At 32.8% G+C, this 103947-nt stretch overlaps 5 protein-coding genes and 1 long non-coding RNA gene across 8 annotated transcripts; 3 read left to right on the top strand and 3 right to left on the bottom strand.

Moving 5' to 3' along the window:
• Positions 1–6336: 6336 nt before the first annotated feature.
• Positions 6337–7008, bottom strand: LOC139094223 (uncharacterized). The gene is made up of 2 exons (XM_070645198.1): positions 6678–7008; positions 6337–6609 (listed from the first exon to the last, which is right to left on the bottom strand). Exons 1-2 carry the CDS (start codon positions 6934–6936, stop codon positions 6491–6493), a joined length of 378 nt encoding a protein of 125 aa, XP_070501299.1. The 5' UTR covers positions 6937–7008; the 3' UTR covers positions 6337–6490.
• A 317-nt stretch (positions 7009–7325) lies between these two features.
• On the top strand, positions 7326–8594 carry LOC139094237 (uncharacterized). Its single transcript, XR_011544760.1, has 2 exons — positions 7326–7528; positions 7610–8594. It is a non-coding gene; the product is annotated as an uncharacterized lncRNA (long non-coding RNA).
• Positions 8595–11997: 3403 nt separating this feature from the next.
• Positions 11998–13599, bottom strand: LOC139094233 (protein G12). The gene is made up of 3 exons (XM_070645211.1): positions 13141–13599; positions 12859–13040; positions 11998–12221 (listed from the first exon to the last, which is right to left on the bottom strand). Exons 1-3 carry the CDS (start codon positions 13514–13516, stop codon positions 12123–12125), a joined length of 657 nt encoding a protein of 218 aa, XP_070501312.1. The 5' UTR covers positions 13517–13599; the 3' UTR covers positions 11998–12122.
• A 6257-nt stretch (positions 13600–19856) lies between these two features.
• LOC139094232 (semaphorin-2A-like) lies at positions 19857–64432 on the top strand. 2 transcript variants are annotated; one of them, XM_070645210.1, is made up of 14 exons: positions 19857–20360; positions 22171–22271; positions 54838–54925; positions 55040–55091; positions 55158–55226; positions 55292–55396; positions 57428–57565; positions 57648–57780; positions 58358–58943; positions 59014–59350; positions 60549–60712; positions 60909–61061; positions 61161–61269; positions 62300–64432. In XM_070645210.1, exons 2-14 carry the CDS (start codon positions 22187–22189, stop codon positions 62351–62353), a joined length of 2073 nt encoding a protein of 690 aa, XP_070501311.1. In that variant the 5' UTR covers positions 19857–20360; positions 22171–22186; the 3' UTR covers positions 62354–64432. The 2 variants fall into 2 exon arrangements, with proteins under 2 accessions (XP_070501311.1, XP_070501310.1); XM_070645209.1 differs by lacking the exons at positions 19857–20360; positions 22171–22271 and adding an exon at positions 33748–35773.
• Positions 47599–53102, bottom strand: LOC139094231 (sodium-coupled monocarboxylate transporter 1-like). Of its 2 annotated transcripts, none has more exons than XM_070645207.1 (7): positions 52894–53102; positions 50519–51302; positions 49977–50406; positions 49580–49918; positions 49363–49506; positions 48998–49142; positions 47599–48592 (listed from the first exon to the last, which is right to left on the bottom strand). In XM_070645207.1, the coding sequence occupies exons 2-7, from the start codon at positions 50961–50963 to the stop codon at positions 47906–47908; spliced, it is 2190 nt and encodes a 729-aa protein (XP_070501308.1). In that variant the 5' UTR covers positions 50964–51302; positions 52894–53102; the 3' UTR covers positions 47599–47905. The 2 variants fall into 2 exon arrangements, with proteins under 2 accessions (XP_070501308.1, XP_070501309.1); XM_070645208.1 differs by having other exon boundaries at positions 50519–51299.
• A 1631-nt stretch (positions 64433–66063) lies between the features above and the next one.
• Positions 66064–78774, top strand: LOC139094222 (sodium-coupled monocarboxylate transporter 1-like; the record flags this gene model as incomplete). The annotated part of the gene is made up of 5 exons (XM_070645197.1): positions 66064–66115; positions 77364–77793; positions 77852–78190; positions 78264–78407; positions 78630–78774. Coding segments are annotated over exons 1-5 (1110 nt in total), but the record flags the coding sequence as incomplete, so codon positions are not given.
• Between the last annotated feature and the right edge of the window lie 25173 nt (positions 78775–103947).

Below are 103947 nucleotides of genomic sequence, written 5' to 3'. Positions count from 1 at the left end.
CCGGCACCAAGTCAGAGTTATGGCAACCTGGGACAGAATTTCTGACCGATTAACCAATTTGTGCATTTCGTTTAAGTCATACGATGAAAATAGTTCCTACTAAGCTTCTATATAGTCTTCATTTGACATTCTGGATTTTTAATGAAGCTTTAAAGGTTTAAGTCAAGTTCAGATGAGTTTTTAGACAATTTTGAGACATCAAAGAGGTGAAAGGTCATCTACTCTACATGACACACATTTTTAGACCCCTAACATCCTAAATGCAACAAAACTAAGCTTCATCAAGCTTCAACTAATAAATGCACTCAATCCACCCAAACCAAAACACCGTAACACACATTTCCTTACTTCTTTTTTGAAAATTGGCAGAACAAAAACCTTTTTTGTTCTCACAAATTGTCATCATTGATATCAAAAGCTATGCAATTGTATACCTAGCTATAAAAAAAGCCAGAGAACATACTGAAAAAACAGAGAATTTAATTGCCGATTTTTCAAATAAATTGAAAAAAAAATCCCAAATTTGATATCCTTGTTCTCGTTTTTACTCCGATTCCAATTGTAATTTTTATTACATTTTATTTGATGTTGTAAAAAAATTGTTTTGTTGAGTGGCAATAAAGGTTAAACATTAACTTCCATCTTATTTTACATATTTCCACTTTTTTCTTATTTTTCATCCGAAATATCACAAAAAAATAAAAAATCGAAAAACATTTCACATGTATTGCATGACGCAATTTGCTTTCATGTTCCTTCATCTTATGTGCGTTATTTCTTGTTATCTGATACTTTTATTGAAAATGTTTTCTGAATAAATTAACTTGATGGAAAAAGTTTTATTTCCATTGCTTTTTCACTTTTTATTCGTTTGTTTGTGTGATTTGACTTCGTTTTTAGCTGGATTTTTATGGATTATCTGCTTTTATGAGGGTTAAGTATGTCGGAATGACATTCTTGCAGATTTACGTCGGATAATCGATCAAAAATGTGAGATCAGGAAAGAGAGTCATCTTGACTTGATGCCGGGCTAAGTTTAAATACAACATTATGCCAGATTCATGAAGACCTTACCTTATCTTACCCGATCTGCTTGCCGTACAGATCGATCGTGACTTATGACCCCTTTTAAATGTCACCTAAGACTAGCTAGGGCCAGCAATAGAGTCAGATGGAAGGCAATTTGTAGAAACCTAGGCTTCACATTGGAGCATGGTTCCAGTAAGTAAATAAGTAAGACTAGTCCTATCAATGACTACCGCTTGCGAAATCCAGATTCTAAGTGCAATACTGTCTCTGTCAACAACTTCTGTCCATGAATGATTTGTTTGCCCATGTGATCTTTTAGCATTCACAAATTCAGACTAAACGACATTACTTAATGGAACTTCTACAGATTTTTTAATAATATGTCCATCCATCGAAGCCTATTGACAACATGAAGGCCTGGTGCACGATTTTCGATGGATTAATCAACTTGTGTTATTAAGGATGGTAGATTAAATTCAAAATTCTCATATCTAAGTGCACCCTGAGTGTTAAATGGTTATTTTGTCAATGTCGTTTAAATTATGATTTGGATCAAATAGTGCAGACACAAATGAGACCAGCGTAAGCCAATGAAGCTCAAAAATAGCATGAATTAGACGTAAAGTCGTCCACATGCCGAAATGTTCGCGTTCTTGTTGCTTTAGTTTTCAATTCTTCCCCCAATTTGCATCAGCCATTCAAAATCCACTCAAAAACTAATCCCACTCCAAAAAACTGCGTCTCTGAACTATCTTTGACTTACAATGTCACCCTCAAGTTCTTGATTTCCCTCTTCAACAACAAATTCTTTTTCTCTGTTTTTCACAACATTATGGGACATTTATTTATGGATATTTACATGTGAGGATGCAAAGAGATTGTCTTTTTATGGCAAAATATATTTATATTATACTTTTTTTGTCTGCTTTTTTTTGCATAAAATAAATGTTTATGTAAATTCTCTCGATTCACTTTCGATGACTGTCAATTTTCTAAATAATAAGAACAAAATAAGTAACTGAATTATGTTAATTGAAATTGAATTTGTTGAGATTAGATTTTGAGCGATAATAATCGTCGTGTAATTGTTGTTACAACGCTCTATAATCCCTCCTTGTCTGTGATAACACAATTTTTTATTTTAGAAGCTTCAATAAGGTTTAAGAGAGATTTTCGATAAATGATATTACTTGAGTAGGTATCGATGTTACTATTACAGATTGAAATTGCTTGTACTTCGAAATATTGTTATTGCTAACGACTTTTTTGTCACTGTAAAGACACGTGCGAGCATAAAATGAATATTATCATGTTGCAGAAATATTTTAGATTACATTTGAGCATCTTATTGCTTTACTTTGATATTCAATTGCTTCATAATGTTGCTTAATGGAAGCTTTGACCTTTGATCATGGATGTATAAGCTTTAATGCACTGAATCTGGCATTGAAGGATTTTTAGCTAAAGGGTAACTTGGTAGAGCACCTCTAGGTCGACGTCAGGGTCACCGTGTTAAGATTTTGATGCGCAGTTGGCTTAATGTTGCCATGACTGCTGATTTCAACTCATTTTCGGTGAAAAATGCATTAATATTGCTGTTCGGCTTAGTTTAGTGCTTGTTTCATGTCCTAGAGCCCTGCATCATTTAGCCGCACTATTATATCGACCGGATCCGTTTTGTGCTGGTCTTAGCGCGTAAAACAGCAAGATATCCAAGGCATATGTGCGCTAACTATATGAATACATGCTTCAATACATGTTAATGTCACACAAACTTTAAATCCCAACAATCTCATCCAAATTACCCTAAATGGACATCATATAAACATCCAATAAAACAACCATATGATTCAAAAATTGAAAGAAATTTCTTGAAGCAAAAAGTATATCCAAAGGCACATTACCATCATCATCATAATCTCATTTCATCTCTAGCTGAAATATAAAAAAAATTGAATAAAATTTATTATGTCTGAGATGAATAAGAATACATTTTTTATGTGAATGAAATTAAATTTACTTCATTTGTAAACGCAAAGAGACATCTGAGTCAATTTACGAAAGAGCTTATGTCCAATGTCCCAAAGCTTGGCAACAAATGAACTTATGTGAATATAAAAAGTATTTTTTAAAGTGGATAATGTGAAAAATTTCCTTTGACCTTGTTCTCTATGGGGATGTTTTTTAATGGGGGACAATAACAGCAATTCAGGACCATTATAGATGAATAATGATCACAAAACTTTCCATTAAATATCAATTGATGTCACTAATCTTCACAATAATTCATTTTGCTGTTATTATCATCATTTTAACTTTTCCACACTCATTTTTGCTTCCTTTCATAAATTGATTAATAAGTCACTTCCAGACCCACAAAAATGAGATCCAGGAAAATCGTGGTCACGTCTAGACCTAAAAACCTAGATCCAGGTTACTTCCAGACCTAAAACACAAGATCCAGTAAGATCCAGGTAACTTCCAGACCTAAAAACCAAGATCCAGTAAGATCCAGGTCATCAATTCCAGACCTAAAAACCAAGATCCAGTAAGATCCAGTTCACTTCCAGACCTAAAACACAAGATCCAGTAAGATCCAGTTCACTTACAGACCAAAAACACAAGATCCAGTAAGATCCAGTTCACTTCCAGACCTAAAACCAAGATCCAGTTCAATTCCAGACCTAAAAACCAAGATGTAAGATCCAGTTCACTTCCAGAAAAAACCAAGATTTCCATAAGTAGACGGAAAATGAGGCATCATCATGAAAATAAAAACACTGTAAAACAATGAAAAAACGTGATACTTTTAAATGCAATAAAGGAACTATCTTTTAAAAAAGCTCTCTGATGTCTAGATAAAAAGTTTTTAATGACAGCCGAACGAACGAACGACCGAACGAACGAACGAACGAACGAACGACCGAACATTGTGTCTTATTAAGCTACCTTTTTGAAAAAAATTTCAAAAATGCGCTAAAAAGTATAAGATGAAATTAAAGGAAGTGGAAAAAAATTTCCATAAGTAGACGGAAAATGAGGCATCATCATGAAAATAATAATGATACTCAAAAAGATATTAAAAAACTGAGTACAACAGAAAAGGTAAAAAAAAAGGAATTCAATTTAAGTTTCAAGTTCCCAAAAAAAGAAGATAGAAATGGTTGGCAGGTGAACGAGAGTCACTCATCTCATATTTCACACAAAATCATCGTCACATTTGGCACGGCCCAAACAATTTTTATATCGAAGATGAAAATTATATTTTATTGTATTTTATTTCTTTATTTACCTGTGTGTGCCTTACAAATTGTGATTGTGCTTAATACGATATAGGAAAGGAAATTTCTCTTTTTTGTGTCTGTAAGTGTTTAAGTAGAAAAACTTTTTTGTGTCTGTAAGTGTTTAAGTTTGAAAATTTAAGTTTTATGTCTATTAAGCGCATTTATGTGGATTGCAACTGGTGGATTGAAAAAGAGACCCACTATCTACTTGGTTCAACTAGTCATATCTTGCTGTATGAAAGTATTTGGACTTTACAATGATCTAAAAGAGTAGGTTCATAATTCATATTCAATATTATAACTAGAAAGTCGACTTTTTGACAGGGAGAGGGGAACAACATCTCATACCCCTCCTTCCTAAGAGTATTACTTACTTAATTAAGTATAATACGGTTTTTAAAGATCAAGATGATCAAGGTCTAGGAACTCCGGAATAAAGTAAAATAAAGAGAATATTTCATAAAAAATGGGATTACTTGGTTTAAGAATACTTTCATGTAACTAATACAGTTTCCAGCTAAGCATTTCCAACGTCAAAATCTAGTCAAAGTTCCAAAATTAACAATAATTTTCCTACAAAAAGTGTTCCTAAAAATTAAGGCAAAGAGCACGAGATGAGAGATGAGTTTGCGTATGTGTGTATTGACGTTGCATACCTGATCCTTATCTCAACGAATAACATTATCTTCCCAAAAAAAAAGTATAAAAAAACTTTATACTTCATACACGTTTTATGTGTTGAAATGGAAAAACTTTTTCTCTTTTTTTTTTCAGTTCAGTTCCATCTTACTTTCCTAGAATGTCAGTTAAAATGATTCAAAGATACATAATTATATTAGACACGTGTCACAAATGATCCTTCTCAATGCTACGCAATATTACTACTCCTTCTACCCCACCATAATACAATTTTCATGTCTCTACGTATAAAAGGTGTTAATAGACGTGTTGTTGAAAGAAATTTAATATTTTTGTGTATGCTTACTTTTTCGCTTTACTTTACGGAAAGAATGAAGAAATAAGACGAAAAAAAATGTAAAAAAGAAGGAACGAAATTATGGTTTTAAGTGAAAAATGGAAGGTAAATGAACTTCGATGCATATAATATCAGCATATAATGTGAAATTGAGGGAGGAAAAAGAATGTATTTTTAACGATTATTGAGCACTTAAATGTAAAAAAACAAAAAAAAAGTTATTGATAATAATAATGTAAAGATAGGGGGATGAAAAATTGGTGTTTGGAGCTAGATGAGATTATTATTGCTGTAGATAATAAAAAATTACAAAAATTCTCGTTCTTATCGAGTTACTTTAGCGCATTTTTGTCCCTTACTTACTTACTTCGCTGGCCGTACAGATCAACTGTGATCCATGGCCTCCCTCAGATGTCGCCTATAGCTGGTTCTATCGCCGGCTTCCGCCTGCCAATTGCCAATACCAAATGCAATGCTGTCTCTATCGACAGCTTCCTTCCAGGAGTTCTTCCGGTCTACCACGAGCTCTCTTACCATCCACAAAGTCTGGGTTTGTGTACCAGGGGGCTAATGTAAAAATGGGCATATGTACCAATGGACTAATGAACCAGCGGACTAATGTACCAGTGGGCATATGAACCAATGGGTAAGTGTCAGTGGGCAAATGTCCTACACCCACCTTATTTAGTGGAGCTTCTACAGGTCTTCTAATAACGTATCCAGCCCATCGAAGCCTGTTTACTTTGACTCTTCTTGTAATATCAGCCTCATTCATATACGCATTTTTGTCCCAGCTATCAGTAATTGATTATTAAGTCAGTTCCCGATCTACGAAATACGATCCAGTAGGATCCAAGTCACTTAACTTGCTACAATAATTAACAGAAATTTTTTTTTTTTTTGGAATTTTTCGACACTGGAATCACTAGTCGAGTTGCGGTTTTCAGTACTGGAATGGCATTCCTAGATGTAGACTTTCTGTCAGCAAAATGTGGTTTCATTGAAAGACCAAAATTTAAAATTTAATTTTTCAAAAAAATCGAGAAATTGTATGTAAAGCACTCAATTTATTAAACAGAAGAAAGTGATCAAAATTTTTTAAAAAATTAATTTAATTTTTTAAAAATTTTGAAGCAGTTATAATGAAATTGGCGAGAACCTAGCGGACATGGTCAACTTTCACTTAGTATTTATCATTAATTTATTCTTGTGCTTCTTCATCATCGCTGAATGGACGAATTCTTTGTGGAATTTGTGATGGAAGTGCGCAAGTACGTTCTGCTGCCCACCAAACTGTTCCAGTTGGGCAACTGAATGGCCCTAAAAATATTAAAAAGAAAAATCAATTAAAATTAATTCAAAAATTAAGAGTAAAATGTTGAACTTACAGGCACGATCACCCCAACAGATGAAGAAGTCCCATTGTCCGTTTCCTGGTAAGAAGAATGGATAGCCTTCATGGTCATCAACACCAACGCATCTTGGGTCATTTACAGAGTCGCGCCATGAAGCTCTTGGTTGTGCACGTGGTGGTTGTGGGAAAGTTGGCCATTGTGGTTGTTGTTGTTGTGGTGGTTGTGGACGAATTTGTACTTGAACTTGTGCAGCGGCGAAGCTGATGAGTGCGAGAAGAACTAAGAATTTCATTTTATTTTTCACTATTAAACTGTAACTGGACTGTTCAATATTTCAGCGAATGATGTCGATTGATATGAAATGTCTCTGAATTTATATACAATAGACAATGGACTTCTTCTTCTCGCTGGTGTATCTTATCAATATTTTAATGTCACTTGTATGTTCGGTAATTGTAAACCTTGTTTTACTGTTTTAAAGATAGCACCGCTAAATGTGGAACCGATTTTTTTGGTGCATATCATTTCTTTATGATACATTTTACGATAAAGATTTGAGTTTGGATGAAAAGGTAAAAAAATGACATTATTTATTTTTAGGAAGTATATTTCGTCACCGGAAATTTCAGGCAGAGTTGCAAAATAGGCACCTGTGAAAAAATCAAATTCTTGATAAATTTAATTGTGAAACAAACTAAAATGAACAGCGTTTGATGGGCTGGACGTGTTGCAAGAAAACCTATAGATGTTCATTTGAATAAGGTCATCAAGTATGGTAAGAGATCACGAGGATGGACAAAGAATTCATGAAATGAAACTGTTGACAGAGACAGTACGGTATTGGAAATTGGCAATATCTGTTGATCTGACGGCCAGCGAAGCAAGTAAGTAAATGAACCAAATTTGGGACCACAGAGGCACTTACTAACTTACTTACTTACTTACTTACTTCGCTGGCCGTACAGATCAAGTGTGATCCATTGCCTCCCTCAGTCTCTCAAAGGTGGTGAATGCGGAACACATGGAGCCTCATGGTGCTTCACTTAGCCTAACACCACTAAGGACCAACCCCACCTTCCCGTGGTGAGAGGCCGTTAATCCAAGCCACATAGTGGGGCGGAGACAAACAGGGCTCTGGTTAATCAGGGTGCGTTGGCCAAGCAAGCCGCCATCCTTAAATTATAAGCTACGAAACCCAAAAAAAAGAATACTGCACTGGATTTATTAATGACGACCAAGGCTAAACGAAAAAGGATTAACGACTGTAAACTCAGCAGCTAGAACGTGAGAACGCCAACAGGACCGGGAGCGTTGTCATCGCTATTACTGGAGCTAAGGCATTACAAGTGTAACATTACAGCCATCCAGGAGACCAAATGGAATGGCCAAGAAGTTTTTGAGTGCCAAAGATTCACAGTCTTCCAATAATCAATATGAGAAGTGAATTTTCACATCTACCTTAATCGTTAATCCCCTAAAAACGAAAAAAAAGAGTATAAAAGTTTAATGGAATAGAAAACAATAAAAAAAGACAACGCGACGTTGATGGAAGAAATTAGAAAAGTTTCATGTACATTAATAAATTGTGTATAATTAATGTTCAGTTGTTAATTAAAAACGTATAACGATTTTTATCGCTAAGCTTTGAGCACAGCAACGAAAATCTCTTCCTTCTTCCTTTATTGTGTTGTTACTGTGTTTTTTAAGCAAGCTAAAAACAAACAATAAAGGCGTGGCGCATTTGTAAGGAAGACATTAATTGAAACGAAATAGAAGAAAAAACTGAGCAATATTAAAAAGCATTAACAGCGCGAGCTGAAAAAAAAATATAGAACTTAAATATTAATTACCAAATAGACGATAAAAAACGACGAAACTAGAAAGGGTAAATTGTGAACGATAAATTTTCTTAATTTTCGTGTGAATAAATTTGTGCTGAACGAATATAAATTTTTCTCTTCTTTTATTTAATGTTCCGAGTGTGTATATATGTGGAGAGGTGTAGTCAGGGGGTCTTTGAGGAGTGTTACTTAGTATTTCTAGTTGATTTCACTGTTTGAGATGATTTTTTCTGATTTTTCTGACTGCCTGAGATGGTAAGTGAGTCCATCACTTCTGAGAGGAATTATGCAGTAGTTAGGGCACCATCAAGTCGCTGGATTAATAGTCATATGTTTAAAATACATGATGGCGTCTTGAAGTTACAGTTTTTAACACATATAATGGCCAAAAAATGAAACTTGACATTCCATACTGCTCAAAACTGTCTTAAACTTCAAGAAATTCATCTATGGCTGACGTAGCATTCCTTGGTATTGAACCCAAATTTTTGGGCCTGAAACAAAGACTTTTAGTTCTCAACCAGTGATGTTCTATGGTCTGTAAAATTTCAATAACAGAAATAAGTAGAAAGAAGCTTCAATATGCAATAATTAGTCAATAAGGTCCAGATCCGAGCATTATTATCTAGCCACATTAACACCCCGAGAAGCCACAAGGCTCCAATTGGCAGCCACACGGAATTTGAAGTCCATTTGGGAAACTTCAATGTGCCGCAGTAATTTCCATGTCTCTTCATCGTCATCCATTTCCTCTCCTTAATTCATCCCATTTTATATGTGTGTATTCAGCTTGTAAAGCATAAAGACAGTAAAGGCAAGAATCATGGATTTAATTAAGGTTATAAATTTTATAAAAAGGCGAAAAAAAGAGAAAATTTCTGTGTCTTGTTTATCTTATATCCCGACTTTAGACGCTGTTGTCGACAAATGCTCCTTTATTCTCTTCATCAGCCAAAAGCATCAGCAACAGCCAGTCAACCAGCAAGAGGGGGATCATGAAGAACATGAATGAGAATGAGAAAAATTTGTGTTTAATACTTTAATTAAATGTACAAGGGCATTGAGCAATAACTCTTAATTTATTATTCAAACAAATAGATTAACGAGAGCAGCAAATATTGAAAATACAGCCGTTTTTTTTACTCGTTCTTCGTGATTCCCCTTTATTTATATCCATTCACATTATTCTTGTACGACTTTTGTTGAACATTTTCGAGACGCGAGTTTAGTGGGAAGGAAAAATGCTGTGGAGTTGTGGGAGTCTTTTGGGGTTGACAGGGTTAAGAAAGCTGCTGTGTCGTGGCTTTGGAATAATTAAATTTAATTAGGGATGTCAATTTGAATGTTAGGTGCTCTCTCTGTGTGGTAACTGGAGCAATGTAGTCAATTATGCAGGCTGCACACCAAATTATTGAAGTAAACTGAATTTTAATCCTGAAAATTCCAAAATCAGAGCTCGAAGTCGACTCAAATTTCCTATGGAGTCGAGTTGATTCCAATAGACTTTTTCAGACTAAATCCGAGTAGACTTCGAATTTCTAATCAAAAATTAATCAAAACAATCATTAAAATTCAAAATAAATTCCAAATTGTGTGCACAAAATCTGAAAAATCAATTCAAAACCCCTGCCAAGTCCCCAGCTCATCTTGAAAAACAACACACAAGCCGGATGATGCAAATAAACTGAAGAGGTAAGGAAGCAATTTCAAAAGATTTATAAATCGCTTTTATGCTATTTATTTCCTATTAATGAGCTCGCTCTTTTGTTTTATGAGCCAAGAAATATTTTTTCTCTCTCTTTTTTCTTGTTAAATTTCGCGTGCTTGCTCATTGAACGGATTATTTTCTTCAAAGGGTCAGTCTTGATGGAGAATAAGAGTTTTTAATGATTTAGTTTAGTTTCTTACAAGACATTAGCATATTTGAGCGTGGACTGTTGAGATGATAAAAATTGTATCATGAAAAATTATGAAATTAAAATTAATTTATGAACAGCTATAAGAGTATTAAAAGGAAATGCTGAATTATTTTAATGTTTATGGTCGTTTTTTGGGAATAATTTGTATTATTATATTACTGTTTTGGATATTTTGGTTTTGCCTCGTGTTGATTTATCCGAGTAGCAAAATGAAGTTGCTAGGACACTGCTTTGTCACGGTATTGATGGCAAGACGTGAAATGGCTTGAAGTAACCGTGACGATTTTTGGTTAATTGTGCAACTAGGGTTTTCAATCCCGGGATTACACATACTTCAACTATCTGCATTAAATTTGACTAAACAATTCATTTTCTTGAATATTTTACTATGAAAACCTAAATTTGAATCAATATCTGATCCCAAATAGTCGGGTAATCGATCCAAAATCCATGTTGGCATGACACTGGCATGTTCTTACTTACATACACTTACTTTGCTGTTCATACAAACATATCAATTGAGATAAATATTGCTCCAAAGACGACATTTGAATCTAGCACTATCATACGACAATATTCCCGGAAATCACACGGCACTGAAATGGTCATGTGATGTCCAAATGGTCTAGGGTCAAAGCTACGCTGGACTGCATTTGAATTTTATGTATTTTCTATTCCATGTGCTTTCTGGGATTGTTTCTTTCAAACCTGAGTAAACAAGTTTTAATTTGATTAGTTCCTGTCTTGTTCTATTTCGATTTTGATGATATCAGTATTTCAAAACTAGATTCTACAGAATTCATCCCCTCTTGACCACTCTAATGGCTAGTATTGCAAACCAGAACAACTAACCCTTGTTGACTAGATTTACTTCAATGTAAATAAAATTAAAGTAAATAATTTCCTAATCAGACATGTAAAGCACTCCGAACCCCAAGCATTGAAGCTAATCAAACATCACAAAAAATCACAACAAGCTCCCTAAAAAAATATCTAATAGATAAATAGAATTTAAAAATATATTTCTCATCTCTTAAAAATATTTTTTTTTTTTGTTATTCGCTTCCGTAAACTTTTTTTCCGCCCGTTCGAACCAATAAACGAATGAAGGCAAAGGAGGAGAAAAAAATTCATTTACATTTTGTGTCATTCAAAAAAAAAATTATTTACATTTTTTTAAGTAAGGAAGACTCGACCGTTGTCAATCAAAAATAAAAAAAAAGGAAATTTTCCTCATCATATACTGACGACGACCCTCACTCGGATATAACATAGATTTGCTTCCTACAACATCTAATATTCCTCCGGTGAAGAGGACTAGGATGAATTTTTTTTGAAGATGATTTCCACACTTCCGATTTGAAAATTACAAAATCATTGTAAATTAGTGTATGTATGTTTATGTATGCGTGTATTAATGCCGTTCGATCAAAAAGGTTCTGTAAATATTGATTGCTTGTACAACTTAAGAGCTTCCGTGTCCCTTTTTTTTACTTTGGCCTTCTTTTTTTCAATTTTCATGTCATCAAACTCATCCGAAATTGAAGACTTTTTCTTGATGAAAAGGAAGTAAAAGTGGAACTTCTTTCATGGTTTTCAGGTTGAATTTATGTCAAATGTCATATACAATCTTTTATTTTTAAACATATATATAAAAAAAGTCCTTAGAATATAAGAGAGAGTAAAGGAAGAAGAAAAAACTGCACGTCCAATGCTTATCAATAGCCAAAAAAGCCCTTGACAGATTTACCCCACTCGAGTATGTCTATTCCATGTGATTTTAGATCAAAATAGAGAATTTGAAGTCCTTGAGATTGCTAAAAATAGAACAAATTTGTCTTTATTTGTGTGTCTATGGAATTAAATTTTTTTTGAAGAAAAAAAAGGGGTGTGAACTCTTTGATTTTTTGGTAAATATTTTGAATTGTTGCAGTTTAAGTCGTAAGAGTTGGGGATTTAGGGTTTTGCAACACAGCAGATTGCTTGATCGACGTTTGTCTTGCTCTAGCTTGAGATTCTCTACCTTTGGCTTGAATCTGACAAGCAACCTGATTGCGTCAACTCAGCAGAGTGCCCTGAGGACACTAAAGTATCGGAGACTATCACTAAGCATGGCTCAGTGTAGGCTTAAGTGGATCAAGTCCCTAAAATACTATATTAGATTGTCAAAAAGTGAACAAAGCTATAATTCTATCGTCTCCTATTAAAATTGATTCCATAATTCACCAAAAAACATGCTTAGTCATGACTAACCGTTCAAATGCTCTACGCGACAATTTCCTCTAATTTGTCATGCACTCATGTAAATAAACTATTTAATTCAATCATAATTTTACATAATGTCCCCTTTATCAGGTCAGTAAACTAAATTTAGATCTTCTATATTTAACTTTAATACCAATCAAAGAGTTCCGTTCCCTTGGATGAGACGATAATTGAGTTCATTGTACGTACCTGTAGATTTGTCATTACATCCGCATAATCAGACGTCGACAATTTTTCAAGAAATGATGAAAATGCATTACTTTGCTCCATTTTTGCAAAAAATGTCGTCAAAACTTCATCTTGTGGTATGATAAGAAGACATTCATTAAAGTAAGCATCAATTCCGCCCAGATTGCTTCTATTTTCATTAACTAATTAAAAAGAATGAGAAAATTGGTAAAGTTTTGAAAAAGTTGAGAGGTTGTGCTGTGTAGGAGTGTGGCAGGGGGGTCTACAGTTTAAAACACTCACCAATTATCGAGTCTGTCTCCTCATTTGTTAACACAATTCTTTCAATTTTCTTTTCAAATTCTTTTAAGTTGACGCCCGTATCATTTAGAAATGTCGAGAATTTTTTTAATATTGTCACCTGTGACAAACGATCCAAAATCAATTTATAGCCATCACTACGCAAATAATCGTATGATTCTCTCATTTCTTCATCATTTGCATAGAAATGCTTTGTCAGATTTCGTATATCATCAATTGGTAAAATGTCGATAAAATCACAAAAATCTTTGTACAATGAATTTTCATTTTCATTTTGAAAATGGTTAATTGAGTCGATGTGAGATGAGCAAATTGCACAATTAGTCACGAAAGTTAAAATAGCAAAGATTTTAAACATTTTTTTATATAAAATAAAATTAAAACGTGTGCACTTTAGTTGAATTGAGAACGTTTTACGACTACGATAGTTTGACTACTATCTGTATATCTCTGAAATTGAAATTGAGGAATAAATTTTTTTTTTCATGACGTACTGATAAAGTGGGACACGATGATGAGCGGGGAGAGAATATATATATTTATATTATGTTGCGGGAAGCGACGGGAAAAAAAATAACAAAAAATTTACTCAAAATTAAATTAAATTACATTTATTCAATTGGTGGATAATGATTTTACTTATTGAGCAATACGACAAGCAATCTCAGCACATTTTGTTATGTTCCTCTTTTATTTATGTACAGACAGATGCGATACTCGTTTCACGTACTGTATTGTAGTATTGTTGTTAAGTTTTTTTGATTCTTATTTTTATAGTCGCATTAAGAAACTTTTTTCTCTTTTTTTTGGATGATTGATGCTGAATAAGAAATGTATTAAAAAAAGGAACTTTGAATTCAATGAGACTTTTGAAGTGCACTTTTGTAGGAGATGTAGTATGAGCTATTTAGAGTTTAATGAGATGTGTATCTTGGGTCTGGATTGTTCATTTGACTTTTTGGAAGATATTTAGGAGAATTTTGGCAATAAAAATTTATTTAGAGGTTTATATGGAAATAGAGACTGTGTTGCATTTGGAATTGGGAATTGGTAATCGGTAGACAGCAATTGAGCTAGTTATAGACGTCACCATCACCCATAAGTGAGGCAATAGATCACAATTAATCTGTACGTTCATATTAACAGATCTCGAAGTCGACTTGAATTTTATACGGAATTGAATCGATTCAAATCGACTTTGAGTTCTCCCGAATAGCACAAGTCGGTTAAATAACTCAAAATCCAGCACCAGGCAAGTGTGACTTTGGTATGTTTCCAAATTCAACCTTAATCTAGGACCGGATTTTTGATCAATTAACCGATTAGTCCTATTCTTATCGGCTATACAGTTAAATGTGTGTTTTCAGGTACTGCAATGATTTTTCTCTAAATTGATAATTATGAAAGATTGCTGTAGAATTGAGGAGACTGGCACCTGTTGCACTTTAGACACGATTATAATCAAAAATGGAATCTAAAAATTTTCCCTACCTTTTTAGAGTTTATTAAGCAAAAGTCCTAAATGTTTCCTTCTTCCAGTTCATCCATCACCTAAATTACATCCAGACACACCTAACTCACTTAATTACAGTCCAACAACTAGTTCCTATGCCAGATAAAATGTAAAATTTGTGGTTTATTAACAAAACAACAAGCCAGTCATCATACAAACAAATTAAATTTAATTTCTTCACTTTAATTTTTGCTCAGTCATTTACTCATCTCTGCCATAGTTGTGTAGGACAAATGTCGGAATCCAAAAACTATATAGCAAAAAACACAAAAAAACAATTTTGCGTCTGCTTATTGTCTATTATTTAACCCCTCTATCTATTTAAATACTCTACATAATGAGTTATCATTTAATTAATTGTCGAGAAAAGCAGTAAAATTTGTACATAATTCTGGTTATGCTTTTTGCTATTCAGACAATGTTTAGAAATTATTAATTGTTGCAAATTAAAATTAATATCATTGCAACTGTAAGAATGGAATGAATAAATGAGTTAAATATTTATATGTATGCATAAAACTCGTATAGCATTAACATTGAATTTATGTGGAAACCACACCAAAAAAGCATAGTAAAGGAGGCTTTTTGGAGTTTAAACTTGGAAGTTATTTTATTTTGATTCTTTTGATAATTTAAGGAATTAATGATGATTCCTTGCGGGGATTTGTAGAAGGGATTATCAATTTTTCATTGATTTAAAGCCAGAGCTGGAGGTCTACTTGAATTTTGAATAGAAAAGTCGACTCAGTTCCATAAAAAAATCCGAATCAAATTCTAGCTCTTTTTTAAAATATCCCAAAAAGCACATTGTGAAGAAATAGTAAAAAATCCAACCTCAGGTCGACTTGACTTTGGTCTGAACCAAGATTTCATCGAATCTGACTTAGGGCCAGAGTCACGCTACCCTGGAGCTGGATTTTTGGTCATTTTCCGCAATATTCCGTTCGAACAAGAGTCAGACAATTATAAAGTACAGTAATATACACTTAAGACCAGCGTCACGATATAACGGAGCTGGATTTTCGACCGTTTCTATACCTTGTGGCTTACAAACAAAGATCAGACACTCTAAAAGTGCAGTAGTGAACATTGGAGTGTTTGATCATTGTTCCCGGATGCATAAACATAAATAAATCGCAATCGGTTCAAGTCCAACACCATGTCAGACTAATCCCAACCTGATCCCGCATTTTAGATCGATTAACCGACTTTCCTATTCACTACATAATCAAAAAAGTATTCTCATCCAAGTTAAATGAGATTTTTGTTCATCAGACAAAGCACAGCTCCAAAAAAAATTTTGACAAAATCCCCCAAAGGAATTCCTCCTACTTTATTTCATTTTGTTGTATCTATTTACACCGCAAACTGATGGATGTACTTTCATAAAAGAGGAGATTTTTCGCATTTTCCTCAACAATACGAGATAAAACAGAGAAGAATCTCTTAAAACAAAAAAAAAGGAAAAGAATTATCTCTGTACAATTGTTTAACATTAAGAATGGAGAGATATTTATTTAACTGTACATACATAAAAGTCTGAAATTTTGTTGGTGAGTGGATAGAAAAGCTAAGAAAAATGATCCTAATTCAAATTATCCCTTAAGGAATTGTTGTGGCTGTTCTACTCATTTCAAATTGTGGCTTTCACATACACAAACTTATTCATTCCCTTTTATTTATATCCATTTGAATGTGTGAATACATATAAGAACTAGTGTAGATAGGGTAGCCACTCAATGCGGATATATTCACATCGTATTATGAATAGTCTCGCAGGTAGGACAAGGTTCGCTTGGCATATATTTGAGGGATCAAGCTCCAGCAGATAGACCGTAAATTCTTCATATAAATTGTCAGCAAAACGGTTTTGTCTCATATAAAATTCTCAGCAAAACGATTTTGCCCCATATAGTGACCAAGCTCCAGCAGGGACCAAGCTTCGCTTGCTTACAGAAAGCGAATTTTTCGATTTTCTCATCAATGCCTCAACCAATTTCAAATCTGTTTCTTGATTATGATGTGAAATTCCAGGCACACAAACTTTGTCATAGAACATGACTTGCCGGAACTTGCCATATTATGCTTAGCTTTAATGGAAACTCCAAAAAGCTGAATTTCCAACCTGAACAAACTCAATACATTCACACGTGAAAACGGTGTGAATATAACACATTTTTTCACATTAGTTCGATGTTGTATATGTATTAAGTTAAATACTATTAATTTTGTCTGCATTTAAAGGTGTTATAAGTTGCCCATACACATTCCATTCCACTGAAGTGCTTCATTACTTCGTTTTTTTTAGAATTTTGAAGGATTTTTGTATTTGTCACCTATTTGGACGTCTTACATTGAGATTTATTTAAGATATATGAAGCTAATATGCTTAAGTCTATGAATGTATATGCCTTGATAGAGTTGTCATTTGGTTGTGGTTTGAAAAAGGTTCACAATATTGATTGATGCCTTCAATAATTAACAAATTGATCATACTTTCGCAGTTATTTTTATCACAACGATTTTAAACCTTTTGGCTTCCAATTTTCATCTGTCATTATCAATTTACGACATCATTTTCAATTATCATTGTAATTGACATTTTGAGGTGAATTTTAGAATTGAAGACAGATTGTGGAATTAGTTGTTACGATGTCAATTAGGTTGCATGGTTACTGAAGTATAGGAATTTGTTACAAGTTATTTTTGAAGCATCAGTGAATATGTTAGTCATTCCGAACAGACAAGGAACATGTTCATGAGAATGCTCACAAAATTAAGGATACTCAATTACATGATTGATTGAAATCAAAATTACTTGAATATACTCATGAGTATGCTCAATTTGGGTGACTGTCAGGAGTTAACCCTGTCTCTTAGGTCATATGGAAGGAATATTGTAGGCCCTAAATTAAGGTATTGGATCAAGAGCATAGAAAATAAATCTAAGATGAATTGGATCACAAAATATACGGCATTTGCTTCTCCGAAAGGCACACAGCGTATGAATGGCGAAATTACAGCGTTTTGACTTGGAGCTATTTGTAGATCGACGGACCCTAATCTTTATTCTATCTATTCTTGAATTGAAGCTGAATTTCACCGATTTTCGTCCCACGCTGGAGTTACGTTGGCCTAGGACCACATTTTCCGACTTATTTACACTGTGTTCCTTTCAGAATCCCAACAAAGTCAATAATTTTCAAGTTCAAGACCAATTTTTCCATCAAATAACACAAAATCCAGAACAGAAGTCAACTACATCCACCATCAAGGATAAACAAAGAGACAACCAAATTAAGATTAAAATTCATCATCATTATTATAATCACCATTTTCATAATGACAAATTACAGCGGAATATAAAGAGATGGAGCTAGCGTTAAAAAGCAATACTCAACTAACAAGACACATAAAAAATGTGAAAAAAAAGAGAGAACGAAAACGAAAGAAAAATGATGGATATGGAGGAATAACAGAATGAGGGTGTAGGAGAGAGATCCACTTTGCTGAACTCATTATGATTCAACGAAATGGAAAAAGCTTTCACTTCATATACTTTAACAATGATCGATCGAATGCAGTTAAAGAGCAGACAGTATAGAATGAAATAAAAAAAAGAAGGAGAAGGATAAAATGACGTAAAAAGGAGAGACAGAAGAGCGTAAAGAACATAATATGCTGTTATTGATGTTATGTATATATAAATGTTGTGTTATGAGGTAAAATAGAGGTGAAAAATGGGAAAGTTTTGTGTTTATAGTGACTGAAAGGCGCATTTGAGTTGAAAATAGTTCAAGAATTAACAATTCTATATCCGCAGTCAACTCCGAATGGTTTCCAAAAAAGGAACAGTTATCATCAAACTCCACTATTGGATATGTCCTAGTGATATGCCATCCGAACAACTCAACGTGTTCGCTAGGGCACCCATGCATTATCGTATTAACGGTGAGATGCGAAGTTGCTCTGAAGGCATCGTGTCGGCTAAGTTGATGATGATGATTGGTTCCTATTGATCCACTGTGAATCGTAGAGCGTTAATAAAGCGATTGAACAGGTCTCTGTTTCGGGCTATAACGGCTACTTCTGCTAACTTCTTTTGTTGTTGTTCTGCCTCCTTCTCTACTGTTGTACGCCAAGTAATTTCCAAAATTCGACTGAGTTCGACTCATTTTTACGGCCAAAAATGCAGTTCGTCGCATTGTTCTGTTTAAGATCTTAATCCGAATCTAAAACTACGTAATAATCAACTTTTTGAATTGCTTTAACTTGTTCATCTTCTGAAAGTTTCAATACGATGACTAAAATAATGACTAGGGTATCTAGGGTCTGTCTAAGTTAGTCTAGCATTAATCAGCAAATAACCAGACCTGTCCTTAAATATTACATGATAATTTAAGTACCATCCATGCAATATTTGCACTGTTTTGTGTATCACTTCCCAAATTAAGCATTGCATTGAAGATTGTCACATGAAAAGCACGTCGAGCTAGATAGGGCACCGATGAGTCGCACTACTAACAGTAAGACGTAATAGTTGCCCTAACAGCACCATGACGGCCAATTTTAACCCATTTTACCGCGAATAATCCAATTCGCCACATTAAATTCCAACTAAAAATAGTTTACCACCCAAAACTTCAAATATACTGCTAAAATAAAGCTAAAGAGTGAAAAACAAAAGAAGTTACACCAGTGGTGATGAAAAAATATACTTTTCACCCCTCCCGCACCAGCCCCAATGAATTCATTTCACTTCTTTTCTTCCATATAGGCTTTCATTCTCGCTTTTCAATTCAACAAACTCTTTTTTTTTCATGTTACTTTTCTTCCTTTAATTCCATATTTTTTTTCCTATTCTTTGTATGTCTACTTACACATTTTTTTTCCTGATGCATACAAAAAAAAAGAGAAATATTTTTTTTCCTCTTCTATCCGACGCGGTTTCAATGTAGTAACAAATAAGTAAAGTAAAATTTTACATTTGTAGTTGAGAAAAGGCACAGAAATTTTTATATGAAGCTTCGTATATTTTTGCGCATGCAAACACAGTGACGTAGTTAAATAATAAAATAGAAAGGATATACGGGTGATATGAAATAAAATTATAAAAATAAAGCAGTCATCTACACCACTTGCTGGAGAAAAAAATTCACTTCGAGTTAGTTTTGAGCTAATTTAGACACGAATCTATGTCGCTATCGATATTTTTTTTATTTAAAGTGGTTACTTTAATAAATAATAAAAAAGATAATTGATGATTGTGTGGATAAGTGCGCTGGAAGTGAATTGATGAAGAAATATTTGTGAATTAATGTCGTCTTTTGTGTTAAATTAATTAAAATATAAAAAAAAATTATGAGATATGAAAAGTTTCACCCTGTTTTTCGTCCGTTGAAAGCTTGATAACACGTAGTGAAGAAATAGAAAATAGATAGAGCATACCTACACCGTGTTCGTTTAAAGAAATATAAAATTAAGTGAATTTATGTGTAAAAGGATAAAAAAATAGAAAATTTAGTGTAGAGGTTCATTTTATATGAGAAATTGTGTACATATCAATATAAAAGGAATTGAAAAATTAAATGAATAAAAAATTTCATCACACATAAGGATTAACATACTCTGCATATCTTCATAAACGGAAAAAATTATTTTCATATTTCTCACATTTTCATCATTTAAGGTAAGCAGTGAATTGTGTTAAAACACTCAGACATTATCAATTGGCATACTTATCGCGCGTATGAGTTAGCTATAGGAAAATATGGCAGAATGTAAAATAGATGTTGAAGTTGACTTGGATTGTGTGTTAATCAGAACTTGAATTTTACATGAAGTCGAGTTGAGTCGAGTCGACTTTTTCATGCAATTTTCGAGTTGATTTTGAGCTCTGGTGCCAAGTCGAGTTAACTTGATTTCATATCGAATTACCAACAGAATAAACTCCCAAACATTTCAATTTATTTCGGTTAGCAATGAAAAAAAAAATCGGAATTTATCCAGCTATTGATGTGCGTTGGCCCAATTTTGAAAACACAATGATCAATTGACGATTGATCAGCAATAGAAAATCGGAAAAAAAATCCATGAGAATTGTTTATGCTTTTGTAGGGCAGCATTTGTAGCTTTATATCTAGGGTGACCATTTGGGTGGAATTTCAAATGAACTTCTTCCAAATAGCTTTGGTTGCTTCCGATTGGCTTTGGTTGATTCCAATTTGTTGAAATGATGCAACAACGATGGCAAAGCGGCAGTATGTGTACGTGAAACCATGAGACAACCGTCGAATTTGATTGTTGTCGCCAAAAGATTGTCTCTTGGTTCTAGGCATACGAATGAAGTCGAGTTGAATCGGGTCGACTTTTTCATACGAATTCCGAGTCGACTTCGAGTTCTGATTTTAATCCTTAATTTTTTTCGAGCGACCATCTAAGAAATTTTTAACAAATTTAATGATAAATCAGAAAGAGAACTGAAGAAAAATTAAAAAATTGAAAAATAAAAATAAATTTAGGCTCGTAATTTTCATTTAATTTGAGATTAAGCAACAAATTTGAAAAACCAATCAAATAGCCACCCTTAATATTCAACTGTATGACTCAATCCATATATCCAGGCTAAAATCAAACTAAAGGTCACCCATCATTCAAACCATATTGTATTTATACTGCTTTATAAGTGCAAATAATACTCACATACATAAAATATGGACTGCTGTAAAATTTTACAACAATTTTTTACAACTTGAAAACACATTTCATTCACTATTCATCAGCTATTTGATTCCGAATGTATATTTATGTCGCATTAAATCCAACTAAAAACATCATATATCATAAGTAGATGCATTAATAGTTCACACAATAGTCAAACACAAACACATTCATAGGCTTTCATGAGTAAAACACTTATGTATGCAAATATCTTTTTAAAAATTCAACTTACATTCTTAACAGCCTTAGGAGTTTATTCACTCTCACATTTACTACTTGTGGTTTTTGCTAAAGGGACTTTTTTAATGCCAATTCTTGTTTTTTGTGTCTTATTTTTGAAGAATATGGACATTTTGGGTTGACGTGCTTGTTTGGTGGCTCGAATGTTGTTTTATGGGCTTCTTTCTACCTTCCGGAGCGATACAAATGAAGAAGGCTCTGCTAAAGCTCTCAAAATGAAAGTTACCTCAATATTGATGCCATAAAGTTGCCATTTGGATGTTTCATGCCATATGAAAGCCTTTTAAATGCTGCACGTGATGGAACCTTCTCCATTTGATGCAAAGTCAATGATACATGACTGTTTTCTGATTTAGGAATTAAGTTCTACTGATTAGTGTGAAGTAAGGTCAACAAAATACAAAATTCATTAAAATGCGCCTAAATTCTCCACCAAAATTACTCTCAAACTTATTTTACAATGTTATCAACTTGCAAATGCAGCACTACAAATTTGTTCCACATTTATAATACTTTTTTTTTCTCTTTTCTCTTTACAGGATTATATTCGATTGAATGATGTTGACACTTTTCATATTAAAACTATTTTTACTATTAATGCATAATGGAAGTGCTCAAATTATTGAGGAGCTTTCACCAGGTGAGTCAATTTAATCTTCTTAATAGATCGAATTTACAACACAATATTTTCGCATATGTGAGGATTAATATTGTTATAACATGTAAAGTGCATTCATTGATGCAGTTATGCATGAGGTAAAATGTGCATATTTAAGTGATGACGATGAAATAATATTGAAATGTTTTTATAGACTTGAATAGTCCAATTTACGTAGAGATTCTATCGATTTACAATGATAACAAAAAGCTTATTTGAAGAGGTTTTTGCGTTATTTTTTATGTGAATGTTATTTAAATGTAATTAAACAATCAATATTGATTTGATTTTTTTGGGTCAATTTTTGATTTTTTTACATTTCACCTTTAGAGTTGTCATCTTGATTTTTGATTGAGAATGATAAAATGTTGATTATTGAACTTGCATGTTCAATTTTAGGACTACTTAAATACTTCTTTACTTCCTTGGTTGGGGGGCACGAGGGCCCATTCCCGCGCGTAGGAAATGTCTGAAATCAGATCTATCCTTCAAAACCTTCTGCCACTTCGGGATATTAAGGATTTTAGGACAATTTTAGGAATAAAATTCAAAAATTTTGTTTCTTAGATATCAGATCAATTGGTTTCTATAAACTCGGAAGGCAAACAATGTGGAAATGGCCAAAAAACCGACCACATTCCACTGAAGCTGAATTTCATCGAATAAAACCTCAGTTAGGAGCATATACAGGGGGAAGAGAGTCGTAGTGGGTTCTCTTCAATTTGATAGAGTTTTCCATAAAATAATTCAAAAAATCTCTCAAAATTGTTGCAATTCAAGCAATTCTGACTACGTCCTGTCTCAGGTCGGAGTCATGCTAGCCTGGACTGAATTTCTCCCAATTTCTACATCATGTGCTTCGCGGGGATCTATAGAAATCTGTATTAATTCACTTGGAGCATAGAGAGTATAACAATTCTCTTTATAGCATATAGATTGACCGAAGTTCTGTGTAAGTTTGGTTCAAATCAGAGTTAGGTCATATCAACATGCTATGCGTTTGTTAATTGATATCTAAGTGAGGCCATGCCTATTCAAAATGAAAATATACATTGAAAAAACGGAATTTTGAATGCTGTATTGTAAACACTTCCAAACCCATTAAAGCTCATGATTCCACTTTAAAAAAATCGAAAAACAATATTTTTGGCAAAGCAACAAAAATCAACAGAGCATAAGCTTACATCATCCATTCCAATTTGATTAGTTTAAACATAGAAGAAGAAGTATATTCAATTTTCGATGATATTGTGCGTTTAAATTCAAATACAATATTGCATATTAAATATACGCTTGTATCACAGAGTCATATGTCTCTATGGAAATTACATTTGAACATGTTAAACACATTACATGAAGAAGGATGATGATGAAACAAGGAAAAGCTTTTCCTCCATTTTCCCTCACACTAAACTTAAATATATTTTATTTTTTGTGTCTATTTCTTCGTCTTCTTCTTTCCACTTCCGCCTATCCACTCATTCATTGTCATTGTAGATAAAAAAGGATATGTATACAATTTTTTTTCTGCTGTTACTTGTGACTGACAGAATGGCAAACACATCTAATAGAACAGAATGAAGAGGAATATGTTGCTAATCGTAGTCGACGAAAAGAGGAAAGGCTCAAATGTAATCAAATCGAATACATGCATTGAGATTCTTTTTTTTTTTGAATGAGAACCTGTAGACTCATGTCTCATTTTCTCCTCTGTTGATGCTGTGCCGTTGACAGCTGTGATCTTGTTACATCAATTTAAGTACTTTATATTCCTCTAAATTTGTCTGCCTTTATTACTTTCTAAACATGAAGCTTGTTTATTTTATAAGATGATGTTGCGTGTATAGTGGCGTAACGAGGGGATTTGAGCTGTTCTTTTGGATGTCTTAAAGAGAATGATTCAGCTTCGATCATTAGCCACATCCCCTTGCTCCATCACTGTTCGTGCATGTATTTTAACATCATAAAAAATTTATCATCGCTCCTTTTTACTTGACACGACGAAAGTGCTTTATCATGTTCATATTCATTCAATATTGTCTTTTTTACAAGAACATCTCTGCGTATGTATGCGTATGGTTGATGCTCACCTTAACTTTTACATTATTAGTCTTACTCATCGAAGCATTTTTCAGATGTGCCTTAATGTAATGCTCATTAAATGAGGGAAAAAATACATTTTCCTTTTTTATTTCAATAAATTGACACCCCATAATATTGTGTCATTAATGAGCGTCGAGTCTTTACTCATCTTCATGGTTAAAATATCCCTCATTGTCGTTTTTTTTTAATTACGCGTTAATATCATCATTTTCTTCATGCATGTATGGAAATGAATACTTTCCTCGACTAGATTGTGATACATTATCATGATTTTTTCTCTTTCAACAACTTGTTAAGTGTTGTATAGTTTGATGGAATTTATTATAACGAAACCTTTGTTATGGAGATGATTATCTACTCCAGGATTAACAGTGTTATGTAGTAATAAGAGCTAAACCGAGCAGCACAAGTTGGGTAATTGGTCCACAATTCGGCATCATGTCGAAGTGGTATCAAGTAAGAGTTATGGGGTCCTGTATGGATAGTGGGGTCCTGTATGGATAGTGGGGTCCTGTATGGATAGTGAGTTCCTGTATTAGTCGTAGAAATAGGAAATTTAAATCAATTTGATCTTCAGAATGGATTTTTGCTTCAGTTCCTCATTTTCCTCAATATTCAGCATCAAAACTAAGTGATTTATGAGCTATAGCAGTTTTCAGGGCTCGAAAATCCAAAAAAATCTTGAACATTTTGCCTTAAACACCATAAAATGCGCAACATAAGCACAACTCTCAACTCCTAATTTTATATAACTTATTTACTATTTCTTTATATGTGCAAAAAAGTATGTAATTTCATGACTCGTGTAAAGTAATTACTGAAAATTATTTTCCCTCTTTTTCCTCACTTTTCCTGTCTGCTCTTCTACTATTCTATTTCATATTTTTCTTCATTTTTCTTTCATTCTTTTGCAATTTTTTTTATTATGCTGTGTATTGTTTTTTAACACCGTGAACATTATAACCACCAACGCATTCAGTCTGTTACTTCAATTTTCAAGGATTTGTCGATGATGAAAATGTAAATTATAGAAATTATAAATTGAAATTTTATTAAATTATATTCTATAATGTGGTTACAATTTATGGTCAATGAACAGGAATTGAAATATGTAAATGCAATGATAAGGTTGTGATATGGGGATGAAATATTATTTTTTACTAAATATCACAACAATTTTTCGCACAGACACATTTAGTAAGTAGAAGAATTCCCTAATAATAATGAAAACCTTCTCCCGACCACCGACCACCGAACGCTCCGAATTTCCGAACGCAACCTGATCAGTATATCGTGAAATATTTAAAAGAATTTAGGATTCGGCTAACAATCTAAGTCCTGGATTGCCTACATTTTAGATGCGTAAACCTGTAGTTCCATCGATTGTTCGTACAAGGCTGCAGGCCTGCTGTTTTTGTCTGCAGCATGATTTCGTCTGCAAGCCTTCAGATTTGGACAAACTCAAATTTATTTGGTATTTTGCCAGCTAAAGCAATTGTTAAATAGTGTTTTAGCTTGTCACCTATTCGGATGATACGAGATTTCATGCTACATACTTACTTAATTACTTCTCTGGCCGTACAGATCAATTGTGATCCACGGCCTCCCTCAGTCGGCGCCTGAAGCTGGCTCTATTGCTGGCTATTGCTTGTCAATTACCAATTCCAAGTGTAACATTATCTCTATCGACAACTTCTTTCCATGAGGTCTTTGCCCTACAGTGCGATCTCTTGCTATCTAAAAAGTCGGATCGACTGTTGGATTCTTTTAAACCGAGGCGTTGATTTTGAATGGAAACCATATAGATTCTCATTTACTTATGATCTGTTCCTGGGGCTAATAATTCAAAATTACAAGAAGCATCAATCCGTAATATTTAAATTGACGTACATTTTCCATAAAAAAACCCAGACAGTTTACACACAAGAAAAGTAACATTTCAAGGCAAGCATTAGTCTGGCATTAGTATTAGAACAATGAAGAGTTTTTTCCTCAATACGCAGATTTTACTTTCTTTTATTTTTCCTGTCTCACGCCGTGATATGATAATATTCACAACACCAGACAACAATTCATAATGACAAAACTTCGCATCATAACATAAAAATAGCAAATATGTAAAATAAATATCAAGAATCGCATCATGTATTGCATCACATAAGTGTGAAGTGTGAAAATAATTATCATTGAATGTAAAAATGCATAGAATATATAAAAAAAAGTAAAAAAAAGCAAGAAGAAGCAAGCGAGAAGAGGAAAAAAAATAATTTTATGATGCCATAAAAAACCACTGTAATTATTAAGTAAGTTCGCAAATGTGAAGTGAGTGAATGAAACAAAAAAAAAAAAAAAAGCGGAGTAAAAGAATGGAAATCCTTCAAACAACAGAAAGAGAGAGACACTTCAATTCGCTTAGTCCTCATTGTTAACAATTCAATGTGATGTATCTCACTCACTTGCTCAGTTTCCATCTTTCTTACACACATTCTACTTATGAATGTAATTTTTGTTGATTGTCTGTTATGTCGTCTGGAATAGATTTCAATGTGGGTATTTTAGATTGACTAGCTAGTTTTGGATATTAGCTGGAATTGATGTGATTTATTAGACCCAGAAAGTCGACTCGACTCGACTTGACTCGATTTCAACCATATTGAGCTCTGGTAAGACTTAAAAGACTCTAGACTTATCAATCCTGAGTGGACAGATTAATGCTAGAACCAGACGACTTAAGAAAGTATTTTGAAAAGCACAAATCAGCTAATCTATCGAGAACTCCGGCTCCAAGCAAGAATGACTCTAACTTGATGACTGATTCGATTTATATCCGGCGTTATAACAAAGTCAAGCTGGTCTAGTGTCGGAATTCGGTTCGATTAACCAATGTTTGCTATTTGGGTATCTTCCCGACCTGTTTAAAGCTCCATTTAACAGCCATTAGCGGCGATTTGAATTTCGTATCATGGACATCGTATGATGAGATGGAAAGGTCTTCCAGGTGACATTTTCTAGTGCCATGAAAGTCTGCAATAGCACAAGTTGGTTAATTAAACCGAAATAAGTCATCAGATTGGCATGATGCCTTATATATCCCAAATTTGGCACCAATTCAGAGTCACGCCGACCTGGGACCGGATTGGAATCAAACCCGGCACATTTGTCACTCAATCATACCCCGATATGCTCTTTAACAGGCTCCATGTCTGCATAACTCAACAATCTAGTTAACAATTTATAACAAACCACTCAGTACTTGCAAAATATCACCCAAAACTTAATGGACAAATTTCCTAGTATATAGTGTCGCGGCTATGAAGGCATAAAAGAAGAAGAGTAGTCATAGCGAAAGAAGAAAAGAAAGAATATTAAATGCTCTTACTTGATTTATGTAAGTGCATACATGCATTCATGTGCACACATATCAAATATCAAGTGCGAGTTGTTTTATCCAGCATGTATGTATGTTGAAGAAAAAAAAAGTAAAAAAAGCCTCAGTAAGTCTATACACATGTACATATCCATAAATGTGTGTTATATCCACGACGATGACAAAAAACAGTTGGAGTGTATATGAGAAGAAGAAGTTAGGGAGAGAAAGAATTACTAATGAAAGGAAGCACTCATATAATACGTGCTAAAAAAGTGAATATGCAAACAAAAAATGGTGTGAAAATATGACGACAATGATGAGATATAATATGAGATGAATGAATTGAGGACTGAAGGAGTGAGTCGGGGCGACACATAGTCAAGTATATTATGTGTTAAAAGCAGCAGAAGCATAAAAAAAATATAAAGAAGAAGAAAAAAAAATGATAAAAGACTATAATGCCTATTCATACGAAGCTGCTCATGCATTTAAAAAAAGTGTGCAAATGAAAAATAAGCAAAAAATGAGATGATTAAAAAATATGTATATATGAGACTTGATGATATTATGATGAAGCATACAAAAAAAAAATGAGTTAAGATGTTGTGAGGAATGAGTACAGCACATGAAAAAAAAATTCTTAATGCATGTACTGCAATAAACTGTCAAAAATACACTTGACAATGTGTGATGCCATTAAGATGAGAGAAGATGAATTTTATATGTGAGTGATTGGAATTGTCTTCTATTGTTTTAGGCGATGATACTTTTTTTTCCATTCATTACTTTGTAAGCTGTTCTATAATTATTACACTGTACTCTTTACACTTACTTATGTCGTCTTTATTCTCATCAGTGACGATTTAATGGATGGAAAAAAAATGAATGATTTTTTAATGAGATGCAATTCCTTTAAACAGCTATCATGACAAAATAATTTAGTGCAATTACTGTTTAAGGTTTGTTAATGATTTCAATTTATTAACTGATTTGGAAGATTACTGTAAGCTTGTCGTGTTTAATAGACGATGTAATTTAGAACTTGATGGAAAATTACTTTGAAATGTTTGAAAAAATTGTCTTTTGATGTTTCTTAAGTGAACGTATTGCAACGTTTACTACTTAGTTATTTTGCTGTCTGTACAGATCAATTGTGGCCAAATGGTTTTCTTCAGATGCTGCTTGAAACTATTAACAGCTTCCTTTTATGAATTCTTTGTCCGCTGACAAAGTTGACCACTCATGTTTGAAAACTGCGTGCCATTCGTTTGCTTAATCGACTTTTAAACATATGTAGCATGAAACTATTCGTAGTTTACTTCTGTTTAAGCAAGGTTTGGGCTATCTTTTTATTTTTGTTTGAATATAATCTATCCGAATGGACGTTAAACAAGAATCAAGCTGAATTTCAACTGAATTCGGTTATTTTTTCGGATTTTGCTATAAAATTCATCCAATTAATCAGTCGGTTAATCGATTCAGAATCTGGCAACAGGTCAGCGTGACAATAGGATGGACATGTCGGCCTAAAGTCTGATTTTCCTTAAATTGACCGATTAATCAACGCTAGCAGTCAAATGACTCTCTAGTGTGCTCTTAAGAACAGAGAAAGCCACGAGCAACGCTAACAAGCATGCTCATCTTGTACATTTGAGTTGAGCAAACTTTAAAATCAACTTAAAGTTCGCACAAAGCAACAAAAATTAAGCCCTTTGCCAACTTACAAATAAAAAATTCTTCAATCAATGTAATTCCCAAGCCACAAAATAACCAACCAATTTTAATTCCTCAAAAAAAGAAAAAATCTTTCTCATTCATTCCAATTCAAATATCCTTAAATGGCATTGAAATAGAAAGAAATAAAAAAAATTTGTTTGAAGTATGTACATTTCGATTGCAGACGTCTATGTGCATTTAAATTCTTATTCACATTCATAAAGGATTTTTTTTACAAAAATTGTGCAGCATGAAAATACCTCTCTAACGTCCTTTTTTACTATTCTTACCATTATTACAATTTTTTTGTGTATTTAAGAATATGAAAAAAAAATTTGTAAAGTTGTTCATGGTCAATGTTTACATGCTGAAAAAAGAGTAATAAAGAGAGATGAATGAAATGCTGAGAAACTTCTGCACAATGCAAAAAATATATCAAAGTAAATTACTTTATTAATGCATTGAGCTTGTGCTGAAGTTATTTTCTATCCATCCTTTTTTGATTCCTTTTTCTCGTTGCTGCTATTTTATTGCAATAAGTCTATGGACATGAAAATATTCTTTTTTTTGTGACTTCCAAGCGGTGTGATGAGTGGTAGAGAAGGGTGGAATTCGGGGTATAGAGTAATGCTTCTTGATGTCTCGACCAATTCTTGTCATCACAGGTAGTCTCAGTCTCGGTCTCGGCCTCTATCTCTGCGTCGGGAACACTTAGTATCGAGTGATATGGAAATGCAGGAGATTAGTCAGTTATTATATCAGGGACGAGGGGGAGAGTGAACCCTACCTCACCCATACATACTTACTTTCTTAGTGAAGGTACATGATGGTCCATCGCCGCATTTGTAGTTCGTCGAAATCTGGATCTGTATTTAGATAACTTCTGCCATTTTCTGAAATCTTGCACTTTTGCATCGTTGCTCAGACGGTTATCCTATGAGCTCTTGGGTCTACCTCGAGATTTTGATTTTGTGGATTGCATCCAAACAACCTGTAGTGTCAATATGTCTTGTTAGAGCCGTCAGGTTACGATACGAACAGTATAAAGTATATCAGCGTTTGGCTGACATTTGCATAATGTCTAGAACCAAGCAGCAAGCATTTTGCCTGAAGAAAGATGCAAAGTCACAAACTCTCAAGCTTTGTGACATCAGTAACAGTCAATGAAGGCTTTGTCATCTATTATAGACACATATGAGCTATCTTTTCATCCGTTACATTCCACAACTTATCCATCTGACCATCTGATCCATAATCAATACGTACAAACAAAACATCACATCCACCACACAGCACAGAAGTTCAAAATCCCTCACAGCCATCACACAACATTTTCTTCCATCATAATCGTTCCCTTTTCACAATTTTTTTTTCATACTCTCGTTCATGTTCTGTTGCACCGTGTAATGTTTTTAATATTTTAAATGACTTGATACTCTAGAGACTGAAAGTAAGGAACGAGAAATGGATGGAAACATCATTCAAAGGCATACAATGTCCACTCTTTTGTTTAACATTATTAGTCTCATTATTATTTCTTTGCTATTGATACTTTTTTTTTTATTTTTTGAAAGGGAAAAAAGGAAGAGATGAAAAAAAAAATCTTTCATGCACGTCGTATACACACAATTTTTAATATAGTAAAATATAAAAAATCTTTTGTGCTGATTGTAAGCTCTTTGGAGTAAAGTAAAAAACTTGTCGACTGAATGGATGTAGAAATTTGTTGACATAAAAAACTCTTCATAATGTGCATAATACTCGCTGACCGTTCGTTCATTTACATCATCATATTATTAATTATGCATAAACTGGAAGCCGTGCATGAATTTTTTAAATACATGAGTTTTTTTTTCAACAAGACAAAAGGATTTTTCAGGAAGGAAAGAAAGATACATTTTAACAATAAATACAGTGAATTGTGGGGTAGGGGATGGGAGGATATTCTCACAAAATAATAAAAGTATCCTGTATGGTCGAATGATTTATTACAACAAAAAAAAAAAGAGTAACAGCAAGGCAAAGAAGAATATTTGAGTATGCAAAATTTTCACTTCATTGAACTTTCAAGTCTACATTATCTTGCCTCACATGGTATGTATGACCATTGGCATCAGTCAGTCGAGCTCTATTCGAGATAAAATAAAAAGTTAAATTTATTTGAAAGAAGATGAATAAAAAAATTTATATAAAAATCAAATGTATAGAAGTAATTTACTAGGTAATGGGTTGGGTTAAATTTTGTGGAAAGAATTGATTATTTTTGGATACCTGTGCAAGTTTTTGATGGGATTTTTGATAGATAGGTTTAAAAAAATTCGCCTGTAATTCTGTTGCGTAATAATTTTGTTCTTCAAAACTCAATCAATGCACATCGATTCAGAAACTAGGTTCAAAGTCTCATTTACTAGGCTACAGACAGTAAATTCGTCAAAGGAGTGGTCCGGATGATCCTATTATAAACAGCAGAACTAGGTTTGGGTGCGGTAGTTTGACGAGTCCATAATTGTTGGCTATCAGTCTCTTTCTAATTTGTACAAGCTTTGTGATGTGGTCAGCAATAGAGTTGGATGGAAAACCTTTTGTAATAACCTGAATTAAGTACCATTTTAAAGGGCTTTTTCCTTTGAAAATAATAGATGAATAAATAGAAAATCAATTAATAATAATAAAAAAAAACCTAGGGCCAAGTCGGAGCACAGTTCCAGTAAGTAAGTAAGTAAGTAAGTAAGTTAGCTATCACTCGAATATAGAGCGGAGCTGTATCTTTTAGATCTGTTTACTTAAGTTACTATAAAATGCTTTCCATCTGACTCTGTTGCTGATTCTGAATTCTGAATTTTTCTAAGACTGAAACGATCTCATGGAATGGTACATTCATGCTTACTAAAAAAAAATCTGGTTGATATAAAAAAAAGTATAATTCCGATCAGAGTTGCAAAACAGGTGTCTGTGACAGGCAAAAACCGTCCGTTATATGGTTTTTCTTAAAAATCCCCACAAATTATCAAGAATTTGTACTGTTTTCGTCTGTCACAGACACCTATTTTGCAACTCGGAATTTCCGAATAACGGGCTTTGATGTGGCTTTGATATGGTTTTGAGTGCATGCTCCTGCCACTGAGCTATCAGAAGCTACTCGACTATTTTCTGTATCTCTATTATTCCTGCACCACCAATGATATACAATCTGGTTTTGAAACTATTCTAACTATCTCAAAATACCCAATAAACATATGAATTAATCTAAATTTCTCGAAAATTCTGTTCGGTACATTAGTGGTCAGTCATGTAATGCATACCCATCAAAACACAACATATTGAACATAGTTTAAAATTCATAGTCTCAAATAACACGCATGATGAAAATTATATGACTACAACATGATGTTCAAACATTCAAAAGGAAAATGTAAAAGGAAGAAGGAAAAAAAAATCTCAGCGCCTATAAAATGCGTAGCTAAAAAATTAAATAAGGATAAGGAGAACTGAAAGGAAGAAAAAAAAAATATATATAAAATGCTTTTTAAGAAACTCAATCAATATTTGTTCAATTTTCTTCTCTTTTTTTGCGATATTTTTTTCCAATTCAATTTCTCTTTTCTTCTCCTTCATTCACATAAAAAGTTTTGTTGCAGTGCTTCTCTTATTTCGGCTCAAAAGACGTGGAAAAGAATTCGAAAATGAATTCAAACGCAAGGCAAAATTCATTTTCAAAATCAAATATTTGTGCGAGGAAAAGGAAAAAAAAAAGTTTTTTCACATCGACGATAAATTTTCCATTCCATTAATTTCTCTTAAAGAATTTCTTTGCCGTGCACTTTACACTCACTAACAAAAAAGATGATGATCATCATCATAAAATGGCATTAATGCATTAAAAAAAATTATTTTCAAATCAATTTGTTCTTAACTATTGCATCGATGTAGGGAATACATATACATAGACAGGGTTGCACAGCCAGACATAGTTTACATATAACCATCATCATTCACTCATTTCATTCATTTACATACAGTTTTCATCGCGTAAACAACAAAACGAATGTCCTTATGCCACACGATATTTACTTACATTTTTTATTCCACTTCTTCCTTCTTCAATCCGTCCCTCTATGTTGCCTTGCTTGCTTGTTTTTGTATATTTTCTACACTCTTTATTTTTTCGTACTAGATCGTCGCGTTTGTGCGCAAACGTATATTATGTCTGAAATATTTCCAGTCGAACAAAAAACAGTTTACCTTCAGTTTCCATCTAAACATCAACGCGAATAGACGCAAATTTCATAAAAATCTCGTCGTCGTTAATAAAATAATAATATTTTGTTATCCAAAAAAGGAAAATATTTTTTAAGTCTTTTTTTCCTTCCAATTCTGTGTGTTTTTTCTCGGTGTGATTGAAGGACTTTTTTTATATGAAAATTTATTTTTATATTGAAGAAACTTTTTTGGGATTTTATTGTGAATACACCGGAGTTTGTTGGGAATGTGGGAGCAGACTTAAGTATGAAATTGGATTGATTTAAAATTGATAAAAGAGAAATTGTGAAAAAAATTGAATTTTTATGAATAAACAAAGTGAAATTTGAAGAATTTAAAGAATATCTAAAATTTGTGAAGAAAAGTTGAATATTTAAGATTGAACTGCGAAATGTTAAGCAAACTGCTGGAAATAGCGATCAAAAATTAAAGGTTTTTTAGGAAATGACCTTAGTGTTTATAGAATTCAATCACAAAACATGCAAATCTAACTAAAAATAGCAAGATCGATTTTCTAAAGAATTTAAAAATTAGACTGAAATTCACAGTAAATTCGCATAGAATTATCTGCAAAGTAAATTGTCTGCGGCATGAGTTTAAGACACAAAATCTAGGAAAATCATAAATTTTACTGCAAATTCCTAATAAAATTGTAAAAGTGGACTAAAATGTAGATTGAACTGAAGTAAACAATCAATATTTCTTTTAAAAACAATATTTATGAATGGTTGACAACGACTTAGAATTGAATTCTGAATAATTGCTAACGACCAAGCTGTAATCACGTTGAAAAATTAGAATTCATTTAAAAATATGGCAAGCATTTCACATAATAGCTAAAAATTGACTTCTTGACCATTTTTACCATCTACTCAATTCCACAGCACCAAAAGTTCCCGGTCGCTAAACCTCCTCAATACAAAAAATTTATCCAAAAACTCCTTTAACCCCAAAATTACCCTTTTCCAACACCTCGCTCCAAAATTCCCCACATAAAAAAAAATCCATGAAACCATTCAAGAAAATCACAAAGCTCATCAAAAGACTCGAAATCATCCTCAAGTCAATACGACGTACATCAATAATAAAATATAAAATTAGTGAAACATGAAAATAAATTGAGTGTAAATATGCAAAAACAGCTGAATAAAAAAAATAATTGAAAAATATAAATTTGAATCCAAAAAAATGTGAAAAAAGTGGCACTAAGGCAAAGTGAAAATTGGTTTCTTTGGGATTTCAATTTAATATTTTGTGACCTTAACACACAAAAAAAAAGAGTGAAAAAAATGTGAAATTTGTGAAAGGTTTAAAAAAAGAAGAGATTGCAATATCCAACCAGATGCCATTTATGGAAAATCAATATAATTTTCTATTACTTCAAATCGACATCATCTTAAAGCTTTAACGCAACACACGGCTGAATTTTTTTTGCTAACAATGAACAACAAATGTTCACTCAATTGCCATTCCTTGTCGTTGCTTTATGATCGAACAAAAATGTGCTCACATTCAGCAATATTATTCTTTTCCTTATTATTGTTGTGATATTTGGATGAGAGATAAAGCAACAGCAACAGCAAGCATCGTACGAAGAAGATGATGATAAAGAAAAAAATTATTATTTTTCAATGTCTATGCGAGAATGTCTATTCATGACTTAGAAAATAGTCAATGTAGAATAGTATAAAAGACTGTCATTTGTTTGATGTGATGAATAAATAATAACTACGAGCTGAATAACTAGTGAACTAGTGTAACATATACAGAAAATAATACTGCATCTCTCAACAGATAGCCTAAATAGTTAGGGCAGTAAAAAAAAAGAGGAGATTAAAGTCAATATTATTACAACTATAATATAAATATAAATAATATATAAAAATGTACAGAAATATAGTTTACTTAATGATTGCGAGCGTGATAATCATTCATTTGCTTTTAAGTCGTCAAGTGCTCGGCGTGTATGAGACCATTTGGAATGCATACTATGAACGTCCATGCTGTGAAAAAGAGTTTATGAATTATCATAAAGGTAAGGATGATAAACAGAAGGAAAAAAGAAGAGAAAATGTTTATATGTGAATGTTATGTTGATTTCTATGGGAATAGATTTAGTGATATTACTTCTGTGACTATTCTAGATTTTTTTTATGATGTGGGAAATTTTCCAAGGAATGGAAACCTTTTTTTGGGTTGAAAGTTGAAATTTTGGAATTATTCAAATGGGTTTTGAATTTTAATGATTTAAATTGTTTTGTGAATTTTGTTTGATGGTTTTGAGGCGGTTTTGTTTATGGCTTAGATTAAGATGTTTTTTAGCTATTAACCGGGAGATATATGATGTAGAAAATGTCGAAAATCCGACTTTAAGCCGACTTGAAGTTGGTTTACTTCCAGATTTTATTAAATCAAGTCTGAACCATAGTAACGTCGATCTGAAGTTGAATTTTCAGCATTTTCTTCTTTAAAGTCTTAATTTTTGGATTAAACATTAAAAAATCTTAAATTCATGCCAAACAGATGCTCAAATGTCAAAATATAACAACCAAAAAACATAAATCCTTAACATTTCATCAAATTTTGTCACAAAACTCACCAAACAATTTAAAGTAAAAATATGTTCTTAATAAAATATTGAGAGAAATGTATAAAAGAGTAACGTTGACGACTGAGACGTATCAAGTTCAATGGTGATGAAAAAAAAATCGATTTACGACCTTTGAGAATATTTTTCAGATGCGCGTGAAGAAAATTTTAAAACAGATTTTACGAAAATTTACGATAAATGCTTTTAAGGATTTGCTTTGTTGGCAAAATTTTGAGTTGATTTAAATTGAATTTTGGAAAAGATTTTGGATTTTGTTGGTTAGAAAATGAAAATGATGCAAAATTTAAAGATTGAGGATTATTTTGGGTTTAATGATTTCAGAATCAGACTATAAATACGAAATTCGAGGTAGTTTGTGTCACTTTAACTCTGAAATCTCAAAAATTTGCTCAAATATTGAATTTTATTGAACTTTTTCTAATCAAATCTGAGAATTTTGCATAGATTAGCCACTTTTGAGTAAGAAATAACCAACAAATTCATGGATTCCGAGATTTTAATACCTTCATTCCAAAATCCAAATCCAAATCCATTTCACTCTAAAAACACTTTATTTTCCAAAAACTTTAAATTTCTCAAAATTTACGTTCAAAAATTCTTCGAAAAGTTCAAAATTCTCTTAATTCAGAAATAAAATTCTTTGAATTAACTTAAATCCAACTCAAAAAATTCTTTTATAGATCAAAAATTTATCAAAAGAATTTTCGAAAAAAAGCAATAATTTTTGAAATTCCAAAAATTAACTTTCATAACAACAACAAATTTCCATAGAAATTAAATACTAAAAAACATTGAAACAATGAAAAAATGTTAAAAAAAAAGCCAAACTTCCAAGAATTCTTGAATAACGCAGCACACGAAAAAAAAAATGTTTTTCTAGAGTTTCACTGAACTTTTTGTGTTTCTTGCCTCAAACAACGAAAAAATGCTAAAACGTGTACAACTTTATTTACACGTAAAAAAAAAGGCTGTGGAGTGATTCCGTCACTAGGACGACGAAGGTTTTTTAACAATGAAATGTTAAATTTAGCTACAAAAAATATATTTTGTAAATGGAAGGCTTTATAATCAAATCAGGCAACGAGTCTCTAGTTACATGCTTAATTAATTGCTTAAAAAGGTAGTCAGAGTTGACTTTAATGATATTTTATGATTTTTTATTTCTTTCGTCTCATTAATTCAAGAAAATCTATAGAAAATTTACTAATGAATATCTAATTAGAATTTTTCTTACTCATCATCTTGTGCAGACATAACATCTTTATTCTATTCAGATCATCTTTTTTAATTAAATTAATTTTATTCATTTTAAAATCAGAATCTAATTAAAAAAGTTTTTTGAATTTTTGCAGTAAAATTGCAATTTAAATTGAATTTTTTTTTTATTGCTGGTTTTTTGCAATTTCTGAGATATTTAATTGCTTCTTTTATTGGACGTTAGATATTGTAAGAATATAATTTGTCTTGTTTCTTGGTTACTTAATAATTACTTCCTTGGCTAAGGTGCATTTGGGCCGATTACCCCACGGAAATAACGTCTAAAGTCATCTCTATCCTTCGAGAACTTCTGCCAGTTCTGAATTGGAATGCTTTTTGGTTACTTTAGGTTTTAATGTTTGGTACGTTTAGTTAGTCAGCAGAAAAGGAATTGAAATGTGCCCTAGAGGAAAAAAGGACATTATGATTAGTTAAAAGCTAGTTGTCTTGAGTAACTCAATGAATAGAATCGACTAAAATAAAGACTACGTACTTACTTATACTTCTGGTTACAAACATCAATTGGAATCCATGACTTCACACAAATGTCACCTAAAACTAGCTTTATTGCTGGCTATCGCTTTTCAATTCTCAATTGTGATATCCCAACCTCACCTTCTCGTGTTGAAAGTCGTTAATTCAAGCCATGTAGTAGAGCAGAGACTAACGAGTTTCTGGTTAATACTGGGTGTGTTGGTGATGCAAGCTGACATCCTTAAATACAAGCTCAGAAGAGAAAAAGACAACATAGTCTAAAATGGTCCTAGATGGTGTCTTATCGTTAATATTGCAATATCCCAAGTGCTAGCCGCACCCTAGTGAGCAAGATGTACTGATTAGAAGCGAAGAACAAGATGTACTGTACCATAAGCATAGTCAAAGATCACTCCCTTAATAAGCTCAATCTCATTTTCCAAAATGCTATCCTTTATCAAATCACCATCCCTTGCATCATGATTCTTATCATTTAAATGAATGTCCAGTGTAAATAGAGAAAGGTGATATGAATTTTTAACAATATTTTACACACATATATCTACTAATGTAAATCATAAAAAGGACTTTATAATTTCAAAAAGAAATAGTTTCATAAATTTTAAATACAAGAAAAACATATCAATTTGAAAAAAGACAGAATCTCCCTTTATGGTGTCATGTCTATCGCATTCATATCACCCACTTCACATAAATAATAAATGCACATCTCTCGTCTCGTTATTGCTATAAAGTTATGTCTTCGTTCATCTTTAATTATCATCATTCAATCACTCATGTGTACATGAAAAGCATTTAAGATTCAACATTTTTATATTTCACACATAAGACACGTCTTTTACAATTATGGTCTTTGATTTTACAGTTGCATACTTTGCAACATGTGTAATATTTTATTTTATAATTTATTAATCATCAGACAGATATTAAGAGGATCAGAAGTTGCTTTTTAAAAATTCATTCAAGTGATGCAAAAATGCGCAAAAAAATTTTCTTCTTTGAGAAATTTTTCGCTTTTTTGAGGATGAGAAAATCTCAATTGCACTTGATGTTTTGAAGATGAAAGCAAAAAATTAATTTAACAAGATTTACGAACAGGATAATTTTAATTAATTTATGACTTAAAATTATGAGTAAATTTGGAAATGACGAATTGGGAAGATTGAATCAATTTGGCTTAATTAGATTCTTAATATTGATAAGATTTTAACTTAATTATGAGATTTAAAGAAAGTTTCATATTGGATCATATATGTTGAACTGAGAAAATAATATAATTAGTTAAATTGATGGAAACTTTTGGAAAATTCGGAGAAAATTTATCATTTTAGTATGGTTATTGATGTAAAAGACTTAGAAGTTAGTCTTGAAAATCCAAATTGCAAATTGAAGAATCTTGTCTAAATAGGGAAAGGGAGGAGGTTGGCGAGTGTGGTTTGATCATTTGACCATCTAACTAAGGAGAGGCGCTGTTGTCCCTACCCCTTCTTAGATACGCTTCTGACTAGGACTTATGAACTCATTATGAACATAAGCTGGATTTAAACTATTATATTCATCTTTTTTAACAGTTTGGCTACTGGTTATTATAAATAACACCATAAGATTAGACATAGAACTAAGAGACATTCGAATGCATTTCTGAAACAATTAATTAAACAGTGTGTCACAATTTTTGAAGATTAAAATACCCGGATGACAGAGAGCGTAGAAATGGCTGACAAACTGTCCTCAGATAAGCGTAACTCTAGTTTCAGATCAGATTCAGTGAAAGCCGGCTTTAAATCTGAGTCAAATCGGCGTAAAGCCTGATTTTTGGCCATTTCTCCGTCTTGTGCTTCCCGGTAAACAGGAAACATTCAACAACCCCAAAATCAATGCTAAATAGCCATCAAAATCAGTAAATCACACAAAGAATTGTTCAAATTGTATTAATTTCCTTTACCAATATAAATTTTGATCTCATTTAAGTTCATTAATATGCTGAATATTCATAAGTTGCATGTTATTAAACTTCAACTCGGAAATGCATAAATTTGTTAATAATAATTATTACATCCATTTGAAACCTAATTATAATAAACACATAATTGGATCAATCCTAGATGTAATGACAAATGGAACTGAATTTATGATACGAAATTGAAGATGTGTAGATAAATATGAGGATGGGGTTTATATTGATAGTTGATATAATTGTATGGTAAAATGATAGACTGATTAAGAGAGCTGTCTTGTGATATAAATGATAGAATCTTCGGATTATTTAAGTAAAATTAGCTCTAACTCGAATATCACAAGTCAATGAATTGATTCAAAATGGAGCATCAAGCCAGCTTGAGTCTGATTTGGGATCGAACTCGGTTTTAATCCAGAATTATTCACGTGATTCTGACTTGATGCCAGATACACTCCGGCATGATTCTGACTATATTCCAGATTTACTTCGGCGTGACTCTGATTTTATGCCAGATTCCATTTAAATCTAAAATCTAGTCATAGTCACGTTGGTCAAGCACTGAATTGTGGATCGAACAATCGACTTGTCCTGCAAAGCACAAGAAGTAGAATTGGTACCAAATCGGCTTGGTTTTGGTCTGAGGTCGAATTTAATCGAATTTTGTCTAAAGCTAAAATCGCACTTTATATGGTTTGGAGCATGATTTAGGTCATTTCTATTCCGTATGCCTTCCAGATGTGCTAATCGAGTATTAAACCAAATTAAGCCGAAAAAGTCACTTTTAGACGCCAACTGATCGACGCCATGGATCACAACAGATCTGTACATCCACCCAAGAAAGTTAGTCAGTAAAAAACTAACTAAAACTACAAATTATCCATCCAATTCACAACAATATTTCCAAACAACAACAACAAAACTTTCAATTACTCTAACGCATACCCATTCACAATTTTCTCTCTTATCACGATTCTATCATCTCCAAAGTGCAGAGTAAAAAACTTTTTAAAAACAAAAGAAGTAAAAAAAGGAAGAAAAAAAAAGTAACAATCACAATTGTCGCGTTGCTTTCATTCAACAGCATCAGAAAAATGACAAAAAAAGAAGAAGCAAAAAAAAAAACTCTCGAGCCATTAGAATTATAAATGAAAAAAAAAAACTGTGGATTCAGACCAAGTGAAAATTTTTATGCGCTATTATTGCTTCATGAATGAAAATTTTTTCCTGTTCTTTATCTTTGGCTTAACAAAAATCTGAGAAGAAAATTTCTTTACACAATATAACTATATTATAGAATAAATTTCACAGAAATGAATTTATAATTGATACAAGGGGGAGTAAGGAGTGGAAAGTATAAGAGCAGAAAAAAAAAGTTCCTACAATCCTAATTAAATTATAATTGGATTTTGTTGATAACGAAAGAGATGAGATGAAGCTAAGTTTTTGTATAAATATATATATAGCACTGGATATATCCAGAGATGATTCCATTTCGGTGTGTGAGTGTCTTTCTGTCTTGTTACGATAAAAAAAAAGTTTTTTCTCCTTTTGAGAATTTCTTTTTTTTTTTGTGGATAATTGCCGACGGCGCATTTATGAAATAGGCATATTATTGTAATGAGGAATGAATTTTTGGATTTTAAAGTGATTTAAATTGTAATTTTAGGGAACTGCTGAATTGATTTTTTTGGGTGTAATTTCCGATTGAGGGTCGTTTGAGTTTAAGGGAATGCTAAGAAATTGGAATTTTTGATTGCCTTTGTGAATTATGGATAATTTAAGAAAATTAATATTAAGCTTAGTAAGTGATGTTTTTTAAAATTTAAGGGATATTGATCAAGCAATGTAAATAACCCAAAGTTAGTAAAACTTAGACGAAGTGTAAAGCTATTTAACACTTAAAAATAAGTTTGTGTTTTACTTACTTACTTCGCTGACCCAATTGGGATTCAGGAACTCCTTAACACGTCTCCTAAAGCTAATTTTTTTGTTGACTTTCGTCTTCCAATTATCAACGCTCTATCAATAGCTTTAAATTTATGATATGGACCCCAAAAATCAAACCAATAAATGATTGCAGATGCGATGAATCGCAGTTTTCATCATAAAATTTGGTTAAAATTAGACATCAAGGTACTGTCAGGTCAACTGTGAGTCTCACTGTTAATACATAGTGGTGCCATCGGGGTTAGTTCTAAGCAGAACTTTAGACTTAATTTTGTTTGGAAAAGTCGACCAAAGCTACTATAAGCATTACTGAAATTCAAAGACAACAGTTTAAAATTTGTTTAAAACTAAATATTTAAAATAGTCTGATCATTATGGAGACTGTTGACGTCATTTCCGAACCATCCCTCAAAAAAAACACCACATTAAGCTATCCTTAATTGAGTGCCCAAACGCTAGTTAGCAATCAAAAAAACTTTCCTGTTTATTACACTACGATTTATGAGATCTTATATTCATAAATTTCCCCTTAAGCATGATTAATTTTCCCCCAAAAAAATTACTTATACCAAAAATAAGAAGCACCAAAAAGTCGGACAATTTGCACACACAAAAATTTCATAATTCTCGGAAAATGGGCCACTGATACTTCTGGAAGGGATGAAAAGAAAATAAAAAAACAAAAAAACAAAAAAATGACTTTTAAGAATTTTTTTTTTTGCGCTTCTTTCAACCGCAATATAAAAATAAAAATAAAGAATAATGATGCTGTAAGAGCCGCAATAAAAAAGAAAAAGCAAGAGAAGAGAAACAGAAATAATAAAATAGCAATCCTTTTGCGTTGCTTCCATTCCTTAACCAAAAAGAAGTTTTTCTCTCGGCAAATAAAAAAAAAGCAAAAAAACTTTTTCTTAGCTGTTGATCTTGATTTACACCGAGAAAAAATGTGTATACAAGTGAATATATATTTAGATTGGTTGGCACAAATGAAAAATAGACTTTCGGCACGCAAATGTTATGTTATGTCGGAAGCAAAGAATTAATTAAACAACTAATGAAATTTCATAATGGCAGAAAGTACTGACGAAAAAAAAGAAGAAATACTTCTCTTCCTCCTTGTTGTGTAGACATAATTAAATAATTCACTACTTTTTTTTCCTTTATGGGATTGTGCGGGGATTATGGTGCAATTTATTTGAAGTTTTGACCTCAATTTTAGCTTCTTGTAAGAAATGTGATTGTGGATAGTTGAGTAGGAAAGGTTTTCCATGTCTAGATCTATTAAAGTCAGTTTTCCGATGTCTAATAATTTTTTGCTTTTTTCTACGTTTCCGTGATTCTAGTCCCTCTTTTAATGTCACTGGTAAGCTCACCAATCACTTATAAAATAGATGATATATTCACCTATCGACCCTCAACTATCCTCATCATCAAGTCTACTGAATTCTCATGTAAATGCTTGCCATTGAGACCAAAATATGAACCTAGGAAAGCATACGGTTGTAAAAATGATGAAAGAACATAATCACGTCCAATCGGCACTAATAAGGCAGACTAGAACAGCGAAAAAGCACCCAAATCCAACTAGACTTTCCCTAAGATTGAATCCGGGTAATTTGAACGGTATTTCGACGCCCTAACCACTTGATCATTGCCGCATTTTTGCTGCTGAATACTTTTCATGACAGTTAACATGAACATTACCACTTGGACACAATGTGGCCGCCACTTGGCTACAATGCTTAAGTTGTGTCCATCAGTCCTCTAACCAGGAGCAGTGTTCCTTGTCTTATCTACGCTGTGTGTCTTTCAGGCTACATGCTTACTTCGCTCGTCGCACAGATTAATTGCTCTAACATACAATGTCGTGTTGTAGTGTATGTTCATTAAGTATATGCTTGGATGTTAGGTTTATGATCCCTTAGTTGCATGTGTTGAAAAGGACGCAAGAGTCCTTAATATTCTGAACTGGCAGAAGGTTTCGAAGGATAGAGCTGTCTTCAGACATTCCCTACGCGCGGCAATGGGCATTCGTGCGCCCCAGCCAAGGAACTGAACTGGAACTACAGCTTACCATTTACCTATCCAAATGCCTAATGCAATACAGCCTTTCAACCGTCACAAAACATCCAAACAATCCCCCTCTTACCCACTCTTATGTCCGTAACATTCAAAGCATTTTTTTATTTTCATACATCCTTTCCTTTTATTTTCATGTTCGAGGTCGTATGATGTGTAATGTGTGTTCATATGTGAGAAATTTTTCATTTTTAATTTGATAAGCAGATAAAGACTCATACAATGTATATGTACAAGGAGTAAAGGAATGTGTATGGAATTTATTAACTTCAACCCTTGAGCCAAAATGGAAAGATTTTCGCCAGACTTTTTTTGTCCGTCCGATTTTGCCAGATTTTCGCAAGATATTGGACGATTTTTTTTCGCACGAAAAACTCCGTCCGATTTTGAAAGATTTTTGGACGATATTGCCAGAAAAAAAATCTTGCATTTTCTGGCAAAAATCTGACGAATCTTATACGTCCGACTTTTGCCAGAATTTGCAAGACAAATTTTCTTTGAAAACGAACGAAAAATCTTGCAGTTTTCGGTCCGATTGTGCAAGATAAATCTTGCAAAAATCGGATGAAAGAATCTTCTGAAAATCGGTCCGAAATTGAAAGATTCTTGAACGATTTTGCCAGATATTTTTGTGAATTTGTTTGGGAATTTTCTGAAAATCTTATAAGTTTTAAATTTCTGATTTTTCCCCAGATTATGCCGGGCACATGTTTTACTAGATTAACTAGAAGTAGAGATTTCGGTTTCTCGCTACTAAATTTTCTTCGTTATACACCCAAAATGATTTGATTAGAAGATCACTATGTTGCATAAAGGGAATTTGGCAATTTCCTCGAAATGCCTCTACAAATCTTAATTCTGTATCTAGATTATGATGTAGAATTAAAAAACAAACTTATAACAACTTATTGTTAATTTGTCATTAGTTAAATTGATAACTTCGGAATCTAAACAAATTTAATACATTTACATGTGAATACGATGTGAAAAAAATACACTTAAATTAATTATTTTGGAAAATTAAAAAGGTTTCTCTTTTAAATAAGTACAACATAAATTTAATTCAAAAGTTATATTTAAAATATAACTATATTTAATGCTTGAAATTCATTAGTAACTTATATATGTCTTTTGCCATACATAAAGTTATATAATTTCAGATGCGGTAGCTCAGCGGTAAAGTGTAGGACTGTCCTAGGTTCAAATCCCAAGACAAATCTGGCATAATCTGGCAAAAATCGGACGAGTATTTTTAAAAAGATTCAAACGCTTGTGAAGTATATGAGAAAGAGAAAAAAAGATGGGAAAAATATAATTTTTAAAATTTTTTAATAAAAAATCTTGCAAAATCGTCCAAAATCTGGCAAAAATCGTCCATAACTTGTATGCAAGTTGATCAAGTTATGGACGATTTATCTGGCAAAATCTTGCAAAAATCGGACCGATAAAAAATATCGGTCCGATTTATAGCTGTTTTCTTGCATTGTCGTGCAGTTAAGGATTTTCAATGATCTTGCACTATCGATTCAAGTGTCAATTATACATGAGATAGCATCATTGTATGTTTTGATGATTGCAATACATTAATTATGATGATAAATGGGTTGAGGGGGAGTTGGTGCATTTTGGATTAGATGGGGAGGTTAAGGATTTTTGGGATGTAGGGTTTGGTGGATTTAGATGGGTTTGGTGGGTAAAACTGACAGATATTGATTAGAAATGCCGTGAATTTTGAGTTAAGGCACTGGAATTCAATTGATATTGTAAAATGGTCTAATATGGATTCAAATGACAAAGATTGATATTTAGCAGGGTCAATGAGACATGCTTAAATAAGTATCTGGATAAATCACGTAACTTGATACAATCCCGATCATATTTTATCAATTCTACCCAATGCAGTCTTAAAAAATGCTGACAATCATGAACAAAGACAAAACTTCTCCAAATATCCATACTGCATACAATTTCTAATTCCAAAACTTTCGACAAATTTTCAAAATTCATCATAAAGTCAAACACAAATTCGAAAACTTTTAAAACATAAAAATTAAACAATTTAGCATCTAAAATTTCACAAATTTCATGAAAACTAGTTTTTAATCACTTTTTAAAGTCATTTAATGCAAGTTAAACTCTTTCTCGAACGAGAAACATGAAAACAGACTCGTTTGTTTGAATAAAAAATCATCAAGGATGAACATTGAGAAGTTTCTTAATATTTCATCTTGTGCATTGAACATAATAACAATAAAAATAATAATAATAGTAGAATGTAGTATGCATCTAGGTCAAATATATTCATGATAAACTTCCTTATAATGTTTTCCATCTAACTTTAATAAAAAATTATATTCATATTACACCAGCAATTTATCTTTAAGCATGTTCAAGGTCTTAGATTATTGTAACAATTGTTCTCTGTTTAATGCTTCAATTGTGGATTCCTTGTGGGATTCTTGTTGAATGTTTGTTGATACTTATTGATAAAAGGATGCAAATTAATTAGGGATTCATTAACATTTATGACTGAGATTAAGGTCCATGTTGATGCCAGAGCTTTTTGGGTGTAAATTGTAGGTATTAGAAATCTAAGGATTGAATGTCATGTAGCTTTAGAAGCTCAGGAACGTCTTTTCTCTTGCGAAATCCAACAGGCGGTCCCGAAAGACACAACGGCTTAGAAATTACCGAAAATCAGGCACTAGGCTAGCAAATCTGACACGTAACTAGAGTCAATTCGCCCTGAGGTTAGATTTTTGGCCATTTTTACGTCATGTTCTTTCTGGTGATGTAAACTTGTGTTTCTGTCCCAGCATTATTTTTACAAAGTGTATGTCCTATACAGCCTCATCTGAATATACAGTGCTTACTCATTTGTATCTCCTTATTGATGTCTTGTGTCTCCAAGTTGAATTCAAAACCTCCTTGAATTATACTTACCTTGGCGAAGGCGCACGGGGCCCATTGCCGCATTTAGAATTCGTCGAAAGCTGGATCTATCTTTAGATAACTTCTGCCAGTTTCTAATTCCCAGCACTTTTGCATCGTTGCTCACACAGCAATCCCATGAGCTTTTTGGAATTATACCTGAGCCTTGAATTATACTTGTAATAATTTTTTGTCAGCTTCGTCAACACAAGAAAAAACTTAAATTTCCTTTAAAATCCAATGACAAAAGCTTAATTTCTGAAAGACAATAAATACCAATAAACTTTTGATTCATCTCTAATTCCTTACTCCAGCATTCAAGAATTCCGATAAAAATTTCATCCAAGGGTGCAAAATCGACATACAAAAAAGGAATGAAGATGATAGAAGGAAGAAAAAAAAAATAACAGAAGTGAAACCTTTTTTTCATTCCTTTATGATGCTTTATATCTCCAGTAATATCATGAAAAACACAAGGAATGCAACCATGTCGACGTAAAGAATAAGAATTAAAAGAAAATATAGCTTCGTCGTTGCTTTGGGGACGAGAGAAGCTACAACAATAATAAAAAATAAAAAGAACTTTTTCAACTCACTCAAATTTTATTTTATGCTTGTACTTTAGGACAAAAAAAAGGGATAGACATGAAAAAAAAAAAATAGTCAAGAATTTTTCTCCTCCTTTGACCATGAATGAAAAGCATACAAAAGTAGCTAGACTTAAAAAATGTGTCAAAAAATGTACAACAATGTCGTAAAAAGAAAGGATGATAAAAAATAAATTCCGGTGGATGGGTGAGAATGGAATACAAATAAGTTATTCACAATGTTCACATTATACATGACTTTGTGAGATTCAGCATAGAACGTAAAAAATGGGAATTTAGCTATTCATCGTGTTCTCTGTCATCCTGATGTCCGATAAAGAACATTTTTCTTATTCCTGTATTCATGTGACTACTTTTTGTGGATATTTCATTCTCCAATTGATCATCCTCTTCATTTAAAATGCTAATTCTTTCTTCATCATCGCTTGGCACATGCAAGTGATGCAAATGATGCAAATTGCTATGTGATATGACTTCCTTTATTTTATGTTCAACTTTCAATGTCGACTGTGATACATTGTGCATGAATGATGATAATCGTCTATGTGTTGGAATCGATAGGAATGAACCAACCGAGAAATGTCCAGGTGTACGGAATCCACCTTCATGTACATCATCTGCTATGATTTTAGGTATTGATATGCTTATTCTATCGTCATCGTTTGAATCAGTAAAGAATGATATGATTAAACCAAAAACTATGGTCAATATTGTACCAATCATTGAATAGTAGATGTAGCTGACTCGATAAATGATTGAAAAAAATCCATCATCATTACTCATTGATGATGCTGATATTTCTTCATCTATTAATGCTCTTATTGATGTTGATGTCGAATTCACAATGCAATCGCATTCACTTACTGATGAACGTAGGTATGGCTCCTCTGTGGTATTTCTTATTTGTGCCATTGTTCCGAGAACTGTAACGCAGCATATAGCAAGAAGTCCACCGTAAAATGCTCCCTGAAAGCAGATTAAATGTGTTTAGACGTGATCATATGTGATGCTTTAAAGTGTCTTTAAAGGTGAGAAAGTGGAAGTATTTAGAGATTCTGGAGAGAATTGAGCTTAGTTGGAATTTTTTGTTGAATTTTCTACAATTTTAAGGGAAACTTCATTTTTACAAATACAAGATTACACTCCCTACCAAGATAATAATCATTATGAGTGTTAGGAACCACCAACTCTGAAGAATTTATCATTTCTGAGCTCTGTAATCTCCATTTTAATATGTAATAAATAACATATGACCTTCTTCTCTGAAATTCCATTCCAATTTCTCCATGTTTCTGTTTCGAATTTAATTTTAATATTTTTTCTCTCCTATTTTTATGTAAAATATCTCGACTATAACTTCACATTACTTACCTTCACATTTGCTGATTTAAAAAATATTCCGAGTGAGAATAATCCTAATAAAATTCCACCCACAAGACCATTTAGTGTTAAAGTTGCTTGCAAAACGCCTCGTCCTTCGACCAAAAAAATTAATCCGAATGAAAAAATTCCATAACTGTAGACATGCATGCAAGAATGAAAGAAAAAAAAATGGAAAGGATTTTCATATGAATGAGAAATTTTTTATATTTCGGCCTTTAACGCACCAACACACTCGCATGCTTCTTCTTATACTTGACGAAAAAATATGTTCAGCATAAATATGCAGAATAAATATATATCCGCATGCAAGCATGAAAAAGTACAGGAAATGACAGTAATCTCTTAAAACTCACCCAACTGCCATCCATTTTGCATAATAAGATCCTTTCTGCGGTGAAATTTTCACATTAAATCCAGCTATCAGAAGATCTTCCATTGTAACCGCCGACAATGAACTTAAACATGCAGCAACTGTGCCTAAACTTGCTGCAAATATCCTACACAAGAAAATCGATTAATTAGTTAATTAATTTACATCAATTAGGAAAATTAAAATATTTTTTTGCTTACCCAGCCACAAAAATGCCAACGAAAAATCGAATATGTCCAAACATGTCCATAACATAAAAAGGCATCAGCTGGTCAATCGCATCAATTTGACCAGATTTCATGGGATCGCAATTTTCATAATGAGCAAATGCCATGATGCCCGTATAGAAGTTCACCAAAAAGACCGAGACCAACCCAAATACGGACAATGTTAGAGCAATTTTAGCCTTCGTTAAACTCTTTAATGACATTGCCTTTTGAACTGTCGATTGATTTACACACAGCAGTGATGTCCAATAGAAAAATCCTCCAACTATCACAGAAAATACAGAATGCCGTTGATGTGGATGTGGATTAAAGCTGCAATTAAGGATATTTTTAGTATTTCTTGCTGGATTTTCCAATAGTTGTGACTTACTTAAACATATCCAGTCGACCATTATCCTTAGCAATTTTGAAAATCTCTTCAACACCACCTTCTTGATATGAAGTTCCAACAATCACAATCAATGCCATCGAAATGAATAAAACTCCAGCTTGAAAAGTATCAGCAATGACAACAGCTTTCAATCCACCTTGACTCGAGTAAAAAACGCAGACCAAATAAATCAGTATGATTGCAAGTCGTGTATTGAGGCCAGTGGCCTTTGACAATGCAATTGCAGGTGCCAACACGGACACGGACGTGTAAAAGCACATTTGAAGAACGTAAAGAATTCCACCCATCAATCTCATTCTTCGTCCAAATCGTACACCCAAATATTCATAGCATGAGGTCAATTGCATTTCATGGTAAATTGGATAGAAAACTTTAAGTGCAACCGGAATGACTAAAATCATTGAAATGACTGAAACGATTCAAATACATTAATCAGAATGAGGTGGACATTTTTTGGTGATTTTATGAGGTAGCTTAGTGGGAAATAATGAATGATATTCCAATAATCATCTCGTACTCACCAATGAGAGCAAACTGTGATCCATAAAAGAACATTTCAGCCGGATTTCCTAAAAGTTCAATGGCAGTAACAAAACTTGTTGTTAGACTTAACGTCACTGGAAATAAGCTCATTTGAGATCCCAGCATGAAATCAGATGATGACTCTAACGAGCCTTTATGACAAAATCCATAAAAAAGTCCAATTTTCAATGATACAGCCAACATAGCAATAACAACTGCATAATCATACAACGAGAATGCCTGTGTTTTCATCTCCGTACACAGCTGCCGCTCACCAGCACTCAACTTATCCGATTTTTGAAACTCTGCCAAATTTCGATGATAATCATATTCTATATCTATATTATTGTCATCTTCGGAAGTGTTTTTTGATTCGAATGCGAATATTGCTGTTCCGGATATGACTACTAAAACTATAAAAAGTTGTTGTACTGCTTTGTTCATCCCTGCTTTAACAATATGAAAAAAAAAGTAAAGTTTTTTTGTGCTTCAAGTTAAATGCACACAAAATGAAGTTCCGTGAGATGAGAGGAAAAAAAATTTTCTTAATAAACTTTCTCGCCGGAATTCTTCCGCTTTTTTTTGTGCTTGCTCGTATTTGTGTGAAGTTTTTTTGCTTCCTTTTCTTCCTTTTTTGTGTCTTCTCGATGAGGTTGAAATAATAATAATAAATCCACCGCACTGAGTAAGATTTAATTGAGTTTAGAAGAAGAATTTTTTTCTTATGTGAATTTAATTCTTGTGGCTGATGCTGAGTAGAATGAATTTTTTTTCACGGCACTGCTGGAAATAAAAGAAGAAAAAAATATTTTCTTATCACGATTTTGCTATTCTTAAAAACAATAAAATTGCAAAGTTTTGCTTCTTGTTTCAAGTTAATTCTCAGGTCAGGTGCGAATTTGGTTGTGGAATGAAATAAAAAATAAAAGTTGAAAGTCATCATAAATTCCTTATCATTATTTTTCTGTTAAACGGTTTTTGTGTTCTGGGTTGTGTCGGCAGATGATATTGCAGAAATTGGCTTTATGATTACGTCAGGTTTTGAAATTCCTAAATTGATTTGCTAGTGATTTTTGTGTCTTTTGGGAGTTGTTTGTAAGGATGAAACACACGCTTTTGTCTCAAGTAAAATTTTATCAAGCCTGTTCTTTTAAGACTACCTTAACAGATAAAGAACATGCTCTCAAGAGTTTGCACTCCTTAAATATACAAGTTGAGTATGCTCACAAGCTTAACTCTCATCTTGGTTTGCTCTTAAGAGTACACACTTAATTGCTAGGGCAAAGGAACCCAGCCAGACCTCAGAGTCGAGCATAGTAAACTCGAAATCATTTCTTAAAAATGTTTTAGCTCGATATGGAGGTAATTCAAAAATATGTTAAATCTTCTTGAAATTGAATCAAACACTAAGGGACCGTTCATTCAATCCACTAAGAGATCGTTCCAATAGCGAACTTTTCTCGAACAACTAACAATGGACTTGAACTGGGTATTGGATATCAAAATAATTCTTAAATGGATGTTGAGGTGGCAATTTTGGATTTTTCATATGGTGTAATCAGACGTGCCTTGGCAAGGTTATCGGATAAAACCTTATCTATGAGATAAAAGTCTGCAAATTTTCGGAAGTTATTGGTTTTAACCGATAAAATCAGGAAAAAATAATAATTATCTTTGCTTCCTTTTGTTTATGTGGATTAGTAAGATATGAATTTAGGTTTGCTTTTGTCATTTAATTTAGGTTGACAATTTTGCGAACGAGATTTGTGAAAAATTAAATTTTAACTCCACATATGAACTCACACGAAGTAAAAATTCTAGTTCACGATTTTGATACTGGGAGTTTAGGGTCTGAAAATCCTATTCTTTGTTATACGGAAGATACGGGTAAAGTTGCACTTTATTTCGTAATCAACTCAAAATTTTATATTTTTTACTCGCATTTACTCTCAAACCTGGATTAAATTATCCTAATTTAGATGACTAATGCTTCGATAAAATTGAAATTATTCAAATTTCTGTCTTAGTTATGACTCCTTAATTTTCAAAAAAATATTTTTCAAAAAAAATTCTAATAAATTTCTGAAAAATTCATGATTCAAGAATTCCTTTTTTCTTCCATTTTATTGAATTTCACAACTGCGTCAATCGTTCTTTATTGAAGTTCTACATTAATTAGAGCAAAAAAAATGCTGCATTTTCATTAACAATGCATCCATCGATGTAGTAATTTCATCCACATAAGTACCATAACTAACACTCAATTTCATCAGAAAATCAAAATACCGTAAATTTTGTATTGTTTGGCATTTCCACTTTTTTTCTATAATTCTCGCATATATATGTAGGCTCAATTCATCATTTCACTGCTTACCTACAACACTCGTAGCTACATGAAAAGCGCAATTATTTAATTTTTTTTATTCCTATTGCTTCACGCTTTTCAACGATTGAGATTCTACTGAATATGAACTTGAATGAAACCGTCAATAAATCAGTAAGATTACAGAATGATAGAATGATTTTAGAAGAAATGTATGAAATAATTTTTTCGAGCGTGAATAATTAATTAACACTTTTTTTTAATTAAATTATTATTCGAATCAACACCGCGTTTATAAATCTGTAAATTATTGATTTTTATTAACATTGAATATATATATGTTCAGCTTTGTGTGCTGTTAATGCGGACTTTGTTCAATAAATGAGCAGACATTACGTTTTTTTTGTGTTATTTTGCGAATATAAAGTAGATAAACTCACTACCAAGGTGTCGATCTGCTTTTTTCTTTGAAGATATAAAACTGGATAATATTGTGTATGTACATGGGTTTTGTTTGTTAAAAATATTACAATCTATAAAAAGTCTCGTGATTTAATAATAAAAACAAAAAGAAGAAGACAGATAAGACAACAACAGAAAGATTGACGTTTGTGACTCATAAAGTTGATGTTTATCAATGTAAAAAACTGTGATTTAAGTGATAACAAATTTATTTTGACAAACAAGGTGAAAAACATAGAGAAATTTCTGGAGTAAACCGAGAAATACATGATAAATGGTAATGGATTGGTTGCTAATGGTAGCAAAATTTGAAAATCTGTCGCATAATCGAATGACAATGCACTTTGAGTTTTGAATGATTTCAGATTGGTTTCTTGAAATCTGAGATTAATTTATTGATGTGCTATAGACTCTATAGAAGATTATTGGCATCAACAATGAGATAATCAAGGGAATAGGTTCAAACACGACTGCCTTACCTTTTTTAGAGTAAATTCTTCAATTTGCTACAACATTTCAATACCAAAATGCAACACCTTCTTGGGGTTTTAAAATTCATACAAATTTATGGAAATTTTCAAAAACTCCAAAATTTTAAAAAGTGCGGTTATGCAGTTTTCAGAAAACCGCTTCCAGAAACCCTACTATCTCCCTATATCAAACCTTCTAGATTGACTGGAATCCAATATTTGTTAGGAGTCTGGACTGTACGAAATGTCTGGAGTCCCAGTGGAAGTGCCTTTTGAATATCAGAAGCTTTGTAGTTCTAAATTCTATCAAAATACTTCCACCTTCATTCACAATCCTACAAACCATTCATCATCCCATGACTCCCATATCCCATGACTCTTAATACCATATTATTAACTTCCTAATTACTATCGACTGTCCATCTCCCAGAACGCAAAATATATTTCTGTTGCCTTAAAATACTCAATTAAACATCTTAATGTTGCGTAGATAAAGACTTAACAATGGTCAATTTCTACTGGTAAAAATAAATTAAAATGTCAAATGAGCTTAGATCTACGTGATGTATTTTAGACATTTTCTCAGGTATAGTAAAAAGCTGAGGGTGCAAAAGAATGTTGTAAATGCCAAACGACGAGTCAAAAAGAATGAATGAAAAATTGTTAAAACTCATGAGACCGTAAGCATGAATGAAGAATTGAAAATGTCAACAATTAGTGCCTTTAATGATGTTAATTAGTTTATAATAAGTTTTTTAAAAGAAATCAAAAATTAGCGAATTTTGTTTATTTATAAAATAAGTGTGACAAGAATATAGTGCGGATGTAGAACACAGGGTGTTGTGGATTTATTTGTCAATAAGTCGGCTGACCATCTGGGTTGAATTAAGAATTTTTTGTCAATTTTACATTAGTCAAGCAGAAATTTCCGTCGTCGTCACTAACTTAAATATTCCAATACTCAACATAATCCAAAAAAACATATGCAAAAAGCCTCAGCAACACTGCATGTCAAGTCATTCTTTAATAACAAACATTCTTTTCATTTTCCTACCTTTTTCAGATCATGTACGAGAATTTACATGTGGTAAACATTACTACCGTAACTTTTTGCTCCAAGAGCATAATGAGGCGCTTTATGTTGGTGCCATGTAAGTATATAATGCTGTCATTTCGTGCCTTTATTCAATTAAAGACACACATGTCTCAACTGTTAAGCATTCGTTGCATTCATGTCATTAAAAAGACTTCTTTTCATACTTTAGGGATCGTATTTTAAAACTTCATCTAGATGACATAAGTAGGACAAGTTGTGAGGTGAGATGAGCTTTATTTTAATTAATTTACATAATAAACTTATTGAGACATTTTATTAATTTGCAGAGAGATCACATACTTTTAGAGCCAACATCTAGTGATGTTAGAAATTGCATTTCCAAAGGAAAAAGTCAGGTATGAAGGAATTGCATTCATTTGGTTCTATTGAAATTTGAATTAAAACTTCTTTTTCTAAATAGCACTTTGATTGTCGCAATCACATCCGCGTGTTGCAGCCTATGGAAGGAAATCGACTTTATATTTGTGGAACATATGCACATAATCCAAAGGATTACATTATTTTTGTAAGTTTCTATTATTTTCATAACAATTGAGTCTGAAACTTTTCAAACAAAAAAAAGGTGCATTTTGCACTCAAGTTTTGATTTCCTTTTAAATGGTGTTAATGGAAAAAAAATTGTAGAAATTTCCTATTTTATAAAAAGCTTTTACACAAACAATTGTATCAATTTATAACACCAGACTAACTGGAACGGCTCATATTATCCCGTCAAAGGCATTGAACACTGAAAACGAAATCATAATGCATTTACTCGCATTAATCAAAAAACATAAAGCACAAAGTTAAAGCTTTCATAACGATGTTACAATAACATCATCAATTATTCATTGATATATGATTGTCGGGCTGTTGGCTCCCTTGCGAGAAATCACAAACATACGAGCAATTAATTTCCACATTAATGTGTGTGTGTTTGTGAGTAATGAATGACAGAGGTGGAAAATATAGTTGGATGAGATGGTTGATTTTTATATCAGGGGCGTTTCCTGTGTCTGGGGTCAATGCCTTGATATATACTTGAATCTAATCCTTACTCTACCTTTGGTGTATAGTTTAGAGAAGTTTTCTTTGAGAAGTCATCCTTTGAGTATTTGAAAAGCAAATGGGATGGAAATGATTAAAAATCCAGCCCTAAGCTGACTGGACTCTAATTTGAAGCCAAGTTTCCATCAAATCTAGCCAGGTGCCAGGTCTTAGACCGACTTGACTCTAGCTTGAAGTCAGTTTTCATCAAATATATCCTGAGGTCAGGCCTCAGACCAATTTGATTCTAAATTGAAGTCACTTTTCAACAACTCAAGCCTTGGGAAGGCCCTAGACCAACTTGACTTTAAGCTTGAAGCCAGTATTCATCAAATCTAGGCTAAAGCCAGACCTTGGCCGACTTGACTTGAGATTGAAGTTAGTTTTAGTCAAATCTAGCCTTAGACTAGGCCCCAGACAATCATGACTCTAGCTCCACGCTAAATTTGATGAACACTGGCTTCAAGCTAGAGTAAAGTCGACCTGGAGACGAATTTTTGGTCATTTCTTCGCTGTATGCTTTCTGAGTTACCTGAGGCATATCTACCTAATGTTAACTAATCACAGACAAAACTACAGGCGCAAATGGCAATTTTTGACTGTTTTATGTTCAAATCTTGCTCAGAGTCTGCAATAATCTATAAATCCGTGCCATTTGTGACAGGCTATGCCATACTAACCCTTAAAAATCATCCTTAAAGTCCCAACTCTGAACTAAATCGATTCACTACAAAAAAATGAGGATGAGCATAATGAAAGACGCGTGATAAATCCATTTTCAATCAATATATATATGAACAAAAAAAAGAATCGCGTCAGCATTATCACATCATTTTCCTCATGTCATGATTCTCTCTCTTTTTCATTAACATATCGACATGCAGTTTTTCATTCATTTTATTTTGTTGCTTTATAAATTGATATATGCCATGTATTAATATACAAAAAAAATTGTAGACACATCAGCCATATAATATATGTTATAGGATGTCTACATTTTACATTATCGAAGCAGTAAAAAGCAATCATGTTGATGGATTTGTATGATATAATGAAATTGAAATTAACTGAATGAGAAAATAAAAAATTTTTTTTATTGCTTCATGATTCTTGCTTTATTGAGTTTATATAAAGCGTTTTAGGAAAATTAAAATGCGAATAAGCATTTTTAGTTGTTTTTGGGGGACATGCAACTTTAAGCTTGAACATAATTAAAAGCTCACGCGCCAATTTAAAGCCCAACTTACCTCATCATCAAAAAATATGATCTTAACAGACATGATGCAAAATTTAATTAATTTTTTCACATTCACTTGAAAAATTCGCGAAATTCAATAAAATATAAATTAATGAGGTAGAATATTTTATAAATGTTTTGCTGGTTTTGAGGTTCTTATGCCTCAAAAATTAATCAAGCATTGATGCCGCAATTTATGTTTCCAATTTCATCATCTAAAAATTTATATCCTAAACTATAACAGCTAATTAATTTTATACATATATCCAATAGACAAATTTAACACATTTACCAAGATCAGAGCTTCTACCTGGAATCGGTAATGGTATTGGAAAGTGCCCGTACGATCCACTTGACAACTCAACAGCTATTTATGTTGAAAAAGGAAATCCTGGCGATTTTTCAGCACTGGTAATTAAAAATAAATAATTTAAGGCTATTCTTTTGTGACTTTTTATATATTTTAAATGTATTGTATTTCTCATTCATTTAGTATTCTGGAACAAATGCTGAATTCACAAAAGCTGATTCCGTTATTTTTCGTGCTGATATTTATAACATGACAACTGGCCGAAAGGAATATAATTTCAAACGAACACTGAAATATGATTCGAAATGGCTTGATAGTAAGTTAATTAATGGGTGGATGGGGGTGGGGGTGTAAAATTGATGTCAGTGAGAAAAATTGGCATGTTATGAGAGTTTGTAATGCTGAACAGTGAAAATAGGAGATTTTTGTGCTTACTATAGCAACTGGGTATCTAAAATTGAGGCTATGGGCTTGTGAATAAGTGCCAAGTCTTAATGGTTGGCTTAATTAAATGTCAAGATGGCTTGCTGGCAGTTTTAAGAAGTTTTTACATTGACTGACCCAAATAACACAAATTTATTGATCTATCCAAAATCAGATCACAGGTCGGCATGACAATGAATCGGTTTAAATCCGGCACCATGGCACCAAAAGTCAAGACGCCCTTGTGCCCAATTTTGGACCGATTAACTGAATTTTGGAATTCTGGTGGCTCTACCTTGTGTCAACCTTGTGTAGAATTAAAGCCACCTTAGCAACTCAGTTAATTCCTCGTCTCCAGCATTCTACATCATGAGACACCCACCACATGCCTATTTTTCCATTTACATGCAATCCCATTATTTACTATAAAACTCTAACAATAATTTTTTCTGTTTGTTTAACCTTCACAGAGCCAAATTTTGTTGGATCCTTTGAAATCGGCGATTATGTATACTTTTTCTTTCGTGAAACAGCTGTTGAGTATATAAATTGTGGTAAAGCTGTTTATTCACGTGTTGCACGAATTTGTAAGAAAGATATGGGCGGAAAGAATATTTTGAGTCAAAACTTTGCAACATACCTAAAGGCTAGACTTAATTGTAGCATATCTGGTGAATTTCCATTTTATTTTAATGAAATTCAATCAGTTTATCAAATACCGACTGATAAGACGAAATTTTATGCAACATTTACAACGAGTACGAATGGATTAGTTGGATCAGCTGTATGCAGTTTTGATATCAATGAGATTCATTCGACATTTAAAGGAAAGTTTAAGGAACAAGCTAGTTCTAATTCAGCATGGTTACCAGTACTTAATTCAAAAGTACCTGAGCCGCGTCCTGGAATGTGCGTTGACGAAACACAAAATTTACCTGATGTCGTTCTCAATTTCATACGATCGCATCCCTTAATGGACAAACCAGTTAATCATGAACATAATAATCCTGTATTTTATAAGCGCGATTTAGTATTCACAAAATTAGCTGTTGACAAGTGAGTTTGTGGCTGAATTTCCTCATTTTGTTTCAATTTTCATTGGTTTTTCTATTCCAAAATAATTTAGAATCCGCAGTCCAACAACCAATCACGAATATAAAGTTTATTATATTGGCACAAACAACGGTCGTATCTATAAAATTGTACAATTTGTACGAGATGGTGAATCAAAATCAAAATTATTGGATATATTTGAAATAGCTGTGAATGAAGCCATTCAAGTTATTGATATAAGTCAAAAATATAAATCACTTTATGTATCGACAGATCATCGTATTAAGCAAATTGATTTAGAAATGTGTAGTCATCGGTATGACAGTTGTTTTAGATGTGTAAAAGATCCGTATTGTGGTTGGGATCATGATGCGAATTCATGTAAACCATATGAGCCAGGATTATTACAGGTGAGAGACTTTCTCGACTTTCTCATGTGTGCATTTGTATAGCACTACTGTGGATACATATTAAAAACCATTTGTACATTGTGTATTGGGGTTTATATTACTTTTTTTTGGGAACAGAATAAGTAAGTTGAAGTGTCAGAGAGAATTGAGGTTTTTAACAGGAAAAAACAAGAGAACTTGTATGTGCTAGATGTAATTGAATCTGTGATGATAACAGTAATAACATAAAATTTTGTGGTTCATACTGTACACATGAACAAGGAAAATTCCTTATCATGATCATAATCATGAACATTTTCCAAAAAACTAACTTGAAGATATTTTTTTTCTTCACATCCTGTATATCTTGTCATTAATATTTCAATACATATGTTTTCATGGTACACAATTTTTTGACCATAGAAATGGAAATGTAAGTGACAATTTGCTTCATAGTTTGGTTACTTGAATATGATTGTTATGTTCTATGGCTTCAGGCATTGTCATAGAATGTTTTTGATTCAATGGATGAGTTAGACTGGTTAATAAATGAGTATGGAATGTGGAGCAGACACATTATTGGCTTGTTCATTGTCTTTATATTCTGCGTTATGTGATGTGATAAAGAATTTTTACATCAATAGCTATGATAGGTCCCCAAAGTGATCTGAGATTCTAAGAAATTGATCAGAACATCTAGGTTCATTTTGATTGAATTTCCATAAGCAGAGCTCGAAGTCGACTTGAATTTTGTATTGAAAAGTCGACTCAACTTCATATAAAAATTAGTCGACTTAAATCTCTGCCCACAAAATTCACAGCACCTTAACTGTGCTTAAGGAATTGAAGAAGCCGAAATCTCGCTCCGAAGCTAACCAAACGTCAAGTGTATAGCTTCTCATGGTATTCTCTAAATACACCTTTGGCGACCGAGCTATTTGCCGTGATTTGTACATTAAAGGATAGAGTAAAAGCCTATTCAAACCACCTTGTATGAAGGGTGGCAGACTAGGATGGTAGGGCTTACAACCGACCATTTCCGAAATCAACATGTACAAAGAAAGCAACATAAGGTAAACAAGCGCCTTAACCATCCAATACACAATGTAACATCCACATCTTCCCCCCTATAACTACCATATCGACCAATATCATTAATATCAATTCCATTTTTACCTTTTTTCCACCTTTTTTCGCATTAATTTATCGAAATGTAAAGGATGTTGCCAATGAGACAAACGATATTTGTGATTCAAGTGTGTCAAAGAACAAAATCGTTGTAACATATGGACAAAGCATACATTTAGGATGTTTTGAGACAGTACCAGAGATTTTAAGAGATCAACAAGTGGTTTGGTATCATCATTCGAAAGATAATGGACGGTAATAGCATAAACATTAAACAGTTAATATGTTTTTATTATTGTATGTAATTCTCTTAAACTTTATTTTTTTTTTATCTCTTATTCTCTACTTCGTAACTCTTATGGCATTTGCTTGACTATGGTCTATTGTACTTAATCATCATGCGAACATCGTCCTTTTGTTATTGTATGGATTTAACAATAACATTATATAGTTATGAAATTAGATATAATGCTCACAAACACATTGAAACAACAGAACGGGGATTAGTTATTGTTGCATCGCATGAGAGCGATAGTGGACGTTATGATTGTCATTTAGGTGGATCACTATTGTGTAGTTATATCATAACAGTTGATGCTCATAGGTATGAATATGATGCTATTATGTTTTATCATAATATTTATGCTCTTTTGTCCTTATCATGATACTCATTCTCTATTAAAATTCTGTTCCACATATATAGATGTACAGCGCCAAGTAAAAGCAATGACTATCAAAAGATATACGCTGACTGGTGTCACGAGTTTGAGAAATATAAATCTGCAATGAAATTGTGGGAAAAGCGACAATCGGTAAGTTTAAATTCTCTCTAAAAACGATAAAAAAGTTTTTTGTCTTGTGCCTCTATGCTGCTCCAATTTCTTGCAAATTCTTTTATTAAGTTTTTTATCCATAAATATTCACATTTGACTTTTTTGTGTATTTGCAATACAATGGAGTTAGTCATGGGGTGTGATGTCATTGAGATTATTTTGTTAGATTTTTGGTATGGAGGATAGGCAATATGATTAAAAAAAGGCAGCCACGGCTCATGTTGGAATGAACAGAAATAGGTCATCCGATCGGCACATATTGAAATGTTGCCACCACGGTGACGAGGCAAATCCGGTAGTTTTCGCCAAGTGGCTGCCACTTGGTTCTAAGTATACTGCATTTCAATATGTGCCGATCGGGTCAATAACTCAAACGGAAAATCCCTAAGCACATTTGTAGGTTTACTCACGAAAATTGAGTAAGCTTAACTATATTTAATGAGTATATTCAAAATTATACACATTTACGTGAGTTTCTATTTTACGTGACTTTCTAATTGATTACCCGAGCAACACAAATGGTGATGATTGCGTCAAGGATCCTTTATAGAGTCTATCAGATGGATTAAGCTTAGATTTGGCATTATTAAATGTATTCTTGATGAAATTTAATGAAAATGTGTCGTTTGGGTTCAAAGCAGAGCACAAAGTGGAATAGAGTCGACTCAAGTGCATCGACATCGAGCTCATGTTCCAAATGAGTAATCAGACTTCCAAAACTCTCCATAAAATCCAGAGCTCAAATCCGTATCGGATTTTTTATGAAAAAATTGACTCGACTCGACTTTGGGCTCTGCCTGGAACCCATAATGGAAATGACAGTCAAACTCGAGTCGACTCGACTCAATACAAAATTGTAGTCAACTTCAAGTTCCGACTAAACCCAAATCATGCCAAAAATCTGACAAACATAATCTCAAGGATAAAAGAAGACCAACATCAAATATAACGAACATAAAAAGGCGTTCTGACCAATAAATTTTTATTACTTGCCGACTTTTTATTACAGCAATGCTCAACCCCACAGAATTCCAGTAGCAATAATGAAATCCCAAAGAACTGAAAATAGAAAAAAAAGAGTAGAGGATAAAAAAAAGAAAAAAAAATTATAAAAGGAAGAAAGGACGATGAATGGATGATGCGAAAGCGTTAATGCAATAAAATATAATGTGATGATTTGGAAATAAGCAAAAGTTCAAAATAATTGACACATCTTTCCTCTTCGCTTCCTATTCCGAAAAAAGAGAAAAATTCCTTCTCTTATTTTTAACCACATACACATCTCCGTCTCATAACTACTCACATATTCATGATATTTTTCACTTCATATCTCTCAACTCATCTTTTTTGGATGTGCCGGAAATGTCCAAACAAAAAAAATTCTATAAAATGAAGGCAAAATGAGGGAAAATTCAACAAGAGAGGAAAATTTTCTTTTTTCGAGGCAGGAAGGGAAGAAAAATCCAAAAAAAATAAAATATAAAGTCATTGAAACCAAATATCATCGAGATACAAATTTCATCGAGATCGAACAAAAAAAAATTTAATAAGTTAAAATGGACTTAAAAAACATTTTTTTAAAAATAAGAAAATGATGAAAAAAATAATGAAAAAAAGTTTTAAGCATGAATGTTATAATTAAGAATTAGAGAATGATTATCATATAATAGTAATTTTAATACAAGAAAATTATAGGTTGGAAAGTGAATTTAATGAAAATATTTTATTCGTCTGCTTGCTATGTCATTTGTAGTATATTAAATGGCACTGATGTTCGTGCGTAGTATGGACTAAATGGTTTCGAGGTATTGTCGTCGAAATTCTCATTAAATTCATTTTCCTTCTTATTTTTATAAGAAAAAAAAGAAATTTATTAAATGAGTCGAGAAATGGAAACTTTTTTGATAATGAATAGTCATGGAATTGGAGGTGCTTTATTAACAGTCAACAGATACAGTAATAATAATAATTTTTGCTAATTTTTGGATATGAATATTTAGGGTCTAAAAGGTTTTTAGAGGATCTTATTAATAGAGCTCGATCAAGATTCGTAGACCTGCATTCTCTGTATTTTAGATACACATGCCTGCAGTTTTGGTTCGTCCAATGCAGATTTGCGGTTTTGCCTGCAGGCTTGCAACTTTGGACCAACTCAGACAAATTTTGAGTTTATATTTTTAATAAAATCTCATTATTAAGTTTAAAAGACGAAGTAATTTTTTCGGATTTAGCTTTAAAACTGATAATACTGCCCTCTTCATGAAATACCAGAATTCTGGGTCATATTTGCTAAACTTTCAGATAGCACAAGCTCTGAATTAAGATTTAGCCGAATATTACCTACCTTGAATAGCTCAAATCGTCAGTCCGATGCTGGTGTGATTCTAACTTGGTATCAAATTCGGTATGCCAGAGTCACGTCGAGTTTTGAATCGATTAATCCACTTAATCTGCTATTCGACTGAATGACTTAAAAAAATCGTTTAAACAAGCTTAGATTTGAACTTATTGTACTTTCGAGCTTAGCAAAAATGAGTAAGAATCCTAATATTTCACGAAAAATAGTTCTAATAAATGAAATGGTTTTCAGATAGTTTTATAAAAGGATTCTTTATATTTTTGAATTTCCGGTCTCAATCAAGACAAACCTTGAAACCGAGACTTCAAAAAATTCACTTAAATTTTTGGTTCCGGTTTAGTTTAGCTCTTAAAATTAATCGTGATCTGCACATTAAGCGGATCATTGTATGCAATTATGCAGTAATAAATAATACAAATCTCTAGACTGAAACAAGATCAAGGAACTCTTGATCTCGATCTCAATAAAACGTACTAATCACATTCCAAGAACCACAATTCAGTACTCAAAAAAGTTTCCATCCCTCAATTCACCAGAAAAATAAGAAAAAAAAGCATGAACAGAAAAATAAAAATACAAAAATTTTTGAGGCTCTTTTTTTATAAAAAGAAAAAAAAAACTGAAAATGCAGGAGGCATGAAAATGTAATAATAAAAAAACCAGTGAATTGCTTCTTTAAGCTCGCGCGTGCACGTGGTAAAATATCATGATAAATTTTTTATGGCAACAAAGAAAAAAGTGTGAAAGAAAAAAAAAAACCTCAAAAATGAACAAAAAAAATAAGATTTTTCTCCAAACACGCCCCAAACAAACACAATAGCAATATCAAACATCTTTTTTATGATTATTATAATTTTTTTGACGTTTAGATGCATCATGAAATGAAGAATGAATTTCTTTAAATGTTTTACAATTTATGAAGATGAGTAGCAGTTAAGTGTCATTTTAGGCGATTAAGAGATACAAAAAAAAAATTCATGAAAAATTCTTTTTTTCAAATTTTAAGGCTGGTGCTAATTTTTAAGGATTAAAAAATACACACCGTAAAAAAAACTATCATGATGATGAACAAAAAAAAAAAAATAAATGAACAATCTTTTAAATAAAAATAAAAATCCACTTCTTTTACTAATTTTCCTGTCCATTCCGTATCTATTCCATTGCCATCTTTTTTACAGCTATATTGCCTGTTCGCTGAATTGTAATAACCTCTTATTTTATTTCAAATTGCATGAGTCTATACAGCAGAAGGAGAAAGAAATTTGAATATTTCTATGCAGGCACAAAGCTCGGCTATGAAACTTTATGACCCAAGTATGGAATTTTTTTCTTTTTTTCATTTGTCAGGGGATGATTAAATTTTTTTATGTGCATTTGCCTTGTTTTTTAAGGGTAGACGCATTAAAATATTTCTGGTCATGTCGACGCTATTATTTCTGGTCATTTTGTTCTTAAGAATGGAACAATAATTCTTTCTTAAATGTTTGATATAAAGTTTTACAGGGTGTAGGTAATATTGGTGGTAAGATATGGATTTTGGTATTTTTATGGCTCGTGACTACTGTTCTTCGTTACTTATTGTTACCAGGGGAGCTACCTGGAACTTAGGTTGACTTAATTGCTGGGTCTGTCAACAATTTTGTATACATTCTCTGTCTACAAGTTGAATTGACATCTTTTCATCATTTTTGTAGCTTTAGGAGCTCTAGGGCATTTATCCTCCTGCGGATCCCATTCAAGAGCGGTGCAACAAACTTGGGTCACTTTTTCAGGGATTTTTTTAAGCTTTTTCCACAATTTGGCGATGTAACGAGTCACCAACGACAGTAATATGCTATTCGAGTATATCAGTTTCCTGAAATAGCTCATTATTGTGCCGACATTGCAAGTCTTTCTCTTTTTTAATGTTCTTAGCACACATCCCTCAAAGACACCAATTCCATCTTAACATTTGTTACTTTCCAGGGCTTGGATTCATAAATTTCAATATCTGAGGAACAATAACTGATTAAAATGAAGCGTTCTTAGCATGGATTTTGAGCAAAATTTGTCTACATTTTCTAGAGTTCGTCCAAAACTTCAGCCTGCAGACAAAAACGCAGGTCTGCAATCGGAAACAAACAATCCTGCAGTTCTACACATCATCACATTGTATAACAGGTCATCGATCGCAGTGCCGTTGCTATAAGCAAACCCAACATTATATTCTCCACATCTAAATTGCAGGAAATACAGGCTGAATCCCAAAATTTCATGTTTTTTTTTTCAAATGTCTCACCACATCTGTTACCATCCCTTGCAATTCATTTTCTCACCTCACACTCACTCCAACACATTTCTCTCTGTTCCTCCCATTCATCCACTTTCCATACAGAATTAAAGCTTCCATCAAGATATTTTTACGATTATGCTTTATGTCTAGCAAATTCCCTAATGCCAAACATTCGCCATTCCAGCATGAAACAGGTAAGTAAGTTTATAGCATTTTTTTTTTCATTCATTTCTTTATAGCTTTTAGGCACTTTTAGGCTCCTTTTTTGGACGAAAGAAAGAAAGAAAGAAAAAAATTTAAATCCAACGATAAAATGTATATGGATAGAGGATTATGACATTCACTTTTATCACTTTATTGAAAAAAGCACCTTTTTAAGCAATGTGTATCGACGTTTTGTGTGTGCCATTTTATATTACATGGGAGCAATAAAAAACGGAACTGAAAAAAAAATATGAAAGGCCTTTTGAATGTCATAGCCATTAACATTATTCCCTAAAGTGGTTGTGAATGTGTTTTTTTTTTGACTCGAACAAAGTCGAAGTATGTTTATCACGATTGTGGTAAACAAATTCCTCATGTTTGCTTCTGTTTGTTTTATTTAACTCAATAAAATGAAATTTGAAAATAATTTTCATTTTACTGCCATTTACACGATTTTTATTTTAGATGGGATTTTTTTTAAGTTCCAACCTCTTTTTTTTTAGCTGTTTTATTTGGAAAATGGGATGCTGTGGTTGGTTTGTCGGTGTGGAATCAACGCTGGTCCAAACAGTACAAATTGCACTGAGTATAAGTTGCACTGACTTGAATCTTGAAGATTCTGTTCTTTAAGATTTGATCAAGAATCAAGAAAACTCAAATATTCAAGTCTCATTAAGATCCACCAAAGGCAATCTTTAATTTGTTAAACTCTTCTTTTCCTCGAACAGGACAATGTGTTAAATTCCATTTTTCACCGCAATTCTGAGTCTTAATCAGTAATAACCCCGAACGTAGCCATTAGAACAACCTAATGTCTCACCTTCAACCTGCGACATAGCGGCGCCCTTTCGACTATATTGTGCTGTTTGGTTTTAAATCAATTCACAGAAATTCAATATTTATGATAAACTCAACAAATTCCGTGTAGCAAAGCTTCATTAACCTCTCAATTCTGACAAATTCCTGATTGAAGAGGTTTTTCGCTGTTCTCACACAATAATTGCACTTGAATATGTAGCAAAAATCGGTTAATCGATCAATAATCCGGACCAAATTCAACGTAACTCTAACTTGGAACAGAATTCTGTTTGAATCCATCACCATGCCAGAATCCCGACTGCCTGGTGGTGGATTTTGAATTGATTAACTTACTTGCGATATCCACAGCCATTACACAGACTCTCAATCATAGTTTCCTCAACTTTACAACGAAACCTGCAAAATATTCTCTCTAGCAGGCAAAGAGCATGCTTTCATTGTACAAAAATACTACTCCAGTACCTAAAAGTGGTCTCTTTGCCTGTTAGGTTCTGTTACTCAAATAAAAATAAAAAAATAAACATTAGCTGTCCAGACCTTAAGGTCCATAGCTGCGCGTATACTTATATGCGTTTATTACTCAAATGCAAAAATTCATCAAAAATGCGTCATCATCACTAAGTGCATTTCAAACTTCTCAATCCCACCAAAAAAAGAATCTATACATGCAAATAAAATAAACGACAAAATGAGGACGTAACACAAAAGTTCAATTAGTATTAGCAACCCTCTACCACGTCTGAAGTACACACAAAAAAAAATACTTATAGAAAAATCAGTGATTTAATTTTTTTTGTCAAAAGAATCACAGAAGGATAAATAAGAAGTGGAATTACATTGAACGTATCATAAACACGACTACACAATTCAATATGATATCGAAAATAATATAAAAAAAAAAATATCCCCACTGTGAACGGAATTACTGACAATGAGACGACGAATAAGAAGAGTGAGTATATATCGCAACCCTCCTCGCATAAACCAACAAACAATCACAACTTTTTGACACTTCTGACAATGCTGTGTATTTTTTTTTCTATTAAATAAGTAGGTACTTGTCACATTCTCACACAGGGACGTCTCACAAAAAAATGTTCTTTCTTCCTTCATAATAATTGACTCGACTCAATAATAATGTACGTGGATGTTCATTGTTGACGGCAATTGTTTGTGTGAGGGAACTGCCTCAAAAATATTTGGTTAATACCAGAGTTGCAAAACCGGCACCTGTGATAGACAAAAACCGTACAAATTCTGGATAATTTATATGGTTTTGTAAGAAAAACCTTACAAATTATCAAGAATTTATACGGTTTTTGTCTGTCGCAGGTTCCTGTTTTGAAAATTTTGATAATTTATATGGTTTTGTAAGAAAAACCTTACAAATTACTAAGAATTTGTACGGTTTTTGCCTGTCACAGGTGCCTGTTTTGCAACTCTGGTTAATACAACAAAAAAAGAACTCAAAAACCTATTAAAACTTATCTTCAAGCTCATATATAATGATTATCTCAATTTGAAATCTACCCCCATACACAGCATATCCTTGTACAAGCAACAATAAGGCTAAAAGAAGAAGACATTGCAATTTTATAAGGGAATTTGTTTTTGTCAAATCTGTGGCATTATCTGGCATTTCGATATATATTAAAACTTTATCTTGTTGTGTATTGATTTCAGAGGATATTTTCATCTGTTTACTTCTTCTCCCTCCTTTTTGTGATGCTTTGATTCGGAACACATAAGGAAATTTTCATCATCAACACCTTAATGTCTCTTTGATCGAATTTTTCTGTTCTGTTTATCGTCACTCGTGTGTCTGCTTTTGTCAGACAAACATTAAAGATTTCTTCTTTGTCTGCTATCGAATTGTTGTCCATGGAATGATGGAATGAACACTTTTCACTTCATTCGATGATGTGAAAATAAACAGTTAAGATAAGTGAATTTGAAAAGCTGTTAAAATCAATTAACAGACATTCTTTGTGTTATTTAATGTCGATTAGATGACATAATGGAAGCGATTTTGATGAATTTGGTTGATTGATTAGAAATGGGAATTTTTTGGGAGGGTAATTAAAGAAGAAGATGGAATTTGATGTCAAAACTGAGAATTTTTACAAGCTTTGTGATACAGCCAGCAAGAGAGTCAGATGGAAGGCCTTTTGTAGCAACCTAGGCTACAAGTCGGAGGTGGTTCCAGTAAGTAAATAAGTAAGTATGCAATTTGATTTTTTTATTGGAATGGTGAATTTGGTCTTGGATGAGCTACTCGGGTATAAACAGGGGTCTTTAGTAGAGTCCAATATGATTTGCTTTGAAATCCGGTTCCTGATTGCTAGGCTCCACATGATTTACAGAATACTGAATGGCACAACAAATTCAAAAACATTTCAAGTTCCGATAAATCAGAACCATGTCTGGGATTAGTATGACACTTCAGTCTAATCGTCTATATTGGTTATTCAATTCAGCCCACACAGAAATATTGTTTTACTTAACTGATATCTGAAGCCATTGATTCAGTGACATTTTGATGTTTTTATCCTTACTGGATATCAAACACTCAAATCAAAGTCGACTAGAACATTATATGTAGTCAAATTGATTAGATTCTACTATTTCTGACGTCCAATATGTGAAAGTATGAATCTGAGGTTTTGCACTTCGTATTGAAAATTGGCAAGTAGAAGCCCCCAATAGAGCCAGCCTTACCTGACCCCAACGGATAATCATAGATCACAACGGAGCCAGCGGAGTAAGAAAGTATTGCCAATTGGCAGACACCCTTGCTGAGACCTATCCAACGATGTATCACACGTCTCTTAACTCGTTGCCGTTCCCGAGATACACGTGTTTTTCTATGAAAATTAATAGAATCAGTAGGAGTCATCTGGATGCCATGAATCACAATTGATCTGTTCATCCAGCGAAGTAAGGGAGCATTGGCAATTGACAGACCGAAGCCAGCGAAAGAGTCAGCTTTAAACACCATCTGAGGAAGCATATGGATCACAAATTGATCTCCATACCCATCGAATTATGAATAAGTAAGTAACATCATTAAGTCCCAAAATCAAAAACTTCTATATTCCATTCCTAACTCTCAATTGATATGACACAATTCTTACAATTTCATATTAAATAAAACAAAATAATAAATAAATATCATAATTATGTCATCCCTTACCGACACCATCCTATGAGCGATAAAAAGAAAATGAATGAAATAAAACAAAAAAGGTCTTATGACACTGAGTAATAGAGGAAATAAATTACAGTTATGTGATAGTGAAGTGACAGCTACATAAGTATTATACGAATTGCTGTTTTGTGGTTGAATTGATGACTATAATGGTACTATGTTTACCTTAGAATTAGACAATTGCCATTGTTATTCATTTTTTTTTGGGAAGTATTTTATATTTGTCAAAGTGGGTCAGTAGTCGGAATTGGTTTGAAGTTTGGTGTTTTGGTTCATTGATCTCAACAAAATTTGATACAGTATAGGACAAATTTGGTCAAATATTCGGGATCAGATCGGCGTAGCTATGAATTGTCTCAGATTCTTATCAAAATCGGCATTATACCACATCCAGGATCCGGTAATCTGATCTGATACTAATCATTCCAACTTTAGTGTACGACATGTTGAGGTAGAGCTGCTGTATTTTTATCGGGACGCTGCTATAATTTTCTCCCTTGCTGCTGTGTCTCGACAAAGCTTGAAAATGTCCCGATTATTTCAAAAAGTGAAAACTCCAAACAAATTTTGAAATTTTGGGTAAATCCGGATATTTCGCGAAAAATTCTCTATCCAACCTAGCTTAGGTAAAATACATCAAATTCCAGGTGTTCTAAGGTGTGCCAGGCTTTATTTAGGGGTTCTTGAGACCGACAGCTTCGACAAGACCGACAAGACATCGAAAAATTCCTTTGTTGTCTCAGTCTTGGTCCTGTTTTCGATTCCGTTCTCGGTCCTTCGGGAACCGATGAATAGATTTGGGAAACCTCAAGTCCTGATGAACAGCAATTCAATTCCTAGATTAAACCCAAGATATGATGTTAAAAACCCACAATTCAACCTCAAAAATTTCGATTAAATTTTTCATTCAATAAAATTTTTTTACTATCTTGAACCGAGAATTAAAAAATGAAAAACAATGCAGCAAAAACAAAAAAAGTACGAAGGAAGCAAAAGAGCTGAAAAATTGTTGTACATAAAACACCATTAAAGAAAAGAAGAACTGCATTTTAAAGAGGTATATTTAAAGGAAGCCATAGTGAAGTGAAGCAAAATGTTAAAACAAATGTTATTAAATTAAATTTTGCACTTTCTCAAATATCCCATAAGTAAGTAAGTAGCATAGCATACAAGTTTAATACGTAAGCGTCAGTGAGTGAGAATATTCGACTAAAAAAAAATAATTTTCTTGGTCGTAATGAATTTTCCAAGAAAAATACACTCGTATGTTTGCAATATTCAATGGAATTTAATAATGGCTTGTACATTTTAGTCATCACGGTCATGAAAGGTGCTCAAATGCAGATTATGAATGTCTGCTGTGTGAATGTAAAAAAATAAACATATTTTTTTAATGCTTTAGCAAAACAAGTGGAAATGAGAAAATTGATAATATTTTTATTTTTTTTACTTCCTTACAAAAGTGGATTGTGATTGAGGTAATTGCACTTTTGGTTACTTCAATTATTAAGATTTTAAATATGAAAAGGAAATGGAATGAAAAATTCATTGGGTATTTTTTTTTCTTCTTCGTGGAAATCTGGATTAAGTGACGCTATACTTCCATGCTTTTGGGGTGGTTTCTTTGAAGATTTTTAGATTGCAGAGATAATACTGACTCTCTTTGAGCTTGAAAGTCTACCTAATTTCTTAACTTCCTTACTTCGCTGGTCATACAGATCAATTGTGATCCATGACCTTCCACAGGAGTCTCCTGAAGCTGGCTCTATCTCTAGCTTTTATTTTTACATTTTTTTTAACTTAGTTATCTTTAATATTGGAAATTTTTGGGAGCCGATAAACAAATTTTATTTTTGATGTTTACCAAGTTACGTTCAAACAATCTGAATACCTGAAGATTATGACCAAGTGGCCTAGCCTTAGTCTGGTACTGAACTTACACCTATTTCAACACCATGTGCCTTCCAGGACGCTCTCGAGTCTGCTAGGATGAATAGCAAATGCTAGTTGAACATTCCAAAATCTGACAAGCGTTAGAACCGGATTTTCGATTGATTAACCGATTTGTCCTGTTCTTAATCATTTTTAAAACAAAAATTCTACATTTTTCAACTTTTAGCCACAGATACTTTTCCATTGCCTTTAAAATTTATTAGTCCATAGACTTCACCACATTTTATCTTGATTAAAAATTATTTGAATGAGACTCTCCACATGATAATCAAAACCCACATGACTTCTCCTTCAACACAACAGCAAAAAAAAAAAGAAATCATCCACAAATCCTAAACAAAACCAAAAAATTCAAAGCATGGAAGCCATTTTCCATCATGTCTTTACAAAACTTTTTTTTAAGTGCTCTCTTTTATTTTTTGTTTGTACACAAGTAAGCATTAGTAAATGCAAAAATGTGTTGAAAACTTCCTCACTTGAATATTTGAATAACCTTTTGACGTCAAACACACGGAAAGAGCACACAACGAAAAAAAAATAAAGCAAGTAAAAAAAAGCTTTTGAAAAATTAAGAAATCTCAACACAAATGCAGTTTTAACTTTCAGTACTCAGTCTGTGCTCCCTCTTACCCACTCATTCATCTATTGAAGTTAAAAAGCTACAACTCTGAGGTTTTAACATCCTTAAAACTGCTTATGCTTCTGTTGATGCTGTGAATGAGAGGGGAAAAATAATTTTTTTTTTATCCTTACCCTCCCTTAATTGCTGCAATGAAAAGTTGTGAACGGAACGTGTTAAAAGCAAGTACAAGTTTAAAACATGCTTTTCATAAATGCAATTCACGTTTGATTCTTTTTTTTTGTGTGCAGTCGTTGCTGTTACCTTTGTAGTATTTTTTTTTCTCTATACCTGGTCAGGAAATCCTTGTAGATAAAGTTTCCACCTGAAACACTTTTTTTTTTATTTCATCAACATTTTCTCTTCTTTTTTTTTGCTGCTGCTGCTGCTTTTCTTCTCGTCTTTAGATGAACAATTTTTGTTCTCTCTTTCTTCCTTTTTTACTCATTTTGATAGCTTTTTTGTGGATGGATGATGATTAATTTTTGAGACATTTTGTCAGATTGAACTAATTTTCGATAGCTTTTATAATACGACAGCTTTTAGCAGTGTTGATTGAGCTTATTTGTGCCTCGAGACACTTTGGAGTTATGTCACGATTAAAACCATCTACAGCATGGGGTTCATGTCATTTCTTAGTAATTTAGGGGTCAAACTAGTGTGTCGAGGAACACCATTTGGACGACATTGGCTTTTAGGATAATTTTCGAACGAATTCAAGTATTTGAAGCTGTTACGGCTTCTACATGACATTTTAAACTGAATATTGTGTTGCTCGAGCAGCAAGCTTCAAGATTTTATGGCACACTATGTTCTTAAAACGGATTTTGGTCCACTCTGCATCATTTTACCCCAATTGGACTAAAATACGTTAGAACTAGTCATCAATTGGACAATAAATTGCCATCAACTAGTTATAACGTTAGAACTAGTCATCAACTGGACAATAACTTTCCATTAACTAGTTATTGCATATTTTTGTCCACTCAGGAAAAGCCCTCAATTCAAATAATATCAAATTTGTCATTAATCCCATAAAAAGCGCTTCATCCACAACCACAATCAACTCAATTCCTTTGAAGCATCTCTATTGAAACAACGATTGAATTTTTATTATTTCTTGACTCTCTAAAAGCTTTTTTTTAAAAACTGACGAAGCTTTTTATTGCAAAAGTTTTTTATTTTTTTCTCGCACGAACTTTTTTCTTTATTTCTAAATAGCATCCGTAGCAGCAATGTGTGTCTATATGCGAATTAACGTTGAATTTTAAATAATGAAAAGAATGAAAGTGGATGATTTTGAAAAAACAAGTCTTGAAAATGCCGTGTGGAATGTTTTGATGGATAAAAAAACAAAAAAGTTTTCATTGTTTCGTGTTGTGAATAGCAAGTAAATAGAGGATTTGCTTTTAAATACAAATATGTGAATAGGTACATTTAAAAGGTTAATTCTTTTGTTTTATTTTGGAATGTGTTGAGCATATGGTACTCAGGTGAACAGAAATAGTCATGAAATGGTTTAAAAGATGGCTGTTTGTTTGATTCAGGAGGAATCTAAGACTTGTGATGACTAGATTAGACAATTTGACTGACATTAGATCATCTAGCTATCTTGGATGAAAAGAATCAACAAATCTAGTCAGAAGAACTGTAAAAATCATCCCACATAGCACAAATCGGTCTGAAATCCGACACCAGGCCGGCTTGACTCCGACAAACCGAATCCGGCACCATGCCAGAGTCACGTCGACTTAGAACTGGATTTTTAATCAATTAATGCTATTCAGATTCATTACAATCATCAAATCAACTAAAATTTCACTCAAGATCATCAATACAGCCACATTAAGTCTTACAATATCAATCCAATTAACAGCTGTTAAGCTTCAAACACTTTAGTGTTATTTTCAAGAAACATGTCAATTGTTGGCACTGAATGTTCATCCATATCCATAAAATGAATAAATTTTCTCATAAAAGCTCCTTTGTTCTCCTGCTAATTGATCTGAAAATTTAATTAAATTAATAAGTTTACACTTTATGGTTGCATTCATTTGGTTCTTAGTACTTTTATATGACATGAAAATTAACAAAGTATTTACACAAGCGATATTAATCCTTAATGTAATCGAATCATTTTCCACAACATTGAAGCAGGGATTGTTGTATGTTTAAATATTGACAGAAGTGATGGTTAAGCAACAATAAAGTGGACGACTGTTAAATGAATTAATTTAAATTGATTCATGATTAATGCTTGAATGGATATGAAGAAAATTTTGATTTGAGTGATTTGAATTTTTTGAAGGTTAGAATGCGTTGAAGAATTGGAATTTTGATGATTTTAGACCAATTCCTCTATTTCCTGATCATCTAGGCTGACGAAACTCTGTCATGATGTCGGATTTGATAGTGCCAGACTAGTGTGACTCTAACATGATGCTGGATCAATAAGAATTCAGTTATCATGCCAGAAACAAGCCAGTCTGATACCAAATTCAAATCAAATCCAAATCCAGCTCCAATCCAGAGTCACATCAACCTAAATTGAGTTTTTAATCGTCTACCCAATTTGTGCTATTCAGGTTTCCATTCAATCAACATTAAGCATTAAAACCTTTCATTTACATTCCCAATCAATAATCGAATTTTCATGTATATCACAGTCAATACCAATGTTATCACAATAACCAATATCAACGAATAAAATTTTACAACTCAAAACATTATAATTACAGCCATCAGCATTTAAACTCACTCATTATATCATTAGTCAATTACAGTTAAATTTTAAAGCCAATTCAATCTCAATCCTCAAAATCATCATATCCCATCAAAATTATGAATCGTTTAATTTTCAACCATTGAAACCATCCACATATATACAGTGAGGAGTCATTATAACACATATCAATTTGCAATAAAGGCAAACATGACATTAAGTATAATTAAATGAAATAAAAGGACTCATATGAGCGGAAGGATAAACGACTCATTCATTCCTTTATGTGTAATTTTCTTCTTACATTGAGACACCAACAAAAAAACTCTGAACAAATGAATGAATGAATGAATGAGAAAGAAAGGCGAGCAGTGCAGGAGCAAAAAAAAAAAAAGAGAGAGAAAATATGAGAAGTGAAACAAATTAGAATGTCATTGCAAGAAAAAAGCCATTAATCATATCCGCAGTAGCAAAATAGAAAATCGGTTATATTTGAGTACAAATGAGTCAGTCAGCCAGCATGATATGTACACGAAAAAATCAACAGAAATTGGGGTTTGTTTGGGAATTACGTGGTGTTGAGGATGAGTTGATGAAGGAGGTCCAGTTTAGGAGAGCATGGCTAGTAACTGGAGTAGCACAATGTGACAAACTGGATTCTTGAAGTAAGAAAGTGTCGAATCTGCGGTTTTGATGCCGTTAGAGCAACTTCGTGCCTTAGGTACCGTTAATACGATGACTTAGCGATACCATAGCATACAGGGTGTGCAATTAGAGTTGGATAAGCCTTAGTGACATAAATACGTAGGAAATTGTCATTATCTGGACATTAACCAACCTCTTACCAGTTATAACACATTTACGTCTACTTAGGAAGGTGTCTAGATCATCCTGAGCTTATTTCTTCATTCCTGACTCAATCAATCATTTACTTTGTTCCTTCAAGTTCCTCAGACCGTCCATTCATGAACCATACAGCTTAATTCAATCATATCAAATCTTCCCAACTTTACAGCACATCTAAATGAATCCCAAAGTAAATAGAAAACATTCAACATATTAATCGTGAGCTAATCGACTGCAAAATGTTAAGCATTTAAGTATTTAACACCATCCATGATGTTTATATCGTGTTTACACAAACATAAAACAATCTCACTGTGTCATAAATTATCAATCATTTTATGTTACATTTTCTCCTGTCTCGGGTTGTGCGCAGTTAAGGTGGATGGAAATTGAATATTTAGATTAATTTGTGTAGATAAAAACGATTCTATGATGAGCTAATGAGAAAGTTTTGTGGACGTATTTTATTTTGCGCTTGTTTTAAGTAAATGTTGTTGGAAAAGCTTTTAAATGACTTTTAATCATTTTCTGTTTACTGAAAGTAATGAGTTGGATGGTAGTAAGGAAATGACTTGTTGTAATTAGGGGAAGTGGAACGTATTATTGGGGTTGGCTTGAGATGGTCTTTGAATGATATTTGTTGCTAGCAATATAGTCGAATGCTCTACATGTGAATTACTTGAGGACTAATGAGCTGGACTACCAACTAAAACTACCTGGATTTCAGTCTGGCTCCCTTCAACTTCTGCATGAATTCTCGATTTCGATGAATTTTCAAGACGAAGTCTTCGACCAAAACTGGGGCAGAGACCAAGATTGAAAAGGGATTCTTCTAATCTAGGTCTCGTCAGATGTCAAATCCCTTAGATTATAAGCTTCTAAAGCTGACAAAATGACTGGACATTAGCAGCCTTTCCTCAAAAACTTACACCAATAATCAGTCCATCTAAAAGTTATTCACTTCATAAAACATTTATTTTCGCGTAGTTCTACCCTAAAAGCTTTAAGCAATATCAAACAATTATCCCTTAATTCATCATCATTCTGATTAATGTATTTGAATCGTTTCAGTCATTTCAATGATTTTAGTCATTCCGGTTGCACTTAAAGTTTTCTATCCAATTTACCACGAAATGCAATTGACCTCATGCTATGAATATTTGGGTGTACGATTTGGACGAAGAATGAGATTGATGGGTGGAATTCTTTACGTTCTTCAAATGTGCTTTTACACGTCCGTGTCCGTGTTGGCACCTGCAATTGCATTGTCAAAGGCCACTGGCCTCAATACACGACTTGCAATCATTCTGATTTATTTGGTCTGCGTTTTTTACTCGAGTCAAGGTGGATTGAAAGCTGTTGTCATTGCTGATACATTTCAAGCTGGGGTTTTATTCATTTCGATGGCATTAATTGTGATTGTTGGAACTTCATATCAGGAAGGTGGTGTTGAAGAGATTTTCAAAATTGCTAAGGACAATGGTCGACTGGATATGTTTGAGTAAGTCACAAATGCTTGAAATTTTATCAATAATCACTAAAAATATGCTTAATTGCAGCTTTAATCCACATCCACATCAGCGGCATTCTGTTTTTTCTGTGATAGTTGGAGGATTTTTCTATTGGACATCACTGCTGTGTGTAAATCAATCGACAGTTCAAAAGGCAATGTCATTAAAGAGTTTAACGAAGGCTAAAATTGCTCTAACATTGTCCGTATTTGGGTTGGTCTCGGTCTTTTTGGTGAACTTCTATACAGGCATCATGGCATTTGCTCATTATGAAAATTGCGATCCCATGAAATCTGGTCAAATTGATGCGATTGACCAGCTGATGCCTTTTTATGTTATGGACATGTTTGTACATATTCGATTCTCCGTTGGCATTTTTGTGGCTGGGTAAGCAAAAAAATATTTTAATTTTCCTAATTGATGTAAATTAATTAACTAATTAATCGATTTTCTTGTGTAGGATATTTGCAGCAAGTTTAGGCACAGTTGCTGCATGTTTAAGTTCACTGTCAGCGGTTACAATGGAAGATCTTCTGATAGCTGGATTTAATGTGAAAATTTCACCGCAGAAAGGATCTTATTATGCAAAATGGATGGCAGTTGGGTGAGTTTTAAGAGATTACTGTCATTTCCTGTACTTTTCCATGCTTGCATGCGGATATAAATTTATTCTGCATATGTATGCTGAACATATTTTTTCGTCAAGTATAAGAAGAAGCATGCGAGTGTGTTGGTGCGTTAAAGGCCGAAATATAAAAAAATTTCTCATTCATATGAAAATCCTTTCCATTTTTTCTTTCTTCCATTCTTGCATGCATGTCTACAGTTATGGAATTTTTTCATTCGGATTAATTTTTTTGGTCGAAGGACGAGATGTTTTGCAAGCAACTTTAACACTAAATGGTCTTGTGGGTGGAATTTTATTAGGATTATTCTCACTCGGAATATTTTTTAAATCAGCAAATGTGAAGGTAAGTAATGTGAAGTTATAGTCGAAATATTTTACATAAAAATAGGAGAGAAAAATATTAAAATTAAATTCGAAACAGAAACATGGAGAAATTGGAATGGAATTTCAGAGAAGAAGGCCATAAATTATTTATTAAATTTTCATTCCTTCTCGCTATGCTTTCGCACCTTTAAAACAAATTTTTTTGCACATAAAAATTCTTTGTCACATATATGCAGACATAATTTATGATTTGAATGTAGGGGAATTGGACATTTATTTAAAGGAATGGTAAGATGTATGATTGAATTAACGTTGGAATGCTTTAACATGTTGGAATTGGAATATTTTGGTTATGTTATGGGGATGTGGGGCATTGAACTCTAGGCAGATGGGGATTGAGCTACAGAATTAAGATTTTTTAAAGATATCTGATGCGAATCATCTTAACTTGATAGAATTTACTTAAAATTGTAGAGATTGTTCAATTTAAGTTAGAAATTGCACTCGTTTGATTATTTTAGGAGGAATTCATCAATGCTAAGGTTCAATCAATTCTCTTCCCATTTAAATTCGTATTTAAATCAGGGGTATTTTCAGGAAAGTTACTTGAATCGGGAAGACTCGACGCGTGAAAAAGACTCGACCGATGAGGTAGACTCGACCGATGAGGTAGACTCGACCGATGAGGTAGACTCGACCAATGAGGTAGACTCGACCGATGAGGTAGACTCGACCGATGAGGTAGACTCGACCGATGAGGTTGACTCGACCGATTAGGTAGACTCAACCGCATCATGTCCTATAGCCCCTATTCCTGGCTATCCCTGATCACATCTTTCAAAAATATAAAATCTCAATCCAAAAAACCCAAACGTAAATTTCAAGATCAAATCAAATTTCAACACCCTCAAGTCACAGCCAATGAACCACAAAACAGTACATCAATTTTATCCACACAATTCCAATATTGCATAATTTTCTAGTGACACAAAAACGAAGCCATAAATAAATAAATTGCGAGAAATGATTCCAGATGTTATTTATGTAAGTCAAAAGGAAGGAAGCAAAGACTTTTTTGGGGTTTTTACTCAGACACGCACGCATCTAACAAAAAAAAATTATTCATTAGTTAATAGAAGAAATTTTCTCATGCCAAAATGTAATTAAAAATCATTAAAACAAAATTTTCTGTATTCATAAACATTTGTTCATGATTTTGATGAATAGCATTGAATTATTGATGATGCTATGGATATACACTGTGATTACTCACACACACACATAGTCATGTGAATGGGGTTAAGGATTTTCCATCCTCATTCTTCATATTTATTTTCCATTAAATGTATATTAATTTTAAAGCTCCATATTTTATTTATGTAAAGGATTTTTCGGCAAGTTGTTTCATTTTTTATGCTGAAGCGTTGGATGTAGCAAGTTACAACATGTTACTCAATTACTCAACATGTTATTTTTTTCCTTTAATATTTTAAAAATTCTATCCTATCTATCACTATGATTTAGCTACCCAATAATATAGAGCACCGTGCTAGTTAATCTGTCCTTTGTCGTCAATGCCTGAATTAAAATCAAAAAATGTTCTTTCCTCTATTATTAGATCGATACAAAGTCAAAAGGTATAATTTGAATTAATGAGTTGATTATTTTGTACAAAATGGATTTCCATTACAAGTCGTCTCATATTCAAATCAATTTTTATTGATTTTTTATGTAAATTGAATTTTTTGTTTATAAATAAGAAATATCAATCATGACTGAATATTGATACTTTTTTTTGTTTTGTTTTGTGTGTTGATGGATGCATAAATAAATTAATTTTGATTGGTAAGTGATATGATTTTTTACGGTACTTTGGGTAGTTTATTGCTGATAGTAGGATATAAAAGGTAAGTTTGAATTAATGTTCATTGATATTTACAGTAAGTTGTTTTTAATTTTGAAGAATAAGCATTCCTTCAATTGTGGCACAACCTCTCAAGATGGCAGAGATACTTAGAGACAAGGGGGCTCGCATGCATGTGCATTTATTCATGCATGCGTGTGAATGCATACCGATCTGCAAGAGTTAACAACTTTTTAGAATTTACAAAAAACTACTGTTAAAGTGCTTGCCTCAGAGTTGCAAAATAACAGGTCCTTGATGCAAAAACAGGTGCTTAAGACAGGCTAAGACAACAGATCTGTCACAGTTTTTGATTGTTGTCTTGTCTCCCATAATTGTTCGCAGACTAAAATAAATTTGGCTACAAAAGGCAATGCTTGTTCGTTGGCAAGGACTTTTCACAGGCAACTAACAGATTACTACTCTGGCTTGCCTATCACTTGACTTAGATTTGACTTTTGTGAACAAAAACCGTGACCTGAATCTATTTTTAACAGATCAAATTCTTTACATCCTTATCGGAAAAGTGCAACAACAAATTGTTAAAATTTACAAAAATATAAGCAAAAATCAAACCTGTTTAAGATAATGGCATAGACTATACTTTCTTACTTTCTTACTTTCTTACTTACTTCGCTGGTCGTATAGATCAGTTGCAATCAGTCGCCTGAATCTAGCTCCATTGACAGCTTCCTTCCAAGAGTTCTATGGAAGTCCACGGGTTCTTTAGGTATAGACCATGGTAGATTGTAAATGTTGTTTATCTATCCATTTTAGTGTATATCTCGGTCCAGCGCTCGGTCGCCAGCTTTGGAGTCAGGCTTCGTCTATCCAATTCCCTAGAGTTTCATGTTAGATTGCTCAATATATCTTCTTAAAATGCGCTTCCAACTCCCCTATAATCAATTAAAAATCCTTTTCATACCAAAATTTTATTCTCACATGAAACTCTTGTTTGTGACACATGAGTGAAAAGTTTTTGAATTAACAACAGATTATTATTAAAATATTTTACAAAAAAGGGTTTTTTTTTTTCATTCCTTCATCTTTCACCAAGAAGTAGAAGTGAAAATATCAGAAGCAGTAGCATACATTTAATAATGGTACAGATTGCCTTTTTTATCGTATTTTTCTGCATTAATGTGGGGATGGAACTTTAAAAAAAAAAATAAATTTATCCAAAACAAGGAAGTGAACTACATGATAAATTGACTGAGTATGAAAATGTTTCTACAATAGCACAGACCATGTGCCTTATGTAATGATTGATGAAGTGAAAAATACATTAAAAAATTTGTTTTTTTCATCCACAAAAGGAAGTGGAATGGGATGCAAAAAAAGTGAGTCAAAAGTATTACTTTTTAAAACTATAATTTACAATATCCATAACTGCACACAGCTCGATGTGTTGTGCGACAACAATTCCAACTAAGCTATGATATATGTTAGTGCAAGCTATAAGTGCAGTACAATAAAATTACAGTAATAAAAGTTATGCAATCAGAAACAATAAACATTGAAACAAAGCGCATATATACATACAATTACAGTTCTCTTCCTCCTTTTACTATAGTCCCACTCATATGTGCTGCTGCTGCTGCTGCTTTCAGTTATCCACATAAATGTGTGTTTTATTTTCAATTGCACAGTTTGAAAATAATAAAAAAAAAAAATGAAAATATACTTTTTACGTGACTTATATTAAACGAATGAATGAGTAAAATGGAATGAATTCATAAATTATGTAATCTCAATATAGATACATAGACATATCGTTGCATATGTGATTGAAGAGAAAACGATAGCACTTAAAATTGATTGAAATAGTAATCTTATTAGTGGAACCGAGACGATTTTTATTGGAAGGTTTGTTTCATAATGAATAATGTAATAAGTAAGGTTTTAAAAGACACTATACATTTTACTATTTCCATTTTCTACCTTTTTCGAGTTTTAAGGCTTTGATTTATAGGATGTAGATAATATTTATGAGACATATCAGAATTGGATGGAACATTAACTTAAATTAATGATAATGAATAGCTTTTCTTACAATTTTTATGATCCAATTATGCTTTGCATGATGTCATGAATTTTAAAGATTGCTGCTTGGGAGTTACTTTAGTGGGGGGAGTAACTGTAACTTTAACTATAGTACGTGGTGTATAAGTAAAGTGGAATCTGTTGTATCGAGACAAATTAAGGCAAATTTGGCAGTGCAAGAGTAAGGCATCTCTCTCATACCTAAAAGCTGTATCATACTTTTGTGAGTACTTGTAAAGGAAGTAAGCAAAACCAACAAGACACTAACCTGAAGCCGGATATCATCGAAATTGGCACTGAGTTAAATGTTCAGGCTTTCTATCCTGTAAGTTTTTTGGATATATTAGTTATGCTTTCCCGATACCGGGACCGGGACCGGGACCGGGAAATCCCGGGACTGTCCCGTCCCGGTCCCGTCCCGAGTCCCGAAAATCTTCCGGGACTGGTCCCGCGGGACCAGGTATTAAAAAAAAATTCTTATAAACTCTTAACAAAATAAAAAAAATAAAAATAAAAGACGTTTAATTTGAAACCAAAAATTTAATTTATAATTTGAAGCTATAAATTCGTATTTTGAATGTCTTTGAGTTAAAAATTTAAAATATATTATGGTTTTTTGATTTTTGTTCTAAAATAATTTAAACTAAATCAAACAAACATTTTTAAATAAACCTATAGATTTTCAGCTAGTTTGAGGTTTTTCAAAAATTGAAAGGCTTTTAAATTGATTACAAATATTTTTGATTATTTCTCATAACTAAGATTTGTTTCTTCATAATCATACAAACGGTAAATATGATAGTTAAATTCTTTTATTGTTATTCTATTTTAAAATCATTTAAAACAAATCAGGTTCGAGAGTTCTGAAATTTAAAATCCATCATTAAATTTTTGACAATAGATATTAAGCTTAAAAACACTGAAAAAACATTAAAATATTGTACTTTTTAGTACTAATTTTTTTCGGGACAGTCCCGGGATTTCCCGGTCCCGGAAAAGTTTCGGGACCGGGATTTCGGGAAAGCATATTATTAGTTAATCCTTAATCTACTTATACTTTGAACAATACTGCAAATCTCATTTTTTGAAGTCATGCAGTTTAGTGTAATTAAGAATTATCTTTATCTGATTGCCATTCTGTTGACAATTCCGAGCAAAATAATGCGACGAACCACATTGTTGACCCTAAAAGTGATTAAACTCGTAGTCTCGATGCCACTAGGTCTACTTAGTCTTACCTTCAATAAGGCAATGCAGCGGTGTTTTAGTGAACGTGGTGAGCTTTTCGGGAATCAAACCTAGGCCATATAAACATAGAGACGACTTATCAGTGATCTACCAAGAAAAATATAGAAAAGATTCGCTTATAAATAGTTAGATATCCAAAAAATCGCCTTAGCGCAGCTATGGATCTTAAAGATCTGAAAAGCAAAAGGTTTTTTTTTTTTTTTATCCAAAAATTCTATTCCATTCCAGTATCACAAAACAGAAAATCCCATAAAACTTCAATCCAAACAAAAATTCTTCTTACCTTCAACATTATTCAACCTTGAAAAAAGGCACATAAATATCCCTAAACATTCATCAATAAGTCAAATATTCACATTTCATTTGAATACCAATCAATTTCCGACCCCATTAACATTCATCTTCCCAAAACAATCTAAATCACGCAATTAAATATAAATATTTTTCCCATTTCGGTTGCACAAGCAACAAAATAACGTTTTGCTACAAGCCTCATAAATAATTCCCAGCCTTTATCAAAAAGCTTCATCATTTATCAAGCTAAAATCAATTGAAATAAAAAAGTATAAAAAAAACTGCACGAGAAATGGAAAATTACACACACATGATATTCATATTTATGCTAAGTATACCTCACAATTCAATTTCAATTCCATTTGAGAATTTGATATGAAAATGAAAATGAGAATGATAGAAACTATAATTTATAGAGTCAGTCATTAAATGTAAATATATATCAAATGTTACATGAGATATGTTTCATTTGATATGAAAGGAATGAGTGGGAAACAAAAAAAGGAAAAGGGCAAAAAAAAATGTAAATCCTATATGGTTGCGAGCCCATATGCATAAAATCACAAGAGAAAGAATACAGAAGGATTCGTGTAAATTGTGGTCAGTTGGGTGTGTTGATGGCGCATTATTGGACATAGAAATGCAAATAATATCTTTGAAATTTAGATTGGTGATTTTAAAAGCTCTGTCTGGCTTCATTTTTGAATTGAATCCAGACAGCACTTAGTTTGAGTTGTGTTTAACCTGATTGGTGATTAGTAATGATGGGTAAATTAACTAGATGACCTAGTGGCTAAGACACTTGATGGAAAATCGCTATAATTAGAAGGTTAAAGTTCAAAACCTTATTTAATTAACCTTGTTTCACTTTCTATAAAGATCTAAACTGCTTGTAATAAAATCAGATAATTTGTAAGCAGTAAAAAGAACAGACAAAGAAATCATGAAAAGAAGCTGTCGATTCCTAACAGATAATGAGCATATTCATCTAAATGAGCGTTTTGTGAGTATGAATTTAAAGGATCAACTAAAATGACCATTAAGCATGATCGTTGTCTGTTTGGAGATTGAGATAGTATTACACTTGAAATCGTGAATTGGCAAGCTGAAGGCAGTGATAAAGCTATCTTTAGGCAATATTTTTAGTTATTCAACTCACTATTGGTTTGCCCTATGGTTAGATTGACAATAAACTGTGAACAGTTTAGAGGTCCTTACTTCCTTACTTCCTTGGCTGAGGCACACGGGGGCTCATTGCAGCGTTTAAACGTTTGTGGCTTAAGATTGCTTAACGAGCCAGGCCTCTCGCTCAAACTAGCCTTCTCCTTTAGTATTGCACTGCTTGAGCGGATTGGCATAGCCAGGGATGTACCACGTAGAGGTGGAAGTAGGGACTTGGGTAGGATAGACTGAATGGCGTTGTCCACCTGTATTACGCATCACTACCCTTTGCAAACCTACAGTTTAGGGTTAGTTAACTATTTACTGTCTATAACAAAATTTTTGGGAAATGAACCCAATCAGAGCATTTAGTTGCCTAGATTGTCAATTTATGGTCATATGTATGGCCTAGGATATTCCATATGGAGATTAGAATGTGCTGAATCTCGGGATTGATCTCTGCAGTATTTATTGCACAAGATGTTGCAATGAACTCCTGATAATAAACTAGTTCTAGTGATTGAAGACAAAAGTCTATTAAAATGGACATTAGTGCATACTTCCAACACAATCTGCTCCATTCTAAATTTCCAGACATAAAAAAATACTTTATTTTTGCGAAATAAAATTTTGGTCTGAAAATGGGGAAAATGTAGATGAGTTGATGCAGCACTTCTAACTCTATGAATGTAGATGATATCGAACTATCTACACCATTTTATTATAGTAAAAATATCGTTTACATCGGATTGGTTTTACGACTTTTCTATGCTCATTTTAATAGCTTTCGACATTAAAATCCCATTCATTATTAATTTCCGAGTTATGTTTTGAGCACAAGCACACAAAGATATTTGGTGTGAGTAATCAAAGGAACAAAAATAAATTGAGGACGTGGCTTGGATTTTGAGGGGGACCGAATCATTTATTTTATTATTCAAATTTTATAGATGTGCTGCTCATATAATAAATGTATGAATTTAAAACCTGAATATTAGTCTATCGATTAACCAAATTGTTCGAAAATTAAGGATGGATTTTTTTAGATAAAAATTTAATGTCCAAAACATTTTGCGTCGCATTAACCCCCCTCCCCATAGATTCTGTTATTACTCCTCATGATGCTGCTTCTGTTTTCTTTTTTCACATTCCCTCCGATTGCTATTGCTAATATAATTTTATTTTATGAGCACAGCAATAACTGAACTAGAAAGCGAGAGTCGACATGCATGTTATATCCATTACATTTATTCGTTTTGATACATTCATTGAATATCAACTGATTTTTACTTTTTTTTTTCTGTTCCTTGTTATGCTCTCATGCTTATTCAAATTTTTTATGGGGCACAACTGAGAGTTAAAAGATGGAAAAAATGGATGTAAGGAAGGAATGAGAAAGCGTTAAAAGTAAAATGAATTTGAAAGGGTTTAGTGTGCCTATATTGTAATTTCTGGATAATAAAAATGAACATTTAGCTCTAACTGGCATGCCTACATAATTTTTTTTTTATTGGCTTCTTTTGTGGACGTTTGTCTTGGGGGTGAGGTGACCTTCGATGGCATAAAGCAAAATTGATGCAAAATCACAAAAAATCCAAATTTTATCTCCAAAAGACACACAGCATCAACATAGAACGACCCTTTGATACCAAAACCTGCTAAATCAACCAGAATTAATGTATATGCTCTTACATACATCATATCAAGGCAAACTCTACATTTGCATGCATCATCGTCATCACAACAGAGCAATTCACATTCATGTACTCTCCTTTTTCTAATATCTTTTAAGAAGAAATTGAAAGGAACACAAAATAGATAAAGGAAGAAGCGTCGAATTGAACATGAAACCTATTTCAAATATTTTTTTTTTATATTTTGAAATGGATTGATAAAAAAATAAGTAAAGGAGAAACAGGAAAAGGAAAAATCTTTGGAGAAGCTCGAGAAATAAGGAAATTTAATCAAATATACATAAGACTTTTGAGAGACACTTGAGCACATTCTCTTGTGAGCAAACAAAAAATGTTTTTTTGTGCTTTATAAAAAGTAAAAGAGTTTTTCGCTTAGAACAAGGAGTGGAAATATGTTTTTTTGGGGAATTTTGAGAATTGTGGGTTTTGATGACATTTTTGTATTATTAACAAGGTTTTAATGAAGTTTTGAATGATAATTCATCAATTAACGGATTTTCATAATTTAAAACATATAACGGTCAAAAAAAAAATTTAAAAATTGTTCAGTAAACACTGTTAGAACATCGGCAAACATTGAAAAACACTGTAAAACAATGAAATAACGTATTTTTTTGTAGCAAAACGGCTAAAAAAATTGTGATGTTTTAATTTTTTCGGATTTGTCAGGATTCAAACTCAAGAAATCTGAATGAAAAAAAAAGTACTATTTTGTATTCTCAAACATTCTGAGACTCACCCGACAACCCCACATGGGCGTTCTCCGTTTACAAAATAGTACAAATGTATCCGGCAGAAATTAAATTTAAGTTGCTAATTGCGAAATTTTCTTTTAAATTATTTTTTTCTGCCCATTACGCAGTGTAATACAATTTTTCATGAAGCTAGAATATGTGCAGAATGATTTCATGTTGAATTGTGCATTTTTGCTCCGGAAAAAAGTGAAAAATGCGTTAAAAACGAGAGTGTTGCATCAATAAGCACAAAATACAGGCCGACATGACTCTTACTAGGTGCCGGGTGCGGTATCATATTAGAGTCACGATGGCCTATTTCCAGATTTTAGATCGATTAAACGACTTGTGCTTTTCGGGTTCGTTTAACCATTCAAATCTATCAAATCCATCTATCTTAAATAATGTAAAACTAATTTCAAAATCATTTAATTATTCATCAAAAACATCAATCTCGCTGTGTATTTAATAGCAAATTTATATTACAAACTAAACTCTTCCAATCTACATCATCGTCTGACTAAATTTCAAAATACATTAATTTATTAATTTATCTCTCCCCCTCTAAAAATGTTTGATGTTCACATCCCATGAGTCATATATGCATTCAATAAAATTCAATAAAGAAGGCAAAAAGCACATACACATAGACAGTATCGAAGCAGCAACAGCAAAAAATTTTCAAAAATAGTTGTTCATATACATGAGATTATTGCCCTGAGAACCAGGAAAGAGAGAGAGAAATATTGTGGATGTCGAGATAGTGGAGATGCAGAGCAGATAAGAAGACCGAAAAAAAAGGTCAAATCAGTTTAAGATACATACACACACGCTGTATAAGCTTTAATAGATAATAACAAGTTGTTAACAAGATGTCTCTTGAGTAAATTCACAAGTACTTGTCGTTATGCTTCATCTCATTGCTTATAACATGAACTAGATACTTCCGAATCAGATTTCCGGATTTTGAATATTTTTTAAAAAAATATTTTTTATATCAGACATAGGGAAGTAAGGAAATTATTTGGTTTAGGGGATTAAAGCGCATTTTTTTGATTCAATAATGGACAGATTGAGGCTGATGAATAGATAAACTGACTGACTTGTGGACAGGAAGTCATAAAGCCTCATAAATTGATGACATTAATGACTTTTCCTATTTTAAATGCCTCAAAATCCCCCAAAAAAACATATTGCTGTAATTCCACTTACTTGCATTATCAGCATCGCGTTGAAACGGAATAAAAATTGCATTTTAATAAGGATGAAGGGGACGAAGCATATCCAACCATATGGACGGATAAAAAAATATTTAAAGCTGTAATAAATTAAAGGATTTGCTGACTAAAAAAAATACAGGACCTTATGCAGCACTGATAAAGGTGAAATCGCAGTTATTGTATTTGATTTATAGAGTAAAAAATGTTCAACTCACTTGAATCTTCATGACCGCATTGCAACTATGCAACTACCTCTCCCCCCTCCCGATGCACACACATACACACACACAATTTTTACATGCTCGGCCACTCGGCATTTCATTTCGACATAAATTTCCCTTGTGGATATATCCTCATAAAACCAAATTAAAAAAGATTAATTAAAAAGACACAGACTGCAGCATACGTTTTTAAAATAATTTATTGTGTCTGATGGTGAAGTGTGTACGGTTTAAATGTATGGGAGGAATTGTATGAAAATAAAAGGCATAAAGACAGGCAACATTTCTTGACTCAGCCAATTAAAAAAATTTTCTCATTCTCTTCCTTACTTTCTTATTCATTTTTACGGTTCTTAAACTTTTCATTCATCCTGTACTCTATGCCTTTGTGTCTTAGATGTGGCAACGACTAGGAAAATTTTAACGTTGCATTTGAAAAATTTATCTCTTGTCTATTTTGAAGGAGGAAGGAATTTTTTGTGTCGGTAAGACGAAGTAATAATGATGTTCATGTTCATTTTATAGGATCTAAATATGTATGTATGTAGCTTGAAGTGTCAGGGTTAGAAAATGATTGATTAAAGAATTTCATGTTTTATTGAATAATAGATTGAGGAAGAGGATGTAAGTGGTACATGGAATTCTTGAGTGAGTCGAAGTGACTTGCTGGTGGAATGGTTTGGCACTTTAGTACCTAATTCTTGAAATACCGACCCTGAGATTATAGATTCGGCTTTTTCGGATTCGGATTCGGATTATTAGAGACTTGGCAGTGAGGAATGTTCCACTTGTCCTTTTTCAAACCATATGTAGACAAAATTCGACTCAAAGAGTGTCTTTGTGAGTTACAGGAAGTAATCTCTAACAGGCAAAGAACTGCTCTCGAGCCACCGTAAATATACTAGATGCTCGTGAGAGTTACTCTCAGTTTATCTGTTTGGTGGCAACTGGTAGTAATGTCAAAAGAGTGATTCTGATCTCACTGTAATGTAGTAGGGATCTACCCTTCATTTGTAAAACAATTATTAGCCCGCGAATTGTCCTAGCTCAGCTCTGGATCTCTATAATCTGTTATAAAATTTGTCAATTCATGTACGGCACTCGAGTCACTGGAATCCTGCTGATATAGAGAAATCGTTAAATTGTTGCATACCCATACTTCACTTTTAATGTCTTCATCCTGTGAGAAGTGAGTACTTTTAAAGCTAGTTCCTGTAATCTAATTACACACAAGAAACTGACCGAATCAGAATACAGTCCAGAATACTATCAGTATTCTGCTAGACATCATAAATGAACAACATCATACAAGCATATTAACTGACTTATTCATATCCTCTGTAAAACCCTGTCTCATTCTAAAATATGGTCGTTAACTCTTTTTCACCACACACACAAAAAAAAAAGCTGAAAGAACGAAAAACCAAAGTGAGAGCTTAACACTATGGAAGAAATGTGAGAAGAAGTATGTAGTCATTACATACACCAACGGTAATAGAGTAAGGGCAAGAATGAAAATGTTTTGTTGGCTTCTGTTGGATGACTTGAACGTAAAAGTTTAAAATAAAACTCATTTGCCAAAGCAAAACAACTTTTAATTTACATCCTTTCTCCGCAAAAAAAAAGGAAGATATATTTCGAGAGATATTTTTGCAGCTGCAAATTAAATGCTCAAGTAAGTAAAAAACATTTTTTTTTGGATGTATATCCAAGATATACCACATATATATACCATGTACTACCGGAGAGGATAAATAGGCAAAGTCACTGTTGTGTATGACATGAACATAAATTAAATCTAAATTTACTGCTCCCAAAAATCACACAACTTTTCGTCTTTTTTTTTTGCTTTTTGTTCTATTTTGTAGTTGAGATATTATTCTTATACTTATTGGTGCTGTTTTATTGTGGTATCTAAAGTTTACTGGTGGATGTCAAATGGATGGGAATTGGTTATGAGGAGCGAATGTTGAACTTAATTTGCAAATTGGAATTGAGGTGTTTATTAAGTCTTTAATAAGGATTACCGATGCTTAGTTTAAGCCTTCTCGGTCTCTAGAACCTGCAGAAACCGAGAATCCGTGAAGCCCTAGTTGATAGTTGAGAGATACGCAGTTTAGGTGATCATGGAACAGAACATTGAGGACAGCAATGCGTTATAAGCAGCTCCTAGCGATATAAGCAGCTACTAGCGATATAAGCAGCTACTAGCGATATAAGCAGCTACTAGATATATAAATGTGACCAAATGATCATGCATAGGATCAGAAATCAGTAATTTTCATGAAATTGCAGAGTGATGACTATTTGACACAAGAATCGAGTGCCAAACGAATCTTCAACTAGACTACAAACTCCAAATTTTGCTAAAATGTCAATTATTGTATTAAAAATCTTCAGGATTCCATTAAATACCTAAACATCCTTAAAAATCACCCCATTCAAAGATTTACACAGCAGCATATGTCCTGAACCAACCCAAAGTAGTGACATAATTCATTTTAACTTCGCTTATGATAATTTCTTACAACTTCCTAGAATAAAATCACCAGAAGGTATTCGAGAATATAGCAACAGAATTATGTACAGCAATTTCCATTATCATGTTATGTATACATGACTACACGTGTATCATTCAAGAAGTAATTCATATCAATGAATTCATAAATCAACAATAAATGGCTCATTGAAGTAAGGCTGATACTTATGACACCTGAGGCATGAATTTGATACCATCAATTTTGTAAGATGTGTGTGTGTGTGTGCTTGATCTCTTAGTTCAAGGACTTTTAAGATACAAGATAAGATTTTAAAGATTCAAGTGAAAGATTTTTGAAGAAGACACTTGGAAGTTTGGAGACTTATTGTTTAAAGTTTCGTTGAAGAATTTGTAAGAATTTCAAAATTATAGGCTTAAAGTCAGTCTACAAGTATACTATGCAGACTATTAGATCCTGAAGACTTTAAGACGAATGTTAGAAGATTGAGTTTTGTGCTTATTGCTCAGAACTTGACTACAATTAAGGTTTTAGAATAATTAGTGCTCTTCCCTTTAACATAGCTCAATCGGAACTCGAATTCATACTTACTTACTTACTTCGCTGGTTATACAGATCAGTGGTGATCCATGACCTCCCACAGGAGTCACCTGAAGCTGGCTCTATCGCTGATTACCACTTGCCAATTTCCGATACAAAGTGCAATACAATCTTTATCGACAACTTCATTCCAAGAGTTCTTTAGACGAACCATACACTCATAATTAAATGCCAAGTGCTCTTACTTACTGAGCTACCATGGTTGCTAGAGAAAGTGGCATAATCCTCATTGAACAGCTCAAAGCGACAGCTAAACTTGTCAGAATTCAAATCAATCAACACTTTCTTGGTATTATAGTATTCAGGGACTGATGCAAAGCTTAGCTGTTCTTTAGAGTCACATTCGATGGATACATGATTGATGTATAAGGAGCTATGGCTAGGGAATCATAAAGTGAACAAGTCAGTCAAAATATGCACGGAAAAATCTTAAAATATTCACCAAAAAATCAATTCCGACTCCTCACTTCCGCTTTAAATAACGAGAAGATTTTGCGGCATCAAAAAAATTATTTAAATTTCAATTTCATTCAGTATTCGAAAATACTCTTGAAACCACCTTAGGCTTAAAATTCGTCAACTCACAAAAATGATTCTCAGAAACAACGCAAAAATTTTAAGTCCCCAAATCCCATAATGAATTTCCACGAAATACCTCAATTGAAATTTATGAGCATTTTATTATTTTTTTTTTAAATAATATTCCCCAAATACCAAATCAACAATTCCACCATGACAACCTCAATTGCCTTTAAAATTTATTTTTTCAATCAAATTATCTAAAAATTACCATAAAATGTAATGAAATTTTGATTCCAATAATTTTGCTTGTAGCATACGCTTTTTTATCTTCTTTTGAAATATTCAAATGATGTGGAAAACATTACCTCTTATCTTTCAACTTCCACTCAGCTGTGCTGAAAAATTAAACCTTTTTTTTTCTTGCTGCGCCGTCCGTAATACAATTTTTTTAAAAATTAATTCATTTCAATTCTGCATATAAGTGCGAGTACACATCATTCATAATAATCTGCTTACCTTTAGTAAACATCAAGGAGAGGCTGAATAAGATGATGGCATAAATGCAAAATACTTCATGCTGTGTAAAATGTACGTCCTACGTCTATCTTTTTACCACACTTCGTCTTTCCTTTTGAATTCATTTTTCTTCTTTTTAATGTGTGGAGTTTAGTTTTAGGAGGGAAATAAGTAAGTTATATTTGCATTTTGTCTGTTAGATCATCATTCGCCTAGTTTTCAGACTGTTTGTCTATCTACTTGATTATAGTACCTATCAGGGGCGTGTTCAGAGGGATGGGTGTTAAGTGTCATTTCTCACCCTAATTTGCAAGATTTCTAACTACGGCCCTGGTAGGTACCCTAAAAAAAGCTAGTTTAGTTTTAGAAATTTAGCAATTAAGAGCCTCAACCTGGATCTTGAAAGATTACGGCTGGAACCCATTCAGAGAGTCTCTTTAAAGCCCTGATTAGCTAATCATCTATCATGGTTTGCATATTCTTCATTCCCCAACTAGCATAAATTGATTAATCGCTCTAAAACTCCGCACTTAGTCTTAGTGAATGAGGCATGATGCCAGACTTGAACCGAATCTGACGCCAAACCAGAGTCACTCCAGTCAAGGACTGTATTTTCTGTCTATTAACCGTTTTGTCCCATTCATGTTTATGAACTATACGTTCGTTTCTTTCATCTATTCCATATTTGTCTGTTTGTCTTTCTTAATATCTACTTTGCATCCGTTGTCTATTAACCCATCTAGATGTCTGTCTACTGGCTGCCTGTCTGTCCATATTCATGCATATTTGATGGAACCCTGACTCAAATTCGAATAAATCTGGTCTCAGGCCAGAGTCAAGTCAACCTGTAATTGACTGTAAATCTTTAAAGTACAAGATATTCACTTACAATATGAAAAATACGCTTTCAAACTCAAATTTACTGTACACTTTTGAACTAGTTATCTGCTTGACTGTAAATAAGCACTTGCTTTCATTTGTTTGAGCAACTGCAAGAGGCAAACATGAAAATTTTTCCTTCCGCTTGCTTTATTTGGAAGAAACTTGAGAGAACAAGATGGAATAAGGAAGAAGAAATTTGATGATGAAGAAAAGAAGTAGGAAAATAAAAATAAATTTTTCAGAGACTTTTTTGGAAAATGGAAAGAAAATTTCGCTTTTCATTGCTCATTATGGGGAAATGTAGATGAAAAGAAAGATTTTTGGGGTGTCTAGTGGACTTTTTTGGATGTGATTTTTTGGTCGGTGTTTTAGTTTTGGTCAATTTGCGCCTTATTAGGCATTGGCAATAATTTAGTGCTATTTCAACTCTGCATCACAATCTGGTTAGCGTTATTAAGTGAAAGGAGACAACTGAGATGTTTGATCTTGAACGGCCTAATAGCACAAGTCGGTTAATTGATCCAAATTTGAAAACAAACCAAAGTGACTCTGACTTGTTGTCAAATTCAGTTTAAATCCGTCACGATGCTAGAATCACTTCTCCCTGGTGACCAAACATATAACGAATAATCGACTTGTACTACTTTAAAACTATTTGCATCAAACTTTGTGTCTATTCATCTAATGCTACCTTGGCATGTCTATGGTTTCTATTCAAACACTTGATTTCTTACTTACTTTGCTGACCATACAAATCAATCGTGATTTATGATTTACTGTAGATATTACCTGAAACTGGCTCTATTTCAGACTTCCACATGCCAATTTATGATTCCATTTCTGTCCAAATTGGCCTAAACAGTCACCCTTAACTACGCAGAACCAAAAAAGTTTAGAGAAATTCTTTAAAAGGAATTTAAAATTAGAAAAATTCTTTGACTAGATCTGGAAATAGCAAAAAAAAAAACTAAATTAAACTTTTAACAAGACCAGTAAAATAAGTTGAAATTTCCCATCAGCACTTATATTTTTAAAGCTCATTAAATATTCAGAATCCTTAAAAAAAAATAAAATAAAAAAAAAAATAAATTGAAAGCATTGTCAATTTTCCCAATAAAATCACAACATTTGGATGCCCTAACAACGACAACGACAGTAAAAAGTTTTTCATAAAAGAGAAAACATCTTTTGCGCCCTCCTATTAATGACAGCTTTCGTCTTCGTTTTTTGATGTTTGCCCTTCAAGCCATATGACAAACTTCGCTAAATGAGGGTTTTCTTATAAAATTAATTAAAAACTTTTTTTTCTCTCTTATTTCTTTTCTATTCGCGAGTGACGAGAGTAAAAGCATCGCAAAAGGAAAGATTTTTTTTTCTTTCTTCATTCATCGCTTAAAAAATGACAATCATTAACTTTTTTTTTCTTATTTTATTCATTTTTATAAGCTGCTTTTTTAAGGATAAATGCTTTAAAGCACATTATGTGAGTGAAAGAAATGCTGGTAAATTATTTTAAAGCTTCTTAAGTAGATTCCTTCTTCTTCTTTTTATCATCTTTTACTTTGTTACCGTGCCGCTCTCTTGTGTTGTTAGGAGTAAAAAGAAACGGAAACAGAACCTTATTAGATTCACAAATCTTTCAGCAACGCATGCAGAGATGGCAAAAAAAAGAAGAAAAATTATGATCACAAATTTATAATTTTTCTTTTTTTTTGGAAGTGTCTCTTTTGTTGAGGGGATTTTTTTGGGAAGATTGTTGGGTAGTTGTTGATCTTTTGGCGGTGCGTTTGTGGTGCTTTTTATGAAAATTGGCATTTTTTGCTGACACAAATGAAAATCACAAGGCAATTAATTGACAAGGCAAGTTGAATAGCACAAGTCGGTTGATCGATCCGGCCCATAAAATTGATTCATCCGCTTTCACCCTCAAGGTCTGGATTCATCCGATTTAAAATCCATATAAACTTTTCATCTGGTGTCGCTTTCATCCGGCTATTAAGAAAACCTGTTTCATCCGCTTTCATCCGAATCATACAAGGATCTTTCATCCCTGGATGAAATTCCAAAAGCAACTTTGGAAAACAGAAAAAAACAATTCATCCGGAATGAATTAATTAGATGGATTAAAACAGAGAATTATTATTTTAAGCTATATTTGTGGCCATGTAACAAGTCAGATTTAGAAAGCAGTTTGTAATAACCTATGCTCCAAGTATGGAACATGTATCCAGAAAGTAAGTAAGTATCCGGAAAAATTTAAAATTAAGATTGAGAAAATCAACATTTTACTAATTTTAATGCACTTTTTCTATTTTTTCAAACGTATTTTATTAATCTGCAGTTTTTTATAATTAATATGGATTTTATGGCAATATTCATCGCTTAAATGTTGAAATTTTTCGTATTTTTAATGCTGGAAAAATATCCTCAAAAAGCAATCTAATTTTTCTTAGAATTTTCAATACTGTTTTAATAAGAAATGAACAGCCTCAGAAAACCCCAATTTTCATTGATCCTCGGTTTTTGTATATTTAGAAAAAAAACTGCGCTTACTACCCCAGTCAAATTTTGCTCTCAAACAACCTCCTATATTTCCTCTCAATAAACCCTCGAACTTAAAACTTATTTCTTCCTTTATTTGCAAAATAAACAACATTGTTGCGTGAAAAGTCTGAGAATTTTCACTCAATGTCTTCCTGTCTACAATGTGATTGAGAAATGGGATTGTGGCCTTTTTGTATAGATAAATGTTCTTTTATTTGAGGTCAGAAACCTCAACAAAAATAAAATTTCTATACTTAAGCATGAATAAAGTTCACCAAAAAAACCCAAATGAACTGAAGCTGTTCATCATTTTGATTGATGTGCTGGTTTAGAACAATTCTTTAAATAATGGTCAAGCCCAAATGTGCTTATAATTTATTTTTGCATTTTGTGTGTTTGTTCATCCCATCCATTCGCACGAGAGATAATGGAATTGAATTTTCCACGAAGGATGTTCTTGAGAAAAAGGAAAGAAAACAATTATTTAACCTAATATCAATTAAATTTAATGAATTCATTTGCAATAGCATTAATTTCGTGTAAATGGCTTCGTTAATGAAAATTTGAAGGATTTTTATTGTGGATGTTCATGAAATTTTAGTTTTGGTTGGGAATTGAACTTGAATCTTTGCAAAAGGAGCACCGGATGTTGCTTAACCATTCGGTCACAGCTGCTGCTTACTAGCATTCACATATTTGACTTCATATGCCTCTATCCTAAGGCTTTAATATCAGCTTCAACTTTAAAGCCTTAATTTCCTCAAAAATGCACCTCATCCCATTAAAATTTTCATAATATTCAGGTCACCGTTAAAGATTATCTCACAAAACATTCAAATCCACAATTTTGACGCATTAATACATTAAATAGACATAAAGGGATTATAAGTGTAATCTCATCAGTACAATGTGTCAATTACTTTTATTAAACAAAAGACAGAATTAGAACGAAAAAAAAAAATAAAAACAACATAAAAGTGCGCTCTTCTAATTCGCTTGTGGTGACATTAAGTACTTGCTTTATATCATCTTACTTTTTTTTATTTTTATTATGTGGTGCTTCTTACACACTCGCATACAATAGGACAAAAAATATATATATGTGCGAGAATGGAGAGGAAGGAGCAGGAGAGCATAATAGAATTGTAGGATGTGATGAGATGTGGGTAAGAATCCTTCGCACGCAAATTCTTCTTTTTTTCATCCTCTTTACATTCAATGCGATAAAAATGTGTGAAAAGTTGAAAGAAGATGAATAAAAAAAATTGTTTTAATAATCTTTTGTTTCTATAAATAAAATAAATTTCGCCCGAGGGATTTGCATTCGCTTTTGAAGTCTTTTGAATTGTTGTCTTGGGGTTTGTGGGTAAATGACGTCTAGCATTTCAGGGCTTGACAGCGATAAAGCAAGGAATTAGACGACAGGTAAGTCTAAAGAGCTTAGAATTGGAGTTTTGACAGTAATGCACTTATAGAATCTCACTTAGATGCCAAACATGGACACTTGTACACAGCTTTGGATGTGGATATTTTGTACCCGAATGGCACAAAGTCCGCTATTCGGTCCACAAACTAGGTTTGACTCTCGCATGGTGCCAGATTTGTAAATCTGGAACCAAATTTGGGATTAATAGAATCTGATTTTTGTTCGAAATTAGACGATTTTGCTGTGAAATTAGCCCTTTTTCTATTCCAGATACTGGATAATCCCATTAAATTCTGACATCACTTTTTACTGTCCCCATAAAAACAATAAAAAAATAAATAGACATGTTTTCTATCTCAATTGCTGTTGATAAAAATACAAAGTTATTTATTTTTTAATAGCTTTATAAAAAAAAATTCACCAAGAAAACTTGTTGATGCAAAAAATATATATACGAGTTTATGTATGTGATGATGTCAAACATGATGATGAGCAATTTTTAAACAATTTTTTATCCATCTCCACTTTTACGGCTCTCAAGAATCACTCTATGAGATAGATTTATTGATGATTTATCTGCTTAATGTTATTTTCTCATTCTACTTAACACACACCCGTATCCACCCTCACTACTTTTGATTATTTTTATCCCACAGTAGTCTCAGACTTAAACTTTATTTCTTCTTTATCAGTACGAATGAAACAAGGATTGTTGCGTGATTGTACTGAGAATTTAAAAATGTCTAGAGTGTCTAGTCAATGACTAGATTGAAACCGTGGGATTGTGGCCTTTTTGTATAGATAAGGTCAGAAACCTCAACAAAAATAAAATTTCTATACTTAAGCATGAATAAAGTTCACCAAAAAAAAGGTAAATGAACTGAAGCTGTTCATCATTTTGATTGATGTGCTGGTTTAGAACAATTCTTTAAATAATGGTCAAGCCCAAATGTGCTTATAATTTATTTTGCATTTTTGTGTGTTTGTTCATCCCATCCATTCGCACGAGAGATAATGGAATTGAATTTTCCACGAAGGATGTTCTTGAGAAAAAGGAAAGAAAGCAATTATTTAACCTAATATCAATTAAATTTAATGAATTCATTTGCAATAGCATTAAAGGTTCGTGTAAATGGCTTCGTTAATGAAAATTTGAAGGATTTTTATTGTGGATGTTCATGAAATTTTAGTTTGTGGTTGGAAATTGAACTTGAATCTTTGCAAAAGGAGTTCCGGATGTTGCTTAACTATTCGGTCACAGCTGCTGCTTACTAGCATTCACACATTCGACTTCATATGCCTCTATGCCTAAGGTTTTAATATCAGCTTCAACTTTAAAGCCTTAATTTCTTCAAAAAGCACCTCATCCCATTAAAATTACCAAAATTATTCAGGTCACCGTTAAAGATTATCTCACAAAACATTCAAATCCACAATTTTGACGCATTAATACATTAAATAGACATAAAGGGATTATAAGTGTAATCTCATCAGTACAATGTGTCAATTACTTTTATTAAACAAAAGACAGAATTAGAACGAAAAAAAAAAATAAAAACAACATAAAAGTGCGCTCTTCTAATTCGCTTGTGGTGACATTAAGTACTTGCTTTATATCATCTTACTTTTTTTATTTTTATTATGTGGTGCTTCTTACACACTCGCATACAATAGGACAAAAAAGTATATATATGTGCGAGAATGGAGAGGAAGGAGCAGGAGAGCATAATAGAATTGTAGGATGTGATGAGATGTGGGTAAGAATCCTTCGCACGCAAATTCTTTTTTTTTTTTCATCCTCTTTACATTCAATGCGATAAAAATGTGTGAAAAGTTGAAAGAAGATGAATAAAAAAAATTGTTTTAATAATCTTTTGTTTCTATAAATAAAATAAATTTCGCCCGAGGGATTTGCATTCGCTTTTGAAGTCTTTTGAATTGTTGTCTTGGGGTTTGTGGGTAAATGACGTCTAGCATTAAGGGCTGACAGCGATAAAGCTGGTATTAGACGACAGGTAAGTCTGGTTTTTAGAGTTTCTTAGAATCAGGAGTTTTGTGGCACTAAATGACACTTATAGACACTTATGGACACTTATAGACACTTTTGGATGTGGATATTTTGTACCCAAATGGCACAAATCCGCTATTCAGTCCACAAAGCTGGTTAGACTCTCGCAAGGTGCGGATTTGTGCCAAATCTGGCACCAAACCAGAACTACACCGGCTTGAACCTGATTTTTGTTCAACTAGTCGATTTATGCTGTCCATGTTAGCCCTTATAAGAGACAGCCTGCATAATCCCATTTAAATATGACATCACTTATGACTGACCCCATATAAAACAATAAAAAAATAAATAGACATGTTTTCTATCTCAATTGCTGTTGATAAAAATACAAAGTTATTTATTTTTTAATAGCTTTATAAAAAAAAAGAATTCACCAAGAAAACTTGTTGATGCAAAAAAAATATATATATAAGTTTATGTATGTGATGATGTCAAACATGATGATGAGCAATTTTTAAACAATTTTTTATCCATCTCCACTTTTACGGCTCTCAAGAATCACTCTATGAGATAGATTTATTGATGATTTATCTGCTTAATGTTTGTTTTCTCATTCTACTTAACACACACCCGTATCCACCCTCACTACTTTTGATTATTTTTATCCCACAGTAGTCTCAGATTATACTTTATTCTATTCACAGTACGAATGAAATAAGGATATTGAATGACAATACAGAATATAAAAATGGATAGAGTGTATAGTAGAAGACTAGATTCAAACCGTATATTGGAAAGTCGTCGCATTTAAAAATAGTCATCGATTTGAGGTCAATTTTCAAATAGATCATTGCTTTAAGTTCAATTCAGTAGAAAAATCATCGCTTTAAGTTTAATTTGCAAGAAGTCGTCTCTTTTGATTGAATTCTTAGGAAAGGCTATGACTTGAGGTTCAATTTCAAAGAGAAGTCGTTGCTTTAAGTTCAATTCTGGAGGAGAGTCACAGCCTCAAGTTCAATTTGCAAGTTAAAGTTTGAATTATAATGAAATTTGTCACTTTTTGACTCAACTGTCAGAAAATCATAGCTTTAAGTTCAATCTAGAAAAAGTTATTGTTTAAGGTTTCAATTCTTAAAAAGTCGTCACTTTAAGTTCAATTTTTAAATAAGATCGTAACTTTAAAATTCTAATTTTTAATTGAATTCAAGGCTTTAAATTCAATTTCTAATAATATTATGGCTTTAGGTCAAATTTCCTAAAAAATCACAGCAATAAGTTCAATTTCCGAATAACTCGTAGCTTTCCAAGATCAATTTCCAAAAATAAGTCATCGTTTTAAGTTCAATTTAATAAAATCACAGCTTTAAGTTCAATTTCCAAAAAAAAATCACAGCATTAAGTTAAATTTCCAAATAACTCATAGCTTTAAGATTAATTTCCAACAAGAATCATCACTTTAAGTTCAATTCACATCCAACTTGATCCTTCAATTTCTGATTAATCCAACCAGATTTAACATTCAACAAGGTTCGACTAAAAGAACAAAAGAAACTAAGAAGAAATGGCAGAAAAAAAACCGTCTTATTATTGTTTGAAAAATTGCAGATTTATTGGCTCCAATAATATTCGAACAAATGGAATAACAATGACAGACGTCTTATATATGATTATCTTTTGAAAGCAAGAAGCACACACACAGTGAGATGAATAGGAAAAAAGAAAGAAGAAAACTTTTTTTGATTCAGTGATTCATGTGGATAGATATGTAGAGCAAGAAGAGCATGGAATGAGGGAAAAAAATGATGATTTTATTGAAAAGGGAAGAAAAATTGGAAAGTCTTATTTTCCGACCAGGGTTCAACAGACATAAATTCTTTGTGGTTTCAACCTAGTGACATTGGACACATTGAACAGATTTTTCTTCATTTGACATAAAATATTATGACAGTGTCGGTGATAGTATGGTGCATATTACTTTTCATTGACCAATGCTACCATTGCTTGTAATTTCTTCATGTGGACTGAATGTAAAAATTTTTATTGAGTCAACAAAGTCGTTCAAGTAAGCTTGGATAAAGATGTTATCTTGGATTGAAAATGAGAGTATTGGTGCCAATATGCTTTAAAATTTAAGAAATTTTAAGCAGAATTATGGATTTTAAGGACGAATTCAAAAATGACGTCAATCAGCTAATTGAATATTGCCAATCTCATCACACGGGCCTCAAGTTACGGGCAGATGATGTAGAAATGGCAAAAAATCAGTCACCAGGTCAACATGACTCTGTCCTGGGGCTAGATTCGGTAAAATTCAGCCTCATGCTGCCTTTTTGGCATTTTAAACACAAATTGCCGTACTCAAGTGTCTACAGTAATGCAAAAGTTGTAGGAAATGCGATTTATGCCTTACAGATCAGTTGGGATCAATGAACTCTTTTAGATGACGCTTAAAGCTGCCTAAATTGCTCCAGGCTGAAGAGACAGAATCGCATAAATCCTCATAGATCTACACGAATTCTTAAATAAACCTTTAATTTGACTTTATAATTAAATTCCATAAAATTTACTAATCTCCTCCAAACAGCATAAACATACAGAATAAAGTCGTTATGCAATATTTCCATGTATAATCTAAAAATTCTTCTGTTCCTTGTAAAATATATAATAGTTACTAATTCATAAAAAAACAAACTCCGGAAAATTGTGTTACACGTTCACTATTTCAATTTAATGCTTTAAAATGCATCCTTGCTCTTGCTTAATCCAAACAATTCTGACATACAAATTAAGGTGAACAGATGTTCTTTTAAGATTGTTTTTTTCTGAACTGTAAATAGTGGAATTAAAGCTAAACGGGAGCTTTAAGTAAGATTCTGTTTAAAATGGTTTATTTACACGGGATGCAGCATACACCGGGGAACTGTATTTTGTCGTAAAAATGGGTCGAAATTAGGACTCAGACTTCATGCAATTTAGATGACCAGGACTGCCGTTTTCAGCTGTACCTTATAGTTCGTTCAAGGGTGCAAGCCTCCATTTTTGCCTGTAGTCCTGCATATTAGGACGACACTTAGTTGCCGTTATGGTTACATCAGGACAATTTCGCTTCTAACTGTGAATATGGCGTTGTATTCAGTTACCTATTCCCGAAGATTATTAGGCTCTGTTTAAGTTCTTTTATTAACAACAAATGGAACCCGCTTCCGTGTGACATTCTTGTGTTTGCCAAGTTTAGGTAACTTCCATTTGGTGTTGATAAAAGAGCAATAATTAAGCCTAAAATGCTCCTTTCCGGTGCCTTCTTAATTTGTGTCTGTTGAACCCTGATTTTAGAAGACATCAAAAAAAGAATAAACTTGTGTATTTTTTGTTTCTTCTCCTAGCCACTGCCGCATATATAAAATAAAATAAACAGAGAGTCTAAATAAATGATGATGTGGTTTTGAGGACCACCACTCATTCACTTATTCTTCATGTCTGATCTTTTAAATCTTTATAAAATAAAAATAAAGCAGGAGAAAAAAAAACGAAGTAAAAAAAGGAAAGAAATAAATCTATATAAATCATAACATAATGGGAACGAGTGGAATTGTATTTACTGAAGCATTGTATGATAATATAAGGAATTGAATTGAATTCAAAATAAAAAAGAAGATGAAAATGTTACATGGGAAAATG

The sequence above is a fragment of the Chironomus tepperi genome, unplaced genomic scaffold (assembly GCF_022539635.2).
Source record: "Chironomus tepperi strain 1889 unplaced genomic scaffold, CSIRO-AGI_Ctep_v1 contig_353, whole genome shotgun sequence".
NCBI lineage: Eukaryota > Metazoa > Arthropoda > Insecta > Diptera > Chironomidae > Chironomus > Chironomus tepperi.
This window is presented reverse-complemented; position numbering and strand designations above follow the sequence as displayed.

What these genes read in the sequence shown, in the direction of transcription:
- LOC139094232 (XM_070645209.1), top strand. Translation starts at nt 35,623, where the DNA reads ATGTACAGAAATATAGTTTACTTAATGATTGCGAGCGTGATAATCATT. An exon ending in CAAAGGATTACATTATTTTT is followed by an intron (nt 55,397 to 57,427) that starts GTAAGTTTCTAT and finishes TATATCCAATAG; the next exon opens with ACAAATTTAACACATTTACC. An exon ending in TGATTCGAAATGGCTTGATA is followed by an intron (nt 57,781 to 58,357) that starts GTAAGTTAATTA and finishes TAACCTTCACAG; the next exon opens with AGCCAAATTTTGTTGGATCC.
- LOC139094233 (XM_070645211.1), bottom strand. Translation starts at nt 13,516, where the DNA reads ATGTTTAAAATCTTTGCTATTTTAACTTTCGTGACTAATTGTGCAATT. An exon ending in GGAGACAGACTCGATAATTG is followed by an intron (nt 13,041 to 13,140) that starts GTGAGTGTTTTA and finishes CTTTTTAATTAG; the next exon opens with TTAATGAAAATAGAAGCAAT. An exon ending in ATGTAATGACAAATCTACAG is followed by an intron (nt 12,222 to 12,858) that starts GTACGTACAATG and finishes TTCTATTTTTAG; the next exon opens with CAATCTCAAGGACTTCAAAT.
- LOC139094231 (XM_070645207.1), bottom strand. Translation starts at nt 50,963, where the DNA reads ATGAACAAAGCAGTACAACAACTTTTTATAGTTTTAGTAGTCATATCC. An exon ending in ATCACAGTTTGCTCTCATTG is followed by an intron (nt 50,407 to 50,518) that starts GTGAGTACGAGA and finishes GAATCGTTTCAG; the next exon opens with TCATTTCAATGATTTTAGTC. An exon ending in GTTGGCATTTTTGTGGCTGG is followed by an intron (nt 49,507 to 49,579) that starts GTAAGCAAAAAA and finishes TTTCTTGTGTAG; the next exon opens with GATATTTGCAGCAAGTTTAG.
- LOC139094223 (XM_070645198.1), bottom strand. Translation starts at nt 6,936, where the DNA reads ATGAAATTCTTAGTTCTTCTCGCACTCATCAGCTTCGCCGCTGCACAA. An exon ending in CTGTTGGGGTGATCGTGCCT is followed by an intron (nt 6,610 to 6,677) that starts GTAAGTTCAACA and finishes TAATATTTTTAG; the next exon opens with GGCCATTCAGTTGCCCAACT.